Source organism: Eumetopias jubatus, unplaced genomic scaffold, assembly GCF_037043125.1.
Source record: "Eumetopias jubatus isolate StellerSeaLion01/CBP00866 unplaced genomic scaffold, mEumJub1_p1.0 scaffold_3, whole genome shotgun sequence".
NCBI classification, from domain to species: Eukaryota; Metazoa; Chordata; class Mammalia; order Carnivora; family Otariidae; genus Eumetopias; species Eumetopias jubatus.
In genome coordinates this window covers 186,780,157-186,924,335 of record NW_028274809.1, presented here as the reverse complement: position 1 = coordinate 186,924,335, position 144,179 = coordinate 186,780,157, and the positions used below count along the sequence as shown (strand labels likewise).

At 37.9% G+C, this 144,179-nt stretch overlaps 2 pseudogenes; both read left to right on the top strand.

Annotated features, from left to right (window-relative positions):
- Positions 1–51,789: 51,789 nt before the first annotated feature.
- Positions 51,790–119,750, top strand: LOC114215844 (glycoprotein-N-acetylgalactosamine 3-beta-galactosyltransferase 1-like; annotated as a pseudogene).
- Positions 119,751–131,091: 11,341 nt separating this feature from the next.
- Positions 131,092–131,687, top strand: LOC114215877 (gamma-aminobutyric acid receptor-associated protein-like; annotated as a pseudogene).
- Positions 131,688–144,179: the final 12,492 nt, after the last annotated feature.

Below are 144,179 nucleotides of genomic sequence, written 5' to 3'. Positions count from 1 at the left end.
AAGTTTGCTTGGACTATTTGGGGTCTCAAATCATAACATGGATTCTTCCCTACTTGATGAGACAGTCTCTGTGTCATTTCAACATGTATTTCATAAATGGAAAATGAAATATTGAAAAAAAGATTTATCTTTTCATGTGGAAGGACAGATTTTGAGCACTTTAAACTGGCATTTCCAAAACTAAAATCAGTGATCTCTTTGTTTCACTCCAAGTAGCAAATTTCAGATTTTTGAATTTCTAATATATAAGGTTCATTTTAGATCTAAATACATTACATAGCAAAATATAGTATTTTTAAATTATAAGCAATTTTAGAGATTATAAGTTTAACCCATCATTTTTTTAGCTGAGCATATTGAGATTTAGTAATATATAGAAGTAATTTGGTTATACAGTTATTAATTTTCCAAAGTAAAATAAGTTCTCAGTTTCCTAAAACAGGGTATATTCTGCCTTAATTGTGAAAAGTGGTGATTACTTCAGTATGAAAAAAGGTAAATAATAAAAGCAAAATATCAGAAACACTCATTAGGATAATTCTGGCATGTATTTTGTTGCTAGACAAACTCACTTAGGCAGTCATTGGTTTCATTGATATTTTAGGAATTATGGGAGGAATATTCACCAACACTAATGCCAGTTATGTATGTAAATCCTCTGTACAATGATGGGAGAATAACCCCAAAGTGTTTGACTTAATTAATCTTTTTCTGAGGCCCTTCACTACAGAACAAAAAATCTAAATAATGAGTAGGGACAGAGTATTAAGTATCTTTCTGCACTTAGGGGATGATTAATTATAATGGCTAAACCCCTGAACATTAAGTTGAATACTAATCTGATGACAGAGTTTGGAAATAAGCCAGTACTGAATCTGGGTTTTTTCTGTCCTTTTGACAGAATAATAAAAAGAAAAAGAGGATCATATTAACAGTTTATGCTTATTCCACTTCAAATCTGCTTGTTAGTCAAGTAAAAATGTAAATTTCTCCCACCTTCTTGACCATAAATGTAAATTGCATATATATGTCTTAGTGATTTGGTACTCATCTCTGTTTTGAGATAGTGAAAAAAAGGAAATAACGAAGAGTAAAACCCCTTGAATCTATAATTTACACTTGCATCTTTTCATTGTGCTTGCCTGTTGTCTGTAGACAGAGAAAAAGTGCAGTCCTGTAGAGTTGCAAGCTGCTTTGAGGTGGTTTTGATTTACAGAGCAAATACCTACTAGATTGTTCCATATCACATGGATTCACAGGGCTGGTGCAAATAAACTCAAAGGGCAAATGGATAAAAGGTCAAAAGATAAATGTTATTAAAGACTTTTTCCAATAGACAATAGAAGTAGGAAAACTACTTTCACAGGAAGAGTTAGAAAAACAAGTAGCTCTTTCAAACTTATTTTTGTTGTTCCAAGGGATTAACCATACTCCAATGATAATAGGAGGGAAAAAGTCTTCAAGATGCTTACTTCTAAATCCCCCTTCTCTGGCTTTACTATTTAAAAATAGAGAAGAATATAAGGTCTAGTATCTACCTCCTTGAGCACTAATAAATTTCTCTTTTCTTTGATGTGGATCAATTTGGTCATGACACCATTCTTCAGATTGTTCACCTTGCTCCATTCATTGGGAATAAAGCACCATGCTATTGCTGTGTGCTAGGAATTTTTCCCCATTAACTTACTGCTATTGTCAGTTTGTCTTTTTATATGTGACCTCAAATTTCACACACACACACACACACACACACACACACACATATGTAAACGTATATATACATTTATGTATATTTAAATCTATACATTTATATTTATATATTTAGATTTTGCTAAATTCATATTATTTTGAATAATTGGAATTTTAAAAATTTTAAAAATTCATATGAGTTCTGCTGAAGTCTCTTTTGAGGAAAGATATCTGACCTTATGTTAATACTATCAACTAGATGTAGCTATAAATATGGAACCAAAATAACATTGGGTTTCTGCTTCTGTGTGGTGACTCATCTGTGGCAAGGTTACATTCCCAAGAAACATTGGAAAGTATAGAAACATTTAGTAAATTTTTTCCATGATACAATGATAGCATAAATTGATGTAAAGAAAATAAGTGTATTCATTCATTTGTCTTCTAAGTGACTATAATGACTACTTTGGAATCTACTTCTCTGCTCTCTATACTTTCCTCTGAAAACTCTCTGCCAGAAATCTGCTCCCAGTGGCTCATTATTTTCTCTCCTCTCCCTTGCTGTCTCAATTCAGTAATTCAGTATTGAACAGGTCAACTTATCCCCTGTGCCCTTTCTTATCCATGAACTTTCTGACATTTTACCCATTGTCTGTATTTATTTTACAAAGCCTTGATTTATGTGCAGAAATGCCTTAGATATTTTTTGAGAAGACAGAAAGGCATTAATCTGCTGACATGTCACTTTGTGAATTTATAGATTTTATTTTGTAATATTCTACTAAATGCATTTTATATTAATCAACAATCTTTCTTGTTTTTGTTGTTTCTCTTTTCATATCAGAAGAAAAGCCTAGAAAGCCTAAGTTATCATTAGGCAGCATTGCCAGAATCTTTATTTCTGCCTTGTGAGACTGTAGGCAGAGAATCAGCTGAGCCATGCTATGTCTGGACTTCTGACCTACAGAAGATTTTTTTTCCAGGAAATTGACTCAGGAAAAGTAGAAAATCTTCTTTCTACTTTCAGAAAGGAACAAGGGAAGGTTTTAGGACTGCTGTGAGGAAGGTGAAGAATTCAGAAGATAGCACCCACAGACTAGGAACATGACACCTGACAACACAAACCTAAGACCTTGGTGTGTCTGTCTTCTGCAGATGTTGCTTGGGGCAGGTTCTGACCATCCAAGAGAAACCCTACAATTTGATGTTTTAGACAAATAATGTAGCAGCAAACCCCAGCATTAGGAAAGCGAAGTCAAAGTATAGACTTATCTAAGGTGGCAATCCTGATTACTCACAGCTATCGTGTGGCTTTCAGGATAGTCAGAAGTTTCTTCCTCCAAGTGGAGACTAGAATGCTGGAAGGGACATAGAGCTTGTGTCCATTCTGAGTTTCAGTTTTCCAGTGGAAAACCAGGGTTGGGACAAAGAAAACAGAGTGTGTGGCTAATTCTGCATTACAGTGGAAGGTCCATGATCACAGATTTCCACGGTGGATGTTATGGTGACAACACAATCAATATGACCAGCTGTGTGTTCACAGGCATCAAGGTGGCAGGGATAAGACTCACTCAGGCACTGCATGTTAGAGATAAGTACAAGTTCAAAAATAAAAAAAGTTCCCTCTGGCATGCCAACAGGCCCCTCTCCACTTCTTATGGCAACACACAGACTTCTGATCTTAGAGAGGCAAAGGGAAGAGCAACACTAAAAGCTTGAACATGGATATCACCTTCTGTCCAAAATGAAGTAGCAGGAAATAGATTTACAATCCCATCTTCAACAAACAGAACACCAGATCAATTATAAGAAACGATGCTTTTAAAGGCACTGAGCATCATCAAAAAAAGTCAGTGATTGATGACTGTAATAGCCAGAATTCTAAAGAGGACATTCTGAGATTATCATCCTCTGGTTATCCATTCAGGCAATATCAGCAAGCACTGTCATGAAGGAACTCTGTAGATACCATTATGATTACTAACCAGCTGACTTTAAGATAGAGAGTTCATCCTGGACCATCAAGGGGATCCCAAAGTACTCATAGAAAAAGGAGGCAGAAGAGTCAGCAAGAACAATGCTGCAAAAGAAGAGAAGAAAGGCAGGAGATGAGGCAGTAGGAGGGGTCACAGAGAGTAGAAACCTGTAAGGACTTGACACACCAAACTTGGCTTTGAAGTTGGCTACTGACCAGTAGATACTAGCAGCCTCTAGAAACTGAGAACAACCCATGCACCACAGCCACATAGAAATGAACTCTGCCAACAACCGGAATAGGCTGAGCAACAGATTATGTTCCAGAGCCTCTGGAATGGAATACAGTATTGCCAGAATCTTTATTTCTACCTTGTGAGACTGTAGGCAGAGAATCAGCTGAGCCATGCTATGTCTGGACTTCTGACCTACAGAACTGTAGAAAATAAGTGGGTATTGTTTTAAGTCTCGAAGTTTGTATTAATTTGTTATGGCCGCAATTGAAAATGAAAATAAACACACTGAAGGACAGGAAACAAACCAGTGAGCCCTACAACTGTCCCATTTTACTGCTTTAAAGGAATGACAAGACCATGGTTCTGGTAGAGAAGACCAAGGCAGAGCAGGCACACTCCTTTGTTTGGGCAGACAGAACTGAGAATCAGGGGAGATAAAAGCAGAGAGAATTCACAAGACAGAGGAGAAAGATGTGCAGAAACAGCTGATCTGCAAGAGGCTTCCCTTCAAGCATTCACCAGAGTTCTGATCGGCATCTGTGTGTGAAGAAACTCCCCAAGACCATAGAAAGGATCATTCAAAATGATCAGGAAGAACAGGATTAGGAATTCACACAAGGCTGGGAATAGTGCCTGCTCCTACCAGAGAGAACAGAAAACTCATATTGACAGGGCATCCATAGAGAAGACTCCTGACACATCAGTGGGAAACAATTAGCTCTAAGCCGAACGCCGCTCTGGTCCATAACAAATCTTAAAGGAAAACATGAAAGTATCAAACTATTTCCAACTAAATGGCACCCCAGAACTACACATAATAAGAGGAATTCAAAAATATCTAGTCCTTAAGAGGGTAAAGTTCACAGTCTTGCATCCAAATAGGTGAGATATATATGTAAAGAAGCAAGAAAACATGGCTTGAAAAGAGGAGTATTCAATGAAAACCAACTCAGAACTGACACCTGTTAGCCTCATAATGCAAGGACATTAACAATTATCATATCTGTATCCCACATGCTAAAAAAATGATAAAAATATATAAACATAGAAAATATAAAAGAGACCCAAATTGAATTTCCAATGATGAAAACTGTAGCGCCTAAGATGAACAATACATTGGATGAGATTAACGACAGACTGGATATTGCAGAAGAAGATTAAGAAGTTTAAAAACATAGCAATACATATTATCTAAAATGAATAGCAGAGGGAGGGAAGAATATATGAACAGAATATCAGTTAATTGTGAGATCAACTTCAAGAATCCTAATACACTTGTTATTAGAATCCTCAAAGGAGGAAAGGGGGCCAGAAAAAATATATTTGAAAAAAATTGCTTAATTTTTCCAAATTTGATTCAAATTATAGACTCACAAATCCAAGAAGCTCAATGGACCAAACTTCATAAACATGAGGAATACTATATAAATTTACATTACTGAGTTGGTTAAAACCAAAGATTAAGAGAAAATCTTAAAAGGAAACAGGAAAAACAAAACAAAAAATCCACCAGGAACAAAATAAGGTTGACAGCAGATATTTTATCAGAGAGAAAATGAACGAGGAGACAGTGAACTCATCTCTTTAATTTCTATACTTGAAGAATTCAATAATATAGAATTCCATAATCAGTGAAAAATCTCTTAAAGAGCAAAAGCAAAATAAAGAGTTTCAGACAGAAAAAATCCAGGAGACTTCATTTCCAATAGATCTGCAGTATAAGAAAAGAAAAAGCTAGGTCATCAGGAAGAAGAAAAATCATCCCACATGGAAATCTGGATCTACATAGAGGAATGAAGAGTGTAAGGACATATAGAAAGGTATGAAATACTCCTTATTGTTTAAACCTGAAAGGTGAGTTACTATTTAAGCAAACATACTAACAATGTAGAGTAAGGTTTGTAATATATGTAAATGTAGTAAAATACATTTAAAAATAGCACAAAGCTGGATAAGGGAGGAATGGAAATAGGCTGTTTAAGTTTATTGTCCTATGCATGAAATCATAGAATGTCACTTAATGATAGACAATGATGGGGTAGATGTGTATACTCTAAAACCTAGGGCAACCACTAAAATAAAACTAAAAAAAAAAAGTTATAGCTAGTTAATAAACCAACAAATGACATAATGTGGGATATTTTATTTTATTTTATTTTATTTTATTTTATTTTATTTTTAGAAAGAGAGTGAGTGCAAATGGGGTTGGGAGAGACAGAGGGAGAGAGAGAGAATCTTAAGCCGGCTCCATATGCAGAACGGGCTAGACAAGAAGCTCCATCTCACGACCTTGAGATCATGGCCTGAGCCAAAATCAAGGGTCAGAGCCTCAACCAACTGAGCCACCCAATGTGGGATAATTTAAAAAAATACTCAGTTCATTAAAAAGTAGTCAAAAAAGAAAAAAGGGGAACAAAGAACAATGAAAATTAATATTAAATAAATGGTAAGATGGCAGATTTAAACCTAATTATATCACAGGTAATATTAAATGTAAGTGGTCTAAACACCCCAAAGCTTGTCCACTGTATAAAGAAGCATAAAACTGTATAAAAAAAGCATTCATCCTATAGGTGATAGGATGAATGCAAGTAATTCATCCTATCACCTGCCTACAGGATGAATGCAAGTAATGTGCTTTAAATATAAGGACAAGACTAGGTTAAAAGTAGAAGGATGGGAAAAGATTGGATTAGTCTGTATCCAATCTGGAGACAGAAACCACAAATAAAGAGGATTTTAATTTAAGTAGTTTTATATATACTAAGATACACAATTTATATAATATAAATAATTTTAATATAAAGCAACCATAGGACGGCAAGTGAAAACATGGAGCGAGAACTTTAAAAGGTCCCCAAGGGCCGTGGGAGAGCACTCACGGAAAGGCACACTTAGAAGGAGAAATCACCCTGTGGTGAGGGCGGTGGAGGAATTGCAGCCAATTTAATGGACTTTTGCTGGGTTGCCTGGTCCGGGGCTGCTCCTGAGTTGCCAGGCAAGCAGCAACAAGGCTGGGACCCCAGCGAGCCGGGCGAGGACTTGGAGGGTGTCAATGTGGTATATTGCAGGTCTTAGAGACCAGGAGCTGGAGAGACCTCCCTCCGCAGGAACCAGCTTAGGCTCTGGGATGCCCTGTGCTACTAGGTGTGTAGGCCTGCAGCAATCCTGGCCATGTGTGGATGGGACCAAGGAAAAACATCAGAAAGCAACAGCCCAGGTTGGGGCTCAGCGCTGCACTGTCTTGGTCTCCTGGTGGTGCCCCCACTGCCTGAGTCAACAGCTGAAGGAAATGTGACCAAGGCAGTGTGGTATTGGTGCAAACAGAATACAGTTCAGAAATGGACACATATCCACACAGGCCACATACATATGATTTTCAACAAAAATGCAAGGACAATGGAGTGGAGAAAGGGAACTGTTCACAAACAGCACTGGAACAATTGAATATCCATACGCAGAAAACCTGAACTTCAATCCACACCTCGGACCATATATAAAAATGTACTCAAAATGGATGATAGACATAAATATAAAATCTAAAACTATACAGCTTCCAGAAGAATGCATAGAGGCATATTTTTGCATTCTTCAGTTAGGCAAAGATATTTTTAGATATGACACCAAAAGTACTATCTATAAAATAACAAATCAATAAATTGTTCTTTATCATGCTAAAAAAATATCTGCTTTTTGAAAAATAGTGTTAAGAAAATGAAAACAAAAACCCAAAGACTGGGAAAAAATATTTGCAGATCATATATCTGATAAAGAACTTGGGTCCAGGATACCTAAAAAACTCTCAAACCTCACTGATCAGAAAACACATGGCTTAGCTTAAAAATGACTGGAATACTTCACCAAAATAGATAGACAAGATAATATACAAGCATATAAAGAAGATGCTCAATATTATTTGTCATCAGGGACATGCAAATTAGAACCAAACTGGAGAAACCATTTCACACTTGTTAGAATTAAAAAGTCAGGCCATAAGAAATACTGATGAGGATGTGAGCGATCTGGCTCACTCAAATACAACTCCTGGGGACTGCGAACGGGACAAACACTTTGAAAACCAGTTCTGCCATTTCTTAAAACCTTCATCATACGTTGATCCAGCCAGTTCACTCCAGGTAAGTTTGAATCTCTAGGCGCCTACGGTAACTGAGAGCATGTGGACAGTTTGGAGGTAAAAGAAACAAAGATATCCATACATAGGTGCGTTTAAGTTTCAAAACCTTCCCACCTCTGCTCACCCCCCTCGTGATTTCTGGTAGAGGAGGAAGTCAAGAACAAAGTAAGATATTACAAAGAAACAAAGTATTTTTCAAATCTGAGTTTTCCCTATAAACTTTTAACTTCATTAGTAACTCCTTTTAGTGATGAGCGGCATTTCTTATAACATTCACTGACCTTTAGCTAAATCCTTGCACGCTTTCCTGGAGCGCCACTCAATAAACACTTCTATCCTGACCTCTGCTTGAGGGAATACTATATATGTATTATGCCAACATCTCTACTAAAATGAATCGCAGTGCGCGGAGTTTAAATAGACTTCATTCATATCTTTGAAAACTTGATAATGCAAATATCTAGATTCCAGAAAATGCATGATTCTTCTGGAGTTGTCCTGAGTATGTCTTTGAGAAGAAAGTTGGTAGCGAGCCTTGAAATGGGATGCTTCACATTTCATTCAGTTTACTGTGGTATTTTTTGGAAAAGATAACATGTTGACAAAGCCATAACCAAAAGCTATAACCATTGGAGCAAAAAAAACAAATCCTGCCAACTGGTAAATTGGGTAAGACATTTAGGAAGGCCACAAATTGTGATAAGAAGCTGACTTGAAAATGTCATTTAAATAAGGCATAGCTGGAGTAAATACAAATACCCGTATTTTGATAGGGAAATAAAATACACAAACTGGGAGAAGTACATTTATTATCAAATGTAATATTAAAATGACTTGCAAAAGATCACTGGATATCTCACCAGGTATTTTACAAAATAAAAGAAAACTTAAGTGAACAGCAATTTTCTTGATTGATGTGTTTCCTCAGGCTACTGATTTACTCGATCCCCCACTGAATTTCCAATCCCACCTGCTATGTAGCCGCTGCAGGCTTCCTATCAATGTACTGGGCTTTGTTACAACTCTCTGAGGAAGAGACTCATGCCAACAGAATGCCTATTAAATAGTAGTGTTTAATGCATACTTGAGGAAGGAAATAATAACATTAGGCACTTTTTTTACTGAGCACTTACAATGTCCCAGAACGTTCAGAAGTGTACGGATGACCCTTGAACAGTATGGGTTTGAACTGCAGGGGTCCACTTATAGGCAGATTGTCATTGATAAATACAGTACAGTGCTGTAAATGTACTTTCTCTTCCTTTTGATTTTCTGAATAACTTCTTTTCTCTAGCCTACTTTATTGTAAGAATACAGTATATAATAGATATACAAACTATGTGTTAATCGACTATGTTATCAGTAAGGCTTCTGGTCAATAGTGGGCTATCAGTTGTTAAATTTGGGGGCAGTTAAAAGTTATACACAGATTTTTGACTGTGAGGGTGGCCAGCGAGCCAACCCTCATGTTGTTCAAGGGTCAAGGGTATGCAGCCTTCTGTTGGGTTCCCTAGAAGCAGAGAATTCATGACACACCTTGAAGGAAAGTCTCGGGAAAGACACATGATGACTGGGAGAAGCAAGCTAGGGAAGGGAAAACAGACCCTCAAAATTGTGGTGTCAGGTGGGGTCCAGTATGTAGTCAGACCCAGCAGAGGCTCCTCAGAGCTGTCTTGCCTTAATACAAGGGACTTGGGGAGGTGGCGCCTGGGTGGCTCAGCTGGTTAAGTGTCGCCTTCAGCTCAGGTAATGATCCTGGAGTCCTGAGATGGAGCCCCACATCGGGCTCCTTGCTCAGCGGGGAGCCTGTGTCTCCCTCTGTCACACTCTCTCTCTCTCTCAAATAAATAAAATGTTTAAAAAAAAAAACAAGGGACTTGGGTTTTGTAGAGCTTGGAGGGAGCTTGTAGGTGTCCCCTTAGAAGGAGGCTTCCACGACCCAAAGGGCAAGCTGCAGAGAGGGAATAAATGAAGGGAAATGCAGAAGCCCCAGCTGCATGGAGAGAAAATGCAGACCAGCCAAGCCAGCCAAGGATCCAGGGCACCTGGACATGAGCCAGCAGCACTTGCTGCAAGTGTGCCAATTCATTTAGTCCTGGAGGCAACCCTGCCAAGTAGGTAGGATTTTTGTGTCTATTTTTCATAGGAACTGATGCACACGGTGCTTACTTCACTTGCCAACATTACCTAGCAAGGAAGTAGCTGTGCCCACACGTGAGGAAAGAAAGGGAGAGAGGGAGGAATGAAGAGGCCAGGAGGCAAGACAGAGAGCGACAGTGAGTAAATCTGCAAACGCGTCCATGACCTCCTCCTGCTTTTCAGATGCTCCTACAGTATCTGCCTTGGGAAATTTACATAAGTCATTTCCAATAAAATTTGAAGTTCTTTACTTGGTTCTGTTTATGGAGGAACTTGGGTAAGGACACATGGTACTTAGGACACTACTCCAGATATCCATTTTAAAAATCTAATTTTTCATTTCAAAATCGTGATGGAAACATCATTTCTCACTAAACAACTAGGGAAACCCTCACTCCCTTTTCCAAGGTATTCGCCTGGATGTTTAACTTTTTTTCTTATGTTTCACCATACTGGAATTGTATATTTACAAGTACCAGCCCTAGTTCCTATAAGATGAGCTAGGTAACTGATGTGTAAACAAGACAAAGGCAAGTCATGTTCTCTCTCAGTGACTCAGTTTCAGTTTTTTGTAATACAAATATATTAAAAATATCACATATTTGAGATTCAAAATATAGTACATCTCAAAAGACATTTAAAATGAAAAAATACTACAGTAATGCTAAAATATGCTTATTACAAATACTTTTTCAAAATGACAGTTTTTGGTAAGGATCCATGGGAAGTCCATATGCACAATGGCAAACCTTGGTTTTCATTCATAGCATAGTTCTGTCCATTAATTTGTCTCTATGCTTTCTATAGACTCAGATGAACACTGGATATTCTCTACCTGGTGCCATAAATGAGCTACCTTACATGTTTCTAGCAATATCAACTTACTTTGTCCCCTTTGATCTATTTATATGATTTTACCAACACCTCCATTTACATTATGTGCTACTAATTAGGTGACTTATGGCAATATGATTGATTAAATCTAAAATCTTGTTTCTCTAATCAGCATACTTTATTCTCATCTTTTCTCTTTACCTATTTCCTTGTCCTTTTAGACGAACTCACCTAAAATTCCATGTTTGTTTGAGCCTACATCTAAAACTGAGCTTCCTCTTAAGTTGTGCTGCATTGCTAGGTTTTTAAATCACATGTTTTCTATGTTAAAATTAACTCCGGACATCTCAAGTCATCATTGCCTGTATATCTGGCTGAATGTCCAAAAATAACACTAGAATTTTCTAGGTCCTTCATCTTCTATGCCACATTGCATTGTTAACCTTTTTGGCCAAAGTGTTCATCAGATGAAACCTGAATCATATTATACAATTCCATATATCATATTGTATTTGCAAAAGGTTAATATGATTTCAATAACATAGTGAAAATGTAGTGGCATTGAGATGCTAATGTGAATTCCATCTAGGGGACATTCCCTCTCCATGAACTTTTTTATATCCTTTATTTGCAGCTCTTCTATCTCAGAGGTCCCCAAGGAAGTTTGCTGTGTCTCCCAATTTCTGCCAGGTGCACCTTATGTGGGCTTCACAAACAATCCAGAAAAGCTCTGACAAAGGCAGACAGAGAGGAGGCAAAGGAGAGGGGGAGTGATTTTCTACATCAAAGATAATACAACACACTCACCAACATTTTATAACAAGGTATGTAACACACATTATCCATGCATTCTGAAAACATCCTGTCATTCTAGGTCTATGGTGAGTCTTGCCAGGCATTTTGAAATTGTACTTGGAAATACAATTCCTAGTTCTCCCAATATGATCTAGGTGAGTGATGCATAAACAACCGTCTCTCTTATCACCAAGGCGAGGAAGACAAATGGAATTCAAGTAGCATATTCCGAGCAATTATATAGAGACTACTCCTGGTGGTACTGCTCTTCATCCTACACATACCTCACTGCTTATATGAAACAATCGCTGTCTGATGAATGATTTTAACAAAGCAGCAAAGAAACAACACTACAATGGCATAAAGAAGCAAGATTTGACCTACCAGTGTAACAGCTTACAATAATGACAGTTGAAGAGGAAAGGCAGATATAAAAAACTGTGAATATCAAACATAGTTTGAGACAAAGGAGTGTCATAATTTAGTTAGCATGACTGAGTTTTTAATGAAATCAACGATAGCCATAATCACTTAGAAGGCAGCATCTGATAGAAAAGAAAAAGCACTTAAATGCCTTGAAGCCTTTTTTTTTTTTTACTTCTATTGTGGCAAGTGCTGTGCTGCCCATAATATAGGGAATTAATATATACTGATAGCATAAAATTTTTTTAAAGATTTTGTTTATTTATTTTATTTATTTATTTGAAAGAGAGAGAGCACAAGCGGGGTGAAGGGCAGAGGGAGAGGGACAAGCCAACTCCCCCCTGAATGCTGAGCACGGAGCCTAATGTGGGACAGGGGCTCCATCCCAGGACCCTGAGATCATGACCTGAACTGAAGTCAGAGGCTTAACCGATTGAGTCACCCAGGTGCCTGGGATAGCATCAAATTTTAAAACCAACAAATCTTTGATGTCAATTTAAGACATAGACTAGAGTAATGATCAGTGGAGAAAGGGAAGTCTCTTCCCTGATGTTATAATTCATAGGTCTTTCTTGGCCTCTCTACCTTGAATATTAAGAATAGTATGATCCAGTGCATTTTTTTCTTCATAATGGGTAGTCCATGAAAAGTTAAGAGTAATGAACAGTGAAGATATTCAGTAGCTAGAAATGCTTAAATTATTACATTCTAGGGCCATACCGGTCTAAGAAAAACAACACACACGTGCGATGCTTAAATATAAATTCTCCTACATAGAGCACTAAAGTCTAGGCATCTATCTACAAAATACAAACAAATTAAATGACCAGGTCAAACTCGCTGGACATTTATCTGAAAGCAGATATTTCTCTTTTACTAAAGAACACACAGAGAAAACAAAATTATTTCCTTAAGTAAATAATTGTTGGACTTTTGGTAGACTGATCTATTTAGCCATTTAAATAAATCCCCTTGATATTTTCATTCTTAAAATTTTTTTGATAAAAAATTAGCTAGGTCCCAATATCCTTAATTAATTAGCAATACTCATTTCCATTGTTTATTGATACAATATTCACTCCACACCTGAGTAAATATTCTTCCTTCAGAGAGTCACTGGTTAAATTATCCTGTGTCATTTATCACTAAAGGCGCAGTCGTGTTTGTACTCTGAAGTTCCTTCTCTGCTACAAGTAATTGAGGCTTTGAGCTTCCAAAAGGTTAACTAACCCATGAATGACCAAATAGTTTCATCTCAGAGGGTCATTGTTCTTAAAAGTTACAGTCATTAGAAGCCATGACAGCTTAACTACCTACCTTGGACTTGTTTTTAAACCATGAAGAATTAGAAACCAAAATAAAAATTCTCACTTTTATCAGGGGTTAGATTACCATAAGGTCACCATCTTCAAGGTGACGATGTCAGTGCCTGTGCACAATTTTGTACTCAGTTTTGAACAGGCCCTAAATTGTTTAGAAAAAAATGTATCCCCAATTGTTTTTTGGGGGGAAAACCCACAAATGCAACTACAAAAAATGCCCCACTAAAATGTCTTGGAGACTTTATGTTGTTGTTGTTTTACGGTTAAAGATGATATTTGAGGATCTCAAATCATAGAAATAAAATCACATGTAATAAAAATAAAAACATGTCCCAGATATCTGTACATAAAGAAAAGAAAATACTGAAAGCAATCGGTTCCTCTTTTACCTCTCCATCCAGAACAAGACTGGTAAAAGGGTAATAACACAGCGGCTCTGCTTTTCCCAACTCAGGACGGTGGAATGAAGCCTAAGGATGCTGCAGATGGAACAGACGTTTTTATTACTGATTCCCATCTGTGTATGATATACTGAGCTTCCCCGATTGCATTTCCTATAAATGTTTGTCGAATGGATGTTGAATGAATGAATGAGCTGCTAATCAAAAGGGCATAAATAATATGATCGTTAAGCGCCATTTCTTCTCCTTTCTAAAACATGAACTAGTGACCTGTTTTTCTTTTTATAAAGTATGCATGTGTATGTGTTAGCTACATTACATGTTGTTACATGCTCATGCATAATTGTAAGAGAAAAATTCCCCCAGAGCAGTTAAATAGGCAAGGAAGATTTATTCAAGACTATTCCAATAGAAGGAAAAGATTGAACTCAGTTCCACTGAAACAAAAGGTGAGAGAGTTTTAAGCTTGAGGCTGAGCTCCTGGAAAAGTACTGGAGGACATCGGGGGAGGTTGTTTGATGTGATGACGCCAGCTGTCTTTGCTGACTGACATTTATGGAAGTTAGGCTCCTACTCTCCCACAGAGCCTGGGAGATGGGGCACTATCATTCTTGATGATGACATTTCCCGAGTCCTTGAGAAAGACATCCCTAGGCTGTAGGAGATATACATCTCAAAGGGACAGAGAAAGCCTGTGCAGTTGCAAGTTTTCTGAAGTAAATGCTTAAAGAAAAGGGAAGTCAGGGGACTACAGTCAGAAAGAAATCTGTCTAAAGTTCAGTCAGGCTGAGAAAAAAGATAAGGCCCTCTTGGTCAATGCCTACCCATATTTATATATTTTGTTAAACCTGCATATTCATATATTTATGTATGGGAAAGTGATAATGACCTGGTTTATACCAATTAGAATTCAACATGGCCCTATGCCCAAAGAGCTTAAATATATTAGCAGATAAGATAGTATTTTTAAAAATATCAAATTATAGAATACATATTCATGGGTTATAATTATTAAATGCATTCTCTAGACACCTAATTACAACTATAGCATTTCTCTCTACAAGGCTGAAGAAATTTCAAGTGAAAGGAAATTCTATGTTAGTTGCATATTTCCAAGAAAAAGTTTATTTTACATTTACTGATTGATAATTGATTTTCTAGCTTTTGAAAATGTCATTTGGAACAAAGAATTCATTTTTAAAAAGTCGATGAAGTAAAGACTTGTAAGAATAGTCTGAATATCAAAATTTTAAATGACTGCTGATACTTTTATTTGAGTTGAGATGTGTAGTAGCAAATTTCCAGTTGAGGAAACTTTTGTGGTCTGATAACAAGTCCAGGAGATGATGTGCTGGAAACCTACTTTGCCCTGGGTCAGACTCTCATCTCTCTCCCCTGGACTACTGGATGTGCTCTTTTTCTGGTCCCCTTTCTTGAAAGGAAACTTAAAGAATCATTTCATCTGTGCTCCATAAAGAGTCCAGATTTATTTTTCTAAAATGTCAGACGTAAGTCTGTCTCATTCTCCTTACCTTGCCCTGCCATGCCTCCCCAAAGCCCGTCCTACAGTCCAAATTCTAAGTTCACTGCAAAGTGAACTCAAGGAATGCCTATCTTCTGAACCACCCTGTACCCCAGTGCAACCACATAACTCTTTTGCCCAAATCATCTTACCAGAACCCAAAGACCAGGTGTTTTAGACTCCACTGTACTTAAAAGTAGGATATTTGTTTGAAGTGCAGACTCCAAGGTCCCACACACAGATATTCAAATTCAACATGTCTGTGCTGGACTCAGAAATCTGAATATTAACAACACCTCAGAATGTGTCTGAAGAAGCTGTATTCTACTTCCTTCAGATTTGGTTTAAAAGCTGAATTCTATAGATGGAGGTGGGTGAGAGGACAGAAATCATAGTTTTCTGAATTTACTTGTTATTATTTGCTTTTGGTGTTGCAACTATGAAGATATTTTACATAATTAAAACCTTTTAAAAAGGAGAGCGATCCTTAAAATTTTAAAAAGTCATTTCCTGAAAATCCTTTCCTGAAACAGACTCTACCCCCAACATCCTCTGTGTTTCTTCCTCGTTTTACGCTGCCTCTGGACTGAGCACACACATGCATCAAGTGTTGCGCTCATCACACTGGACTATGGTTATAGTTTGTTAAACTGAATAGATTATAAGCCCTATTGAGCCTAGGATCTTAATGTGTTCATTCTTGTAGCATTTAGCACTGGGATTGGCACATTATCAGTCTTTAATAAATGTCAAATTATTTATTTATGATATATAGCATCTTCTCCCAGGGCTTTAGAGCAATGTGGGGTTGTCCTAAATCTTGATTCTTTTAGGATGTCATGGTTTAGACTGGTAATATGGAGGCGGGGGTTTTGTTCAAATTAATATCCCCAGTGCCTGGACCAGTAACTAGCACTTAGTAAGTCAATTCTGTTGACTGGTTAATGAATGAGTGAATGACTAGCATAATTATGCCTAAAACACCCACAGATAATGGTGTATCTGATTCATTCAATAAGTGGATTCTACTGGTAATTCTATTTCTTGGTTTATGTATAGTAAGGCAATAATGTTCTGTTTGAAATATTCCAAAATATATTGAAAGAAATGAAAGATATTTAGAAGAGGAACATGTTGTCAAATAAAAAAGGCAAACACAACACATATGGACACATACTTCCAAGTTTTTCCATTGAAAAAAATCCCTGCAAGGACTGTGGTCTTACTGACAAATGAATGACCACTCAGGGTTTTCATAAAGTTTTGTGAGTTTGTTATAATAAAAAAGAGCAACTCTTCTCTGCCATTGTTTGAGAAGGAAATAGTTTTGATTTGAGGGGCACAACCTGCATTTAGCTAGTAGAAATGAAGCCTTTTAGATGCATATACTGGTGTGACTAAATTGGGCTTAATTTCTCAAACAGACTTCCTTAAAGATCTTAGAAATGATTGACTGGAGTGATTCCTTTAAGAGAGATCTATGTAGGCAAGACCCAATTTAGAAATGGTTTTTTCCTGAATGTGCTAAGTATTTTCATTAACAAACCAGAAATGTTATTGTGATCTTCGTCTAGATATTTATGTTTAGATGTTTGACTTTAATACCTTCTTGCTGCCTCATTCTGAGTATTCTGCCTAAGCAGTTCCCCCAATGCTAACCCACAAATTATCCATGACAGATTGTCACTATTCTTCAGCAAAACAAAACAAAACAAAACAAAACAGAAAAAATGCCATTATGTCTATATCCATATTTCTGTATCCCTATGTCAGGACACAATAAAAAGTTGACAATTCTACATGGTGTTTCAATTAGACAGAGAAAAAAATTGTTCTGTGAAAATCTAATGTCTATGCCTGTTTGTTCTGGTTCATTCCACCAACACCGAGGAGACTATGAGAATGGTGTTATCACCCCACCTCCTTCCACCTTAAACTTGTCATTCTCCTAACACTATTGCCAGTCCTTAGCCTCTACTGTGCTTCATTGTCTTGGAGTCTTGCTGGGTGATGACTGACCTGCTTTATCTGATAAAATCAAATGTGGTTCCTCTGATTATTTTTTCTTCCTCATGATCAGGGCCAGAAGAATATTTCATAACACCAGTAGTGAGCTTTTCTCCTTGAAATATTTTGAAAGATGTGTTTTGGGGAGCATGTAAGTAATAATGATTAAAAAGGTAATCGATTACCTTAAAAAATTAAAATACATCAGGGTTGCCTTGCCCTCCCATTCCTTATTTGAGTAGAACTAGAATATGTGAAATGGGGAAATTCATAAAAACTTATACCAGTCATCAAGATGTGAGACATCAGAAAAAGTAAAGAATAGCAGAGACTACAAAATATCTACATTCCTGTTACTAACGACTCCAAATGAACCAAGCACGTGGCTTGTTTGCTCAAATACAACAGTGGCTACAAGTTAAAATGAAATGCACATCCTGCTCCTGGTAGATAGAGTCTTTGTCCTCACAAGGATGATATTAAAAGCAGAGAAGCTCACAGATGAGACAAATAGTATCAAAGAAGTACCTAGTTGTCTAAATAGATCGTCCTGGAGAGTAACAAGAACTAGCTAGGAAGAGGTTTGCATAGAAGTAAAACTGAGACCAAGGGAAGGAAAAAGGGCTTACATGTACACTGAGGATGCATGTTTGGAAACTTCTCAGATTTGAGAAGCTGAGCTCTGCTCAGTTGAAGCCACTAACACTGGTTGAGTGACCGTGGAGGAGGTAAATGTTCTGTAGGCTTTCTTAACAGCATCTTCCCTGGCTGCCATGACTTCTGTATGGAAAGACCCTCTGGGGAGCAGGGAGTGGAGTCAACACCACTTACAAACTAATTCATGTGTTTTCCTGCTTCTTGAAGGAAAGCAGTGGACTTACTCATCTATATCCATGCAGAGGCAATATCTAGAAAAGAAACTGGCATATGGTAGGTCTTTAAAATTTTACTGAATTGAATTAATTGACCAATAGAGTACACATTAATGATTTAAGCAAGACATTTAACACATTTTAAGCAAGAAACATGAATCAGATACTAGAAATTTTACATCTAATGACAAGCTGTAGGGGCATGATGGTTTGATGGCAGTTTTGTGGACTAATTTTCCTGAAATTACATCATGTAGAAAGCAGCAGAATCCAAGAAGGGATAGATCTAGAGCCTGGTCAGTGCTTATGCGAATAAGGAATAACAAAAAAAATCTGGTTCATTCAGTAATGCATCATTTCATATCACAGTGGCTTTCATGGACGAGGCAGTGTATACCAGTGGACAAAATGAATAAGATGATTCTCAGGGATGTTTTTAAAAGAACTTTGCAGGTGATATTTATGTTTAAACCATTTTAAAGAGAAAGAATTATAGTGGAAAAAAAGTTTGGTCTATATAGGGGATGGTAAAAGTAAAACATGATCTTAATCTTTCCTCTGCTACCAATTCTGTGTATAAGTTGGTCCACTATAACTTGCCAGGCTGCTAGTTTCCTGGTTTATTAACCAAGGAGTTGAAAGTTCGGATGAGTACACATGTGGGTGTTTGGATACTAGATAAGGTGATCACTATGACCTCTTTCTTCTCAAATGTTTCAAAATTTTATGAGTAAGAAGTAACCAAAATGAGAGCAAACAGGAGTTCAGCACAACTTCAAAAAGGAGCCCATTGCCTAATGACACATTTCCTTGAAATGAGAATGAACCACAGAAGTCCCAGCTCTAGGGAACTGTGTGCTATGACCAGCACTACTATCATAAGTCACTATGAGACTGATGACTTCATATTTTGACTAGACATTTCCAGGGAATATGGGTGGATTTAGATGGCTGGAGCAATGGGCAAAAAAGATCACATCTCTTGATGATTTCCTGGGTCATTGATATCCTTTGGCCACTATCAGGGCCATGGAATAGAGACATGACAAATTTAATAAGGAAAACCCCGTGGAAAGCACAGCCTCGTAATAGTCAGCTGGTGATAATGAACAACCCCCAAATCTCAGAGTTTTATGAAGAGCGGCCTTCCTCTCTGTCTCACCCTATTGTGTAGCTGTGATTTGACTGTGATGCTTCAAGCTGTGATTCTGTTCCCTGTGTCTTCTCTTTCATCGACCCAGATTAAAAGAGGAGCCTCATCCTGCGCATTAACGTGAATGGCAGAGGACAAGAGCAAAACCAACAAACTACATTAAAATCCTTGCATAGATGTGATATCGTCATGTTCCACAACTGGGCAACACAAGTTGTGGGACTGTGGCTGACAAAGGACAGGGAGCACATTCTAACTGCAGGGGGAGCCCCTGGGGGTAGCTGGACACAGAAGGATGTGCTGTGACTAAGGAGGGAGGAGAGTGCAAAGTGCTGACGAGCAATCTGGGAGCTGATACCGGGGCTCTCACTGTGAACCCAAAGGGTATTCCTAAACATCATGTCTCATACACAGTCTTCCTACTTCTTTACTGTGGGGTGCCTACTTCTTGCAACTCTTGACAGCATAGGGATGCTGGAGATGGGGTCCAGTAAGAAAGAGAAGTGAGAAGAAGAAGAGAGAATTAGTGAAAACAGTAATCACAATTATTTAGTGTATTTTAGAGGCAGGATGGAATTTGGGATAATGTATTTCAATCTTTTCATCTGTAAGATGAGCAAATCAAAACAAAACAGGGATGAAGTGCATAGACATGGCTAGGTTTTACAAACAATGGTAGTTTCACTTTTCGGGGCCAGGTCTTTGGACTCCAGTGTTCTTTTGAGCAAAAAACAACCCACCGACCCACCCCCATGCCCAGAATATGACCAGATTCTTGCTTTCTACATTTCTAAATAGTAGTGATTTTCACTAAAGGATGACACACACTTCTATCTCTGAGATGTGGTCATGTCTGTTATGGGAAGTATACAACTTGGAAAACGAATCCACCACCTGCCCAAATCCCACTATTTCACGTGAACAACTGAAAATGAGTTGAGCTCTGTGGAGCCCCTCAAGGGCTTCAGATAAATTTCACTGAATTGTAATTCAATATTTTTACTTCAATCCACACAACTATGTATATTCGTGAGATTGGGCATTCTCATCATCCCAAAGAACTGTGATGTATCTCCTCTGAATTACATTTAAATTGAATTTGAAAAGACTTTCCAGCACGTAAAAAGAAAGACCAAGGAAAAATGCCTCATTTCTCTCCATCTCAGAAACGGAAGGGAGCAGGGTGCTGAGAGTTTTATCATCAGAAGTTCCTATTCTGTAGATCTGAATTTGGGAAATGTGAAAAAAAAATCAAGCCATTTTAAAATATATTAGGAGAAGGAGGAGGAGAGAACAGTCAATGTGTTCAATTCATTGTCAGTGATTAGCTGACTATATTCTGATTTAAGAAGCACATGCACAAAAAAATCATTCCCTATTCTCTCTCCAACTGTGCTGCGAAATGAATACAATGATCACAAAATGATGAATTTTTAAATATATCTTTTGCTCCTTAAAGAAAAAGTAGCTGGCCTGTCAAAATAGGTGCTGCCTTCCCAATTTTCAGATTACAGGTGTTTCCCCGTGATATAATTAACTTAAATGGCTGTCTTCCTGCCAGGATGACAAAGGTGGGACACTTTACGTAACTACTATCCATCTTGTAAGGAGTGTATAGAGCTCTCACTCCTGACTGGCTTCACACACTGATTAATAGACACTTTCTATTTTAGGCTTTAATTAAAAGCAATAAAAGCAGTCAACTGTAGGCCGTGATTGTGTTGGTGGAAAAAAAAAAAAGTGTCATTAGGAAGATGGAAGATCAAGCCCTGAACGAATTTAGCATGAAGCCTTGTAAGTGGGTCCATATGCCTGTGCTCAAACTTCTCTGAGAGTCCCCATCCCTCAGAGATCACACTTATCCCAAAAAACAGCAATTAAGAGTGGAACTGCCAGTGTTAGGTCCAGGGTGCTTGAATTTAAAAGAAATCCACACCATATTTTTCCCATTTTTATATAAATATCGAAGTCAGTGGAAACAAACAAACAAACAAAAAAAGATAGCTTTCGAATGAGCAAACTCTAGCCTCTAGGTTTTGTTATAAAATACACATTGCTTGGGCGCCTGGGTGGCTCGGTTAAGCGACTGCCTTTGGCTCAGGTCATGATCCTGGATTCCCGGGATCGAGTCCCACATCGGGCTCCCTGCTCAGCGGGGAGTCTGCTTCCCCCTCTGACCCTCCCCCTCTCATGTGCTCTCTCTCTCATTCTCTCTCTCTCAACTAAATAAATAAAATCGTAAAAAAAAATACACATTGCTGAATTAATTCCATTGCGTCTGAAGAGTGATTTAATGTAAATCATGGCACAGATGTCATGGGCTGTTGTGACTCTCATCGAGAAAAGTCAAGTAAATGGTTATTGATCCCCCCAGTATTACACTAATTATTCACTTACCACTCTATGACAAATATTTACCTGTACTTGAAGCCATACAGAAAGTAGGCAAGTAGAGAGGAAGTAGTATTAGCAACACACAGGACGGTGGAGTTGTATGATTTTTGCTTTCTACTCGCATTCCCGCAGCCTCTCCGAGCCCTTGAGTGACAGGCAAAGCGGCAATTGCAGAGGGGCTCCCCAACACCTGATGCTCACGGTCGGATCCTTACAGGGCTGCAAGAGCGTCCCTTCTTCCCGGAGGTTCTAAGAGCCGTTCTCTATGGCGCAGTGAATCAAGAGCAAACAAGGACTTAAGAAAGCGCCTGAGCTCAGTTCATCCTTCAAAGGAAGGCTTCCTTCTCAGTCCCAACGAGGAGAGCCCTGTGGTGTTTGCGCATGATTAAGGTCGTGACTTTTCAGGGCTCCGTGTTTGGGCACAGAAGGCAGACTGATACCAGCTCAGCCATTTAAGAAGGCACGTGATAAAGGTTTAAAAAATGAAATCTAGTGTGACAGGAAAAACATTCACATATGAGTTTCATATCGTCTCCCCTTCATTCCCCATTAAAGATAATTCTATTTTTGCCAGTTTTATTCAGGGCGCTATGTGTGCATTGGCCAAACAAGGGTGGGGGGGTGGGGGTGGAAGCGTGGAAATTAAAGAAGCCAAGCACAAATTGATTGATTTTGTTGGAAAAGGCATAGAATTACTCCTAGAAAATAAAACATATAAGAAGGGGAACTGGTGATAAACATAACAGCCAGCAATTCTGTGCTTTAGAGAAGCAATGTAGGGCTGGGGATTTTGAAAGAGAGCACAGCCTTACTGGAGGCAGCAAGTAAAACAGAACGGAGCATGGGAGAGGCCTTTTAAATTTTTTTTTTATTAAAATTTCTTTATGTGCCTGTGATCTTTTGGAGGATAACAGTAAATATTTAAAGTATATTTAAAAATGTCTTTAGGTATAGGACAGGAATTTTATTTTAATACAATAGTTTACAAATTCATACAATAGTTTACAAATTCATACAAGGGGCGCCTGGGTGGCTCAGATGGTTAAGCGTCTGCCTTCGGCTCAGGTCATGGTCCCGGGGTCCTGGGATCGAGTCCCGCATCGGGCTCCCTGCTCGGCGGGAGCCTGCTTCTCCCTCTGCTTCTCCCTCTCTCTCTCTCTCCTCCTCTGTCTCTCATGAATAAATAAATAAAATCTTTAAAAAAAAAAACAAATTCATACAAAATGGACACTAATACATACATATTTTGTTAATGTAACAGTAAGTGTAAAGTCCCTCTCTTTTCTAATACACGCATCTAGAAACCTAGCCAGCTCTTCTTAAAACTACCACAGGCCAATTTATTCCAGTCACTGGAAACATGAAACAAGTTTAAATTATATTTTAATGTGATTCTTAAGATACTGAAACATTGATATTAGATTTTGAGGGGTAGATTTACTTCCTTCTTTCCTTCTTTACTATCATTAATAGTGTAAATCGGAAGTAAGAATGTGCTGACATTTTTCTCCTGGAATGAATGTTATTCTATTTTGTAGCTTCTATAACCTTCTTATCAATTACAAAACACTATGGTTCGATAACCCTGAAACCTAGGAAGGGCTATTTTTTCCCTCGTCATATTCAGTTAGATTAAAATAAAAGAGTGCAAATCTTTTTGATTATTTCTTCATCAGTCGAGAAGTCCATTAAATTTCCAATATTAACAATCAGTTTTTGTAATTAAAATGCATCTCTTGGTTCTTTTCATTTGGTCAATAGACAGCTTCTATTTGCATATAAAATCATTGGGATGTGAATTGTAAACAATTCATGATGAGAATCCTAGACCTAAAAATGTCTCTCTACTTGTAAAATTGTCCAAATTCTAATTAGCAAGCAGATTCAAACTTACACATACATTGTTTCTCCCAAGCTCAAATCAATACATAGACTTTTCTAAAGTCTTTTCTACATTACATTATTTTACTTATATAAATTTTGAGTTTGTTTGATTGAATCCAAAGACTAGGGTTGATTCTGGGCTTTTCTTCCTAAAAACAGAATATCCCTGTACAATCAGTGTAAATTATCTTGTTTTTTTCTCATCTGTGAATTGGAGATAAAACCTGTACACGCCTTATATATATTTTGTGAAGTTTTTATGAAATTGTGCATGGAATGTGCTCAGTACTCTGTACAGGGACCAGCCCAGAGCAAGCTCCAGTAAAATGAAGCTGTTGTTTCCATGATGAAATTAATGTTTGAATTCTTTCCCAGAGCCTCGTAGAAAGAGATGGTGCATTTCAACATTGACACTTCCAGCGAAGTGGGCCACCATCAACATGAACAAGTACAGAATTCTCACTCTATGGATACTAAAGCCCCCACTAAGCCTAGAATTAGAATGTCTTGACTTTCTTATGGATGTACATCTGCTGCTCCACAGAAAAACCTTCACTGCAAACACCTGCATACATTTTGGGACCTACACAAGAAATACCACTCTCTCCCTCAAATGGCTGTACAAGTGGAATTTTGGGGGGAAAAATGAGGATTTGTTTAAAATCTCTCTCTCTCTCTTTTTAGAGAGTAGTTGAAGACATTTTATGTTCTCACTATAATTATATCTCTTGGAGACTTAACATCAAATGTAGTGGTTATTTCAATCAGGAAAATATTAATTTCTATAAACCTATGTCTAAGTATCATTATGGATCATGTTCTCAACTGGACCCAGTTTTGATGAGATGGACACATTTTCTCTTTTCTGGAGTCATTGCCTGTACTTCCTTCCCCCCTTAAGTGAGCCAAGAAGGCTGGAGGGTGCTGATATTGGGGGGGGTGCCTAGGAGAGGGAACACCCTTCCCTGAGGACAGAAGGTTCTGCCAGTTTTTTCTCCTAGAGGATTGTCCTTTATCATGGAGAATACTCTGGGCATATTTCCCACTGGTTGCTTCCTACCTTTATTATTATTTATTTATTTGTTTGTTTGTTTGTTTGTTTATTTTTAGGAGCTACAACTGGATCTTTAATAGGCTGGGCTTACTCTACAGCATTTCAGGACCAGGGTCCTTAGGGGATAGAACTCAGCATCCTTTTTTGTGCCAGTGAAACCCTGTTTAAAATGGTTGCTCAGCCACATGTGGTTTTTTACATTTATTGGTTTTTAAAAAAATTTTTTAAACATTTTTATTTAAATTCAATTAATTGATATAATGTATTATTGGTTTCACAGGCCAGTGATTCATTAGTCTTATATAAAACCCAGTGCTCATTATATCACGTGCCCTCCTTAATGTCCATCACCCAGTTACCCCCTCCCTCCACCCTCTTCCCTCCCCTCCAGTAACCCTCAGTTTGTTTCCTATGATTAAGAATCTCTTATGGTTTCTCTCTCTCTCTGGTTTCATCTTGTTTTATTTTTTCCTCTCTTCCCCTATGATCTTCTGTTTTGTTTCTTAAATTCCACATGAGTGATTATCATATGATAACTGCCTTATCTGATTGACTTATTTCGCTTAGCATAATACCCTCTAGTTCTATGCATGTTGTTGCAAATTGCAAGGTTTCATTTTTTGATGGCTGAGTAATATTCCATTGTATATATTTATACCACATCTTCTTTATCCATTCATCTGTTGATGGACATCTGGGTTCTTTCTATACTTCGGCTATTGTGGACATTGCTGCTATAAACATTGGGGTGCAAGTGCCCCTTCAAGTCACTTACATTTGTATCTTTGGGGTAAATACCCAGTAGTGCGATTGCTGGGTTGTAGGGTAGCTCTATTTTCAGCTTTTTGAGGAAACTCCATACTGTCTTCCTGAGTGGCTGCACCAGCTTGCATTCCCACCAACAGTGCAGGGGGGTTCCCCTTTCTCCACATCCTCACCAACATCTATCAATTCCTGATTTGTTAATTTTGGCCATTTGGACCAGTGTGAGGTGGTATCACATTGAGAACACTGACAGGATCTTTCTTGGCTCCTAGCCACAAGAATCTGGTAGGATTCCAGGATGTAAAACCCACATAAGGTGTCCCTCAAAGAATTTCTCACTCATGTCAGACCATAGTTAGCCTCCAGAAATGTGTCAGAAGTGCCATTTAAATGTTCCTATCAGTTAATCACTCCAGGGGCAGCTTTGATTCTAGCTGGAACCCCGGATTCGCCATTTCTTCAGAGTCCAGTGTGGTGGTTCACCCTCAGAACTCACCTCTTTGATGGACCAAGAAAAGTCAATTTTCAGTTTGTTCAGTTTCTTTCCCTTGTTTTAAGATCAGCCCAAGCTCCATGTCAGAGCTGAAACTGGAAGTCTCAGTAAGTTTATTTCTAAAGTATATTTTTTCATCTTTCTTTTAGGTATTTCCATTTGAATTTTAGAGAGTGACATAATTCCATTTGGATGACTTTCATTGGGTTCATTGCAAATTTAGGTGTCTGAATTTTATAAACCTATACTTGTCAACATTTTCAGGATTGAGGTGATTGGATTCAAATTTAAATATAAGTAAGAGTAGATAATAAAATGTTTTTCATTATTTTGAAAAATAAAAATAAAATTATAAATTATTTTTTAAATATAGAATATATTATTTATACATTGTTGGCTTCTTCAGGACTGATAATATAAAATCATAAGTAATTTAGTCTAGTATTATTAGAAAAAAAATTCTATTTTGTAATCCCTCAGAAAATGTCAACCAAATAATAATTTACCAAGCTTTCTAATAACAACAAAAAAAAACATATTTATTGTTTATTTCCTGAGTGAGAAAATGTCTCCAAACCTATTTATACATAATATAAATACAAATACACAACATAACAGAGATGAATCATAATATAAATTAGAAATTGGATCATTTAAAAAATTTTTGATTGTTTTAAAAGCAGTAATACACATGGAGATATATACGTATTCTCTTTCGCCCACCCTCCATCATTCTCTCTCTGAAGATCTAAAAGAATCAAGATACTTTTAATAAAATCATTATTAGGGCACCTGGGTGGCTCAGTTGGTTGAGCGACTGCCTTCGGCTCAGGTCATGATCCTGAAGTCCCAGGATTGAGTCCCGCATCAGGCTCCCTGCTCAGCAGGGAGTCTGCTTCTCCGTCTGATCTTCCCCCCTCTCCTGGTCTCTCTCTCTCTCATTTTCTCTCTCAAATAAATAAATAAAATCTTAAAAAAAAATCATTATTAACTGGTAGCCATTTTTTAGTTTAATTAATGCAAAAAAATCAGAGAAAAAAGAAAACAAAATGGAAGCTAAAGAAACAATGATGCATGCGGATCATTTTTAAAAAAGTCATTATCAAGAAACATTTTTTTTTTACTTCAAAATGTCTAATAATGCCAGGGGTAGGAAAAGTGAAGGATAATTGCCATTGACTGCCAACAAAGATACAAGAGTTTCATTGTAGCAGCCCCTCCTTCTCTTTAAAGGGGCTTGACATGTTTCATAAATGTTGGAGAAGAAATCTCCATGTGGCTTGTGTCTGCTTATGGAGAATGTTTGAAGGAGGATGCGATGAGGGGTTTAGTATTATATTACCATCACCACCATCAACATCATCAACATCATCATCATCATCACCATCATTATTCTCTCCCTGGGCTTGGAGTCATTTTCCCACATCTGAGAACTGCCACACTGAGTATTTGGGGGTGCAGAGCCTGCTCCCCACTAGGAAAGGCGCTTGGAGATGACCTCAGGTCAGCCACGCAGGCCCTTCTGCCCAGGGCATCAAACCAGAACCTAGTGACACCCTGGGGCAGTCATAACAGACGTGGGGATACAGTCAGTGGGAATGATGTCATGAAACCCATGTGGAGATTAGGTCCGGTGCCCTGTGGCAGTGACAGTGGTGGTTAAGCTATGACACCCAGAGTTGAGCGGAAAAAGTAAGTTTTCTCACTGAACTGATTCTGGGGCTTGCCTTTGGCTGTGCCTCTGCCTGCAAAGCTTCCCTAGGCTTCTACTTGTTTTTGAACCTACTTCTCCAGCTATTCTTGTGATACAAGTGCTGTCTAAACGTCATTTTCTTAAATCAGCCTGAACTATGTTTTATTGTTCACAACTAAGAGGTCTGGCTAAAATTGAGGCCATGACTGATAATGTGATTGTTTTAAAATGAACAGAAAATCTAAGTTTGGATTTAGTGACCACATCTTTTGTGGTAAGAAACAATTGAGTTTTCTTTAACAATATGTGTTAATGGAATTTTGGTGCACCAAGGAAAGCACATATTTTCATTAGAGGTAAGAAAAAGAGAAAGACGTATGCTTGGAGGAATTGCAGTAAAAGAGTTTATGATTGCTCCTGGGACTCTGGGGGAAGAAAAAGAGGGAGGGAAGGAGGGAGGGAAGAAAGGAGGGAGGGAGGGAGGGAGAGAGAGGGAGGGAGGGAGGGAAAGAGAGAGAGAACACCTGTGGGAAGTTCCTAGAAAAGAAATAATTAAGGGGTTTTCAGAGCAAGCATACCTAATTCTGGAATTTAACATAGCATTACAGTGCAATCACACCTCTATTCAATCTCCCTCTAGCTGTCATACATAATGATTTATAGAGCAAAGATATTGGGAAGACATTCAGTGCAAATTGATGCTATGGAGAAAAGGTAGATTCTTTATTAACATCGATCAATAATTCACAACCAGAAGGAGCTCAGAGACAAGAGTGACCAGGAAATATGTGCGATTTCTCAAAATTTTCAGGATTCTTTTGCAGGATTTGGAGCCAGGGCTTCCACAATATTTGGAATGCAGTGTTTAGTGACTTTCCTTCTCATATTAAACAAAAATGGAAGCCCCTGTTTTGCAGTAATTCTGAAGAACTCCAAGCAGCTGAATAGGTGTCACCTTTATAGTACTTATAGCAAAGAAAGTCTTTTATGACGTGTGTTTTCTAGGCCATTTCAACTTTGTGGTAAGAATAAGATGATCATAAAGACTCCAAAAGAGAGATTTTCTCATTCCATATCCTTCAGATTTACAGGAATCCTTGTCCTGAAAAATCTTCCCAAACAGCTCCAGAAACGGTATGGAATGAGAGGGGAAGAGAAAGTATAGTCCAGGGACATTGTCTACCATGGACTCCAATAGGCAATTTGGTTACTCTCAAAGGCCCAGTGAGATTGTGTCCTCCTCTCTTCTTCTTGAAACAGGCATCGGGATTAAGGGCCAGAAAGTGACCAAATACCACAGCGAAGAAATGGGCATCTATTCCACAAAGTGCAGTGGTTAAAGGTCTGGTTTGGCTGAATGTGGTTCTCCCATCTCTTAGGAAGGCTTTTCTTTCCCACACAACTGGTGTATAAGGAGGGCCTGGGTGCAAGTGGTCAAAGAGTAGGGGAGGAAGGATCTAATTTGCCTTGACAAATCAGGAAATGCACCTTGCAGGAGTCATTTAGCCTGAGTCTCAGAGATTGTTAATGGACCAAGACATGATGGAGGGATACCATGCTTTCTTTTATTCCACAATATCCATTGAGTCCTTTGTACATGTTAGGTGCTGTGATATAGAGTTGAGGAATGAAGAATGTGCTTTCCCTCTAGATCTATCAATCTAGTGGAAAAAATAAACTTTATACACATAATGACACAACTACTTTTGTAAATGCAAAATACCCTAAGCCTTATGGTAGAAAAGGTTAGGTTGCTATAAGATAATAAGGAATAAGGAATAAGGAAATTAATTTATATTGGGGCCATGAGGGAAGATTCTATTGAAGAAGGCATCTTATATATATAAGATAAGATCTGGTTAAGCAAAGGGTGGTTGGAAGAAAGCTCCACAGAGAGCAAAGAGCAAATGCGGAGCCCTTGGAGATGAAATGGGTGGTCATCCAAGAAACTGAAGAAGGCTTAGGTGAAGACACAGCAAGAAGGTGGTCATCTGCTAGCCATAGAGAAGCCACAGGGGGACCCAACAATACTGGCATCTTGTTTTTCCAGCCTTTAATACTATGAGAAAACAAATCCTGTTTCTTAAGTCATCCAACCTGGGGGGTTTTGTTAAGGCAGCTCTAGCAAACTAATACAGGTACCAGAGTGCTTTATCAGCAGGTAAAACAAGATCTGCCCTAAATATTGATTTTAAAAATTAAAGTTGGTGATATACACAATTCGATTTAATTTACATAAGAATTTGTGATGGTCACTGGGAAATGTTCTAGAAATAAGGAGCCCTGGAGGTGGAGACCAAGTAGATTGAGGAAAATTTCCTTAACTGGGGCAGGGGGGAGAAAATTGCAAGAGGTTATTTCAGCATTGACCCTTCATTTGAAGTCTCAAGGGACCATCAAATGGAGATGTCCAGTAAGGATTTATAATATCCAGTAAGAATTTGTCAATGGAGCTTGTAATTTGAGAAGAGAGTCTGCTATAAATATAGAGCTGTGGTTATTCGTGTATATTTAGAAGAATATTTCAAGAGAAAATTTGTATACCATTTTCTCATCCTATCAGAGAAAAATGTTTTCGAGAAATTGTGTCATTATCACTTTTCGAGTTTGGATAAAAACATTCTTTTTGGAATAGTTTGGTTGATAATCAAAATCAACAAATATGTTACATGCTACGATGAATAAACACACACACACACACACACACACACACACACACACACACACACACACACCACTAAATGAAGCTTTGCTCTAGGAGTAACAAAAACAAAGCAAAACAACCACAATGATAAAATACAGTAAAGTCACAGAAAGGATCAAAGAGAGAAGTATTGCCAGGAAACGCCTAAGGAGCAGGGGTCATGGAGGACTAAAATGAACAGAGAAAACCTTAAGGAATAGGTTGAATTTCACCTGAATTTGAGCACAGTTAATATTTGGCTATATATATGAAACTCAGTCCAGTGCTGTCTGAAACGTTAAGGGCAATCCCATTCAAAGGTGAAATAGTGTGGTCAAATTTCTTCTGGCAACATTCGCTGCAGGGTCAGTATTTTAAATTGATGTTGATGCATCTGTTCCTGACACTGGAAACAAACATAATGCTATTACGGTTCTTTCCCCCTTTAATATCTAGGAAGTATTAAAGACTTACCTATTGCACGTACTTTTTTAATTTATGTAAATAAGCTCACCGAAGGTAATAAAGCCATGTGTCATGTCCATTTGAGGCCCATAAGATAAAGAGAGAGTTGGGGATACAGAAGACTTCTGAAAAGGTCTACGTATATTATAGGTATAGGTGTCATAGATGTGTAGATATACACACCCATGTAATTTGAAGCCCCCCCAGATTATAAATAATAAATAAATAAATAAATAAATAAATAAATAAGTAAGTAAATAAATAAATAAATAAAATTCGAGCCCAGGTGAAGCTTCTGGGCAAGCTCAGGTGACCTATAACCTGTAGCAGAGCCAATAAACAGACTCCAGCCTAGGTCAGCTACACCACAGCCAACTTGCAGATCCATGAGATAAATGTTCATTGTCTTTAAATCATTCAGATTTGTGATGCCTGTTTCATAGCATTATTGTGGCGATAGCTAATTAATATTTGAATCAATGACTAAAGAAAAGTTTGGCAAATCTGGAACGAGAACAGAATTCACAAAGATGTTTAAATAATTAGACCATGCAGTCACTAAAACAAGAAAAAGAAAAGAAAATTAGAATACCATGGCTAAATAAAGGATTGATTAAAGTAATAAAATTAGACAGAGAAAAACCTCAAATCAATGTGTTGAGCTGTTGCATGGATTAAGAAACTATAATTCTTTAAAACAAACAAACAAATAAAGAAATGCTTCATCTATGTGGTAAGGAGGACACCACCACCAGAGTTGCCTGGTTTCCTACATTTATACTGATATTAATACCTATATCCCTACGACTGCTCATTAATTGACCATTTAAGTTTTTCCTAAAACTAGCAAAATGGCTATTACCTATGTTAGGTAGAGCATAGAATTAAATTGAGTAGTCCATCTTAACTAGGCTAAATCCTATAAAGAAGCAGGAAAATGACAAAATCATAAGAGAGGAGGACTCTTAATTGAAGAACATAGACTCGTTTCTCTTGCACAAATAGCAATACTCTTCTCAGACCCTGACTCTGCTTTTCTTGCTGAACCACCCTGTATCTTGACAGACCTCACTGTGTAGGTTCATCATTCTTGGTCATTCTGCCAAAATTTTACTGCAACACAAGCTATAGATCTTGATCTATTTGACTAGATTACAAGTTTTGTCTCAAAACTATGTTACCTTTCAGTCAAGAAATTTATTATTAGCTCTAATCTCAAGGATTTAATATCCCTCTCATATTTCTATATCTAGTCTGTTTGGAGATAATTCATTAATTTATTCATCCCCACAGTGACATTAATTGAGGGCCTACCAGCATGCACTGAACAAGTAAATGAGTGATTAAAAAATAAATAAGTAAATAACTCCGTGGACCCTGCTCTCAAAGAAAGTATAAAACAGTGAATAAATAAGAAATATCCAAGGTTAAATTTTAATGGTCCCAAACAACAAGATAAAATTGCAAAGTAGGAGGCAGGAAAGATCATTGTATGATTCAGGGGTGAGGCACCTTGTCACAGAGGAAGCAAATTTTTATATGACCCTTGAAAAAAGACCTTGATGTGATTTAACTGAACAAAGAGCATAAAAACCTTTAATACTGATACAGTACGAGATCCAAAATTGTGGAGATGGAGGTATGTGACATGAGGAAGTAGTTGTGACAAAGCAAAGTCAGCTAGAGTAAAGGTTCATTCTGGATAAAAGTCACCAATAAAGCAAAAACACACCTTAAAATCAAAGCCAAGATGGAGTTTTAGGTTTGGAGCGCTGGTTGGTATCTAGAGAATATACCAAAAACGTCAGTTTCCAGAATCTTCATAAGTTCAGGAGTTCATAAGGACCTGAAGCCCTAAAAGCTGACCCTGGCTTGAGTTTAAGTTGAAGAAGATGCCTCGCTCAAACATGCAAGATTGATATTTTGAAAATACTATAGTAAACACAACAGAGCAGTATAGTCAGATGGTGGGGGAGCTAAGTGAGTTTCAAAAAGTTAAGAGGTAGATGTCCAAACACTCAGTGAAGGGGAGCTATTAAGATCGTGGAAGATGCAGTACAGAGAAATTTATCAATTCAAAGATGACTATTTACTGAGATCCTACCAAGTGCCATCTGGCCTCTGTGCTCAGAACAGGGGACTGAACACAGGCAGGCAAGCCCAACTGTGGATTGGTGAGAAGTTAGAGTTATATTAGAGTTACAGTCGTTCTTTCACACAGAATCCTCATTGTCTTCTTTTTTTTAATAATTTTTATTGTTATGTTAATCACCATACATTACATCATTAGTTTTTGATGTAGTGTTCCATGATTCATTGTTTGTGCATAACACCCAGTGCTCCACGCAGAATGTGCCTTCTTTTAATACCCATCACCAGGCTAACCCATCCCCCTACCCCCCTCCCCTCTAGAAACCTCAGTTTGTTTTTCAGAGTCCGTTGTCTCTAATGGTTCGTCTCCCCGTCCGACTTACTCCTCTTCATTCTTCCCCTCCTGCTATTTTCTTCTTCTTTTTATTTTCTTAACCTATATTGCATTATTTGTTTCAGAAGTACAGATCCGTGATTCATCAGTCTTGTACAATTCACAGTGCTCACCATAGCACATACCCTCCCCAATGTCTATCACCCAGCCACCCAATCCCTCCCACCCCCGACCACTCCAGCAACTTTCAGTTTGTTTCCTGAGATTAAGAATTCCTCATATCAGTGAGGTCATATGATACATGTCTTTCTCTGATTGACTTATTTCACTCAGCATAATACCTTCCAGTTCCATCCACGTCGTTGCAAATGGCAAGATCTCATTTCTTTTGATGGCTGCATAATATTCCATTTTGTATATATACCATTTCTTCTTTATCCATTCATCTGTCGATGAACATCTTGGCTCTTTCGACAGTTTGGCTATTGTGGACATTGCTGCTATAAACACTGGGGTGCACGTACCCCTTCGGATTCCTACATTTCTATCTTTGGGGTAAATACCCAGTAGTGCAATTGCTGGATCGTATGGTAGCTCTATTTTCAACTGTTTGAGGAACCTCCATACTGTTTTCCAGAGTGGTTGCACCAACTTGCATTCCCACCGACAGTGTAGGAGGGTTCCCCTTTCTCCACATCCCCGCCAACATCTGTCGTTTCCTGACTTGTTAATTTTAGCCATTCTGACTGGTGTGAGGTGGTATCTCATTGAGGTTTTGATTTGGATTTCCCTGATGCCGAGTGATGTTGAGCACTTTTTCATGTGCCTGTTGGCCATCTGGATGTCTTCTTTGGAAAAATGTCTGTTCATGTCTTCTGCCCATTTCTTGATTGGATTATTCGTTCTTTGGGTGTTGAGTTTGATAAGTTCTTTATAGATTTTGGATACTAGCCCTTTATCTGATATGTCATTTGCAAATATCTGCTCCCATTCTGTCGGTTGTCTTTTGGTTTTGTGGACTGTTTCTTTTGCTGTGCAAAAGCTTTTTATCTTGATGAAATCCCAATAGTTCATTTTTGCCCTTGCTTCCCCTGCCTTTGGTGATGTTTCGAGGAAGAAGTTGCTGCGGCTGAGGTCGAAGAGGTTGCTGCCTGTGTTCTCCTTTAGGATTTTGATGGACTCCTGTCTCACGTTTAGGTCTTTCAACAATTTGGAGTCTATTTTTGTGTGTGGTGTAAGGAAATGGTCCAGTTTCATTCTTCTGCATGTGCCTGTCCAATTTTCCCAACACCATTTGTTGAAGAGACTGTCTTTTGTCCATTGGACATTCTTTCCTGCTTTGTCAAAGATTAGTTGACCATAGAGTTGAGGGTCCATCTCTGGGCTCTCTATTCTGTTCCATTGATCTATGTGTCTGTTTTTGTGCCAGTACCATACTGTCTTGATGATGACAGCTTTGTAATAGAGCTGGAAGTCCGGAATTGTGATGCCGCCAGCTTTACTTTGCTTTTTCAATATTCCTCTGGCTATTCGGGGTCTCTTCTGGTTCCATACAAATTTTAGGATTATTTGTTCCATTTCTTTGAAAAGGTGGATGGTATTTTGATGGGGATTGCATTGAATGTGTAGATTGCTCTAGGTAGCACTGACATCTTCACAATGTTTGTTCTTCCAATCCATGAGCATGGAACGTTTTTCCATTTCTTTGTGTCTTCCTCAATTTCTTTCATGAGTATTTTATAGTTTTCTGAGTATAGATCCTTTGCCTCTTTGGTTAGATTTATTCCTAGGTATCTTATGGTTTTGGGTGCAATTGTAAATGGGATGGACTCCTTGATTTGTCCCTCTTCTGTCTTGTGGTTGGTGTATAGGAATGCCACTGATTTCTGTGCATTGATTTTATAGCCTGCTACTTGACTGAATTCCTATATGAGTTCTGGCAGTTTTGGGGTGGAGTCTTTTGGGTTTTCCACATACAGTATCATATCATCTGCAAAGAGTGAGAGTTTGACTTCCTCTTTGCTGATTTGGATGCCTTTGATTTCTTTTTGTTGTCTGATTGCTGTGGGTAGGACTTCTAATACTATGTTGAATAGCAGTGGTGAGAGTGGACATCCCTGTTGCGTCCCTGACCTTAGGGGAAAAGCTCTCAGCTTTTCCCCATTGAGAATGATATTCGCTGTAGGTTTTTCATAGATGGCTTTTATGATGTTGAGGTATGTACCCTCTATCCCTATATTCTGAAGAGTTTTGATCAAGAAAGGATGCTGTACTTTGTCAAATACTTTTTCTGCATCTGTTGAGAGGATCATATGATTCTTGTTCTTTCTTTTGTTAATGTATTGTATCACGTTGATTGATTTGCGGATGTTGAACCAGCCTTGCAGCCCAGGGATAAATCCCACTTGATCATGGTGAATAATCCTTTTAATGTACTGTTGGATCCTATTGGCTAGTATTTTGGTGAGAATTTTTGCATCCATGTTCATCAAGGATATTGGTCTGTCATTCTCCTTTTTGATGGGGTCTTTGTCTGGTTTTGGGATCAAGGTAATGGTGGCCTCATAAAATGAGTTTGGAAGTTTTCCTTCCATTTCTGTTTTTTGGAACAGTTTCAGGAGAATAGGTATTAATTCTTCTTCAAATGTCTGATAGAATTCCCCTGGGAAGCCATCTGGCCCTGGGCTTTTGTTTGCTGGGAGATTTTTGATGACTGCTTCAATTTCCTTACTGGTTATAGGTCTGTTCAGGTTTTCTAATTCTTCCTGGTTCAGTTTTGGTAGTTGATACATCTCTAGGAATGCACCCATTTCTTCCAGGTTATCTAATTTGCTGGCATAGAGTTGCTCATAATATGTTCTTATACTTGTTTGTATTTCTTTGGTGTTGGTTGTGATCGCTCCTCTTTCATTCATGATTTTGTTGATTTGGGTCATTTCTCTTTTCTTTTTGATAAGTCTGGCCAGGGATTTATCAATCTTTTTAATTCTTTCGAAGAACCAGCTCCTAGTTTCATTTATCTGTTCTACTGTTCTTTTGGTTTCTATTTCATTGATTTCTGCTCTGATCTTTATTATTTCTCTTCTCCTGCTGGGTTTAGGCTTTATTTGCTGTTCTTTCTCCAGCTCCTTTAGGTGTAGGGTTAGATTGTGTATTTGAGACCTTTCTTGTTTCTTGAGAAAGCCTTGTATTGCTATATACTTTCCTCTCAGGACTGCCTTTGCTGTATCCCAAAGATTTTGAACAGTTGTGTTTTCATTTTCATTGGTTTCCATGAATTTTTTTTAATTCTTTAATTTCCGGGTTGACCCATTCATTCTTTAGTAGGATGCTCTTTAGCCTCCATGTATTTGAGTTCTTTCCGACTTTCCTCTTGTGATTGAGTTCTAGTTTCAAAGCATTGTGGTCTGAAAATATACAGGGAATAATCCCAGTCTTTTGGTACCAGTTGAGACCTGATTTGTGACCTAGGATGCGATCAATTCTGGAGAATGTTCCATGGGCACTAGAGAAGAATGTGTATTCTGTTGCTTTGGGATGGAATGTTCTGAATATGTCTATAAAGTGCATTTGGTCCAGTGTGTCATTTAAAGTCTTTCTTTCCTTGTTGATCTTTTGCTTAGATGATCTTTGTATTTCAGTCAGGGGGGTGTTAAAGTCCCCCACTCTTATTGTATTGTTGTCAATGTGTCTCTTTGCTTTTGTTATTAATTGCCTTATATAATTGGCTGCTCCCGTGTTCGGGGCATAGATATTTACAATTGTTAGATCTTCTTGTTGGATAGACCCTTTAAGTAGGATATAGTGTCTTTCCTGATCTCTTATTACAGTCTTTGTTTTAAAATCTAATTTGTCTGATATAAGGATTGCCACCCCAGCTTTCTTTTGGTGTCCATTAGCATGGTAAATGGTTTTCCACCCCATCACTTTCAATCTGGGGGTGTGTTTGGGTCTAAAATGAGTCTCTTGCAGACAGCATATTGATGGGTCTTGTTTTTTAATCCAATCTGATACCCTGTGTCTTTTGATTGGGGCATTGAGCCCATTTACATTCAGGGTAACTATTGAAAGGTATGTATTTAGTGCCATTGTATTGCCTGTAAGGTGACTGTTACTGTATATTGTTTGTGTTCCTTTCTGATCTATGCTGCTTTTAGGCTCTCTTTTTGCTTAGAGGACCTCTTTCAATATTTCTTGTAGGGCTGGTTTCGTGTTTGCAAATTCCTTTAGTTTTTGTTTGTCCTGGAAGCTTTTTCTCTCTCCTTCTATTTTCAATGATAGCCTAGCTGGATATAGTATTCTTGGCTGCATATTTTTCTCATTTAGTGCTCTGAAGATATCATGCCAGTCCTTTCTGGCCTGCCAGGTCCCTGCGAATAGGTCTGTTGCCAATCTAATGTTTCTACCATTGTAGGTTACATATCTCTTCTCCCGAGCTGCTTTGAAGATTTTCTCTTTGTCTCTGAGACTCGTAAGTTTTACTATGAGATGTCGGGGTGTTGACCTATTTTTATTGATTTTGAGAGGGGTTCTCTGTGCCTGTGGGATTTTGATGCCTGTTTCCTTCCCCACATTAGGCAGTTCTCTGCTATTATTTGCTCCAATATACCTTCTGCCCCTCTCTCTCTTTCTTCTTCTTCTGGGATCCCAATTATTCTAATGTTGTTTCGTCTTATCGTATCGCTTATCTCTCGAATTCTACCTTCGTGATCCTGTAGTTGTTTATCTCTCTTTTTCTCAGCCTCTTTATTTTCCATCATTTGGTCTTCTATATCGCTGATTCTCTCTTCTGCCTCATTTATCCTAACAGTTAGTGCCCCCATTTTTGATTGCACCTCATTAATAGTCTTTTTGATTTCGACTTGGTTAGATTTTAGTTCTTTTATTTCTCCAGAAAGGTTTCTCTAGTAACTTCCACACTTTTTTCAAGCCCAGCTAGTATCTTTAAAGTCATGATTCTGAACTCTATGTCCGACATCGTACTAATGTCAGTATTGAGTAGGTCCCTGGCAGACGGTACTACCTCTTGTTCTTTTTGCTGAGGTGATTTTTTTCGTCTTGTCATTTTATCCAGAGGAGAACAGATGAATGAGAGAACGTAATGCTAACAGGTTAACAATGTATCCAGCAAATATACTCTATACAAATCAGAAAAGACCTGAAACCAGGGGACAAGAAAGGGAAGGAAAGAAGAGAGGAGAGAGAAAAAAAAAAAGGAAAAAGAAAAAGATAAAAACAAACAAAAACAGAACAAAACAAAAAAAACAGAATATGATCAAATATGATCAGGCTAGTGCATAGATCAGTGCCATACACTAGCTTTTGGGCATATTTTGGTCTGTTAGAAGAAAGTGCCTGCTAAATTTTAAAGGAAGAAAGACTTATATATGTACAAAATAAGGGTTGATACAATGAAGGGATGGCAGATGACTGTAAAGATGAAAATTATAAAAGATTTTATAAAAGGAATTGATAAGATAAGAAGTTGTTTTTTAAAAAGAAAGAAGAAGATTTAAAAAGAAAAATAAAAAAGAAGGGAGAGAATGTGATCAGGCAGGAGAAAAAACAAAGCCATACACTAGTGATTTAGGGTATATTTCGATCTGTTAGAAGAAATTGTATCTCAAAATTTTAAAGAGAGAGCAACTTATATATATATGCCAAAAATAAGGGTAACTACTATGAAGGGATAAAAATATGACTCTAAAAATGAAAAATAAAAAGTTTTTTTTTAAAAAAGGGATTGATAAGATGTTTTTTGAAAAAGGGAAAAAGAAAAATTCAAGAAAAACAGTTAAAAAAATTAACTTTGAAAAACTAATGAATCATGGTAAAAAAGCCATGAATTCTGTGTGCAGTATTCCGCTAGCGCTGGAGTTCTCCTGTTCTCCTTGATCAGTAAACTTGGTCTTGGCTTGCTGGCTGTTCGTGCTGATCTTCTGGGGGAGGGGCCTGTTGCCGTGGTTCCCAAATGTCTTTGCCGGAGGCGGACTTGCTCCGCCCTTGTCGGTCCAGGCTAAGCAAGCTGCTCGGGTTTGCTCACAGGAGCTTTTGTTCCCTGCAAGCTCTCGGTACAGCCTTGGAGGACCAGGGTGAAAATGGTGGCCTCCCAATCTCCACCCGGAGGAGCTGAGAACTCGGGGCCCCGCTCCTCAGTGCGCCCCCAGAGATAAGCAGTCACTCCCGTCTCCCCGGTCTCCGGCCTCACTCCATGCTCACCCGGCCTGTGACCGAGCGTTTCTGTCTCTGGCACCCGACCCCGTGTGGAGTCTCCAAACCCAGCAGATCCCTGCGGTGCGCTCCTGCGCCGCTCCTCCCGGGGGAGGAAGGGGAGTGTCCCCGGATCTGCCGCTTGTTGGGTCCCTGCTGGAGGAGCAGTGGCCCGACTGGGCCGCAGATCACAGTTTATGGCCACCCCTGAGCTGAGAGCCCACGCCTTGGCTCTGTCTCTGCAGCCGGCTTCCCCGCTCTGATACCTGGGAGCTCTGCCGCACTCAGGCACCCCCGGTCTTTCTGTGACCCCGAGGGTCCTGAGACCACAGTGTCCTGCGAGGGTTCCACCCCCGGCTTAGCCACTGGAGCGACGTCCCTCAGTGGAGCCGGCTTCTAGAAGTTCCGATTTTGTGCTCCGCGGCTCTAGCACTTGCCAGAAGCGGCCGCTGGAGGCCCCCTCCCCCGCTGTCTATCCTCCTGAACATCGCCTCGGATTCACTTCTCCGCACGTCCTTCCTTCCAGAAAGTGGTCGCTTTTCTGTTCAGAGTGTTGTTACTATTCTTATCTTCGATCTCCTGTTGAGTTCGTAGGTGTTCAGAATGGTTTGATCCCTATTCAGCTGAATTCCTGAGACCAGACGAAATCCAGGTCTCCTACTCCTCCGCCATCTTGCTCTGCCCCCCAGAATCCTCATTGTCTTCTAAGCACAGGGACAATGGTGGATCCTAGGAATACAAAGGCAATCAGGATATGGTGATCATTTTATTTCTTGCCTTGCCCTTTAGGGTCCTGCAGACCAGTTGTAGAATCCCCATTGAGGAAGATGCATGAGTCCATATCAATCACATATGCATGTTAGGCAGAACAGTCGGAAAATGTACTGAATTAAGAAAGTCAAGAGAAAACATGACTTAAGTCAAATTAGCAAGATAAGTAGATTACAGAAGAAAGAGCAATGACGTTGGCAAAGGAAGGAAAGCTAGGAATGCCATTGATGGGTGAAGCAGGGCAGTTCATGAACCATATCTAAGAATCACCAACATCCACGAGATATTCTGTGTAAGTTCAACTTTATGGTCTCACTGCAGAGGTAACTCGGTAAAGCTATCATGCAGGGACCAGACCTCCAGATACAAAGCCAGGGTTCCAAGATCTCTAGACCAAAAATGGAGGCCTGAGACTAATGGAATACAGAGCCAGGTGCCAAAGAGAACAGATAGAGTCTTGGCCAACAAAAACCCTGGGCCTGGCCAAAAGATGGAAATAGATTTAGCACTGAGGAAAATGGGGACCAAAAACTTGAAATACTCAGGTTACTTTTAATCCATCCAGACTAGGGAAAAGATTGATCTTCTACACTAAGGGCTGTAAGGGACTATGTGATTTGGGAAATTAATGTGAGCATTAATGACCAGGATGGATGGTTACTGGGGTAGAGATTGGCCACATGCTGCTTGCAAGAAGCATTAGAGAAGCATGTACTGGATACACAGAGATGAGGTAGGCAGGTCCTGAGTCCATCGAAGCGGGAGGTCGAGACTGTACCTCAGCCTGAGATGCTGGCAATGGGAAGGAATGGACAGGTCTGGCAACATTATAAATAAAGATTCCCAAGGAATTAACTAGGGAAAGTGTATAGCAAGGAAGGGGAGAGAAAAGACAGAAATAAGACTCCCTTTGGTAACAGTCTCAACAAAAGCTATCACTTACTAGGTGCCGGGCATGGTGCTAATTTGTTTAATTTGAAATCTGAGACAAAAATTAATGCAATACCTGGACCAATATTTTACCTCATCTCAGAGCTATGGTGGCTTCCTTCTCATTCTCCCTTCTGCCCTTCCTCTCCCCCTCGTTCCCTTGCTAGTTTACTCGGGAGAAATTCCTCAGTAAGTCACTTGCTCATGAGTTGTCAACACAGGGCCTGCTTCTGGGGAACTTGACGTAAGAGAGTGCTGGAACCAAACTTGAACTCAGGGTCATTTCACTCCAAACCTTTGTTCCTAACTCACACACTTTTTTTTTTCCCTCAAAATCTATGTTTCTTTCTTTTCTTTTCTTTTCTTTTTTTTAATCTCAGACATGGTAAGCTTGGGGCATTTGCCTGGTACTCAAATGGAATATGTAGTAGGCATATGGAAAGCAGGATGCAGTTTCCCAAGAGGAAGTAAGCAATTTTTTTTTTTTTTAAGATTTTATTTATTTGAGAGACAGGGAATGAGAGAAAGAGCACATGAGAGGGGGGAGGGTCAGAGGGAGAAGCAGACTCCCTGCCAAGCAGGGAGCCCGATGCGGGACTCGATCCAGGGACCCCAGGATCGTGACCTGAGCTGAAGGCAGTCGCTTAACCGACTGAGCCACCCAGGCGCCCGGAAGTAAGCAATTTCTGATTAATTACTCTTTGAACTTCTATGTAGAGCCATCGAATCACTAAGAAAATGCATTGTCAATGAATATGCATGGAATGATAGCAAATTCAACAAATTTAGAGAGTCAAGAAGCTTGAGTTGAAAGAACACAGTTGAGAGATTAGGAAATCAGGTTAAACAAGAATAGGTACCACCCCAGCGGAGTCACAGCAACCTTACTGTTTGTGCATGTTTTATCTTTAGATGCGAAAGGAAGGAAGAAAAGAAGGAAGGAAGGAAGGAAGGAGGAAGGAAGGAAGGAAGGAGGAAGGAAGGAAGGAACCTTACTTCAAGGTAAAATACTCAGTTTTAGTACATTACGTGTTTGAAGTTATAGTTATTTTCAAAACTTTAGAGTCTATATTTTATTATGTCTATCTTTACCTCAAATATTCCTAAATATCTTGTGAAATTTTATGTAATGCACGTTTGTTACCTTTACATATTCTTCTGGCTAAGTGGTTGACCCTTGTGTCCTATAGTGAGAAAACTCTGCCGCCCGGTGACAGCAGAATGGACGGAAACCCCCGTAGCTGGGGAGTCTGCCCAGCCGTAGAGAAGACTGTCTCCCACAGAGTCTTCATAAGCAACTCATTTATACAGTAATTGGCCAGGTTGTCTTATAGAGCCGATTACCATTTGTCAGGCATTAAAAACACTCCTTAAATTGTACTACTGGACTCACGCAGGGATACAGTTAAACATTTAATCATTTAATTAATCTAAAAGACAAGCACACGAACAAAAACCATGCCACAAACTTCGCATCACAATTAAGGTCATGTTTATGTCCCAGGAAGAATAATAACAAGATCAAACCTGGTGGACAGACACTTAAACCATGAATAACAGGGATCCTGGGTTCTCTGTGCTTCCAGGAAATAAACTACACTCCGATATCTACTTTGCTACTTTGTGAGATGGTTCATTCACTGTTTACAGGACCCCTGGGAGCACTCTGAAGGCCAAATAAAGCCATTAATTTTTTTCTGGAGTTTAGTCATAATATTAAAGATAAGTGACAGAGACGGGATAAAGGCATGGAGATAAAACATCTGAGTTGAAGGCTCCAATATGATATCTTACTGAGGAATTCTCAGCGTGAAGAGCATGTAAGTCTGGACACTGGGCTGTGCCTCAGCCAAGAGCAGGGAGTGCATGGCTGAGTCTTTGCTGAGGGGGGTGAGCAGGGTTGCCTCCCTTTGGGGGTTCCCACGTCCTCCCAGGGCTTCTTGGTGCTGAGCACACAAGCAAGTTGCCTTCACTAGCATCGAGAAGAAGAAAGTCAGGGATGCAAAGAATTCTGAAGAGTGACTGGGCTTATTATCAGGTCTAGGAACTGAACGCTGCCAAAATGGGTCTCTGTTTGGTTGTTTTTGTTGTTTTCTTTTGTTTTTTTTTTTTAATATTTTATTTATTTGACTGCGAGACACAGGGAGAGAGGGAACACAAGCAGGGGGAGTGGGAGAAGCGAAGCAGGCTTCCCGCGGAGCAGGGAGCCCGATGTGGGACTCAATCCCAGGACCCTGGGATCATGACCTGAGCCGAAGGCAGATGCTTAACGACTGAGCCACCCAGGTGCCCCTGGGTCTCTCTTTTAAACTCTCTGCCCTTGCCTGCTGGTAAGGAAGGGAGGGGACAGAGAAGAGTCAGCCATAACACAGTCACCTTGTCCTTTGGTCTGTCCGTGCACAATCTGCATTCAAAGCAAGGGGATCTGTGATTTCTTCCTACTTGATTCTCGCCTACATTTTCTCCCTTCCATCAAATAGCATTAAAGATCACTACCCTCCACATCTAGTACCCAAGTGCAAATTACGTATACTTTCAGTGGTGACTTTAATTCTTTAATTCTCCCCAGAATGCCAAAGGATAATTATATATTTTTTTTCTTCCTTTCCAGGGCTGCATCACACTTTGAACTAGCCTCAGAGTGTCCCAAGCAAACTTAAGATCAGCTATATCTATCTCAAGACAATTGATGCTACAGCTGTGCAGATTTGAGGCCGAGAAGCTGATAGCACCAGAGGCCATTAACTTTCTTTTCCAAAATCACCTTTCTCATTAGATTTGAAAAATGTGTTTGAGAACAGCAGCTCATGGCAGTCGACTAGATAAAACTTCAGAAAGATAGTACACACAAGGAAAGGTGAGACAAATTGCAATGATAAGGTATGTCAGCAGAGGGCTGATGTTGCAAGAACACAGTGTCTTTCTATCTGTAGCCATTCATTAAGCAAGGTTATGTCAGTGCTGTCGGCAGAGAGAAATGAAGACTCCAATATACCTAGGAGCAACTGAACATAATTATTGGTAACTCTGGACTTCTGTATCCCTCCCTCAGACTACTTGTTGGCACTGGTATATTCATTTGCAAAAATACAGATGCCAGAAAAATACTTTGAAAATCATCATTTCTCTTACTTTAATAATTCACAATTGGAAAGTAACTACTCACTGCACATTATAATATTGACTCTGCCTCAGAAAAAAAATATCTGATGGTTAACCCTGAGTAATCATGAAAGCCTAAATGTGTCCTATTAGCTTAGGAAACAAGAGTTATGTTTTTGTGGGGGTTAGGGTGGAAGACACTTAAAATGTAGGAAAAAAAAATCCCTGTTTCCAATGTTAAGCTATGATCAATATACATCAGAATGTATCTTTCTTTTGCAATGATGTCAGTATTCGATTCTTTATTTTTACCAGTGAAACAGTGGCAGGTCCCTGTTGATAAGGGAAATATCTGCATAACCCACAAAAAGTATTGGGAATAAGGCCAATTCTTATCTAAGAGAATTTTTCAATTTTTGCATCTTATACCTGAAGAATGTTTAGAACCTCATCCATGAACTTTCTCTTGGAAAGAGAATTACTTTCAGACCTAACATGAGTAATAGGAATCTAATAAAAATAATTTCACTTTGCGAAGATTAAAATCTCAAATGCGATTATGGCCAAATCAGGAAAAGAACTTCCACAGCCCTCTCCCAATACTCCTAGTTGTATACTCACAAGTCCTGACGTCACTTCAGCCTCTGTAGGTGAATCTCTCTGCTCCTGTCTCAGCTATGTGACCCATTTGTGCGGTGGGCCCTGTGCTCTCACACCTACTCGAGAATGTTGTTTCTGCAAGCGAATTTTCTCACGTATCTATTGGATCATCACATGAGCTAACACAGATGGCTCAGTATCCTTCACAATCACAACATGCAAGTAAACAAAACAGAAGACCTTGAGCCCATGTCCCTGTGAAGCTAATGTCCATTTCTCTGCTTTCTTTGAAAGATGTCAGAACCTGCTAGGAAATGGAAGCTGAGGCAAAGCTTAAGATCTAGTCTTTCATGGAGGGTGCAATCTCGGGAAGGATGCCTAGGGAAAATAAATGAAGCAAAGAAGAGAAAACAGATATAAGATTTTATATTATCAAGCAGCTTAATGAGACATAGCTGATTGCTCAGTTGCATAGTGTATCTCCAACAGGCCAAAAAGAAACACCATATCTGGGAGCAATCCATTAGTAGAAGAAAGGGGGAGGAATTTATCTGTGGGTTCCCTTATATCTCTTTCTCTCTGGGCAAGACTGTGTTACTGGATCATTAATTCCACATGGTGTATTGTGTCATCTGGACCTTTGGGAAGCTACTGGGGAATAAGATATCATGTCCTGAAGTGTGGGACTTCACCTGAATCCCCAACTAATGGCAAGGGTCCAGGTCATTCCCTTAAGTGCCTCTCTCGGGTAGGGTCGGGGTGACAGCATCGCTTTGGCTCCCTCTGCATTAGAAGTGAAGAGAAACTTTCCTACACATGACACCCACCCAGGTAGAAGCCTCTGGTGAGTGAGCCAGGATATGCGACCACTAGTGGTGGCAGCTATAGGTTATCTAAGACCAAGATGCCAAGAGCCCAGGAAACAGGTAAGGCAAAGTAGATGGGAAGGTATGCATAAATTGTGCCTGATTAAAAAGAAAATTGTCTGTACTCATTCAACGGTCTGCACTCAAGCAGTGATTTTTAAAATGTAAATCCCAACGGACAACTGTTGCTCTTCATCTTTCTGATCCTCTCAGCAGGATTCCTCCTTCATCCTCAAATCACTTTCTTGCCTTCTTGAAGACATTACTCTCATTTTTCTGCTATCTGTATTCCCGCCCCCCCCCTTCAGTCTCTCTGGTGGCTATGCCTTCTTTTCTGAGATTTGTAAATGTTTAAGTACCAAGACTCAATCAACCCTGGGCTCCTTCTCTTTTTCTCACTACTCATTCTTTGTGTGACATTATCTAAACTGCAGTAAATTCCATTTCTATGCCGATGATGCCCACATTAATTTCTCTGGTTTCAATCCACCCTTTAACTCATTTCCCATATATTGAACTACTTACTCATCATTTCCTCTTTTTTTTAAAAGATTTTATTTATTTATTTGACAGAGAGAGAGAGAGCAAGCACAAGCAGGGGGAGTGGCAGACAGAGGGAGAGGGAGAAGCAGTCTCCCTGCTGAGCAAGGAGCCTGATGTGTGGCTCAATCCCAGGACCCCGGGATCATGACCTGAGCCGAAGGCAGCCACTTAACCGACTGAGCCACCCAGGTGCCCCTCATCATTTCCTCTTGACCCCATTCAGACCTTAACTCAAATAAATAAATGCATAAATTCATGGAAAAGGCATCTTAAATAGCTAATAGGAAAGATTCTCAACTTTCATAGTAACTAAGAAGGTATAAATTAAATCACTGATTACATACAGTATCACAACCTCTATAGTAATTAAAAAAAAAAAAAACAAGCTAGCAAGCAAACTGGCATGGCATATAAGATGGTGATGATGTGAAGAAAAGGAAGTCCAGTATGGCCCTTTATTCTTAACACTTGGGAGAGCAATCAGGCGACAGTCACCTGCTAAGCTGGAAAATGCATATACCCTCTATTACATCAGACTTTCTTCATCTCTCTAAAGAAATGTTCCAGCAAGAAGCTTATTTTAAGTGACTACGTACACTTTGTGTCTAAAACTTGCATGTCTTTTCTTTTAATTAGCTTGATAAAAGTATAATTGATATACAAAAAACACTTATTTAATATATACGATTTGATGGGTTTGGATATATGCAAACACATGTGAAAACATCCCTACAGTCAAGGTAATAAACATAACCGTCCCCTCCGGAAGTTCCCTCCTGCTCCCTCCCCTTTTCTGTCGTAAAAACACTCAACGTGAGATCTACCCTCTTATTTAACCAAGTGCACAGTACTGTTAAACAGAGTCACTCTGTTGTTCAGCAGAACTCTAGAACTTACTCAACTTGTATGTGTCCCTAAAGTGACAAGTAGGTTCAATACAGAATCAGCTGCTATAGTAAAATACGGAAAAAATCTAAATTTATATTTATCATGGAATGGTTAAATGTTGATATAGTCATGCAGTGAAATACAGAACAACTCGAGTAACTCTAAGAATTTAATGATAAGTGGAAAAAACAAGTTGAAGAATATGCACGTTAATGCTCTATGGATGGTCTTATAAATCTATAGCCTATTAATAATAAATTAGCCTGGAAAAGAATGCACCATACTTAACATAATGTGACTTTTGTAATGAAAGCGAGAAATAGGTCCAGGTAGGCAACAAACAGAACTCCAACCGTATCTGTAACATTTATTTCATTAAGGAAGCTTTGAAGGAAAAAAAAAAAAAAAAAAAAAAACTTGCTTTAAAAAGCATTTTAAAATAGGGGCACCTGGGTGGCTCAGTTGGTTAAGCGTCTGACTTCAGATGAGGTCACGATCCCCGGGTCCTAGGTTCTAGCCCCCATTCGGACTCTCTGCTCAGCGGGGAGCTTGCTTCTCCTTCTCCCTCTGCCACCTCCCTCTGACTCATTCTCTCTCTCTCTCTTTCTGTCTCAAATAAATAAAATCTTTAAAAAACTAAATTCACTTTAAAAATTTGTGTAAGTAGAGGGCGCCTGGGTGGCTCAGTTGGTTAAGCTACTGCCTTCGGCTCAGGTCATAATCCTGGAGTCCCGGGATCGAGTCCCACGTCGGGCTCCCTCCTCAGCAGGGAGCCTGCTTCTCCCTCTGACCCTCCTCCCTCTCATGTACTCACTCTCTCTCTCTCTCATTCTCGCTCTCTCAAATAAATAAATCTTTAAAAAAAAAATTTGTGTAAGTAGAAAGAAACCACTATTTACCAATGGCTAACTATGTGCCAGTTTTCTGATTCAGGTTTGAATCCTGTGCCATTCACTAGGTGTATTCTTTGAACAAGTTAGGTAGCTTTCCTAAGATTTGGTCTGTTTCTCTGTAAAATAAGGATAGTGGTAGTACCGGCCTCTTAGCATCGTTGTGATAATCTAATTGCATGATTCATTTATGAAGTGTTTTGCGGAGTACCTGGCATTAACCGTTGTTCCATGAATGTGAGTTATTCTCCCCGGGCTAAGAACCCAGGCAGTCTATCTCCATGGTCTCAGCATGCTGGTTTAAGGAGAAAACCACACTGAAAAAATTATAATTAGGATGCACCTTTTGTTTTTTTTTTTCATCTTGAAAATATACCCACTGCTGATGAGGTCATCAGCAGGAGGATCAGAAGTCTATTCTTGATTAATTAGCACAAGGTTTTAAGCATGAGTCAAGCTTGGTGAGTTGTTTGCCATCAACTGACACATAATATGTTCAGAAATCTAAACGAGTTAAAATAGAACATTTAACCAGTGTTCTTGCAATATCTGAAGGAAACATTAAAATATTATTTCAAAACTATTCGCTAATGCAGTTATATCATTGCATCGTCTAAATTACACTGAAGATGAATTATCAAACTGAAAATAAAAACTTCAGTCAGCTGTCAACATCAGCTTGAGGATTATGTATTTATTTACCAGCTGAGGGACTTGTAAGCTAAAGGCTCTATAAATATGGAATATAAAATTTGCTGAATTTGAGTCTGTTTCCCAAATTTATACTTCTTTTTTTTCTGCACATTTGAATATACAGCAGAATTGAAGGTTAAGGAAGAGATAGGGAAGATTTTTGCAAGAATCATTTAAACTAGAAAGACTGTTCTCTGCCTGGCCTAGTTACCAGATTTCTGCTGAGGTGGCATTCCTAGGAGCGCTTGCCCTTGCGAACACATGCTTTTGTATTTATTCCCCAGGTTTTTCTCATTTCGACTTTTACATGGTTTCCTTCTATAATTCCTTAGGGGCCACCTGGCCTCCTTTTCAGACTAAATGCTTGGGCTGCCACTGAAGGTGAACTAGTAGCCACCTATGCTCAGAGATGCCTTCCTTCAGCCTTTATAAAATGGCTGCAAGGCCCACGGAGCAATAAAACATAGCCCCTCACGGATGCAGGCTTCTTGCTCTCTCTACTACCACTGTCTGATTGAGTGAAAATGCTCTAACCTTTTCCCCATCTTTCTTTTTGATGAAACCCAAGAGGTGTAGCTTCAAAATTTCAGACTACAAAACTTCATACTACTTCAAAAGCGTAGCAACAAAATTTCAGACACAACTCGTTTTAGTTTTAGAGTGAAATCCATTTAGATTGGTTTTCTTATCTCTATTTGGACCCCTAAATCAAAAAGAAATAAACACAAACAGAAGCTTGCTGAACATCTGGCATTTATACCTAATACTGAGTACTGTGTAATAACCTATGAAGATTTTTTCACAACACCTCCCTAGATGTAGTGCTTTAACTTTTCAATTTGGCACCAACTGATTTAATTTGGAGCATTTTAATTGTGGGTTATCATTTTAAGGCATAAAAACAGAGTGATGCATACAGCAAAGAGACTGCTTTCGTCTCCTAATACATGTAAAGAAAATAGCATGTGTAACAGAATGTTTCATGCCCACTTCAAGAAAACAAAAAAAACAAAACAAACAAACAACAAAAAAACACAACTGCAGAAGGCAACTCCGCTATTGCAGAAAGTTATTTTGTGATTCTTCCATGAAGAGTCATTGAAATGGAGAAAGGCAGGCACTATAGTCAGAAATCATAGTTGATCAAGAGAAAAGTGGATTGTTCCATTCTACAGTGATCTGATATCCTGTATGGTATTGGATTGGATAGGAATTGGGATAAAATTATGTAAGGACATATATGGGCCGATTTTGATTAAATTCTGTTTTGAAGTAAAGCTTATGAAAAAGGATACTCCCTTTCAATCACTCATCTTGTTAAATTTTCCAAGTTTGCAATTTCCTATTTTAGCACTACTTTTTGGTTGGAAATGGCTTACTGAAAATACAAGAGTTAATTTAAAATGTTTATTATATGTTTGGGGTATTCTGATAAACTAAATTCACCACAGTGGACGGAAACTATACATTTTTACATTTAAAAAAGGTATTTTAGTGTGTAGTAACACAACAGTGTGGAAGGAAACATAGCTGAGGGTTTTGTTGTTCTTATATAAACCTAGCATTCACACTCTCTATATGTAAAATTTATACCATTACCTAATTACTACAGTCAATCACGATTACTCCATCAATATTTATTGTACATCTTCTATAGACTACATTCTGGGCACTGGGGATATAGTAGTGAAAAAAAAACAAGCAAAAGTCCTGCCCTCACACAGAGCTCCTTTATAAAGAAGCACAGACAATAAACGTGTGTGTGTGTGTGTGTGTGTGTGTGTGTGTGTGTGGTGTGTACACAAAGGTTTCATATGTTAATAATAATACTAAAGAATAAATAAATCAGGGAAGGAAGGGGCATGGACTGTCAGAGTTGTGAGTTACAGTCTTAGATAGGTTGCCCAAGAATGGCGTCATTGGGAAGATGACTTCTGAATAAAAATCTACAGAATATGAGGGCACTCGCCATTTTGACACACCTGGTTTCCAAGAGAAGTAAACCTGGTGATTCTCACGTTGGAAGCTCACCAAAGAGGCCAGTGTATGGTGGCCAATGTGGATAATAGAGGAAAGAGGAATGGGAAAGGGTAAGAGGCACCCAATCATGCAGGCTTTGCAGGCACAAGATTTTTCATTTTACTCCCAGTGAACTGGGGAAGGCATTAAGACATTTGAGCAGGGGAATGGCATTTTAATTGAATCCCTCTGGCTGATTTTTTGAGACAAGATTGCAGGGGCAATAACAGAAGCCAGGAGACTGGATTGGAGGCTGCTGAAGCATTGTAGCGTTTTGGTGATAAATGATGGTGAGATAAGACGGCGAACACGCTGGAATTCTACGTATTTAGCTGCCAGAATTTACTGACGAGTTGGAATAAAAGCCTGGGGATAATAAAATGGAGAAGTCAGAGCTGACATCAACACCTTTAAGAATGTGGGTGCATATAACTAAGAAGAGGAGAATATGGGAGGAGCAGACCAGTGGAAACTCAGGGACTCCCTAGCGGACAAGGATGTGCCAATCTGGAGTTCAGGGGAAAGATCTGGGTAGGCTATATCAGTTGGGGAATCATCAGCATGTAGATGGCATGTCTATCACTGACATGAATGACATAAGCAAAGGAGTGGAGATATATGGGAAAGAGGAGACTCTCCAGGACCAAGCCCTGGGCAATGCCACATTTAAAGGACAGGAGATAAGGAGGAACAAGCACAACAAAAGAGACAAAATAGGAAGAAAAACGGCAGTCATGCCGGGTGAGTATGGCATCCTGAAAGCCACATGAAGGAACTGTTTCGAGGAGACACATGTCAAATGTCTCTGAGTGAGGATTAAGAATGATCTTTGGTGAACCTGAAATAGGCAGTTTCAGCACAGAGGGCAACACTTTGTTCAGAGAGCATCCCTGGAAGGACCGGAAGGCAGGGAAGGAACATGGACAGCATTTTCTGGGAGTTCTGTTATAAATACAAGGAGAGTAGCAAGGAGGTACCTGGAGGAAACGGGTGAGAGCACAGATGGAATTGAAGGTGGGCGAAGTAACAGCATGAGTGTTTGCCGATGAGAAAGATACCTTTGAGAGGCCATAAGAAGGTGCTGAACCAGGAGAGTGAGGGAAGCCTGGCCTGAGCAGTTCTGGGGGCGGTTCGGGGAGCAAGTGGCTTCCCAACATAAGTGGAGGGTGATGGCCTAAGGGCATGTTCCATTACTCATCACAGTCACTTAGGACAAGGGCTCATCTGACCACCTTAAATTCCTCCACACCCCAACCACCTAGGCACCCCCTCTTACCTTATGCTGTTTTATTTCCCCACGTGTAATATTTACTAAGTTAAACTTCAGTTAAAAACACATCACTCAGGGGCACCTTGGTGGCTCAGTCAGTTAAGCCTCTGACCTTTGATTTCACCTCAGGTCAAGATCTCAGGGTCCCGGGATTGAGCCCCCAATTGGGCTCCGCACTCAGTGGGGAGTCTGCTTGAGGACTCTTTCTCTCCTTCTCCCTCTGGCCCTCCCCCTGCTCCCTCTCTCTCTCTCTCAAACAAATAAATAAATCTTAAAAAAAAAAAAACAAACAAACAGGCCACTCAATAAATAATGGCTCAAGCATAAGTGTATTTCACTTCTACACATTGGTCCAAAATGGATGTTCCTCCTGGTCCCTGGATGGCTGTTCTTTTCATGGGGACACAGAATTAGAGGCTCATTTCATTTGCAGTTCACCTTAGGTATTGTCATGGCTACACGCAGCATGGATGAGGTGAGGAGAGGAGAGAACCACTGTGTGAGGCTCGAGAAGAAGTGGCCACACGAAACTTCTGCTTACCTGGCATTGGGGAGAAATAATCACTAAAAGGGACCACATCTCAGGTACATTTGAAAGAAAAGAACACATTTTGGTGGAAGCTTGCTTACCATGACCTGACATATTATGAACATATACGATTATTTTCACTCTGCAATGACCAGTAAGCTTCATGAAGGAGTTTCGTTCACTATTACATTCCTAATGCCTTGACAAAGGTCAGGCATATAACTAGCCACTTAATAAGTATTTCCTAAATGAATCATTTTGAAGCACATACGCTTATGTGGCCTAAAAAATAGTTTCCCTTGAGCCAGAAAAGGAAGCTATCTCAGCATTCAGGATAAAGTATCCATCTGTCAATTTTAGTAGCTTTTGGTTAATAAGCTTCAACTTCATAATATATTTTCCATTATTTCCCATAACACATGACAAAAATAGAGTTTAAAAATATATGTTTTGACTGTTATGATGGATGAATGCAATGTAAAAAAAATTCATTTGATGTGGTTCAATGTGCTTGAAGTATTATTTTGCCTTTTGATATTTTTTACAATGTAAATATTACTAAATTTATATATACCCTTTTGATATCTAATTGTGAGTAAAATTAAGTCAATACTTTCTATCCAGGAGAAAGGAAGCACATTTTTATTATGGTCTTTTAAATTTTTCAACTTCGGTTAATTGATTTGACTGTTCCCTAGTAGTGTTAGCACCGGAAGAATTTCCCAAGAATTATAATTTTAAAATTCACAGTTACACTTAGGACCTTCAAAAGTCATCAAAGTTAGTTAACAATTTGGATGCTTTCAATTGAGTAAGTAGAAGAAGTTATCTAAATTACAATATTGCAATTTATGTAGATTTGTTTTCAAACATGTCTATATACGTAATAATTGGTGTCTTATTAAATTATAGGACCTCTAGATATACCATCATAGGCTTATTCAGACTTTCTGAAGTTTGGACCCTAAATGATTCAGAACTGATTATAACAATCTGCTCTGGGATGCTAATGTTGAGTGACACCCAGAAGCCCCAGCTGGTACGCAAAAGCAGTGGTAATATACTCGAAGACATGGGATTTGGGAAGCACATACCAGCTGTGCTCTAGAGCCACTCAGCCTGCCTCTCCACTTTAGAGTGTAATTCATAGTGTTGACATTTGATTTAGAATGGTGTGGAAGTCCTGAATGCTTCTCTGGTAAGTGATCGGGCAAATGATACTCTGCTGTGCAGGTTTTGAGGTTCATTACTTTCTACCAGGTCTTTTGGTTAAAGATCTAGTCCTCAACATTATCTCTAATGCCAAAAAGTGGTTATAGTGAAATTCTAAAATTTCCTCAGGCAAAGAGACTGATCTTGAGCTTGAATTTTTGTCAGTGAGTCTACTGGATTTCCAGGTTAGCCTAGCGCTGACAGAACCTCTCTCTCTCTCTGTGAGTCTAAGTAAGCAGTCAATCTTTGTGAGTGTTCTCAGTGAGATGAGGCAGGAAAGTGTGGCCAAGACAGTTTTCTCTCAGAATAACCTCACATGCCCTGGGAAACCATTTTGCATAACCTGCTCTGAAAACTGCTCTGGCGCATCTGAACTGTAAACTGCCACAATTAGCAAAAGCAGAAACCCTAACTATTGCCAAACCTGCTAGTTTTCTGGATAGCTAACAAGACATTCCAAGCTACTTGTCCCACCTTCACTTTACAGTCTTTGTTACAACTTATTTGGTTTATACATATATTAAGTTGGGCCCAATCAGGAAATAGGAAAACATGAAAAAATAATACAATTGTTTGGGTGGTAGATCTATGTCCATTGATGTTATTTAACATCCTTAATATTATTGAATCTTAATTAGGTGCTTATAAAGCAACAGAAAATATGTAGAGTACACAACCCATATTTTCTATTTTCTCCATTTTTCTATTTATTTATTTATTTTAATTCATTTATTTAAAAAAATTAGAGAGATTGAGAGAGAGAGTCAGGTGAAAGTCAGAGGGGAGAGGGAGGGAGAGAGAGACTCTCAAGCAGACTCCGCGTGGAGCCTGACATGGGGCTCGATCCCAGGACCCCGAGATCATGACCTGAGTAGAAATTCAGAGTCAGATGCTTAATCAAATGAGCCACACAAGTGCCCCCATATTTTCTATTTTAATTCTCACAAAAAAATACCTATAGGGTCTTATACAATAATACCTGGAAGGTGCTATCACAAAGAATTCATGATGGAAGGAAGTGAAGTTCAGCACGGTTAGACAACTTAGCAGGAATTGTTTCACAGCTAACATATGATGGGATACAAACTCAGGGCCCCTGGCTCCAGACTTCACGCCTCTGCATTGGATTTCTTCCATTTAAAGTGTCTTATTTTCTACTCATTGATCACACCAGTCTCTTGAATTGAAATGCAATTCCTGTCCCATTTTCATCTATTGGATTCCTCTTTATGTTTCAAAGTCCAGTTAAAATATATAGACTGATAACTTTTGTGGCAGAGACTGACTACATTTTTATCAGTCCGTGAAAATGTTTTTCCTAATTTTTCACCAACATATGGAATATTTATGTTCCCCCTTTCTCAGTTCCTCAGTTCACCATTAAACCACATTCCTAAGCTTCCTCGACTCTCGTTAGGACTGTCGGCTCGGTCCTCCCCAATGTAAAGTAGGTGGAAGTGGCTGCTGCAGCTATATTAGCACAACCTCAGAAATGTTGTGTGCTAGGCCTTTTCCACTCTCTTCTTCATTTCCTGGCTGGAGCATAGATTCCAAGGAAGGGCATCAAGACCCTAGAAAACGATAGCGTCCTCAATTCCCCATGTCCTGACTGCAAATAGATTTTTCATGAGTTTGTAGTACATATTTATTGTCTTAAGCCCTTCAGATTTACTTGTTACAGTAGCTGGTTTTATAGACCCTGCCTAATGCACCATTTAACCTGTGTTAATCATTTTCAGTTTACAATGTACTTTCACAGACAATACCATCTTTTAATATTATAACAGGCACATGACTTGAGTATTTGTTTCTGTAATGGGCTGAATTGTGTCCTTCAAATACATATATTGATGCCCTAATCCCCAGTAAATCAGAATGTGACCACATAGGCTCTTCAGAGAGGTAATGAAGTTGAAGTGAGGTCCCTGGGGGGAAGGGGGAGCTCTAATCCAATATGACTGGTGTCCTTAGATGAAGAGGAAATTTGGACATAGACACACACAAAGGAAAGACCTTATGAAGGCACAGGGAGGAGAAGATGGCCATCTCCAAGGCAGGGAGAGAAGTCTCAGAAAAAAAACAACCCTACTGATACCTTGATCTTGACATTTTAGTCAACAGATCTGCCAGAAAATAAATTTCTGTGTTGAAGCCACCTAGTCAGTGGTACTGTGTTATGGCAGCCCTAGCGGACTAACACAGCTGCTCTCCAAATAAATAAATAAATCTTAGGGGAAAAAAACAAGAACTCTGTCAGTGAGAAAATGACAATAAGTACCAGAATCAGGAACCAAACAGAGTTCTTGAGAAGAACAGGTAAACCCTTTCTATTCTTCCCAACTTTTACCTAGGACATTCTAGCTTGATAAATTCATCTGAATTCCTGTAATGTTTATTATCTCTGCCATTAATTTGGAATGTTTATGTTACACTATTTATTTTCGTCTTATTTCCTCACTATATTTTAAGCTCATGATACAGAAAGACTGGATCTCTAAATTGTTATATTCCTTATAGAATCTGGAGCAGTGCCTTAAAAAGGGTTCAGTAAATATTATACTGAAAATATATAGCATTTGGGGTTAAAAACTTATATTGAGGGAATCAAAACCAGTGTTATAAGTTATTCTTGTCACAGTAAAAGTACTTGGCTAACATGGTTGGGCAACCTATAAAGATGCTTTTAGTTTGCTAACAAAAAAACATCAAATATATATCTCTTTGAATTTTTTAATATGTGATTTCTTTATATATATATAAATATATATTTATTTATATATAAAATTTATTTATAAATTTATAAATTTTATTTAAAATTTATATATAAAGAATATATATATATATATTTGTCTCAACAATCATTTTCCTGCAAAAGGACTTTAAGGTGCATGAATAGATGAAATCTATACTATGCTTTACAAAAATATATCTTTTTTAATAACCCAGGAATTGACGTGATTCTAGATATCAGCCTAGCCACATATGTAAACAAACTTTACACTTACCCTTTTGCTTCTTTGTGTAGTTACAAAAAGCTCTGTTCAAATATTTATTTGACTGCTTACCTTGATTCATTTGTGCATCCTATTTGCCTGATAATATCCCACTATAAAGGTCTTAGGCTTAGTTCCTTAAATTATGATTGTCATGGTAACAACCAGAGCCCTGTACCAGTACCACGGGTACTTTCCTTTAAAAAACAGCAAAATGAGAATATAAATTACATTGTACCCAAATAAATTAATAAAAAATAATAGATTTGTAAAGCTTAACATTCCCGCTTGACATTTTTGAAACATTGTTAGCTTGCAAGACATAAACAAAATATTAAATAAAAATATATGCATGCTGAAATAAATTAGATTTCAAAAGCATCATTTTTAATAAAGGCTTTTAACTGCCTCAGTCTGGAAATAGTCTGCAATCTGGTTGATAAATATGCAGCAAATGACAAATTAATATGTGTTGGCCCTCATCAACATTGGAGACAAATGTTATTATAATGTTTTGGACTGTGCTCAGTTTTGTCTGTCTGGGGAAAGGCTGTACAAGTTGCAGAGAATCTGCAATTCAGAGGGATAAAGCTGCCCTCTATGTGAAACAAGTGTGTGCTGCACCACACAATAAAACATGAAAGGTTGCAAGATTTAGAGGGAAACAAATTGTATGAATCTGCCAAATCCGTGAAAACTCTTAAATGTATATGGAAAAGGATGATGTGACTGAGGTTCCACAAGGACTTCTAGAACCTCTGTGGAACCAGCATCCATCTCCCTAATAGATTTTATATTTCCAGAAGTTAAGTACTCAACTTAATTCCTATTGCTTCAAATTGACTATTTATAAGATTTTAAAAATGTAATAAAACATTAACAAAATCAGAAAATACAGAATAATTTTAGATAGAATTATTTTAAACACTCCAGTTACATAAATACACAATAATAAGCTAAACTTTTTCCTCATACACAGAATATTTCCATAAAACAAATGTGTTAATGAGTTTCCTAAGATCCTCCCCAAGGTGAAAGAAAACAGTTCAGTTGTGACAGATTGTATATCTTTGAGTCTACAAATGTAGACAAGTCTCAGTTGCTAATAAGTTACTTATGGATTTTATTGTTTATATTTTAATTATTTGGCCTGTATTTAAATCATCAACAACTGATCACTAGGACTCTATATGAAAGATACCATATTAGTTAATGACTGTGAAGTTATAAATAATTGTATTTTAGTCCCAGATCTGCCTGTTAATTATTTTCTTGGGCAAAAGTAGAGCAATTAATAGCTTTAACTAATAGACCTCTTCCAAAGAGTAAATAAAATATAAATGTGAAACATTTATCTCATTAACAAGCATGTGGTAAGTGATTAATAGATATTGTATCTTCTTATTATTAAGATTGCTGTGATGTGATTTTCTTCCTCTGAGTCTGGAGAACATCACAATGACAGTCCTCTTTTCCACTACCATGGTCTTGCTTGCCCTCCACCACAGCATGTCAAAGCAACAGCACTCAGCATATTGTGCCACAACTATTAAATTGTGTTTGACCCTACCATATTCAATTCCAATTTCCACCTAGTATGGGATCACTACTACATTTGGCTCCAGGTCTACCTTCTCCTTTTCTGCTTAAAAATTGCTTTGGGAGTTTGGGAATTGAGTTTGTTCAGTCTTAGAGAAAGCCTAAAGCTAGTAATATTCTAAAAGTGCATTGCTGTGTGTAAATGCCATTACAACAAATATTAAAACACTCTCTATATAACAAAGATTTCCAAATTCTTGCCAATGGCACTTTTGGTATGAGCTGTAGTCAATACAACTAACTTCTGGTACATAGAAATATTTGGGGGAATTTTGGGAAGTATTTAGTCATTACATAAGGGTATGACTTGCAGTTCCTTTCAAAATTGAGCAGCCAACCATTTTTCTTGAGCATTTACTTTGTGTTTCTGTATAAAACATACATCACATAAAATGTATCTTATCGAGCAAGAGAGAGAATTCTAGTGCCCATGATGATTTCAACTGGTATAGCTAAGCCACAGATTAAAGTTAAGACAGTTCAACTTTTCTATACTCTGAGAAGATTCATTAGTGCTGACATATGTCCCAGAGCACAGAGCAGAAAAACCTAAAATGAATGATGGAAACTATTTGATGTGATATAGAAGGAAGAAAGAAAGAATAAAGAAAAAGAAGAAAGAAAAGGAAGAAAGAAAGGAAAGGAAGAAAGGAAGGAAGGAAGGAAGGAAGGAAGGAAGGAAGGAAGGAAGGAAGGAAGGAAGGAAGGAAGGAAGGAAGAAAGAAAGGAAGGAAGGAAGGAAGGAAAGAAAGAAAGAAAGAAAGAAAGAAAGAAAGAAAGAAAGAAAGAAAGAAAGAAGAAGAAAGAAGAAAGAAAGAAAGAAAGAAAGAAAGAAAGAAAGAAAGAAAAGAAAGAAAGAAAGAAAGAAAGAAAGAAAGAAAGAAAGAAAGAAAGAAAGAAAGAAAGAAAGAAAGAAAGAAAGAAAAAGAAAGAAAGAAAGAAAGAAAGAAAGAAAGAAAGAAAGAAAAAAGAAAGAAGCAGTAATTCAAGTGTAGGAGTTTTCTGCCTGATTCTGTTTGGTGGTCCTTGGCAAATCTTTCATTTATCTACCACTCCAGAACTTTAGGTATAAATTCAGAGCTATATTATTCTCCAAGTTTTCTCTTGCCTCTCTAATGCTAAGGTTCTAATATTCATTGATAAAACAAGGTTTATGTTTAGCTTGCACCACAGCTATGGTGGCCTCAGATCAAAGAGGTTGGGTTCCACTTCAATATCCATCAATATCATCTGGGCTCTCAAGCAAACCAAATGAGCTTTCCCTCTCAATTAAAGAAGAGAGTTCATAATGCCTGCCATTATCCTTATATTGTACAGTTGGGAGTGACACATTAGAAGCTTGACTTACAACAGATAAATATTAATGTTTTTGTAAATAATATTGAAACTGCACTGTCTGTATGCTTAGAGGAGCTAAAAAATGTCAGTTTAATAACATTTTATTTGTATTTCCTGACTAATTTAGGCATCAGGGAGAATCTTGAGTATTTATATAAAGTGAAAGAATGAGTGAAACTAAGACTTTCAACCAATGAACACTTGCTTATTTTGTTAAGGGTGAAGGTTGGGGAGTAAGTGGGGAAATGATACAACATTTACCAAAAGCCTTCTTCGTTATGCCATGCATCATGTTGGACCTACCTAGTATTTTCCACATTGTATAAATGGAATCAGAGGCATGAGGGGATTTGGTCACATGTCTAAATTAGACAACAGGTGTGCTGTGCTATAGGAATTAGATTCCATGCAAATAAGTCACTGAAGTTTGTGCTCTTTCTCCTATGGATTACTAGGCTAAAAGTCATCACCTCGGAATGCTCCAAACTTATCTAATAACTAACCTTCTTGATGCTGAAAATTCTTTGGAACTCCTCTTCAAATTCTTTTTAAAGTAAATCACCACCTACATATATTTGCATGTGCCTGCACACATATATGCACATATACACACTCAACTCATTCTCATTATGGTGGTACTATCTCAGATGAAGTCTTTACTCCACAATAATAAATGGATTTTTTTATTGTCCTTTGGATGACTTTATGTTAACAACATGCCATTCCTGTGGAATCTGTCTGAATAATATTTTATTCTACCTAAGGGTTTAAACCTTAGGTAGAAATTGAAAAAGTAACCACAGGAAGAAATAACAAGGTTTCTCATACGGCAAACCTAGATCAGTGTATCTTGATCCTTCATACTTGAAAACACATGCCTTCAGATGGATGTGAATTTGATCACATTAATACATTACATCTTTGAATTTCAAATTCTTCATTGTATGTTAAACAACACTAAGGTATCTTCAATAAGGTAATGAATGTTGCTATTTTACAAGATCAGTCTTAATTAGTCTTATACATATGTGCAAATCTTACGCTGACCATGTCCCCTATTTGCAAAATGAAATAGCCTTATAAATTGTAGGAGAATCTTCAGCTCTACAATATTTTGTCTTACCATCAATTAATGCAGTATAGCGTCTGATGCTATAAGACCTTCCTTAATTTCCTTTACTAAAATTTTATTGATTTTTGTGATATTGTCCTTGAAACTTTCTTGTTAGGATTATTCCCAGTTTCTTTATATTTTTCTTGCTGTTGCAAATCAGTGCTTTGTTTATTTCATTTCCTATTTGATTGTAGTTGGAAGGAATAGGTGGTTTATATGGTACTCTTGAACAAAATAATATTTTTATTTCAATTTTTCTTCTAAGAATATTGGATTTAGGGAATTTAAAATTAGTGTCTATGCCTTATAATTCTTATACAATACTTATATATTTTCTTCTTTTCTTTTGCTTTATATATTAAAATAGTTCTGATAAAATGAAGACTAGCAGTGGTAGTAGTGAACATTCTTGGTTTGTTTTTTTTTAATTGGAAGGCTATCTAAAATAAACTATTTACTGTTTGTTTCTGGTAGTTAATTGTTATGAAATTATATCAGTTATATCGCATTCTCAGAGGACTTTCATGAAGAGGTAATCCATTTAATCTTTATTTTCAATATAATCAACAAATATTTATGAAGCATTTACTCTGTGTCAAGCTTGGTTAAAGAGCTTTCCTTGAATGTAATGATTATAGTGATAAATTGTCTAATGTTTCATTTTTTGTCATTAATGTAATGAGATGTATTAAATTGTGCTACATTTTTAAAAACAGAAGAGGAAAATATTTAATTTTTATATGTATATTTCTTGATATGATTGAATGACAATTTGTTCTTATTGTATCTTGTAAGTTTTGTATTATTAGTTCTTCTTCCATTCATTGGACTGGATAACTCCACATATTTTCCTATGTCTTGGGAAAATGTGAAATATAAAAATTTTATTAATGTGTTTGGCTTGCCTATTCAGTTCCTTATCAATGATTTTTTGATGAGCAGAATTTTCAGATTTGATGAAATACAACTGATTTTTACTCTCTTTCATAGTTTCATGTGTGTCCTTTGCTTACTCTACTTTATGAAAACATTCTATTTTTTTTTCCACTTAGACACGTCATAGTTTCAGCTTTTGACTTTACCTCAATGATCTATCTCAAAATAAATTGGGTATGGGAGCAGTGTAGAATATGCTTCCTTTCTTCAGATAATTATCCAACTGTTTCATCAATATTTGTTGAAAAAAAATATTTCTTCATCATTGCACTTCACTGTCATACTTGCCAAAAATCATTTGACCAGCACCAAAACAAAACAAAGCTAGGTAAATAAATGAACTGATGGACGTATTAATTTAAACTGAAGGGAGGAGTTCTTTCACAACCTAAACATGTTTCAAATCATCATGTTGCCCACCTTAAATGTCTATATCTTGCAATTATATTTGTCAGTTATATTTTAATAAAGCTGGAAAAAATGGAAAAACCAAAAACTTTGACCAAAAATGTATGGGTATATTTCTTAACTCTCCATTCTGGTCCATTGATTGATTTGTCTGACTTTTTAGCAAAACTATAATTTTTGGTGAGCAAATTTAGACTTTCATTTATGTTGAACATCTTGATAAATTTAGGGGTAACTGACATCTTAACATCTTTCCATCTTTCCACCACTAAATTAGGTTTCATTTATTTTCTCTTGGGAATATTTGGTAGTTTTTAGAATACAGATCTTACAATTCATTTGTTAAATTTACCCCACAGTGTTTGATGATTTAATTTCACTATAGTTCATTATCAGCATGGTAATATAATCAAATTTTGTATATGGAATTTTTATCCTCTTATATTGCCGAAGAAAGTTTTTAGTTCTGGTAGGTACTTTTTTTTTTTTCCCTGTCCTGTAGATTTCTTGAGATTTTTCTATGTACATATTTATGTCACATGTTAATTAGCAAAATTACGCTTCTTCCTTTCAAATCTTTGTCTTCCTTTTTTTTTTTTAGTGCCTTATTATAATGAATGTAAAGAGCAGTAGATTGTTTAATAGAAGGGGCAGGAGAACATGTTCTGGCCATGCCGTCATCCTAGGGAGATATGATGCTAACTTTAGGTTTTGGTGTTTTATTTATTTTTTTAATGTCCTTTAACAGTTTTGAAGAAGTTTCCCACCACTTCTACTGTTCCTAGTTTTCTGAGAATTTTTATCATGAACAGATTTTTATCATGTCCATACTTTCTCTGTATTTATTCAAATGAGCATATATTATATATTGACCATCCTAAATGGCTTTTCATATATGATTCAGCCTTTTAAAATGTAAACCCATCACCGATGATTTCAAGCTATTACAAGTGAATATTGACTTATTAGTCACCATCCTACTTGGGCAAAGACTCACCCCAATGTGGTTTACAGGAGACCCTAGGGGTACAGTTTTGGAGATGAGAAATGGTGGCTCCTAATGTGGACATGTAAGTCTTTGGGACAGTAGGACCAGTAATTCCAGAAATAGCTCTTGTCCTATCAACCACACACAGCCCCAGGATCTCTAAGTCCTAAGGAATGTCTTACTTGCCCAATAAGTTTCTAAGGTTGCAAGGTCACACCTGAAAGAAACTTTGTAAATGATTATATGTATTTACATTTGATTTGTATAAGTGAATAGGTAGATAGATAAAAATTTTCAGAAACACATATTCTTACCTTTCCCCCAAATAATCTAATTTTACATACACAGATATACGAATGTATTTTCAGAAATATATCTTAACAGAGTTGCTTTTAGTTTTGGACTAAATATTTAACCCTTTCTGAGGAAATCGTGTGTGTGTATCATATAATATCAATTTCCTCCACCATTACAGCCAACTTAAATTAACTCTTTTCCAACAATGATAAATTGTAATCTTTCCACAAAACATTGTATATACGTTCATATATATGCAAAAACATTTCCATCAGTGTGTGTGCGCGCGCGTGCACGCAAGGGGGTTTGTGTATATTTTGTCCATACTGCTCTGTGCACCTTGGTGCAGCTTCCAGAGGCCAGCCCTTCATCTTTGCTGGAGAGTTTCTCTGAGCTGATGCTTGAAGAAGGGTCAGGGAAACAAACCTGCAAGCTTTAACAAAAGACCAGTGGGAACTGCCACATGCATTCTTCACCCCCTTTACCCTTACAGTGGGATACTTCTGGGTTGTGGGTGTAGTCTGTCATCCAAGACTTCCCCAGTGGGATAAAGCTCCTGTTACCCTCAACTGCAAAGTGCTTGATAATAATTTTTTTAACTGCCCACCCCCCACACCCCACACACAACTCTCTCACTTTTCCACTCCCCTACTGCTTGTTTCTTGGAATTACCTTCACAATAAATTCCTTGCACTGAAATCTCTGTCTCAGGTTCTGCTATAGGGGTAATTAATCTCAGAAAGTTGGTGCCAGAAAAAGCCCCAGGAAGGGGACCCTCAGAATGAGATTTAAGATTTAGAATGCTTACCCACCAGGGATGGCAACAAGGCCCCCTTCGCTGGTGTTGAGAGGAGGTTGTGCTCAACAAGCACAACCACTGACAACTTAGTGGTGGCGCATTAGGAGGGGATTGACTGGGTTGTGTGGTATTTTGGCATTGAAAACCATGGAGACAATGCCCGTTTCCAAGGGCTGTGGAGTAATTTGGCTGTGGTTAAGTGCGATCAGTGCACGGAGGGAACTACATTACAGACTCAGTCTACTGAGCTATCACCTCAGAGCATGGGGTGAAAGCCAGGCATTTCCCTGGCAACATTTAAACAGATCTTTCTGTCCTGTAGCCAGAGGGTGGATGGTGCTGAAGACACAGCTCTGGGCTCCAAGGTGAATGTAAAGTAACAGAGTTGAAAGAGAAGGCTGATTCCCTGGGGCCAGCATCCTCCTAGCCTGGACACTGAGTGCAGGCGTCTGAGTGCATGTACTTGAGGACCCTAAACCCCCAGATTCCCATCAACTCTCTGTTTGAGAGGTGCTCTACCACCACTTGCAAGAGAAGAGGAACTTCTCTGGGATGGAGGTCTTGTTAAAGGCCCAGTGGGAGTGAAATGCTTTGGGGGAGACAGTGTTTTCCATTTCCAGAATCTGCCCCACCTTCCCTGTTGCCTCGGGACCAATAACTAGAGTGAACTCTCAGCGAGCCCACGAGGGAAACATTATCACAGTTTCAGGAGGAAAGGGATTTTTCAGCAAAAGGATGTCAGATCTAGTTGATACGTGTAGTCAAGGCCTGGGAAAACTTGCCCGGGATGGATTTTTAGGGTCCAGATGGATAAGAAGCGAAGGGAAAGCTCATAAGGGAAAGTGCACCTATCTGTGGGCTCTCTCTTACACCTTCTCTTTAAGGAACTGACCCTAATATGCAGCAGGGACTACTCCTTGAAGCTGGAGAAAGAGAGCGCAGGTGACCGAACTGTCTGGAAAAGGTGTTGAAGGAGGGATGTGAGGGGTTTCGGAGGTGGCATCTCAGTCCTTTGGGGCTGCAGTAACAGAAATACCATGGACGGGGTAGTTTGTAAACAGAAAGTTATTTCTTATAGTTCTGAGGGTGGAAAGTTTGAGATCAGCATGCTAGCAAGCTCAAATTCTGGTGAGAACGCTCTTGCAGGCTACAGATAGCCGACACAGTATACCTACACATAGCTGAGAGCAGAGAGATGAAGCCAGCCCTCTCACAACTTATAAAATCACTAATCCCATCAGGAGGGCTCCACCCTCATGATCTCATGGAAACCTAAACTAGTCCCAAAGGCCCCACCTCCTAATATCATCGCACTGGGGGTTAGAGTTTCAATGTACGAATCTGGAGGTAACACAGACATTCAGTTTAGAGCAGGTAGACATTTTGGAAGAGATTTATGAGGTAAAATATAGAACTATGAGATGAGCATATTCCCTGGAAGGGCCCTTAGAACAGTTCCTTTGCTAAAGCAATAAAAAAGAATATGTAGAGAGGAGGGTCCTGGCACCATAGAGAAGTGTTGTGGTGTCTCTCCTTTGTGGGTAGAGGGACATCGCTGTGGAACTGGCCTCCCCAGGGATGGAGGTGATGCCAACGCAGGGGCTGCACTTAATCATCAAAGACAAGGTGGGCATAACTGAACCATCAAATGAGCAGCAAAGCCAGAATGGTGACAGGGACCCCAGGCCCAACATGACCTGGGTGATGGTTCAGGGATCTCCGGGAACGTAGAGGCAAGGAACAAGGACAAATAGAATGTTACTTGATCTATATACCCAAAAATAACAAAGAACAGCTAGGCTGAAGGCTCCTATCACTCACTGCGATGGGGAAAAAAAAAAAAAATCTGACTTTTCCTTCAGGGTCAGGCCGAGACAATTCTCAGACTCAGAGCCTAGCAATGGAAGGAGGAGGTGCCATGGAGATCCTCCATTTCCTCCTACAGCTGTTACCAGAGTAAGTACACTGCTGAGAGGGGGTTATAGGCACTATTGGACACAGGTCGGAGGTGACCCTGACAATTCTGTCGTGTCATGGCCCTGGATAGAGTGGGGCTATGGAAGCTGGTAATCATGGAGTTGTACCCACATCCACAACAGCTTGTCCACTGAGTCTCCAGAACCCACCCTGGGAGATGTAATCCTGAGCCCTCACTGCTGATTAAAATGGATACACTTGGCATCTGGGAAAGTCCTCGTTCACATGGGTTTTTCATTTCTCAGTCAAATGAGAGTCATAACGAATGGAAAAGCCAAACCAAGCCCCTAAAACTAGACATTCAATTGCTGGCCAAGATAGTAAATCTGAATCAATACCAAATCCTCATGGCAGCAGCAGAGATTTGCAGCCCTTCAAAGAGTTACAGGGCTCAGGTGATCCCCATCACATCCCCGTTTAAGTCACTGGTCTGGCCCCTGGTGACACCAGATGGATGGCATCAGATGCCAGCAAATAACTGCACTTTCCACAGAGCAGTAGTCAGAATAGCAACTCCCTGCGGGATGTCCTGTCTTCACTTGCCTGGATCCATGCACCCAGTTCGGATGTATCTACTGATCAGGTGACTCTTGTTTCTGATTTCCACAAGGAGGGAGAACCACAAGCAGTTTCCATTCACTTGGAACAGATAGCTTGATACGCACATGTTCTTAGCCTCCTAAGGAGTAACCACCAGGGACCTAGGCCAGGTGAACTGCTGGATGCAGATGGGGGTTCTAGAGTGGACGTTAGGGGAGACAGATGACGGAGATCAACTACTGTAATAGAGACTGTCGCTTATGTCACTAAACTTCCTGTTACAAGTTTTTGTCTGTTTGTAAATGTGGCAGACCAACACTTTAAGGGACAGATGACAGGGTGGATGGCACATAATGTGGGGAATACAATGGCTGAGGGATGGGGGGTAACCCTAAAGTACATGTTTTATTCTGTTTTACACTGATTTCTGAACCCCCTGCGAGAATTAAAGGCTCCTGTAACCTGCTTTGATCGAAAGTTTGTTTCAAGCAAATCCATTTTTGGCTTCCTTTCCTTACCTATCTCACTTCCCAACTTCACTACTAGTGTTTCCTGGGATCACCTCTAAAATCAACCACTTCCTTTTTCATCCTTGTCTCAAGGTCTGCTTCTGATGGGACTAAAACATCAAGGGCCAGTGAAGCCGAGTAAGAAACTGAAGGTGCAGATTGGTGTCCTGTGAATCTTCAAACCTTATGTTGAGAAAAAGCATCAACAGTGTGTTACGGTAACCACCTTCGACCCTGGTGAAACAATTATTACCCTCTATTACAGTTGCCTGTTTTCCAGCTTGAATTCCTAGTTCTATCAAACCGTTAGGATAATAATTAACATTTAACATGTCTTCTGTAATGTTGGCTAATTGAATATTGAATAAATGATCAAAAATCTCTGAAAGTACATTGAAAATCTGTAAACCTCCAGCAGAATATGCAGGGGAATTGAAGGAGCATGTAGGAGGAGGTAGAAGGACGGCCTCTTCAACCTTCTACAAATAATCAGTAGAGTTACTGATACATCTATAGAACTCCTATGTTTTGTGAATTTTTACGTATATTGTTGCCACATATCCACTTTTCATTTATCATGTGCTTGGCTAGTTAGGCTCCTGAATTATTTAAATGTATTTAATCTCCTTTAAATATTTTTAAAGGCAGTGTTTAATGATAAAGAATAAAAACTTTATGAACTGATTACACTTGTAAGATAATTCTAGAAAAGGTTCTAATCACTTTATACACTTCATGGCAAGTTGCCATCGCAGGCCAGTGTTCTGTAACCTCATTGTGGTCTTTGTGTGGGTCAGCTTCACCCTCCTGGGGTCACTAGAAGACTAAGTGAGATCATAGTTTCTCCCAGTACACTGGCCACTGTGTTCCAACCCCACCGCCAAGTTCAAATTTTCTTCCTCACCTTCCCTTTATTGACACTAAGTGTTTGTAGTAAGCTCAGAAGATCTTAGTGTGAATACTAAATCATAGCTCCCTGTTTCTAAGAGAGGATTTATTTAAATAACAACAACAACAACAACAACAAAAAAAAAACAATAGCAGAGCCTTGGTTTACATCGGAATTGATCTGGTGAGGAGACACCTAAGTTTTGGCTACAGTATCCACAGAGAAAGTCTGCCAAGCTAATGTGTAAAAAATGAACTCACTCTCCTATTTACATCGTGAAACAGTATCTCTCTCTCTCTCCCTTTTTTCAAGAGGAACAGTCTTCACACTCAGCCCAGACAATCTTAAAGCCATTACCCTTCACATCTCATATGTGAGCCCTGTGCTTTGGCACAAGGCCATCGAGAGCGCAAAAGGAATACATTCCGTGATGAGTGTCTTGATGGGGATGTTTCCATCCTGGGTAGCCACCGAGAACCGAGCACTGTAGAAAACATCTTTTGCTGCAGTTATTTCAATTGAATAAGCACAATTTTAACATAAGGCCATTAAAAAACTACTTTGGTTCTGGGAAACTGAGTATTAGAAATATGATGAGCATATTGGAGTAAGTTCAAAACTGAACATCAGGAGTAATTAAGGGAATGGAGAGATTGATTTATGAGAAAAGATTAAAAAGAGCTCAATCTGTTTAGCTTGGCTAACAGACAACTAAGTAGGGGATATGGTAATTGTTTACAAGTACTTAGAGGATGTAAATATCAAGGCTGGAGCAGAGATGTTCAGGCTGAGATCAGAAAGCCTGAATCACTCCAAGTTAATAAAGAGAAAATTTAGTTGACTACCATCCAAAATTTGGTGATAGTTAAGTCCTTTCAGCAGGAATCATCGCTGGGGGAAAATGCAAAAACGAGGGAAAATGCAAAAACGAACTCTTTGGAATATTTAAATGTGACATAGCCTTTGTGAGTCTATGGGTGGTGCACATTCATCATCAGCGATATTTGGGAAGTACAGAAGTTTCATCATTGTGTGTATGGAGACAGCTTTCTACGCTGTTCAAATGAACAACAGTGTTTAGAGAGGTGCTTCATAAAGATCAAATTCTAACAAAACAGATGAACACAATACAGGTAGAGAGACAATATGATCATTTAAAAAATGCAAAGTAATTTCTACTTTTGTTTTTAAAAACTTTAACCCAAATAAATAATGATTTAAAAATTCATGTCTGAATTAAAATAGAGTGGGTATTATCATGTTTATTCCTATAAACATGTGATTCATATACGATTATTAGTATGTAATAATGTACCAACACATTTTTAAAATGAGGAGAAATAAGAATTTCACAGCAATTCATTATATATGTTAAAAGCTTACTGTATAAAGTAAGAGCATTACACTATTGAAATAACTCACAAAAATATATGTTGTATGATGTGATTTGAATATAAAAATAATTCTAATCATCATTCTAAATCAAACTAATTTAATAAACAGTAAACTTATAATATCGCTAGGGATCCAATGTATACATCCTAGCGATCATATTTATATCTGTCTGTCCATCTGTTTATCTTTTGTCTATCTCTGGTACAAAAAAATGTTTTACTTATTTCTGTATATTTCTTTATAAAACAAGCATAGTCTGTCTTTCTTTCTCATGGTTCCCACTCTGTTAGGTTTTGTAGGAAATAAATGAATTGGAGTCTGTGTTCTCCATCCCCCACAAGTTTGGTTCTTATTTAAGAAGAAGTAGGGGACGCCTGGGTGGCTCAGTCAGTTGAGCATCCGACTCTTGATTTCGGCTCAGGTCATGATCTCAGGGTCTGAGATTGAGCCCCACATCAGGCTCCATGTTCAGTGGGGAGTCTGCTTTAGGATTTCTCTCCCTCTCCCTTTGCCCCTCTCCCTGCTCACACTCTCTCTCTCTCTCAAATAAATAAATAAATCTTAAAAAAAAAAAAGAAAAAGTAGAATAAACATGTACAAGTTAAGGGGGCAGCTGACATAAAACACAAACTCTGCCTTTTGGTTTAGATTGGCTTTAAGTGGATGAATTAAAAAAGTATCTGAATGGTATCTGTAAGTATGTCACTCATTTGCATCATGTTCTTCAATAATTTACCCTTGACTTTCTATAGAAGCTTTAATTTGAACTAAATAAAACTAAGATTTCTTGTGCCTCTGGATCCATATATATATATGCTGCTTATCTATTAGTTGATCAGGGAAATTGAGGCATTAAGATACACACACATATACAACACACACACACACACACACACACACACAGTATAGTTTGAAATCTGAACACCTTTGAGATTTTCTCCCTAACTGAAAATGTATTAGTCCATATGATTTGTAAGAGAATTTGAAGTAGATGAAGTGCTTTGTGTAATGCACGAAAGCATTCCTTCAGGAAAACTGTGCATAGATAAAAAGAATCATTGCAATTTTATATAAAATAAATTATAATTTAGGCTCTGAGTTGTTACATTATCATAGAAAATATATTACTGATCTTTCAAGTGCTCATGATGGTTATAGGAAACATGAGTGTACTTATGTAATTATAAAATTATATGTATTGTTTTCCTGTAGATGAGTGTATAAATTAAATACGTAGGATACAAAAAGAGTATATATAATGCCAAAATGAAAACTTATGAGTGCATTTGGCATATGCCAGTATTATATTTAAATAGGAAAGCACAAGAACTAGCAGGATTTGTAAATGTAAATGAAGACCTGTAGAAATTCATTTTTCTCATAAACTATAGACATTTCACTAATTTGGATATATTAAATTGGGTATTTAACATATTCATAATATTACCAGGCCATCTGATCTCACTTCTTGCATTTCCCTGGGCACGTTTTCCAACTATATTACATAAAAATCATCTCTTTACAATTAAGGGTGTATTTTTGAAGTATCACCATCACTCTCTTCAAGCTAATACTGCCATAATGTCCAATCAAAACTTGATTTATGTTAGATTATGTACATAGCATCGTGCTTTCTCAATGATTCTGGAATCCTTCTGGATTAATTTATCTCCATGGGTGGAAAACACAGAATGTCATTTTTACTCCAAGGGATGAAGGCTGTAACTAAATCTGAACAAAATTGTTGAGCTGACATTAGATTTTGTCCAATTTTTCTATCAATTGCTCCAAAGAATCTAAAAAATAAATAAATAAATAATGAAAATATTCTTAGAACAGTTAATTCCTGAGTATTGAACAAGATCTATTATTTTTTTTAAATTTTATTTTATTATGTTATATTAATCACCATACATTACATCATTAGTTTTTCATGTAGTGTTCCATGATTCATTATTTTTATATCCAAGGCAAATATCCTAGGCTGGTACACTGATGTAGACCATGCTGGATCATGGTGAGAGAGTCAGGATTATCTAAAAATCACTCTGGTTTGCCTGTACCATGAACCAACAAGAACTGGGGTTTCCTCCTTCTCCTGACGTGAGAACCAGCACCTAAAGCCACCTCGCTATAAGATAGTGGTTGCGATTCTCTGCTGAGGGGCTGCTCCTGTGTGCTCCTTGTTACCCAGGTTTTGGAAGCCTGCGTTCTGAGGAAATACATGTGAACAGCTGCTATCTATGCAAACCCAGACTGCCAAGGGGCCAAGTGGTCCTCTCCAATTTTGACTGGCAGGTTGCTTCCATGCTCTACTTGTAATGACAGAGAGCAACAGGGGGTCACATATATCCAGCAGTGTGTCATGGCCTGGGCCTGCCTCTCTATGGATAAAATGAGAGATAGGGTGGGGGGATTTATGCCTTCTCTTCTCTTGCTGACCTTTGTCTTGTAAGTTTTTCTAATGAAGCTGTTCTCTTAACCCATACCCTGTGACATTGTAGAAATTGTTCCAAGTACTTTTGTGATAACCACTAGAAGTCTACCTTGTAATGACAAAAATGAAGCTCTCATAATATTTATATATATATATAGTGTGTGTGTGTGTGTGTGTGTGTGTGTGTGTGATTGGGAAACCATAGCTGTTCCAAAAGACACTCACTTGGAAACCGAACCTGTATGCAGAGGAATGATGAATGTATTGATAGATATCCAGATATTTATGATTTGACCACTAAAACACACCCTTTAAGGTTAGAACATCATCTATCATTTCTCAAAGAGGGAAATATTTCCTAGAATGTACTCTGCAGGTGCAGTTTACTCCAACTTTCTGTGAAGCCAGACTGGATCATGCAGCCAAATCTACCAACACAAGAGTATGGGAAATATATATTTGATTTATTATCCTCTATAGCGGAAGGGAGCAAGAGATAAGGGATGTAGACAGTCATTACTGCTCACCTCTTATACAGCACTGACATTTTAACTTGGTTTCTGGAGGGAATAGAGATAAACTCAGATGTTCATTCTGCCATGTTTAACCTGGGTCATGAATCTCTATACACTTCCTGTGATATCCCATCCCTGTCTTATATAGTTCGGTATGAAAATACTAAATGTCATTCAGCAAAAGTTGAAGCTGTGTATCATCACATGACACAGCATCTCTCTGCCACGCAATATTGTAAAAAGATTAGGTAAGGAGATGGCCTAATTTCTCCACAGTCATGCATATTCTAGAATACCACCAATCTCTTCTCCATGCTGGACCAATGTTAGAGATGTCTTAGTTGTTCATGGCCCAGAGCCACATGATCCCTTCAGCACCCATAAGTGAGTGTCTCTCTGGCATCTATTCTTTGTTGAGTGATAGAATTAGTGGGAATCCTGGGAGCCCATGTTTAGGACCCATCCTCACCTGGTACCTCAGGAGCTCATCCTGTCTGAGCCCTTGCAATTTATAAAGGGTGTTGTCACTGAGTTGAGAATGGATTACTGATACACAAGGACCCTCTGACCCCTGCTATATTCCAATGCCCACGTTAGTCTCTCCCTGTGAGCTCTGGCTTCACTTTGAACACTTAAAATTTTAGAAATAAAGATAGAAAATACCACTGGCTCTCTCTATTTGTTGTAATTCCAGGATATCAGGTGTTCACAGAGTCACTAACTTGATTGTTTCATTTTACCTTAAAATGGCTTCTGGGTGTGACCCATGGGCAATCACTAACCTTGATCTCTCATTCTACAGCTTTATGGAGATATAATTGACAAGTGTATATATTTAAGAAATGCAACGTGATGTTTTGATATATACATGTATTTTGAAATGTTTGCCACCATCAAGTTAAGACATCCCTCACCTTACATAACCAGTTTTTTTTTTAGTTAGAACAATTAAGACTTACTAAGTAAATTTCAAGTATCTAATACAGTATTACTAAATAAAGTTACCATGCTATAAATAGAATCTCTAGAAACTATTTATCCTTCATAACTGAAAGTGTCTACCCTTTGACCAACATCTACCCATTTTCCCCAGTGGTAACCACCATTCCACTCTCTGCTAACACTGGCAACTCAGAGCCATATGCCAAGCAGATTCAGCATATGTGTTTGGAATATTATTGGAATTGCCTAATTACTTGGTTATGAAGGAATTCAAACTACAGTTGTGAAGCCAAACTCTTAGGACACAGAAAAAATCATATAACATAACAATGTTCAATGACACAGAAAACATGAGAACAAACCAAGGTAAAGTAAAGAGTAAGTAAAAATACACGAATAAATGTACGCATTTCACCCTATTTTACAAGATCTAGCCAATGCAAAGGCATGGAGAGAGACACTTATGAGAAGGACATTGGCATTAGGACTAGATTCTTCGGGTCATCTCTATGGCATCATGGGAATGTGATATTGGATGTGTTATTTCAACCTTCTGTGCCTCCTATCCCACAGGGCCCTTCTGAGATTTTAGCACAAGAGATTTGTAAACCAAAGTTTTATACATCTGTAATGTATTAAAACACACTTCTGACTTACTTCAACCTGCCAAGTTGACATTGTATCTTCCTATCATTCTTTCCCTCAAGAATTAAAGGAAAATCATTTACCTTCTTTCACCAAGGTCCCTGAGAGAAAGATTATAACAGAAAAAATAAAGAAAGAAAAATTTAAAAATAGAAGTTGCACATCTGTAGAAAAAAGAGCCAAAATCCAAGAAAGATAAAGCACTTTGGATTATTGCTTCTGTTGTTGGAGGGTGAGCAGAAGGTCAAAGATTTTAAAATCCTGGGCAAGGCCCCCTCAGGGACTGACAGGGCCAGCCAGAGTCTCACATCTGGTTAGGCTCAGTGGCTCTCGTGGTTGTAGTGTATTGACAAGTTTTCAAAACTATCAAATAGAAACGAATTCCTTGCAGTTAAGTCTGGATAATAGCATGTGGATTATCCCTTTGCTGATTACTTTGTTGACATAAACAGTGTCATAGTTTACACGGGCCTAGCAGAAGCAAGCAAGGGGGAAGAAAGAACTTTTAAGTTTATTAATTACTTCTTTTTTCAGAGAAGGTGTGAAGAATTAAGTACTCCCAGCCAGACCCCTTCTAATTCAGACAGATCACTGCATTAGTTGAAAGGCAAACGAGGAGAATTCAAGAGCATAGAAGTGCCCCATGGAAGGAAGTCACCAATAGGAAACTACAAAGAGGACATTCAGATTTATAAAATAGGGTATATGAGTCGAGTTTTAGTAATTACTTTGATATTAACTGGATATTCCCTTATACAAAGTAAATACGCCGCCAGATCTAGTGATTAAAACATAAGAGCGTTCATCATATGGGATTCCGATGCCACACGGGTGGTCTTAGCAAGTCTGTGAGGAAAATATATTTTCAGAGGAAAAAGACTACCAAAGAACGTAGTTTTGACTTGTCATGAGAAAATTAATATCAGCAGCAGCAAACAATTATCCAGTGTCAAATGCAAATAACTACGGGGCATAACCTGAATAAGCCCCTGTCGACATTCGCGCACGGATTTCAGTCTGTTCTGGGGGAGATGCAGTGGTGGTGGTTTCACTGCTCAGCAGTCATTTATGCTCCTTTCTGTGTACAGGCCTCCAGATTTCCTTTTAGAGGCAAAACATTCATATTTTGCATCATGCAGTTCTTTGGGAGTTGGCCCCATCCACAGCTCAGGGTGGCCCTTATTGAAGGGAGTCAATCAGAAAGACCCATCTGATAAACCAGGAGAGCTGGTGTGTGCAGTGCCGTGCAGTTAGCAGAACACTACAGGACATTCATCTGTGACTCTGAACGTTAACCTGACTCTGTCTTCCAAGGCAGCCCCTGCAGGAGACGCTCACTCTTACCTTGACATTATGATGTGAGGACCTGAGATCCGGGACATTCACGCCCATGTCGGTACTTTGAGAAGAACCTGAAGATAAACTTGAACCAGAAAAAGGCAAACAAAACAAAAGAAAATGAAAAAACCAGAGAATTGCAAAGAAATGGAACTTAAAACCAAATGATAAAAGGGGAAGTTCTCAAACCAAACACACTTAAAACGAATGCTCTCCATGAGCTATTCAAAAAAAGAGAAAGTAAATTCTTTTTTTTTTCATTTTTCGGTTTCATTAGTTTTTATTTTTCTCACCAGCATTATACATATTTTATGTTGTCACTTAGGAATATACATATACTAAAAATGTTCAGTTGACCGGGTTTGTGGAAATTGGGTTCTACTGTCAGCTCTCTCATTAACTTGCTGTGATGCTAGAAATGTTTTAACCTTCCCTGGCATAGGTTTCTGTTCTCCCTAATTCTTTCTTTCCTCTTTTCTGCTTTTCTTCCTTTCTTCCATAACCATTTCTGATGCTATTACGAAAGGCTTGGGACTGGGACTTCCATTATGAAACAAAAAACACTTTCTGATCTTGAGGGACTTAAGGAAGAAGAGAAGCAGCACCCTGACAGCTCAGTGAGGCCATGGGGTCGGGGCTCCAGAGCCTGCAGTCTTGCCAACTGCTGCGGGGGCATGGAGAGCCCCTGCCTGACCATCTGTAGAAGTCAGAGAATCTCTGGTGGATGAGAATTGCAACTGTCCCACTTCCCTTCTTCTTACTATAACAAATAGGACTTTCTTGATGAAAGTCAAGTGAGATGTTCAGTGCCCATCTCATTTACTCAGGTGGGATGGACTGCCTCTCCCCCTCCCAAGGGGAACACATAATCCAGGCCCAGGCAATCTTCAGTTGTGTCATGTCATCCAAAAATTTGCTCAAGAATGTGCACTTAGCCATCAGAACCTAACCTGGCACATTTGCCAAGAACAGAAGGAAAGAGTCACGTGATTTTGTTTTAGTTGAGAATAAGTAAATAAAAAATCATTATGTATAAAGAAAGTAGATGATGGGCGCCAGGGTGGCTCAGTTGGTTAAGCGACTGCCTTCCGCTCAGGTCATGATCCTGCAGTCCCGGGATCGAGTCCCGCATCAGGCTCCCTGCTCGGCAGGGAGTCTGCTTCTCCCTCTGACCTTCCCCCCCCTCTCATGTGCTCTCTTTCTCTCAAATAAATAAATAAAATCTTTTAAAGAGAGTAGATATGTAGAGTTGCTGGAAAAATCAGAAAAACCATGTAAAAAAGACTCCAGCAGAAAGGAAAGGAGGACCAGGAGAGCAGAGGGAAAGACAGACTCCCAACCACACCACATGGACAATTCAATAAAACCGCACCTTACATTGTCTAAAACAAACCAGTTTCATGATCCAATATGATGCTTAAGTAGGGGTTTGTGTCAAAAGGTCACAAATAACTTTAAAAATAAAGATAGGTTCAAAAATAAAATGTTTGAAATAAATCATAACTATGAATGAGATCCCTCTTCGTTCTGACGATATGATAAAATACGTAAGCTGAAGTTGTTGTGCATTTAACACAAGATACTGGCTGAGAATGACAAGCAGGCTTAAGGGAGGGAAATCCAGGAAAGCAAAAGTATCTCAGACTGAAAAATAGAGTGGTTAGAGTGCAGATTGCTGTTGTGGTTGTCCCAGATGTGTGCGTGTGTGTGTGTGTGTGTGTGTGTGTGTGCGCGCGTGTGCATGTGCGTGCATGTGTGTGTGTTTAGTTAGTGATATGGGTAAGTTTCAGCAATCTAAGGGTGTGGACATTAGTAGCAATGAATGGACAGAAGTTAAGACACTGAAAGTACATGGGATGGTGAGTTGGAGTAAGTTCAAATAATTCCCGGCCCTTAAATGTTACATGTTTCTAGAAATAATAGCCCAGAAAAAAACTATCTCACAAGTAAGGAAACAAACAAACAAACAAACAAAAACAAGGACTAGTTGGTGTTGATTGAAGCCCAGACAGGGAAAAATAAATCTTACATGGTAATATAAATTTGGGTTCCTATCATCTTTTGGTTATAGAGTTCAAAGTTATAATACCTGCATGATTCAAGAACTCTCAAATAAAGAGTGATAGTTAGAAATTAGCAAAGTCATTCTCAAGGAAGGCATCTTTAATTTGGGACACACATATTACAAAGCCATGAGGTAGAGGAACTCCCATAAATAGCAATCCACCATGAGAAAAATTCAATGATACAACCAACATAAGGATGGGAATCTAAGTTCCTCAGATAATAGACAATCTGAAAAAAACTTAAAATAGTTATGTTTAAAAAAATATAATTAAGGATGTAAAAAAAAGAATCAAATGCATAAGAAACAAGGATGCTAGAAAAAAGAATAGACATATACAGAAAAGAAATATAATTTATGGAAATGAAAAAAATAGAGATAAATTAGGAGATTCAAAATGTCACATTAAGAACATGTCATGGAGCACCTGGGGCACTCTGTCAGTTGAGTGTCTGACTCTTGATCTTGGCTCAGGTCATGATCTCAGGGTCGTGAGATGGAGCCCTGTGTCAAGCTCCATGCTTGAAGGGAGTGTGCTTGGGGTTCTCTCTTCCTCCCCCTTTGCCCCTCCCCACCCCTACCCCTTAACCCCCACCCCGCTCTCTAAAAAAAAAAAAAAAAAAAAAATCACATAAAGAGTCAAAAGTTGCAGAGACAATTCTAAAAAAAGAATAAAACAGAGTAAATTGAAAAGATACTCAGCATCACATATTATTAGGTAATGGCAGACTAAAACAAGGAGATACAAATACTATTTCAATGGCCAAAATCCAGAACACTGACAACAACATCAAATGCTGACAAGGACATGGAGCAACAAGAACTCCCATTCACTGTCGGTTGGAATACAAAATGGCACAGGCACTTTGGAAGATAGTTTGGTGGTTTCTTTCAAAACTAAATATATTCTACTGTATCATTCAGCAATTTTACTTAAATTGAGTGGGGAACTTATCCATAAAAGAACCTTCCAAATGGATGCTCATGGCAACTTTATCCATTATTGCCAAACTTGGAAGCAACCAAAATTTCCTTCGACAGGTGAATAAATAAATGAAATTTTATTCAGCACTAAAAAAATGATTTATCAAGCCATGAAAAGATATATAGTATTATGCAGGTTGCTAAGTGTGTATTATCATTTTGGGTGATACTGATGTGTCAATATAGCATCACTAATTGTAACAAGTGTTACAACTTGGTGGGGATGTAGATAGGGAAGGAGGTTGTGGGAGGGGTAGCAGGGGGTATATGAGAACTATCTATACTTTCGACTCAGTTTTTCTGTTCACCTAAAATTGCTCTAAAAATAAAGTTTAGTTTTTAAAAAATGAAGGACAAAGAGAAGGGAGGGGAAGGAGATGAAGAAGAGAAAAAGAGTTATTCTCAGTTATCAGGGCAAAATGAAAATATCATGTAGATAACATTGTGTAGTATTAGCACAAGAAAAAACACATAGACAATGCATAAGACTAGGGAGCCCAGAAACAGACAAACATATATAATTGTCTATATTTTAACTACTGAGATTCTTGTCTTATATTAGATGTGAATTCCACCTATTTTAAATAAAATATTTGAATAATAAATCTATAATATTTAGAGGAAAAGATCAGAGTAACTGTATGACTTCAAGTTTGAAGGATTTCTTTTTTTTTCCTTTTTTTTAGAAATGGGGGAGGGGCAGAGAGAGAATCTTAAGCAGTTTCCACACCCAATGCAGAGTCCAACACAGGGCTCAATCTCACAACCCTGAGATCATGACCTGGGCTGAAATAAGAGTCAGATGCTTAACTGACTGAGCCACCCAGGCGCCCCAAGTTTGAAGGATTTCTTAAACAAGGCTCAGACGTGCACAAACAACACAAAAAAGAAAAACTGCCTACATTGATTTCAATCTACAGACCAAGAAAACTGGGCACCAAATAGACTTATGAAAATATTTTTAATCTCACTGAGAGGCCATTATGATCGATAAATAACAAAGCATATTTTTTCACAATAATTAGATTAATTTTTTATGTAATCATATGATACCAAATTTTGGTAGGATGCAGGAGTATTAATTAGTCCAATCGCATTAGAAAATGGTTTGGCAGTATTAAATAGAGCAGAAAATCCCACGTCTAGGTATCTACCCTGGGGAACTGTATATCAGCCAAGGGAGAGTTTCACATTAGTGTTCAGTGCAGCACCCTTTATGATAGCAAAAAAAGTAGAAATTTCTAATTTCTAAAATGAATTTTAAATAGATTTTGGGTAAATGAATTGTGTTTCATTTATGCAGTGGAATATTCCAGAGGAGTTAAATTAGAAAGTCAGTGTGCATCAACAGGCATAAGACCTAAAAACAATCTAATGTTAAGTGAAAAAAAATTAAATTGTAAACTAACACATAAATTAATTCGTATTTTATACTGATAGCAGTCAAAACTATAACATATACAGTTTATGAATGATAAATACCAATTCAGGTGTCCACCTGGGGAGATGGGTGGGGGCAGGAGATAATGGGACTTTAGAGATGTCTGTAATGTTTCATTTCTCTAAAAAACAGAAAAAAACTTGAAACAAACACAGCACAATGTTAACATCTGTTTAATCTTGGGGGTTGGAGTATAGGGGTCTGTTCTGTGATTTTCTGTATCCTTCCATATGTTCAAAGTGGTTTGTAATTAAAATAAAACACAGATGAGTAGGAATTAGTCTGGTAGGAAAAAAATGGAAAATGCATTTCAGGCAGAAGGAAGCAAAGGAATTAGTAAATTTTAAGGAACAAGATGGCTTCAGAGAACCACATATACTGTGACGTGGCTTTGGTCTAAAATGCCTGGGAAGAAGTAGGAGAGAAGAGGAGTGAATAAAGTGGACCAGAGTTTGATTATAAAAGAGCTTTGTGCATTATTCTATCAAATGGAACTTCATCCTATAGGCCAGTATGGTGTACAGAACAATGTTTCCCCAAAGCTGTCCATACCCTAGTCCCAGAACCTGTGAATACAGGACATTCTGTGGCAAAACGCTTTTTCCCATGTGATTGAGTTAAGGATCCTGAAACAGAATTTTCTTGGATTTCCTGATGAGGCCAATGTACTCACAAGGGTCCTTATAAGAGGGAACAGGAGACTCAGGTCAGGGAAGGAGGTGTGATGATGAAAATAGACATAGGAGCCATGCCTGGCCACAGAGTGAGCTGCCCCTAGAAGCTGGAGAAGGCAGGGAAATGCATTGCCAACCCAGCTTATACTTCTTACCCCCAGTGTGCTAAGATAATATATTTTTACTGTTTTAGGCGACTAAGTTTGTGATCATTTTTTTACAGCAGCAATAGAAAACTAGTATAGCAGTGATGATGAAATCTTACGGAAGGTCCTGGATGTTGCGATGGGGGGGTAGCCGGGGGGCGGGCAGGGGTTGAGGGGAGGGTCAAACACATCTGCAGGGTTGCTGTTTATATCTGTAACAAAGTAATAATATTTATTGCACTAACTTGAAGAGAAATTAGAGAATGCTCTTCTCAAGATTCACCCTTGTTGCAGAAGGACAATTACTGCATGATTCCACTTCTAAGAGGAATCTAAAATAGTCAAACACATAGAAGCACAGAGTAGGGTACTGGCTACCAGAGGCTTGGGGGAAGGGTGTAAGGGGAGATTTTGTTCAAGGGGCATAAAATTTCATTCATCAAAATGATTAAGTTCTAGAGGTCTGCTGTACAGTACTGTGACTATAAATAACAATTCTGTAAAATGTTCTTACCTCAAAAATCAACCAATTGATCAGAGGAGAAAATAAGCAAAGAAGAAGAAGGAGGAGGAGGGGAAGCAACAAAACAAAACAAAACAGAAATGAAAATCAAACCCCTCAGTTGGCTGTAGAAAAATATGTAAAGTGTGCACCAGACAATAATGCGGCAGTTACCTAGAGTTGCTAACAGAACATCACAGAAAAGGCCATGGCTCTGGGAAACAGTTATAAGGAAAAATAACAAAAATAAAACTATATATGTTCTATGGTATATTAACATATTAAATGTATTAAAAGAATTCATGTTTACATTTGTCTACAGAGTTAAAATTTATACAAATTTAAGTTATAAACTTGAATATACATTATTTCTCTCTTATTCTAAGCAAATATCAAGACCACACACTACGTTGTCCCATACCTCTGGCATAACTTTCTCACTTATGATTTAATTATTTTGTTGAAAGTTGTATCAGTTTCCACAGTAAAGCCACCAAAATGAAAAAATGTTTTAAAAATAGAGTATCAACAGCCAAAAAAGCATCAAGTAAAATGCATACAAATTTTCCTTCCCTGTTGCAGTTTCTACATCTTTCTTATGGAGCAAATTTCAAAAATTCAGGAAAAATCCTACCTCTTCCTAAAATATCCCTTTCAATTTTATATCCAATTTGAAATGAAATGTTTTGGCAAGTGAGAGGGATATACAAATACACAACTCTTAATATGCCAAACTCCCCACCTTCCAGCAAACAAAATAAATATATCACTAAATCAAACTTTTAGCAATCAAAAATAGTAAAACAGAAAGAAGCTAAATCACTAGATTTGAAATCAAAATATGGGTTATAATCAGCTATGAATTAGCTGATTCCATGTTGAATAAGACATCTAATACCTAATATAAGTTGGGTTTAAATCCTTGGTGTTTATAAAGATTAAATAAGACATTTTGACATGAAATCACTAAATGGTAAATTGGTTTACAATTTTAACAATTGCAGGTGAGGGCGCCTGGGTGGCTCAGTCAGTTAAGCATCTGCCTTTGGCTCAGGTCATGATCCCAGGCTCCTGGGATCGAGTCCCACGTCGGGCTCCCTGCTCAGCGGGGAGGCTGCTTCTCCCTCTCCTTCTCTCCCTGTTTGTGCTCTCTCTCCCTATCTCTCTCATTCTGACAAATAAATAAATAAAATCTTTAAAAAAAAAAAATTGCAGGTGACCCTCAAACCATGCAGGAGTTAGGGGCCCAAATCGCCACACAGCTGAAAATCTGTTTATAACTTTTGACTCACCCAAACTTAACTAATAGCCTACTGTTGACCAGAAGCCCTACTAATAGTTGATTAACACATATTTTATATATCATATGTGTTATTTACTGTATTCTTACAACAAAGTAAGAAAATCGTGTTAGAAAAACTACATTTACAGTACTATATTTATATTTATTGAAAAGAAAAAATCCACATGTAAGTGGACCTATACAGTTGAAAGCCATGTTGATCAGGCTCAACTCTATAACCTATGGATTTATTTATTTTTTTCTTTAAAATTTTTTATTGTTATGTTAATCACCATACATTACATCATGAGTTTTTGATGTAGTGTCCCGTGATTCATTGTTTGATCATAACACCCACTGCTCCATGCAGAACGTGCCCTCTTTAATACCCATCACCAGGCTAACCCATCCCCCAACCCCCTCCCCTCTAGAACCCTCAGTTTGTTTTTCGGAGTCCATCATATCTCATGGTTCGTCTCCCTTTCTGATACCCTTCCCTTCATTATTCCCCTCCTGCTGTCTTCTTTTTTTTTTCTTAACATATATTGCATTATTTGTCTCAGAGGTACAGATCTGTGATTCAACAGTCTTGCACAATTCACAGCGCTCATCATAGCACATACCCTCCCCAATGTCTATCACCCAGCCACCCCATCACTCCCACCCCACCCCTACTCCAGCAACCCTCAGTTTGTTTCCAGAGATTAAATATTCCTCATATCAGTGAGGTTATATGATACATGTCTTTCTCTGATTGAATTATTTCACTCAGCATAACACCCTCCAGTTCCATCCAGGTCATTCCAAATGGCAAGATCTCATTCCTTTTGATGGCTGCATAATATTCCATTGTGTATATATACCACTTCTTCTTTATCCATTCATCTGTCGATGGAGATCTTAGCTCTTTCCACAGTTTGGCTATTGTGGACATTGCTGCTATAAACATCGGGGTGAACGTAACCCTTCAGATCCCTACATTTTTATCTTTGGGGTAAATACCCAGTAGTGCAATTGCTGGATCATAGGGTAGCTCTATTTTCAACTTTTTGAGGAAAATCCATACTGTTTTCCAGACTGATTGCACCAGCTTGCATTCGCACCAACAGTGGAGGAGGGTTGCCCTTTCTCCGCATCCTCGCCAACATCTGTCATTTCCTGACTTGTTAATTTTAGCCATTCTGACTGGTGTGAGGTGGTATCTCACTGAGGTTTTGATTTGGATTTCCCCGATGCCGAGTGATGTTGAGCACTTTTTCATGTGTCTGTTGGCCATTTGGATGTCTTCTTTGGAAAAATGTCTGTTCATGTCTTCTGCCCATTTCTTCATTGGATTATTTGTTCTTTGGGTGTTGAGTTTGATAAGTTCTTTAGAGATTTTGGATACTAGCCCTTTATCTGATATGTCATTTGCAAATATCTGCTCCCATTCTGTCGGTTGTCTTTTGGTTTTGTGGACTGTTTCTTTTGCAGTGCAAAAGCTTTTTATCTTGATCAAATCCCAATAGTTCATTTTTGCCCTTGCTTCCCTTGCCTTTGGCAATGTTTCTAGGAAGAGGTCAATGTTTCTGCGGCTGAGGTCAAAGAGGTTGCTGCCTGTGTTTTCCTTTAGGATTTTGATGGACACCTGTCTCACGTTTAGGTCTTTCAAACATTTTGAGTCTATTTTTGAGTGTGGTGTAAGGAATTGGTCCAGTTTCATTCTTCTGCATGTGCCTGTCCAATTTTCCCAACACCATTTGTTGAAGAGACTGCCTTTTCTCCATTGGACATTCTTTCCTACTTTGTCAAAGATTAGTTGACCATAGAGTTGAGGGTCCATCTCTGGGCTCTCTAATCTGTTCCATTGATCTTTGTGTCTGTTTTTGTGCCAGTACCATACTGTCTTGATGATGACAGCTTTGTAATAGAGCTGGAAGTCCGGAATTGTGATGCCGCCAGCTTTGCTTTTCTTTTTCAACATTCCTCTGGCTATTTGGGGTCTTTTCTGGTTCCATAAACATTTTAGGATTATTTGTTCCATTTCTTTGAAAAAGGTGGATGGTATTTTGATGGGGATTGCATTGAATGTGTAGATTGCTCTAGGTAGCATTGACATCTTCACAATGTTTGTTCTTCCAATCCATGAGCATGGAATGTTTTTCCATTTCTTTGTGTCTTCCTCAATTTCTTTCATGAGTATTTTAGAGTTTTCTGAGTATAGATCCTTTGCCTCTTTGGTTAGATTTATTCCTAAGTATCTTATGGTTTTGGGTGCAATTGTAAATGGGATCAACTCCTTAATTTGTCCCTCTTCTGTCTTATTATTGGTGTATAGGAATGGCACTGATTTCTGTGCATTGATTTTATATCCTGCCTCTTTACTGAATTCCTGTATGAGTTCTAGCAGTTTTGGGGTGGAGTCTTTTGGGTTTTCCACATACAGTATCATATCATCTGCAAACAGTGAGAGTTTGACTTCTTCTTTGCCAATTTGGATGCCTTTGATTTCTTTTTGTTGTCTGATTGCTGTGGGTAGGACTTCTAATACTATGTTGAATAGCAGTGGTGATAGTGGACATCCCTGCTGCATTCTTGACCTTAGGGGGAAAGCTCTCAGTTTTTCCCCTTTGAGAATGATATTAGCTGTAGGTTTTTCATAGATGGCTTTTATGATATTGAGGTATGTACCCTCTATCCCTATACTCTGAAGAGTTTTCATCAAGAAAGGATGCTGTATGTTGTCAAATGCTTTTTCTGCACCTATTGAGAGGATCATATAATTCTTGTTCTTTCTTTTGTTAATATATTGTATCACCTTGATTGATTTGCAGACGTTGAACCAACCTTGTAGCTCAGGGATAAATCCCACTTGGTCATGGTGAATAATCCTTTTAATGTACTGTTGGATCCTATTGACTAGTATTTTGGTGAGAATTTTTGTACCCGTGTTCATCAAGGATATTGGTCTGTAATTCTCCTTTTTGATGGGGTCTTTGTCTGGTTTGGGGATCAAGGTAATGGTGGCCTCATAAAACGAGTTTGGAAGTTTTCCTTCCATTTCTATTTTTTGGAACAGTTTCAGAAGATTAGGTATTAATTCTTCTTTAAATGTCTGATAGATTTCCCCTGGGAAGCCATCCGGCCCTGGGCTTTCGTTTGTTGGAAGATTTTTGATGACTGCTTCAATTTCCTTAGTGGTTACAGGTCTGTTCAGGTTTTCTATTTCTTCCTGGTTCAGTTTTGGTAGTTGATACATCTCTAGGAATGCATCCATTTCTTCCAGGTTATCTAACTTGCTGGCATATAGTTGCTCATAACATGTTCTTATAATTGTATTTCTTTGGTGTTGGTTTTGCTTAGAGGACCTCTTTCAATATTTCTTGTAGGGCTGGTTTCGTGTTTGCAAATTCCTTTAGTTTTTGTTTGTCCTGGAAGCTTTTTATCTCTCCTTCTATTTTCAGTGACAGCCCAGCTGGATATAGTAATCTTGGCTGCATATTTTTCTCGTTTAGTGCTCTGAAGATATCATGGCAGTCCTTTCTGGCCTGCCAGGTTTCTGTGGATAGGCCTGTTGCCAATCTAATGTTTCTACCATTATATGTTACCTATCTCTTCTCCTGAGCTGCTTTCAGGATATTCTCTTTGTCTCTGAGACTCATAAGTTTTACTATTAGATGTCGGGGTATTGACATATTTTTATTGATTTTGAGAGGGGTTCTCTCTGTGCCTGTGGGATTTTGATGCCTGTTTCCTTCCCCACATTAGGGAAGTTCTCTGTTATAATTTGTTCCAATATACCTTCTGCCCCTCTCTCTCTTTCTTCTTCTGCTGGGATCCCAGTTATTCTAATGTTGTTTCATCTTATGGTATTGCTTATCTCTCAAATTGTGCCCTCATGATCCAGTAGCTGTTCATCTCTCTTTTTCTCAGCTTCTTTATTTTCCATCCTTTGGTCTTCTATATTGCTGATTCTCTCTTCTGCCTCATTTATCCTAGCAGTTAGTGCCCACATTTTTGATTGCACCTATTAATAGCCTTTTTGATTTCAACTTGGTTAGATTTTAGTTCTTTTATTTCTCCAGAAAGGGTTTCTCTAATAACTTCCATGCTTTTTTCAAGCCCAGCTAGTATCTTTAAAATCATGATTCTGAACTCTAGGTCCGACATCATACTAATGTCTGTATTGAGTAGGCGCCTGGCAGACAGTACTACCTCTTGTTCTTTTTGTTGAGGTGATTTTTTCCATCTTGTCATTTTGTCCAGAGGAGAATAGATGAATGAGAGAACAAAATGCTAACAGTGTAACAACGTCCCCCCAAAATATACTCTAAACATATCAGAAAAGACCTGAAACCAGGGGAAAAGAAAGGGAAAGAAAGAGAAAAAAAAAGAAAAAAGAAAAAGATAAAAACAAACAAAAACAGAACAAAACAAAAAAAAACAGAATATGATCAAATATGATCAAGCTGGTTCATAGATCAGTGCCACACAGTAGATTTTGGGTGTATTTTGGTCTGTTAGAAGAAAGTGCCTCCCAAATTTTTAAAGAAAGACTTATATATGTACAAAATTAGGGTTGATACGACGAAGGGATGGAATATGACTGTAAAGATGAAAATTATAAAAACTTTTATAAAAGGAATTTATAAGATAAGAAGTTGTTTGAAAAAAGAAAGAAGAGGATTTAAAAAAAAAGAAAGAAAGAAAGAAAGAAAGAAAGATAAAGGGGGAGAGAATGTGATCACCAGGAGACTAGAACAAAGCCATACACTAGAGATTTAGGGTATATTTTGATCTGTTAGAAGAAACTGTTTCTCAAAATGTTAAAGAGAGAACAACTTATATATATATATATATACATATATATATATATATATATATATATATGCCAAAAATAAGGGTAACTACTATGAAGGGATAGAATATGACTCTAAAAATAAAAAATAAATTTTTTTTAAAAAAGTGATTGAAAAGACGTTGGTTCAAAAAGGGAAAAAGAAAAATTAAGAAAAAAAGACAGTTAAAAAAAATTAACTTTGAAAGACTAAAGAATCATGGTAAAAAAGCCATGAATTCTATGTGCAGTATTCCCCTAGTGCTGGAGTTCTCCCGTTTTCCTTGATCCATAAACTTGGTCTTGGCTTGCTGGCTGCTCTTGCTGATCTTCTGGGGGAGGGGCCTGTTGCCATGGTTCCCAAATGTCTTTGCCGGAGGCGGAATTGCCCCACCCTTGTCAGTCCGGGCTAAGCAAGCTGCTCGGGTTTGCTCTTGGGAAATTTTTTTCCCTGCAAGCTCTCGGTACAGCTTTGGAGGACCAGGGTGAAAATGGTGTCCTCCCAATCTCTGCCCGGAGGAGCTGAGAACTCGGGGCCCCACTCCTCAGTGCGCCCCCAGAGAAAAGCAGTCACTCCCGTGTCCCCGGTCTCCGGCCGCACTCCGCGCTCACCCGGCCTGTGACCGAGCATTTCTATCTCTGGCACCGGACCCCGTGTGGAGTCTCCAAACCCAGCAGATCCCTGTGGTGCGCTCCTGCGCCGCTCCTCCCGGGGGAGGAAGGGGAGTCTCCCCGGCTCTGCCGCTTGTTGGGTCCCTGTTGGAGGAGCAGTGGCCCGACTGTCACCAATCAGAGTTTATGGCCACCCCGAGCTGAGAGCCCGCACCTCGGCTCCGTCTCTGCAGCCGGCTTCCCCGCTCCGATACCTGGGAGCTCTGCCGCACTCAGTCACCACCAGTCTTTCTGTGACCCCGAGGGTCCTGAGACCTCACTGTCCCGTGAGGGTTCCACCCCCCGCTTAGCCACTGGAGCGACGTCACTCAGCGGAGCTGACTTCTAGAAGTTCCAATTTTGTGCTCCGCGGCTCCATCATTTGCCAGAAGCGGCTGACGGAGGCCCCCTCCCCCACCATCTATCCTCCCAAATATCCCCTCGGATTCACTTCTCCGCACGTCCTACCTTCCAGAAAGTGGTCGCTTTTCTGTTCAGAGAGTTGTTGCTCTTCTTTTCTTCGATCTCCTGTTGAGTTCGTAGGTGTTCAGAATGGTTTGATCCCTATTCAGCTGAATTCCTGCGACCAGACAAAATCCAGGTCTCCTATTCCTCCGCCATCTTGCTCCGCCCCCAACCTATGGCTTTAGATAAACTAAAACATGAGGACTAAAAGAAAATTGAGAACTGATTTGCAAAGAATCTTTAAACAATTACAGAGATACCTATCGTACTTCCAAAACATCTTTGACACTTGAACAATCATTCTTGATGTTAAGCTAGACAAGATGTCTTGCAAGAAAATTATTGCCAGGATCCCTAAGAATACCTTCACCTGAGACAGTGTGGTGGAAGGTAAAGGGCACCATTTTTTCCACTGCTTAGAAAAATCTGCCTGCTTTCTGGTGTTGAGTGCTTAGCTTCATTAGCATTTGTACAAACTGATTCCCTTAGGCTTAATTTCTCTGACTAAGGTTCAATCCCTCAAAAGTTTCAAATGTTCTGCATGTATCAGTTACAACTTTTCACCATAAAGTGTCTTTCTGAAAAATTAGGTTCAGAGAAATTTAATGAAGAGTGAATTTGTAAGTTCTGTGTAAGATTCCTTCCCAGTTACTCAAAAGCCCCAAAGTAGGGTGTACTCAAAACTGGACATTCATACAAATTTTAAGGAATAGTTTTGTAATCTTCATCTCATTCTATTATTGAATATAGAACAGCAACAATAACAAAACATTAAAAAAATATTGCATTATGTTTGTCTGGCACTTGGGAAAAAAGAAATAGTTTATGTTTTTATTCAGTTTTCAGGGACATCTTCAAAAATCCCAATTTTTTAAAAAATACAATTGTATTGTGGAATAATTATAGATATATGAAAAAAGTTGGAAGCTATCACCTAGAATTCTTGAATATGGTTCACCCAGTTTCCCCTATAGTTAACACTTTGAATAACCACGGTGCACTTGTCAAAACTAAGAAAGTAATATTGGTACAATACTACTAAGTAAACTCCCGACTGTTTAGAGTTCACTGGTTTTTCCACTAATGTTTCTGTTTGTGTGTTTCAGGATCCAGTTGAGGATACCACATGGCAGTTAGCATAATATTTTAAAACTATAGAAAATCTTAAACTTATGCTTTCAACACTTTCCAAAATGCACACAGCCAAGTGCAGTTCTGATCCGTGCTGCTTGGTTTTTCATTCTTTCTCCAAAACACAAGCATTCCAGACTCAAATACATTGCTGTATCAGCCCGTTGTATCACTGAATTAAAGCTATTTGTAAACTTTAAACGTAACAGATGTTTCTTGCATCTGCATAAACTGCCAGCCTTTGAAAAAATTGTGCAGTGTGCATTTGGCGTTTTAAGACTGCCTCCCTTCAAATATTTACTCTCAGCTACAAGTGCTTGAAATAAACACTGTCCCCTAAGCTGGATGATACAATGCCCTCCCTCCACTGTCCCAAGTTTGCCCTGGCCCTCTTTACCTGATCCCATATTTTTTATACCTTCCTTATTCCCACATTTTCCCTGTTTACCATATTAACACTTACCTGAGGTGTTTTCCTCTTCTTGAGGACTTTTTTTTTTTTTTTTTTTTTTTTTTTAGAGAGGGAGACAGAGCAGGTGGGGAGGGGCAGAGGGAGAGAGAGAATCTTAAGCAGACTTCATGCCCAGTGTGGAGACCGACCCAGGGCTCTACCTCACAACCCTAAGATCATGACCTGATCTGAAATCAAGTCAGACTGAGCCATCCAGGTGCCCCTTAAGGACCCTTTACTAACTGCTTTTTAAACAAGCTAATACTATGTAAAGAAGTAATAAGATAAAGCATCAGGGTCCTCCTAATGCAGAAGTTCCACTTCATACTCCTAGGATCACATCCGCTGTCACGTCTCAAAGATACAGATGTTGCTTCTTGAAACCAAGATCTTGCTAGATAGTTCCCTGCAAAACCCTCCTTACGCAGTGAGGCAGAAAGAACCACTCCCACGTGCCCAGCACAGAAGGCTGCAGTATGCAGATGTCTCTATCAATGACAACAGGAGCAGAAATATTAAAAATAGTTGACAGTTGTATGGTATGCTGGGTACTTAGGGTGTGACTGTTAGGGTACTCATTTAACAAATGGGAAAACAGAGGCTGAAGGTATTTAAGGGACACGCTCTCTTCAAGCCCATTGAGACAACTTTCCACTGTGACGTTACTGTGCTATTACCAGGCAGGAGTGACCCTTGTTGGCTAAACTGTCTATCAGACCCAGAGCTTGGAGTAACCCTTGCAGAAGACAAGCCCAGTTTGGACTGTCTCCCCAGTGGGGATCCTCATCTGGCACTGAATGCTGTGGTCTTCCTAAAAGACAGCAATGGCCCTTGTGCTCTGTCCTCTCTTGCAGCAGATGGAGCTCTCTTTGGGAATCTGAAGCCATTGTCCCTCTTCCTCAATGGTCTGATATGAGCCATTACTTCTGCTTTTTATTCTATCAGCTCAATTTTCTTCTCAATGCATGCGTTTTCTTTTCATCGTTTTTTTTTTTAAACTGACTCCACATCTGTTTTATTTTTTTTCTTCCACCTGTTATCAGCCCCACTCGGAATGATTCCATTCTCCTGGGCCGAGCTAGTGGATTTCTACCTTTTGGTGCATCAGCACTGCAAAGAACCACATTTACAACTAGCGTGCACAGCATGTCTTCTCCCCAGTACAAAGACAGATACTTGTAAACTGGAACTATTTTTCCTAGATTAACTTCGCATGGTTATCCCAAGAAGAACAGAAATGTGTCTTTTAACAGCATCTCTTTGAAAAGAATTTCTTTACCTAGAGGAGTAATCTGTAAGGTGGTTACATAAGTCTGATAACATATCTGTGGGAAAAGAGAGTAAGGATCCACCTGAAGGCAGGACTTTCACTAGAGCACAACTCAAACTCATTGTAAAATCACAGATTTCCTAACTCCCAAATGCTGAATATATTTTCTATAAAAGTAATTTAAAATTTTCAAGGTCAGTCCTCTAGTATGAGTTACATGTATTATAAAAATAGAACATTTTTAGTATTTTTAAAGTAACATACATTTAAAATGCAATTTGATAAACAAAAATTAATACAAAATGGAATGCAAATTTTCAGCAGAAGGAGGTTAAATATATGCATCTATATATGTGAATGGTGTCTAAGCACTACATATGCACATACATATAAAAGGCATATATACACACACACATATATACACATATATTTATATTATTTATATATGAATGTATGTTCTATATGTATCATGTGTATTTATTTTATAGTCACCTACTTATTAAGGCCATTCATATGTCTTATATGACAGTGCTTTGTAAATATAGACGTAATCAAATTATTTGGTGCCTTTTCCAAAAATTATAGAGACTGCTAGTCTATTTTATTTTAAGAACTGGACACAGAGAGACATTCAATACCCTTCTCCAGCCCCAATTTTCTCTCAGTTGGAGACAATCTATTTAAAATAATTCTCTTAGATCAACATGAGAGAGACATTTCCATTGCTCCCAAAAGCTTCCTTCCTCTTTTTATTTGGTACTTTTTTTGTTTGTTTGTTTACTTTGTGTTTTTGGTTGGGGGAGCAGTCTTTGTTTTTTTGTGGCTTTTCTTTTCCTTTTTTTCCACTAGATCTGCTCCGCTGCTTGTCCCTCGGGTGTTCCCTCAAGAACTTTTCTAAAGGCAAAAGCAAATAAGAGGAAAAATGTCAGCTTCCATGGTTGGCAGGACAACAAGGCTCAGCGGGTAGGAAGCAGGTTCGTGGCAAGCAGCAGGCTTCGCAAGCAGGCCCTGGGCACAGCAGCCCTGGTCCGTGCCTGCAGGTGCACCAAGCTCCGAAAGAGCTCTCCCTTCCCAACACTTTCTGTTTATCAAATCCTGCCTCATATGGGCAGTCCCACCGTATATTTCTCAAAGGTTAGAACCCACCTGTGTCCGAGAAATCAATAGAGAGAAGAAAGCACATGTCTAAGTACGTTACTTTGTGCGGCCAAAGTACTTACGGTATCATGGGTATCGTGGTTTAACTAGTGCTCCCCATGATTTGCTTTAACACTCAGGAAATTTGCCTCAAAAACCTATCAGAACAAGTTTGACTAGGTGAGTATCGTAATACTATCCAATTATGAAAATCATGAAATACCTTCCCAGTTATTTAAAACACTGACAGAAAATCACTGCAAACTAATCCGAAGGTCTGTTGTACATTAAGAAGAAGTGCTATACTTTCTCCTACTTGCACCTTTTCTTTAAATCTTCAAGAGCACCAGTTATTAAAAGTAGCATTGGGGATTTATAGAATTAATGTAATTCTTCATACAACAAGGAGGGGGTCTGGAGAATGCTTTGATTTTTCTAGAATTTCTTGTGGAAGTTTTAAAAACCCTGAGCAAATAAGAGCAACTAGCTTTTAGGACGGGCTGAACTCAGAATATAAAGTTTTATTTTCTACCACCTTTGTTGCCCTAAAATACGTTTTGTCATTTTGCCCTTCCCTGACCCTTAGGAGCATCCTGGGAAAATCCAGTAGCTTTCTGGTCATTTTAATTCCAATCTGGTCTCAATTAAAATTGTAATCTGTCATCCATCAAAGACCTCTGTCCTATCCCTTCTGAGACCACTCTGGAGCTGGGCAAGTGATGAGGAAAGGGAAGGGCCGCCATCTTTCCTTTCTTTTTCCTTTCTTACCCCCATTTCCACCTGCTTCTCCTTCAAGGCTAGAGTAGTAGGGGAGGGATTTCAAAGGAAGAGGGAAAGATCTACTTTGGACCTTGAGGGCATCCCCACTCACCACGCTGCCCTTTGTTTCTGCAGGTCACTGTGTGCCTTTCTCAGTGCTCTTTCCCTACTGACATCATTGCTTGCTGGGAGCCCCTTTGCTTCCTACCTTCCCCCAGCCCTGCCCAGGGTTAGACATTTGGGATCACCTTGCCTTAGGAGGTAGCTACTCTGGGTCAGGTTTTGTCAAGATATCGATAGTAAAGTTACCTCCTGTAGAGGCCACTTGTCCCAAATAAAAATAGAGAATTCCTTGTCCCATGAAGTGTTTGTTTCTTCTGTTGCAACCTTTCTTAATGCCTTAACTTTGTGGCTTATCCAGCCAGCTTTCTGTTTTTGGCTTCTTCAGGCTTAAAACAGACACCTGCCTCCATCAGCATATATACCAGAGCCGCTGGGGCATATCCCGATTTTTCCTAATATGTGACTACTTCTGGTTATAATTTGGGATGTGACTGATAACAAGCATTTAGTCAGGGAGTGAAATACCAGTCTTCTCTAGTGTAAACAATCCCCCAATTTTTGTGTGTTCTTTGACACTGCCACGCTTGCCTGGGGTGGGGAGAACTGTGTACCATTTTCCCCCCATGGGAATGGGCTGGGAAATAACATAACACTTTCATTTTTTTGTAAAGTTTTTGTTACTTTTTTAGCAAAAATGCCTTGCACTAAGGATATCTATAGCTACTTTTCTGTGCACTGTAAGAACACTGAACCAATTTCATCACGTCTTTACAAATCCTGTCTTTAGAAGTGAAGATAAGTTCATTGACTGTCGTTAACTTCCAGGCTTTAGTGATTTTGAGACAACAGACAAAGTCCCAAGGTATATCCTGATAGAGATTATTTCACCAATTACTCATTTTCACTCTTTATACATATATATTGAAATTTGAGTAGGGGGCGCCTGGGTGGCTCAGTTGGTTGAGCGACTGCCTTCGGCTCGGGTCATGATCCTGGGGTCCCGGGATCGAGTCCCGCATCGGGCTCCCTGCTCAGCGGGGAGTCTGCTTCTCCCTGACCCTCTTCCCTCTCGTGCTCTCTCTCATTCTCTCTCTCTCTCTCTCAAATAAATAAATAAAATCTTTAAAAAAAAAAAAAGAAATTTGAGTAGGTTAGCCAGGCAAATCAATCTTGCATCATGGCACAAGAAAAAGACAGACATAATTTTTCAGCAACTTCTGGAAAATGCCTGATTATTTCTTACATGTTGACTCAATGGTAGACACAGGTAGACTCTAAGACTATTATGTTCCCCAACAGGCCGGTCTTTTATGTTCCCCTCTCACCCAGCCTGGGTCACAAAACTCTTCTGCACTCCTGTATTTGATAATTCTAGAGTACCTCCTTGATGTACATCTTTTTTTTTATGAAAACTGAGGCTTCTGAACTACTGCACAAATTCCTATTATTTCAAGGCTAACCCCTTGCACAGGAAACCCAGGGGTTGGCACATCCCAGACCCTCATCTGAGAATCGAAAATATCCCCAAACTCATTGAGCAAAGGGGTTATAAGTGTGTTAATTTATTCTGAAAATCCATATCATTATTAATAATGGCAGTGATCTCCCATTCCTTAAAGAATCATACTTAATAGTAACGGAATGTAGTTAATACCTGGGGCGACTGTATAATGTAGGAATCAGGAGATAAACTCATGAGTCAGACCACACCTGAAATCATATCTTGGCTCCACCTCTGCAAGCTTCATGACCTTAACATGCTACATAACTTCTCAATGCAGTAATTTCCTCAGCTGAAGTGTCAGTATAATAATAATAATAACTACAGCATAGGTTTGTAGTGAAGATTATGCTAATATATTGAAAACATTGGGTATGTACATCAATGACTGGCACATAGCATTAGAGTCATTGTTTTTTTTTATTATTACCACTCTTATATATCACATTTAAATTTTTACTTGATCCTCTTAAGAAGGTAGTGAAATATGTCAGATATTTTTATTTTTCCTTCTATAAAAATGGAAAATTAAATTTTTTAAGACTTTTTTTTAGAGCAGTTTAAAGTCGACAGCAAAATTGAGGGGCAAATTACAGAGATTTCCCATATCTGGCAAATGGGAAATCTGTGTCTGCTCCACAATTGCATAACCTCCCCCATTCTCAACATCCCTCACCAGAATGGTACCTTGAAAACCATTGATGAGCCAATATTGACACCTAATAATTACTCAAAGTCCATAGTTTACATTAGGGTTCACTCCTGGTGTTGTACATTCTACAGGTTTTGGCAATGTGTAATGACATGTATCCATCATTATGGTATCATATAGAGTATTTTCATTGCCTTAAAAATCCTCTGTACTCTACCTATTAATTCCCTCAACCCAACCCCTGGCAACCACTGATCTTTTTACTGTCTCCATAATTTTGCCTTTTCCAGAATGTCATATAGTTAGAATCATACCGTATGTAGCCTTTTCATATTGGCTTCTTTCCCTTAGAAGTAGTCATTTAAAGTTCCCTACATGCCTTTTCATGGCATGACAGCTCATTTCTTTTTAATGCTGATTAATATTCCTTTGTCTGGTTGGACCGCGGTTTGTTCATTCATCTACCGATGGACGTCTTGATTGCTTCCAAGTTTTGGCAATTATATGTAAAACTACTACCAATGTTCATTCCAGGTTTTTCTGTAGATACAAGTTTTCAACTCCTTTAGATAAGTACCAAGGAGTATGATTGCTGGATTGCATAATAAGGATATATTAAGAAACCACTGAACTATTTTCCCAAGTGGCTGCACGATTTTGTAGTCCCACCAGCAAAAAAGGTGAGTTCCAGAGCCCAACATGGTGATGCACATTAAGGCAGTTCTGTGGCAGATCTCAGAAATGCTTTCTCCCAGAGACAGGAATTAAATGTCTAAGAGACAGGAGTATAATACAAACCTCACAATATTTACGCTTAGGTTAGGTGTATATTTACAATTAGGTGAATGTCATTTATATTTCTTATAAATTCTCATTTTTATAAAAATTAATTAACAACATAGGAAAAATTGACATCCAAATGAAATGCCAAATAACAATTTTAAGAATAGAAATCATGTAAAATGTTCTGAAGGAATTAAAAAATGATAAATTTTGTTTCAAGGACATGGGATTATATGTATTTTTATATACACATTTCTATTTTATGTGTGTATGTTTTATATGTGTTTCTCTCTACCTTATTTCGAACAAAGGTTGAAGTTAGCATAATAGCTGGATCTACGTTTTTCTGATGAACAATTACAAAGGATTCTGTCAATGTCATATCAAAATCAAGGATTATTTTTAAATTCTGGGATATACCCCATCCTGAAGATTATTATTAACTAATCACAATTGGCAGAGGTAGAAAACAGAGTATGAATTCATAGAAACTGTGCAAACAATCTAAAGTTGTCATATGGGCTATAAGAATCCTGGTGTGAAGGACCTAAAGCTTGGTTCTGTATGAATATACAGTAAGAAATCAAGTGACCTCATTGATCTGGAAGGACTCCTCATTGATAGTATTTTGTCATCACTTCAAAAGAAACTTTAGCTTTGTGTAGCTGCCTCTGGAAGTTTCCCGTGACCTATACAAATGCCCTGTTGGAGCCCTCCCGAGGCAATACCAAAGCCTTAATTATGATATTAAAGTTTACATCATTTTATTTTTCACTATGGAAAAATATTGTTAATAATTGGGATCTTGAAACTATAGCTAAAAAGTCATTATGAGGGATATTTTTTTCCTTCCTCACTAACGGGTAATGTGTCCACAGCAAGGTTTGGCTTTGGGCCATGGTTACACCAACAGTGAGCAGAGAGTGCTCTTTGGGAGCCAATGTGTAACATTTGGTGCATTTGAACAGAAGGCCTGGCTATAGCTCTCTACTCAACTAAATTTCCAGACACTCTCAGAGGTACATTGTTGGAAAGGCCATGGGCTAGGGCAGCAACTTGTAAAAAACCTCTCAGGCTAAATTAATTATACTTCTGGAAATGGTGGAAGAAAAGAAAACAAATCAAGAAAGTGTAGGATCTGGGGAAGTAATTTACTTTTGAATTATTGCTGGGGAATTCTTAGGTGATACTAGGGTACCAAAGAAGGAAATATTATCACTGATAACTAACTCCTAGTGAGGACCTACTGAAGTGTAGCTATAACCTGATACCAAACTTAGGTCTGCAAAGAATACAGAAGATCTATATGGCAAGATCCCAGGGACATAAATCCAGGGAATTTATAACCACTGAATAAATTAATTACCCTAGATAATTAGACTTTGGGCACATAAAGTATGAACTGCGTCTTCTTCATATTGTTCTAGTAGGCTTTCTGTAACTGGGGCAGTAATCCAGGCTAAAGTCATACATTTTGTAGTCACTGCTATTTCTGAATTTTAGGAGGAAACCATAGGTGAGAAAGAGGTCAGTCTCAAGAACCGTGCAAGGTCTAGGGTTTTATCCTAGCTGCAAGTCAGTAAGTTTGCCCGTTTCATAGGTACTGGCAGAAGACACAGGGCATCTTGATAAGAGACAAGCAGAAGCAGCCAGTTTCACATTCATTTCTGTCAGCTTGCTATGCCATTTAGATCCCACAGGATGACACAAGCGGTCCATGATGGACACTTGCGCATGCAGTAGGTTGCACTGCAGAAGAGGAACACTTAGCTTGAGAAATCTATTGTTTCTATAGGAAGAGAAGTCAGTTTTTTGTTTTGAGGGAGATTTCACCTCAGCCCTCAGAGTCGTTCATTGAAAACATTGAAAACACAACCCAAAGAATTGCCCAAGAGTGGTCAAAGCTTTACACTCTTGATATGCCTATTAAAAATGTAGGGTGATCCATGGCAGATGGATGGTCTACCCAACAGGGAAAAGTTAGAGGAGAAATGGTATGTGACTAGGAGTAAACCTTAGGAAACACCAACATTTAAAATATTTGGAACAGATGAGAAAGGAGTAATAGGGGAGCAGGAGAAAATCAGAATAGTATAAAGAGAGATAAGGATGAAAACAATATTCAGGAGGGAGCAGTGACATATTGGTCAGATATGACAGCAATCTGCCTAACAAATACACAACACCGAACTGTTTGGAAATTGTTTGGAGAAGTATTTCCCAATTTTTTTTTAAATTTTGTCTCAATATCCTTTTATATTGTTAAAAACTTTTGAGGAACTGAGAGCTTTGTTTATGTGGTTTTTATCCACTGATAGTTAAAAGTTGAGTGTGAGAAAAATTTTAAGTATCTATTAATGAAATCTTTTAAAATAACAGTTGGTTTTATGAAAAACTTACTATATTTTCTAAAACTAAAAATTAATGAAGACATTACTTTTCACTTTTGCAAATCTATTAAATGTCCCTCTTAAGATGTCTTGACTTTTATACCTGCCTCTATATTCTTTGTGTTGCCATAAACTATTTGGATTAAAGTATATGAACATAATCCAGCCTCACAGAGATATGTGGTTGGAAACAGTGGGGATGACATAAATAGCCTTTTTCAGATAAGTGGGGATATTCTTCTTTAACACTATACCAAAATTTGCAAAGTGGTCGTTTTTAGAGGATGAAGTGTGGAAACAGAAAAAAAACATTTTTTTTTCAGTGTTACATTCAAATTCATTGGTCTATTTTCCACTTTGAATGAATCTTTTAACCACAAATGATTATGTAACATCATGCACAGATCATTTGGAAAGAATTGTTTTATTGAGTAATGCTGATCTTTCAAATGTTGACATTTCATTATAGAGGATTAAAATCACATTAATTAATTTCACCAGAAATCATCAGAAAATTATTTAAGAATTAGATATACCAGTCTCACAGTGGTGGATACAAGTTTTCCAAATTTCTAATTTTCTTTTGAAATCTTGAATTTCATCATTGGCAGCAAGTATTATCAGATTTTTTTTTTTAAAGCAGCAGGTTTGATTTCTTTTTTCACTATCAAGAAAATGTCCACCAAATACTCAGTTCTGAATAACATAGTTGTTCTGTCAGTCTTTCTTTCAAGTAAAAATGGTGTTTTATGGGGGGGGGGGGAAGCAGTTAGTTTAGCTTGCAACTCAGACAAGTAAGTATAGGAGCCCTGATATAGTCATTGACAAATCTGTTATGCAGCAATAGTGCTTCATGAGAGTTTCCATTTCATCACACGGTATTACTAGGGAGTTCGAATTTAATTAAAGGAATGACTTTTGTGTTTCATCTCGGACATTCTTAAATACTTGGTTTCTTTTTGTTTTGTTTTGTCTTCCTTACAAGTTCATGGCTGTGACTACAATGACTACTAGTATTTTGGTGCTATTCCCATGATTCATGCTAGGGAACCAGCAGTTTTACCCAAATTGCTTTTGTGGGCATCAGTGCAAACACCATTAGAAAGACAACTAACATCTTAGCATTATTATGAAAATAGTTTGACTATTACAATGAATGTATCTAGGGAATCCCAGGGGTCTGAAAACTTTATTTTGAGAACTACTATTTTAGAAAAGTGAAAGCCCCTTCCTTCAATTACTAATTTAGTTTTGTTGCTGTTGTTGTTTGTTTTTATATTTATTTTAATTTCTCTGTTCTCATTCTCTCTTCATATGTGCGTGTGAACATGTTGGAGCTACTCAGGGTCTAATTAAAATTAAAGAAATACCTAATTTTATTGCAGAATATTTTTAGCTATTCTTTGTCTTCCTTAATAGTATTTTTTTACTTTATATTAATAGAGTAGATTTTTTTAAATTTTTATTAAGATTATAGAGCAGTTTTAGGTTTTAGTTTTAGTTTTAGTTTAGCAAAACCCAGACGAAGTTACAGAAATTTCCCCTACACATACACAGCGCCTCATTCTCAACATCCCCCACCAGAGTGATACATTTGTTACAATCAACCTACATTAATACACTAGTCACCCAAAGTCCATAGTTTATATGACAGGCTTATTTTTAGGCTCACAGAAGCTCTGACTCCCTTTTTCATCTGTCTCTCTAGTCTTGGGGGTGGTGGTTTGTCCTGAATTCTTCCTTATTTTATGGATTCAAGAAGAGTTGGTTTTCCAGTCTGTTCAGCTTTTTAATTGTTGTTAGGATGGAGTAGTTACTTCCAATATCCTTTTTTTTTACGATTTTATTTATTTATTTGAGAGAAGGAATGAGAGAGAGAGAGAGCACATGAGAGGGGGGAGGGTCAGAGGGAGAATCAGACTCCGCGCCGAGCAGGGAGCCTGATGCGGGACCCGATCCCGGGACTCCAGGATCATGACCTGAGCCGAAGGCAGTCGCTTAACCAACTGAGCCACCCAGGCGCCCTATTTCCAATCTCCTTACATGCAGAAGCAGAAACCACAAGTCTTAATGGAACAAGTTGGAGTATATTATCTCCTCTGTTTTGGAGACTAATCTTCTGAAAACTCCTCAGTTTCTGGTTAGACTAAGAGTGTTTCTGAGTCTGTATTGGTAACTATCTTCTCCATGTTTGCTATTTAAGCAAAATAATCATAGATACTTCACCTGAGCACATAATTTAATCTTACATATGCCAGTATTTTAGAGGAAGGCAGAAGGATCAATCAGCAAGACCACAGTAAATCTCATAACTTTTGACCATGAGGACTTGACAACTAATTGACACTTATTTTTTGTATAAATCCATCTGATTGGCAAACCATGCATTATATATATTAGTTGAATTTAAACATGGGACATATGTTAACACAACAAATAAAAGTTGCATCAAATTAGAATATAAAAAGATGAGGTAGTGGGGTGCCTGGGTGGCTCAGTCAGTTGAGCATCCAAGTCTTGCTTTCAGCTCGAGGTCATGATCTCATAGATAGAGAGATCAAGCCCAGTGTTGAGCCCCATACCCAGTGTAGAGTCTGCTTGAAATCCTCTGACTCTGCCCTCCCCCAACCTCATGTGCTTTCTCACTCTCTCTCTCAAATAATTAAATAAATAAGTTTTTTTTTTTTTAAAAGATGAGGTAGGGCAAAAAGCCCTATTTCTGGGTTTCCCTGGAATCTGGCATAAACTGAATATTTACAGAAAGCAGAGACCATTTCATCACATCTTAAACAATTAAAAATATAAAGGATATTAGAAATTTTTCATATCTATTGGATTAGATTAATATATTTTAGAATGACTTAGTCATAATAAATATTACTTATATTTATATTAAGAAGCTTCTTCATTACCAAATACAATTGAAAGTATAATAGTTAATGGTCTTTCTGCAAATGTAGCAGGATAGTATTTTGAAACATTACTCAATTGACTGTTTTTCTCTTTCCTAGTTCTCTTTTACCCTGTTGTCCCTCCCCCATTAAAATAATCCTGAGTTATTGCCTACCAACAACAGAATATAAACAAATAGTCGAATAATTGATTTTGACTTCTAAAACAGCTTTTAAAATCCAAAGCTGAGGCATACCTTGAATGTACTTTTGATTTATATAAATGTGGAATCGGAGGAAACAAAAATTATTTGGATATTTCAAAAAATCATTTAAACATGTACAACAGGGGCGCCTGGGTGGCTCAGTCGGTTAAGCAACTGCCTTCGGCTCAGGTCATGATCCTGGAGTCCCGGGATCGAGTCCCACATCAGGCTCCCTGCTTGGCGCAGAGTCTGCTTCTCCCTCTGACCCTCCCCCCCTCATGTGCTCTCTCTCTCTCTCATTCTCGCTCTCTCAAATAAATAAAAAATCTTAAAAAAATAAATAAATAAACATGTACAACAGACAGAAATGTAAATAATGTATATTAGAGTAGGAAAGACAATATGCAGATACAATAGTCCTTTTCCCAAGCAGATAGATAAAGATCTCAATAGATTAGCAGGGAGAAGAAAGCTAGAGAAGTGACTAGTCTTTAGAGCCTGACAGTACCCAAGAAGAAGCCCAACACTGCTATCCCTTGGCTTAGTCCAGTGGGAATGGCTGGACCCATATATGTTTAAGGGAAATCTGAGAGTAGAGGCAAGTCTTCCATATGCTTTCACCTGATGTGGAAACCTCCACATTATGGAGGAGGAGCTCCACATTATGGTGCCAAACCAGGAAAATAGATAAGGCTATGGACATAAAGGTAGCTTCAGAAAATTCTGATAATCTTGACCTGCGTAGAGAAGGAATCAAGTCCCTAAAGGGGGGCGGTGGCAGATGCTATTTTCCAATTATGACTGCAACAAGTACTCTCATTCCACATGCTGTTTTTACTATGTGATTCTGACAGGCCTACCATCAAGAAGTAGGGTCTGTGCTTCTTCTTGAAGCTGGTGGGCTTACAAACAGTAGAAGTGACATGATGGGATTCCAATGCTAAGTAATAAGAGGCAAACAACTTCTGCCTGTTTCTCTTCAATGTTTTTATTCTTGGAACCCAGCCATCCATGCTGCGAGGAAGACCAAGCAGCCAAGATAAGCTACATGTAGGTGTCAGGCCAACAGGCCCAGCTGAGGTTGCAACCAGCAGCCAGCATCGACTTTCAGACATGTGAGTAAAAGAAAAGTCTTTAGATGATTCAAGTCTCCAGACTTCATGTATTCCAGATGAAGCCCCAAAATAGCTCAGAATAGAAGCAAGCTGTCCCTGCTGGGCCTTTTCTGAATTCCTTGTTCTCAGAATCCAAAAATATAATAAAATAGTTGTTTTATGCCACTAAATTTGGGGTACTTTGTCATGAATAATCAATAACTGGAACAATGGGGTGGGGAAACAGAGTAGAGCTGAGAGGGGTAATGGAGGGGAAGAACCTGGTCTTGGGAGAAGTAAGCAAAATATCTAAGTTCCTGGACTTATGCTTAGAAGCCACAACAGGGTCCTTAGTATCAGGACCAGATTTCATGGTAGGTGCCCCAACAGCTGGCTAATTGAATTACATCTTAATAAGTATTGTCATGGACAGAAGATGATACTGAGACAGACACCTTTTCCTAATGCCATGACAATACCATTATTTGTAGTTACTTAGAGAAGCTAAGGAAGAATGGAAGAAAATATGAAATGGAAAGAATCATAAATTGACCAAGTTTCATCTTGAAATATCTACATTTAAATCATGTAGTTGAGTTGGGATGATTTAGGTCTTCTTTGCCATTCTTGGATTATTTTAAATTTAGTCAAAGAAAATAAAGTCCCATTTTACCTTTTTTTAAATTTTAACTTTATAAAATGTCCCAAGTGCCAGCTAAATAGTTTCTGGAGATGCTTACAGAAATAGGCATTGCTCTGAACAGATGATATATATTATCACATGCCCCTTCACAAAGTTTCAAATTTTAATCGGGAAATAGTGTCTAGATTGGCAAATTCAGACCAAAGCTTCATGTCTTCAATGGAGCAAATATGAATAGAAACTAACAGCTCCTTCTGCTTCTACTACTTTATTTTATTTTATTTTATTACTTATTAATGTTAATTATAGTAAAATACAAATAAGATACACTTTATCATCTTAATTTATTTTAAGTGTACAACTCATTAGTTTCTGCTTCCACTTTTAATTACTCATTCTGTACTTTAGACCTCTCTAGAGATCTCATATAAACTCTCAGAGAGGGGTCTTAAGAAAAGAATATTAGTTTTACTCATAAATAACAAGCTAAGTTTCTGCTAGTGATAATTAACCCATAATTATCTAAGCAAACTCCTCTACTGAGTATTCTTGGGGACTTGTAGTAAAGTTTATGACATAAATAGCCTTGATTGGGTTGCATCTGTGGCCCTAATCCAAAATAGAGTTAATGGGCCTGAATGGGAGTTAAATCCAAGAAGCTCAATATATCTGACAAAATCGGATAATAAAATACCACTAGGGACACTCTCTGGACTAAAATTTATAATTGTCAGTATGATGTAATCAAAAATACTGATTTTTTTTATTATGTTATGTTAATCACCATACATTACATCATTAGTTTTTGATGTAGTGTTCCATGATTCATTGTTTGCATATAACACCCAGTGCTCCATGCAGAACGTGCCCTCTTTAATACTGATTTTATAACAAATCTCATTTGCGGCCAAATTCTACTTATTTGACATTTAAGAAAAAAATGAAATATCAGTTAATTATTTTACTTGCAATTTTAGGTAAAGCTCTGGGGATTCCTTCCCCACTCCTGTGTGATTCCAGAGGATGTTGCATCCATGTGCTCTCGTTCCTGTCTTTAACACTGAGCTCCCTAACTTTGACTCTTTCTGACTCCAAAGTTCATCTCCCTTTTGTCCTGAGATTTGGGGCTTTAGTTCTATGGCACCTGTGTTTCTTGAACCAGAATGGTGCTACCAGTGAAAGAAAACTGTGAGATTTAGGGGGTTGTAGTGCACAAAACCATTAGCTGTGTGGAATTCTAGAGAACCTAGACATTTGGAGAAATTATGCACATTGTGAGCATATGCATAATATTTATTGCCTTGTAGACAATAACATGGAAATTGAGTTCTGTGGCTTCTAAATAAATAAAGACATCAGACATACAAATAGTTAGTACACACCTCCCTTATATTGTGATGAATGAATTACTAACGGTTGCTTGAGTTCAGTTCTCAGAGAGAAAAGAAAGAGGAAGAGATAACAAGTCATATTTCAGTTTTCTACCCAACCGTGAAAAGAGAAGCTGGGCAATTTAAGGGCATTGATCACACTTTAGGTTCATTCTTACTAAGTCCAGAGAAGAAATATGTATGGATAATTCTTAATATTTCATTTCAATAATTTTTAGCCATGGATCCCTTTGATAATCCAGTGAAGCTCAAGGATCTCTAACTACCCCCCCCCAGGTTTTTATTTAAATTCTAGCTAGTTAACATATAGTGCAATATTAGTTTCAGGTGTAGAGTTTAGTGATTCATCACTTACATACAACACCCAGTGCTCATCACAAGTGGGTTCCCTAATACTCATCACCCATTTAGCGCAGTCCCCTGTCCATCTCTCCTTCATAACCATCAGTCTATTCTCTATACTTAAGAGTCTGTTTCTTTGTTTGCCTCTCTTTTTCCCTAATGTTCATTTGTTTTGTTTCTTAAATTCCACATATGAGTGAAATCATACAGTATTTGTCTTTCTCTGACTGACCTATTTCACTCAGCATAATACTCTCTAGCTCCATCCACATCATTGCAAGAGGCAAGATTTCATTCATCTTGATGACTGTGTAATATTCCATTTTATATATATATATATATATACATATATATATATATATATATACATACATATATATATCTTACTAAGCAAAGGAAACAAAAACAAAAATAAGTTATTGGGACTTCAAAATAAAAATCTTCTGTACAGTGAAAGAAACAATCAACAAAACTAAAAGGCAATCTATGGAATGGGACAAGATATTTGCAAATGAAATATCTGTTAAAGGGTTAGAATCCTTGATGAAATCCCAATACTTCATATTTGCCTTTATTTCCCTTGCCTTTGGAGACATGTCTAGCAAGAAAATCGCTTCAGCCGAGGTCAAAGAGCTTGCTGCCTGTGTTCTCCTCTAAGATTTTGATGGATTCCTATCTCACATTTAGAGCTTTCATCCATTTTGAGTCTATTTTTGTGTATGGTGTAAGGAAATGGTCCAGTTTCATTCTTCTGCATGTGGCTGTCCAATTTTCCCAACACCGTTTTTGAAGAGATTATCTTTTTTTCCATTGGATATTCTTTCCTGCTTTGTTGAAGATGAGTTGACCATAGATTTGAAGGTCCATTTGTGGGTTCTGTATTCTGTTCCATTGATCTATGTGTCTGTTTTTGTGCCAGTACTATACTATCTTGATGATTATAGCTTTGTAATAGAGCTTGAAGTCTGGAATTGTGATGCCACCAGCTTTGGTTTTCTTTTTCAACATTCTTTTGGCTATTTGGGGTCTTTTCTGGTTCCATGCAAATTTTAAGATTTGTTCCACCTCTATGAAAAAAGTTGATATTGGTGTTTTGACAGGGATTGCATTGAATGTATAGATTGGTCTAGGTAGCATAGACACTTTAACAATATTTATTCTTCCAGTCAACAAAACCAAAAGACAACCGACAGAATGGGAGAAGATAATTGCAAATGTCTTATCAAATAAAGGGCTAGTATCCAAAATCTATAATAATGAACTTATCAAACTCAACACCCAAAGAACAAATAATCCAATCAAGAAATGGGCAGAAGACATGAGCAGACATTTCTGCAAAGAAGACATCCAAATGGCCAACAGACACATGAAAAAGTGCTCAACATCATTCAGCATCAAGGAACTACAAATCAAAACCTCAATGAATATCACACCAGTCAGAATGGCTAAAATTAACAAGTCAGGAAACGACAGATGTTGGCGGGGATGTGGAGAAAGGGGAACCCTCCTACGCTGTTGGTGGGAATGCAAGCTGGTGCAGCCACTCTAGAAAACAGTATGGAGTTTCCTCAAAAAGTTGAAAATAGAGCTACCCTATGATCCAACAATCGCACTACTGGGTATTTACCCCAAAGATACAAATGTAGTGATTTGAAGGGGCACCTGCACCCCAATGTTTATAGCAGCAATGTCCACAGTAGCCAAACTGTGGAAAGAGCCCAGATGTCCACTGGTAGATGAATGGATAAAATATATATATATACACACACATACATAGACCACATCTATATATAGGAACACTACTCAGCCATCAAAAAATGAAATCTTGCCATTTGCAATGACGCAAATGGAACTAAAGGGTATTATGCTAAGTGAAATAATTCAATCAGGGAAAGACAATTATCATATGATCTCATCCACATGTGGGAATTTAAGAAACAAAACAGGATCATAGGGAAGAGAGGAAAAAATAAAACAAGACAAAATCAGAGAGGGAGACAAACCATAAGAGACTCTTATTCATAGGAAACAAACTGAGGTTTGCTGGAGGGGAGGGGGTGGGGGGATGGGGTAACTGGGTGATGGATATTAAAGAGGGCATGTGATGTAATGAGCACTGGGTATTATGTAAGACTGATGAATCATTGACCTCCACCTCTGAAACTAATAATATATTATATGTTAATTAATTGAATTTAAATTTAAAAAGTATAATAAAAAAGAAATCATATTTGTTTTCTCCTGCTTAAAAAAAGTGTTAGAATCCAAAATATATAAAGAACTTAATAAAACTGAACACCCAAAAAACAAATAATCCAGTTAAAAAATGGGCAGCAGACATGAATAGACATTTTTCCAAAGAAGACATACAGATGGCGAACAGACACGTGAAAAGATGCTCACATCACTCATCATCAGGGGAATACAAATCAAAGCCACAATGAGATGTCACCTCATACCAGTCAGAATGGCTAAAAATAATAACACAGGAAACAGGTGTTGGCCAGGATGTGGAGAAAGAGGAACCTCTTACACTGTTGGTGGGAATGCAAACTGGTAGAGCCACTCTGGAAAACAGTATGGAATTTCCCCCAAACGTTAAAAATAGAACCACCCTACGATCCAGCAATTGCACTACTGTGTATTTACCCAAAGGATACAAAAATACTGATTCAAAAGGAAACATGAACCCCAATGTTTATAGCAGCATTATCAACAATAGCCAAATTATGAAAAGAGCCCAAGGATCTCTAACATTTTTAAGTGCATAACATAGTAAGCATAGGCTTACAAAGAAAAGCAACTTACTGAATAAAGCTAACATATTAACAATTAATAGCTTCCATAATTTCAAAGTAGTGGTGAGTATACACAGTATTTTTTGATATCATCAATAACTTGAATATAACATGAAAATTTCTGATTTCTATTGTTGACAAAGTCACCTAGAATTGCTTGGACTACTGTGTTTTATTGCCTATATTTAACATCAAATGAAATGCTAAATTTCAGTTAAAGAACAGCAAAAATAAAGCTGCGCTTTTTCTCATCCAAGTTTATAAATCCCCAAAAGTCTATCCAAAAATCTCTTAGTGTTTAGTGGAGCCCAGATTAAGAACCCCTGAAATAATAATAGGCTAGAGGTTTACTCTATTTTAGAATGAATTGCTTCATGCTTCTCACTAATGTCAAGAAGAGCTGTTTATCAGAAAATTTTAGCTACAGTCCAAAAACAAAACAAAACAACAACAAAAGGAAAAAAAGATCCCACCTGTATCCACCAGCAGTAACTATAGGCTCTAGACTCAGGAGATGGAAAGCTACATGCATTATTAGTCTTCAGAAAGGATTTTGGAAAATTTGCCACTTTCAGCTTAGAATACTTCCATATTTGATTAGAGTTAAAAACAACTGAAGAAAAGTCATAGACATATTAGGTGAGCCAGGTACCATCTGTGCTTAATCATATGTTCTTTTTCTATTGGTCCTTCAAGTGAAATTTCTCCTTGGGTTAATATTCTGTGTAAATTTAGCGATGTCAATTACGTAGGAAAGGTCAAGTTACTTAAAGACTCAGCTCCTCAGGTTTCTCTTAGGTAAAATAAATGGGTTAAGCTAAATGATCCTAGGGTGGACTATAGTGGAAAGATAATTAATTTTGAAGTTAAGCATTAGTTAAAATACCCACTGGAATTCTATTAAATAAAATATGATTTAAGAAAGTTATGACCTAGTTCATTACAGAGTTGTTAAAAGAATCAGGTAAGATAACACAATTTTTCTAAAAGGCACACAGTAAGTCTTAAATATGGGACTTTGTACTCAGACTCTGATAAGCTTGAACTAGAAATGCCTGCTCCATGCATATGGAATCCCAATTGTTACTTTTAAATAAATGCTCGTTATTGAAAATACTATGAACACTGGGCTACAACATGCTTATGGGTTTTTTTTTGTTTTTGTTTTTTTAGAGAAGAAAAACTTCTCTAACAGCATTTCTTGAATTTGCTTACATCAGAAATGCTGGAGTATGGAAGAGAAAGGTTGTGGAAGAGAGATGAATAGCAGATTCAGGAAGGCAGTGGATCATGAAAGACATCGTATGCCATGTGAAGACACACGGCTGACAAATACTTTAAAATGTGAGGCAGAGAACTAAAACTGAAGCACTAACACTAACACGGTCAGATTGTTAGTTTGAGTGAGTGCTTTCCCATATTTTTGTAAGCCAGGAGCACATAGAAATGATAAGGTGTGTTCAGTGTGCTGGTGTAAACACACCAGGCTCCTTGTGGTGGGTGCCAACGCACAAGCCAGGGTGGGCTACTCCCATAGCCCCTGAGCGCCACCCAGTGGTAACCTTCACCTCAGCACACCTGCAGGCCCCTGATGGCCCCTTCCAGAGCACAGCCGTTGGACCTTTGGCTTCACATATACAGAATAGTTTGATGATGACTTGTGAAACAGATAGGATGGAGCACATCATGCTCGGTTTTTTTTTTTAAATAGGTTTTCATCACTTAAAGCTATTATTTGAAAACATTCACAATGGGATCCTAAGTGAGAGAACTTCTCGAAATTCCCATTTACTTCACAGTCATAAGGCAAAAGAGACATTCTAGGCTAACTGCTAAAATTTAGTGCACTTTGCGATGAAAGGACACGTTTATGGGCTTTAAGGTCTAGGCTAATTTACACTTGCTATTATCTTTCTATCTATATGTGGTAGACAAAATGATGCCACCCAAATGTCCACATACTAATCCCCAGAACCTGTGAATATGTTATCATACATGGCAAAGGGGAATTTGCAGATGTCATTAAATTAGAGATGGATCCTGAGGCTCCTGAGTGGAGGAGATGGTCCTGGATTATCCAAGAGGGCCCAATGCAATCATAAGGGTCCTGTCATACGTCCTTCTGTGACAGAGCAAGTAGAGGTGAGACAGACAGAGAGACAGAGATTTAAGATGCTATGGTACCGTCTTTGAAGATGGAGGAGGGGCCAAGAGACCAGGTGTACAGGTAGCCTATAGACACTGGAAAGGCAAGAAAATGAATTCTCCCCTAGAGCCCCCAGAAGGAACACAGGTCTGCTAACACCTTGATTTTAGGATTTCCACCTACAGATTATAAGAGACTAAATATATGTTGTTTAATCCACTAAATTTGTCATATTTTTTTACAGTCACAATAGTAAATTAATACACCATGTGTCTGTGAAATACAGTTTTTATGCTTTTTCCTCTCGGCTTAAGACATAATGCACAGTATTGAACCAAACAGAAATACACATTGAATTGTCACTTGTGGAAGTACAGTTCCAACACAGAGCTCCAATCTCTCACTTCTAAGAAGAGTCAAGAGAAGATAGTTGAGGATTTGTACTTTTTCCAGAATTTAATTAATCATTTCCATTAAAATGTTATGAATTATCAGGAGTATCTTAAAAATCATTAATTACATAGTTCATGTTTAAAATTGTTTTATGCAATGTTGATACTTTGCCTTTATTTTTGACACTTTCCTTTTAATAAAATGTACCATTTATCACATTTGCAGTGGAATATCAATGATTTCTTAATAGTTGATGTCTGATCTTTTCTGGTTAACATTATACCTAGATTTTAAAATGTCACAAGGATAACAGACATTTAAAGAGAGATAGTTTGGCAATGTGTATGATAGTGTGTGGGGGGGTGGGAGGGTGTACTGTGTACATAAAAAGATATCACACGGTCCACATCAACTCCCTTAGCTTTATCATTCTCTAATTCTGCGATCTTGAAAACCAGCTACCTCCTCTGTACCTCAGTTCCTCAAACTACTACCTCATAAGATTAGTGTAGATAATCAGTAGAGAAAACGTATGTAAAATTACAGTAATGCTACTTGGCATATAGTAATCACTCTGAAACATTAGCTATTAGTGGTATTATTATCATCATCACTAGTATGCCCACTAATTAAATACATGCAAGAAACCTCAAAGGTCTTCTACGATCCAGTGATGGTAGAAACACCACTGTGACCATTAGTGGTCAGTTACCCTACTGTATCTTACTGATGGCCTCCATGACTTCTTCAACTGTCTATTTATAATCCCATTGATTATACCATTGCCACTCACTGCCCATTATTGCAAATTACTCTTCTTCTGATTCAATGATAGGATTCAACAATGTAGGATCATTAAAAATATATTTTCAGAATAGTGAGTTATTTAGATACTTTTAACATTTACATTCCCACTGGATAAATTAGGATCAGGTTTAATCTTCTTAGTTGGATAGCCAGAATTAGAAACCAACAAATGGAGAAAACCCTTTATATCTGGTTGCATGCATTGATCTATATATTCAATTTAATAAGAAATTCACTTATCTGAACTAAGCATTAATCATGTCATAACTATGTTGAAGAGATATTTTCCCTCTTAGAAAGGAAAATCTCAATATCCTGATAACTGCGATTTCCAATTTGTATTGTTAAATCTCCAGTAACCAGGGCACTAGATACCAATTGCTAGAATATGAATCAATATATCTGGAGTACTCATTAAGAGGCCACTTACAACTTCTATCAGAATTGGCAATTGAAAACTTCTTGAACTATTGGCCTAAATTTCCTCATTACTGACACAGAACCAATAAGATATCACCTAGTAATTACAATGTGTGCTGCAAATATATAATTAGTTAAATGATTTAGTAGCCAAAGGTAATGCACTCAAGAACTTGCTGTCTTTGAAGCATTTGAACACAGCCATAGACCACTATAATCTCTCATTTTTCCAGATTTAGAGCTTTTAATTAAAAATATCTTCTCATTTGAATATTAATTATTTTGACATCTAATGACACTTTTCAATTTACTTTTTTTTAAATTATATCTTGTCTCAGTAAATAGTTAAAAGGGCTCATTAATTTTAAAAAACATCATATTTTGGGTATTAACTCCCCAGACATTTTTTTATAAGATTAATGTGTTAATGAGTGTATGTTAAAGGGCTTAATTTTAATACATTCTAGTTAATTTCCTACACAGGACAGGTCAGAATACAATATATTCATTCCAACTGAGGCAGAAGGAGAGACAACATATATCATGATGAAACTAATACCTGTTCCTCAATAATCATAGCCCAAACTTCGGTTTTATTAACAACCAGATATTAGCATCATTTTCACATAGGCTCAGAATAGTTGGTTGGCTTCATTCCTTCACTAACTTTGTAAACATTTACAGAAGATCTCAAAAGTCTGGAACTAATTCAGTTATTGGTAATATAAATAACTATTACATTTGTTATATTTTATAGAGAGAAAATGGAAAAGTGATTTTAATATGGATACACTTCCTTTTAGTGGCTTATTATTGCATTAGCACAGAATCAGTCCTAAGAAGGGCATTAAGAAATGACCCAATTATTTTTCTATCTTTAGCGTGCCTTATAAAGTTTACTCTAAATCTTTGCATTTGTGTTGAGGGGAAAAAAATAAAGACAAGGCTTTTTATACCGTGCCCTTCAGACTCAGGGTTGCTATATGTACATCTGGGGAAGAACTTTACAGAGCTAAGGAAAGAACTGGCTGAGACAGAAGAAGTGGAAAGTGAAGAGCCACACCTTGGCACCATGTGGGTGCAATGCAGAGCAGACTCGTTCTGGACTGGGTGTGAATAAAGCCGCATGTCTTAAGATGCACGTCTTTTCTGATCATTCTTTTTTTTAAGATTTTATTTATTTATTTGAGGGAGAGAGAGAAGGAGCAGAGGGAGAGGGAGAAGCAGACTCTATGCTGAGCAGGGAGCCCAATGTGGGACTCAGTCCCTGGCTTCCAGGATTGTGATCTGAGCCGAAGTACACTTAACTGACTGAGCTACACAGGCGCCCCTGATCATTCCTGACACCAGAGCATTAGACTGCAATCGTCAATGGCTCTTTAGTAATACTGGATAGGGCTTTTAAACCAGGACTATTTTTTTCTTTTTTAAAGCAAAATCTTATCTTGAAAATGACTAAAACATACTCTTGAATCACATGTAGTTTATTAAATGAATAACTGAATAAGAAATATTTATACATCAAAACACAGGTAACAGATAAAGTGATTCTGATTAATCTTTGGTCCTTCTCATGTAAAAATTGATGCAACTCTTAGGGCATCACCAGGTGGTCTTCAATTCTCTTCTCACCACATCCCGCTTTGGTTTATTTTTTGATACTCTATTGCATGGACACTGTTCTTGTCTTAAACTGTTAGCTGTGAAAAAATTGAAATCAATACAAACTGCAGAGAATTCTTGACTTTTACCATCTGCTAATGTTCAAGGATCAAATAAGTTTAGGATATATATCAGTGATTCATATAGTGCTAGCTAAGCCGTTACTCCTAGCTACTGTGACAATTTGTGCACAACAATAATGTGGGGGCACATATTCTCCTTCAACAAGCTTTCTGTGGAATAATGGCATGGCTACCAGTTTCTTTAACTAAGTGTGCCGTTGGAATAGCTTACTGAGTTTTGTCTCATTTGAAATTTGATTTGTGCTGGGGCAGTAAGAGAGGTTTTGTAGTTCATTTGAGTTTTGGGTCTGAAGAAAACTATTGCCGGCTTGGTAACTTCCTGATCAAGCCCCCCACGGCATCTTTGACTCTACGATACTTTCTGGATTCTCACAGCAAAGATCTCCCCTAGACTCCAAAGAGTCTACAGTTTTCTCCTTACCTCTGTTATTCTCACTCCTCTCTAGAATTTAATACTAAGCATTTACCATTATACCTTAAGTGATAGGTGATGAACGTGTATACCAGTTACTTAAAAAAGAAATTTATTAATTAAATTCATTATTTCAAGAAGATAATGCAAGAAATTTTATTACTATGTAAAAATATATACCATTCCTTTTTTATTTCTAAAGGAAATGGTTTTTAGATACATAGATACAGATAAATAGGTAGGTAGGTAGTTTGATAGATGATAGATAGATAGATAGATAGATAGATAGACAGATAATCCCATTTTATCTTCCCCTTAAACCTACTTATGTTGATCTGTGAAGGAAATTAAAAAAAAAAATCTATCAGGTATACATGAATAAGACTGAGCCTGTTTCAGTAAAAAAAAAGACATTTTTTTTTCTCATATTGCTGCTTGATGAGAAACTGAACAACAGATTCTACTAAGGCTAATTGACATAAACTCTATTATCGCATTAATTCAATTTCCGTTAAGCGCCATGGTGCTAAGCCTTGTCTTATGGCAATCATTCATTATCATAGGAAGACTTGCTCTGTTATACTAGATATAGGATTTGCTCAAAGTAAAATTGTAGATACTATTTGGGAGATAATAAATAATATCCCTCAGGATTAGCAGACAACATTTTTTTGAGACACTAATCCTTAGTATAAATTTCAGGCTAATAGCAAATTTTTCAATAAAAACCTTCAAGTATTTTATGGTTAAATAATAATAATTAAAAGAGATTAATTTGTTTCTGCTTTTGTAAAATTCATTCAAGAGCATTGTGCAGAATCCTATTTTCCCCTAAAGAACTTCATTTTTGCATTATTATTCCTTTTGAGAGTTCACTAAGTCTAGATAAATGCTGTATATTTTATAAACTTCCTTTTTTATCTCAAAAATGTCTATTTTTCTGAACAGACTGAGAAAAACACTTCCTCTTCTAATGTATCGTGCTAAAGTCTACAGGACAGCAGTGACTAGGTCAAAAGGAGCTTAAAGCAGCAGGATACTTCAATTAATAAGACAAGATAAATATTTGAGGAGCTTTAAAGCTTCATTTCTCATAAAGATTTAGATAACCATCATATGTTATATAATGATTTCATTTTCATAATCATCATCTGAAATTCCCTTCAAATTAAATATATATATTACATGTAGATATATTTCATTTGACATATCCTCCCAGTGAAACAATTACTTTGGTACATTTAATGGCCTTCCTCCTAACTGATAGAGCTGTACAATGTTCTCCATTCTGCTATTAAAATATTCTAATTAAATCAGTCACCCTGGTCCCATCTGTTATATACTGATCTCATGTGGAGAAGCTGCTGGAATCTCTCCAGGGCAGTGAATATACTTAGTTCCTTTCATGGCTCATTGGATGTCACACGCAGGAGGACCTTGTTCTTGGTTTGAAATTATAACTAAGGCTCCGGGTATACAATAAACCATAGTGAGTGTTATGGAGATTAAATCAGCTCTTTTTTTCAGAACGCTTGCAGAGTAAAAACAATTGTGGTCCATGTCACTGTTCAGCAACCTACTCTTCATCATGGTCTATGAGATAGGTCTGAGGAGAATTCCTGAATATTCCCACCAGGTGCAAGCATGATGGGCTCCAGATCCTAAGTCTGTAGGAACATGGGTGAACTGGTGAATCTACCATCCGAGACTGGAAGCTACCAGGACACCAGAAGTCAGCGCCAAAGCGAGATTCCTAAGTGCAGAAGACCTCTGTTCTTTCAAAGATCATGACACCCTCTATAAGCATTTCCCAACAAATTTACTGTTTTTTATATTTTAATCTCTTGGAAATTCGCTATGGTTTGATAGCGGGGTAATCCACAGAACTTCGTGTATATAATCTTCCTGTTAAAAGATGATAGTAACAGTGGTCCTGATATGTTAATTAGGAGGATTTGGCTGATAAAATGCAGGTTTTCATAAGTGATAGAGGAGAAAACTATTTTTCTCTGCATTTACTGCAGCTATATTTTGGTTCTAACTTCTTGATTCATGGAATGTGGATGTCCTTTACAAAGAAAAACATCTTATTTTTTATTGCCATGTTTTAATAATTAGGTGGGTTAGTCCAGCTGATACTTCTGTTCACTGAAATGTATGACCACACTATTAATTGTGATGATGCTTCATTACTAAGTTCACAATTCTGCTTATATCTCAGATCCTTTTTGGTGTTAAGAAGAGCATGAAGTATAAACAAATAAACTTGTACATTATTTATTCAAACAGGTAAACATATAACTCTATCTATTACAAATGAACATACACTTTTTTCTCTCGTATCCTATTTTTACTATTTAAATATTAAATAGTTTCAAAGTGTGTTTTTATCAAATCTATTCATGCATATAAAGAATCAACTGTCCCTATATCGGGCAACCCTTTGGCTCTTGTATCTGATTAAGTATTCACTTGTTTTTATACAAATTACATGTCTCTTGGTATCTGTTGCCCTTCTGCTATGGCTCTTTCTCCCCTTGCCTTCACTTGCACACATAGCTTCATCTACCTTTTTTCTTGATAAGCTCATATCCCACCTTGGTTCTGATCAGTGTTCCGTGTTAGAGTTTGTGTTATTCTGCATCCTACCCAAAGCTCATCTCCCATTTACTTGGCCCATTCACTTCCCACATCCCTAACACTACCATTTCACTTCTCTCTCTTCAAACCTCTAACATCTTCCTTCTAGTCATCACTCACAGCTGACCTTTCCTCCTATTTTCCTGAGAAAACCAATGTACGTAGGAGAGAAGGCCTTGAGAAGCTCTCAGATAAGACACATTGATCCCACATCCTCAACACTCTTCCCTGTCTCCTGTAAGGACAGGTGAACTCCCTGCACTCATCTGTTTGCCTCTCCTCCTGCCCAATAGACCTTGGCCACACTAGGCACTGCTATAGCACTTCTCCATTTTCTGCATTTTCTGCACTTCTACTGGATCATTATGATTATCAAACACTTTTCTTACATTTTTAAAAAGAGGAAACCCTCTCAATATATTTAAAGTCAGTTCCCACATTTCTCTACTTCTCTTCCTCCTACCCCGACTCCCCATTAAGGCAAATCTCTGCAAAATGTTGTCTGGACAGATTTGATCTCTTCAACTGAACTCTTCACATTTTCTCTTGAATCCTCCTCGATCATGATTTCATTCTCATCATGCTTGCAAAGCCATTAATAAGAAGACTAATTCCCAGTTGCCATGTGACTCGAACATCAATATTTGGTGTAATCTAGCTCTGAAACAGTTTTTTCCTTTGGATTCCAGGAAACACCTGGTCTTCTAGCCTTTTTTTTCTCAGTCTGCTCTTCTGATCTCACCTCTTGTGCTCTGACCTCCAAATGTTGGTAAGCCCCAGAACTGTCTTCTATTCACACTCAAACCCCTCATGACATCATCTAATCTCATAGCTTCAGATTTCCATCTCTAGCCTAAACCCTTCCTCTGAATTCCAGAGTGTCACATTCAACTGCTTAGTCAACATTTCTACTCAGATGTCTAGGGGATGTTTCCAGCTTACCATGTATAAAAACACACCCCCGAGAAAGAAAGAAAGAAAAAGAAAGAAAGAAAGAAAGAAAGAAAGAAAGAAAGAAAGAAAGAAAGAAAGAAAGAAAGAAAGAAAGAAAGAAAGAAAGAAAGAAAGAAAGGAAGAAAAAGGAGGGAAGGAGGGAGGGAGGAAGGAAGAACTAAGGAAAAATCTGCTTCTACCACTAGTAAAGATCTTGTTTGGCTTTGTCATAGACTGTTGCCTTTCACTCAATCCAGCAGCAAATCCTATTAGTTCTGCCTCCAAATTATATTCAGATGTAAGATCCCACCACGCTTTCCATCTTTAGTACTACCACCCTAGGCAAAGCCCTGATCTTCCCTCATTTATATTATCACAGATGCTTTCAACTGATAGACCTGCTTTGCTTTTACCTTCTTCTCTGTCTGTTCTCAACACAGAAACCAGATTGATCAAATTAAAATGATATATTATGCCTTATCTTTATTCAAAATAGCATTTCCTAATAATTTCAGTTTATTTTAAATATCTCTTCACTGTAGCATTGGAACAGTTTTTTTTTTAAGATTTTTATTTATTTTTTGACAGAGAGAGAGACAACGAGAGAGGGAACACAAGCAGGGGGAGTGGGAGAGGGAGAAGCAGGCTTCCCTGATGAGCAAGGAGCCCGATGTGGGGCTCGATCCCAGGACCCTGGGATCATGACCTGAGCCGAAGGCAGATGCTAAACGACTAAGCCACCCAGGCGCCCAGAAGAGTTTCAAAAGGGAGCATAAGGAGATGTGCATGTTCATCCTCTGTTCCAAATGCACCTCTATATTGAAGAACCATGTGATCAGAATAGGTATCCAAATGTCTCATTAACAAGTCCCTACCTGGGATGGCTGTGCTTTGGGCTGGCAGGGCCTGGACAGGGTATGTGGTGGGGAACATGGGGTGGGAACTCTGGGTGGGAAGCACTGATGAAGGTTGTCCTTTTCCAGCTGGAATTACTCTTGAGGAGAAGACCTGAGACAAAAGGCACCAGACAAAGGATAAGCACAGTGTATTTTCAAGGTACATCCACTTTCCTGTGTTGTCATCTTTATGTTGTATGGCATCTGTGTTAAAGTCCTTCTGTCCTTCTAGCTGACTTTGGTCCTTATTATCTGAATGCCTGGCCTGAAGCTCACCATGACTAATATTAGGCTGCATGTCATGCTGCTCTCTCTGCAAAATATTAAATAGCTGAGAACATAAAAATTCAATTGCCAACAGCAGAGGAAGGATAAAACACTCAGCCAAGGCTTACAGGCCATTTCCCGAAATTGAGTTTCCCAAAATCTGCAAGGAAATTTGAGGTACCATGAAGATGCACCATGCTTAAACTTTATCTCATGTAATTCCAGTTGGAAAGCCTAAAGAAGCAAAGCTACTTGGGCTCAGCATTATAATAAAAAGTGGTTTATGACTTCAGAAGGAAAGGAAGTCTTCCTTGCTATGGGATTAAACACCAAAGAAGGCAGAAAACAATGCTACTGGAAAACAATTAAAGTTTTTCAGTGTGTTCATGACCATCATCTAGAAGAAGAAAGCCATGACCACACCTACATCTTACTAGAGAATCTAAGCTGGCTTCTGGCAATGTACAAACCCATATCCTTCAGGAAAATATTTAAGCCTTACCTAAAGCATGGCCGCACGCGTAGAGGAGCAGGATATATGCAGAGCAAAGAAGCTTTGGGGACTTGTTGATGCACCCAAGATGGACAAGTGCACCCAAGATGGACAAGTGCACCCAAGATGGACAAGTGCACAAGCAGTTCTTCTCCTGAAAACAGCGCTGGGGAGATGCGTGGAAATCACAAACATAGAGGCAGGAGAGCCCAGAGATCCCACAGGAAAAGAAATTTTCCATCCCTTTGGGCAGCAACACACCTTAAACAAAGGTTATCTAAACAAAAGCTTTTGGTACTAGCATTATAACTAGTATCCTCCCATAGAAGGTCCTAGTTAATGTTATGAACCTGTGGTTTCTTTCTACTATGCTGACCCTATACCACATTTATCGTCTTCAGCCATATGGTTATGTATAGAGATATCAACCTGCCTTACCTGAGACCAGCCTAAAGGACACAAGTGAAGCATATAAGAATGAAGATCCAAAGGTGAAAATTAAGAAAACCTTAGTGGAAAAACATGAGTGAACAGAGTTTAAATAGCTAACATCACACTGAAGAAAGGCTTCTGCATTTCTATTATAGAAAACTGGAATCCCAGTGAGGAGGTCTAAGTGAACAAATAAGACATATTAGAAATCTTGCATATGTATGACTGTCAATTGAAGCTTTAAATGAGCTGTCCAGTCTGTTAAAATGTGTTTTGATACAGAAACATACACATATATAAATGTGAAATATATAAAAAATATATATAATGTGTATATATAAATGTTTTAAAGATGATGGTGGCCAGGAAGAGGAATAGAGATTGTGTAGAGATTTTGTTCGCTGTTCTTGACCACTCATTATTGTCACTAAGAAACCCAAATAGTTAAATTTGCTAAAACTATATCACACCATTTTGTAATATATACACAGCGCTAAATAAACCTCCCTTTAAAAAATTTTAGAAGAGGGCGCCTGGGTGGCTCAGTTGGTTAAGCAACTGCCTTCGGCTCAGGTCATGATCCCGTAGTCCTGGGATCGGGTCCCACATCGGGCTCCCTGCTGAGCAGGGAGTCTGCTTCTCCCTCTGACCCTCCCCCCTCTCCTGCTCTCTCTCTCTCTCTCTCTCATTCTCTCTCTCTCAAATAAATAAGTAAAATCTTTAAAAATAATTTAGAAGAAATTTTTCCAGTGTTGTTTGTAAACTCAAGCCATGAATTTGTACTTGCCATGATTACTCATAATTGGCAGTGTTCCTTTCAGAAAAAGAATAAAAATGGCACTTGTTTTAAATGTGCATTAATGAAAACACAATTTGATATTAAAAAGAAAAAGCCCCATCAGTGCTTTCCAAGCATCTACCAGAACATAGTCTTGTTTTTCTAATACTAAATTACAAGATCTCCCTGATGAAAATCAGTTAGAAAATCATTTAATATAATAATAGTAATAGTTACTGTTGTTGTTATTTGCGTCAAATTTCTAAATGCTGTGTTAGGGTTGTGCAAAACACGAATAAGGCGTGGCTTATTTTTTGGGTACACTCAAGTTGCTTATTATTTGGTTAATACTTTTTTCTCCAAGAACAAATATGAACAAATCCAAGAACATCAAGCTGGCAAAGTGTGTAGTTCCAGAAGTAAAAGGAGATGTGAGAAAAAGGAATAGTAATGATTGTCTGGAGAATGGAGAAAAGACTTTCCATGGAGATGAAGTTTGACTCAGACTTAAAGGAATGGGTACGACCTGGAGGGCAGAAGCCGGGGCCAGAATTGGGAAGAAGTTTTCCATGCCAAGCTGACATCATAACTTCATAACATCTTACACAGGAACACAGTAGATATTTGGGAATGCATCCCTCCATAAAGAAATGTTGAAGTGAGAATGCATTTTTGAGCGGGCTATGAGATGTATGACTGCACCAAATGTTATGTGTTGCTGGACATTGAGCAGAGGTTCCTTCCCCAGGTAAGCTTTCAAATAAGACCCCAGTCTGTTCAACACCTTATTTGCAATCTTGTGAAAGAGTCTGGGGCGGAGGATCCAGCTAAGCTGCATCAGGATCCCTGGATCCCTGTGAGATACTAAAGATGGGCCACAAATTTTGTGGTCATTTGTTCCACAGCAATAGATAACTAATAAAGGATGATATGGATGTGAGCTGAGAGGCAAGAGATGAGATAGTACAGGGTTCAGCAGAGGACAATATTGCACAAGCAATATTTAGCTTATATGTAGACGTATTAGGGAACAGTAAAAGGATACTGAGGAAAATCATACATTTAGAAACTTGTGGAATTATTTAGACCCGAAATTTTAAGTGCCTAACTGTATTGGAGTCCATAGGAATTAAGAGATTGCTAGTCCTGCTGCTAGTCATTTATTGAGAATTGTTTTCAGTGCTTGACAACTTCTAAGCACCCTATGTGCATGGACTCAGTCAAAATTCATGACTACTCTATAAGTTCCTGTACTGTACTATTTCACAAGGGATGGATCATAACTGGGCAAAATTAATGGGTGGAAATCCAGGCAATGTGATCCCAAAGCCCATGCTCTTAGAGCTAGGTGCTCTTAGGATGACTTAGGATTCAAAGAATATAGACAGAGATGGTCCACCTTGAGAGTAGTGAGACTGGTGGGCTCCACGGCTGACTAGTAACCAAAATGCTCATTACTAATAGAGACAAACTATTTTGCAGTGTATCTGAATCTGACCCTAAAAACAGGGATATTATAGTGACTTTAATTGTAAAGGAAAAGTTCAGTTACTACTTCATTGTATAAGAACAATAACAAAATTATTTTTAATATTTTAAAATTTCTTTTTCAGATTGAAATGTAACTATGGAGATATGCAGGAGATGCTCTGAATAGAAAATATATGGCTTATGAGCAAAAAACAAAATACCATGGGTTTCATAAATGTATGTTTTGTGCCAGAATAGATTCCCCACTGGTTTTATGGCTGGAGATGGCAAAAGCTATGAGGGACAGGAAATAAATTAAGAGCATCACGGCTGCATGATTGCAACATAACTTTTATCCTAATGACAAGTGTACCATAGCAATAATAAAAGTTTCAGAAATGATGGGGCACTTATGCCTTCAATGAACCATATAAGTAGATATTTATATTATATCTTTGGCAGAGGGTACAATACTACATTTCATCATGAACAAACCACTGAGATCTCTGGTAGACACTGAAAATTTCTGGTTTATGGGACTTCATTATTCATTTCAGAACCTTTTGCTCATACTATGATTTGTAGAAGAAGCATATATACAGGACTGGATCATCCAGAAGCAAATCAGCCCTGTGTTGTGGACTTGTTTGCATTTGGTAAACTGAGATACAACCCTATGTCTAAGGACTAAAATGCAAACCATATCACAGTCATTGGATGTGGGAAAGTGAGGGAGTTACAGGGGTCAGGGATGGATGAGTTTTCTAGCTCGGGGGAGTGGTAGAGGTGTCTATAAATAGGAGGGGGGGAAGAAGATGAATTTGGCTGCATGGAACTGAGGTCATAAAGATTATATTCACATTTACCGGTAAAAAATGAACAAATACACCATCAAGAAAGAAGGTAAAATACACACTTGATGATTCTAAATGTTAGTTCTAGCTAGAAGGGAAAAAAATCCCCCTGAAAATCCACTCATCATGTGGTTTTGAGGTGTACTTTCATGTCACCTGTATATTCCAAAAATCCAAAGAAAACCACTTCATTTATAGTGAGCTTAGGTTGTTAGTACCCTCAGGCATTTTCAGGAGTAAAGGCACTCCTTTTTGAAAAGCAAACAAACGAACGAACTTCAATCTAGGCCTCCAAGAATCTTCACAGATGCAGTGGGAAGATCTGGGCTCACAGCGGAAGATTAGCAAACACCCCCACACCCCAGTCAGCGAGTGTGGTGTCATGGGTGAGAGCTGGTACCCACCGCGGAGCGAAGGGCGCACCCACGCAGACTTCTGGTCGGGGAGTTACCAGTCGCAGAATACAAAATAAGCGTATTTGATATGTTTTTGAGAAAGACAGTCATGAAAATTGGAGCAACACTTAAGACATAAACCAACAGGTTTTGAAAATAATGAAAAGAATACCTCTAAATGAGAACTATAATTGAAAAATTGAAACCCAAGATCAGACATAAGAGAGTGAGAGAGATCCCTGAAGCCATCAGAATACAGAAAAGGATACAGGACTGTGAGAGAAATGCTAAAAATAACATAGAAAATAGGAACATTCTAGTACATACTTCATTAACTTTCCACAAGGAAAGAAGGGAAACAAATTTAAAAGAGGCACTATTCAAAGAAATAGCATCTGAGAGTTTTACCGAGAGGGAGACCACAAACTTCAGATCCAGGAAGCATGGAACTGCAAGTAAAAGGAAATCCACACTTAGACATTTCACGTTGAAATGAAAGAAGCTCAAGGAAAAAGAAAATAAATTAAAAACACTCATGGAGAGAGAAGACAGATCACCTACAAAGAACAATAAGGCTGACAGCTGACTCATTGACAGCATGCACAAATGCAGAGAAACAGTAAAATAATAGTTTTAATGTTCTATGAGAAAATAGTCATCAACTTAAACTTCGAAATTCCAATCAGGAACGAAATCTAAAAAGTTTTGATATCTGAAACCCAAAAGTGTCTATCACCAACACACTTTTATTAAAGGAAACTTGTGACAGACACATTTCAGAAACAGGGGAAATGGTTTCAGAATGTAGATTTGACACAAAAGACACTGGTGAGTTTTTTGTTTTATTTAACTACATGAGTCAATATAAGTGAATATTAGTTCTATATAAGAATAACATGAGATGTCTACTTTGAGTAGTTGGAATATAGCAAACAGAATGTGGGTTGGAGAGGGAGACTCAAGTCTAGGCAGTAAATTTCTCAATGAAAGGAGGGGAATAAACAAGTCTGTAGGCATCAGGAATGAGGGGGCTGCCAGGGATCCTAGGTGTCAGAGCGAGAGGAGCTGATCAAAGCATGTCTTTGGCCTTACATTCTGAGAGACAGAGGAGACAGTCCCTCAGGGCTGACTCTGCCTCCATGAAATGTAAATTCCTGGCAAACCAGTATAAATACCCAAGTCAAAGTGCCTTTACAATTGGAAGTCCATATGTTCTTTTATGTGCTACAGAAATGCAGGGAGGTTAACAGGTAAAGGAAACTCTCTACACAGTCTCGAAGAATAAAAGTTCTTTACATCCTGGGACTGTCTCGGCTTCCTCCTCTCATTAACATATCATTCTTACCCCTTGGTTCGCCCCGGTCTCATTAAAGGTAAAAGAAGCTAGCTGTAAGCCTCATGCCACAGTGCAAGGTTTTATGTTTGAATGTATTTATTTAAAGAAGTCAGAGGGGAGGAGATTATTATTACTCAGCTTAATTTCACTTTGAAAGGAAAGCTCAAGCGTCAGATGCTAATGTGTTCAGTTTCCTAAACAAGTCCCCTTTGAACAGTAAAAGCATTTCTTTCTCAAAGCCTTCTGTTTCCCCCCCTCTCTCCATCAAAGGAATAGAAAAAAAAAATGTTGACTTCCTTTTGATTTTCATTTCATACTATATCGGTACGTTAGGAAAGCTTTTTAGAGATAATCTTTATTTTCCCCAATATGTTCAAATATGAAATAGTCATGTAATTAATTTATCTTCTGGAAAGATGGGTTTGCAATGAGTATTTATAACAGGGCAGAGACCAAGAATAATAACTAGAGTGGGTCATCTTCATTTACGCCCACTTGAATTTTCTCCAAATTTTTGCATTCAACCTTGTTCCTGGTGGTCTTTAGCCACAGAGACTGTAGAACAGCCATCTGTACTTGTTTATTTCCTTAATCTTTCTGATCTTCACCTTGGGACACACCACTAGTACTTACTCTGTGGCCCTAACCTTGTTGGTCTGTCAGTTGTGACCTAGTGCTAAGAGCCCTTGTATTCCTGCATATTGTCATCATTCTCTGTTAGATAAGCCTTCCGATTCTTAAGGAGCACCCTGCCCTGATTTTGTTGCCCCTTACCCTATCTTCACTGGAAGACGTAATCCTATTCCTTTCCCTTATCTATAGCACCTTCTAACTCTTGTATCTTACGTTATATTTATGCTTTCTGCCTCTTAACTACGTGCATTCCCCAAGAAATGGTCCTTGGTCCATCTGCTTCTCTTCCCCATCTCTTCTTCCCTTGATGTGCTTTGTCTTGTCTTAAACTAGCTTCTCTATAATTGTGTAATGCCCAAGGTGGGCGGCAGGGCTCTCTGAAAAAGGTAAAATTTGACACACCAATTAGGTCTAAACTTGAAACAGTTAGCCTGGATGTCTCTTTAAACCTCCAAAACAAGAGTTACGTTATAATCTATCAAGCTTGAACATATAGTTATGAGAATAAACAAACATATCTGATACTTTAGAATAAAGTGATACAGCAAGTACTAGACATTATTAATGCATATGCTTTATATTTACCCATGGAAAGTTTGACAAATAACATAGGCACATAGCCCCGTATTAAACCACCCATCCATGAATGTTCTCTCTTGCTCCTTCATAACTCTTGACATTAACCAAATCACTTTGGATAATGAGACTGAGTATAAAGCCCGGGATAGTAGGAAGAACACATTAACCCCCCAAATCCCTGGGCCTCATAATTCTCTCCTTCCCTGACTCCACCAAAATTAATGAACATCAGAGCAGGTTCAAGAGGACCGTTTTTAGTTTGGCTTTTTCCTAGTTGGTGTGTTGAGTCCTGTTGTCAGAGGGTGTGTAAAACCAACCATTTGTTTTAGCTTTTTCTTTCTTTTTTTTTAAGATATTATTTATTTATTTGACACAGAGAGACACAGCGAGAGAGGGAACACAAGTAGGGAGAGTGGGAGAGGGAGAGGCAGGCTTCCCGCCGAGCAGGGAGCCCGATGCGGGGCTCGATCCCAGGACCCTGGGATCATGACCTGAGCCAAAGGCAGACGCTTAACAACTGAGCCACCCAGGTGCCCCTGTTTTAGCTTTTTCTTGATACTTTTATAGCACACTGGCAATTAAAATCAATGTCAATATTTTTTATTGTTAAAAGTCAAGAAAAACATATATTTTGACAATTAAAATGTAAGTTGGTTATTTCTTGTTATGTAAAATCTGGATAATTAAACAAACTTCTAGAATCAATATTCTTTTAAGCAGAAAACCAACTTTCCCTAAAATGCTTTAAAATATCCTTCAGCTTTATAACATACTAATAAATAAATTCAATAGTTTTGTTTTCTGAAATTATTAAGAATTGTCGACATTCTTCTGATGTTACTCTTGTCACTTTTATGACTGGTGCTATTCTCTTTTTTTTTCTTCTCAACTACCACTGTAATTATCACTGCATAATTTATAAATATTGCTTCGAGAAATTGTACTGTTGTGCAGCTGTTGCGTGCATGTGTGTGTGTGTGTGTGTGTGTGTGTGTGTCGTTGACAGTCTGAAGCATTTCTTACATAGTTCGAGATAAGGCTTTCCATTTTTTGTCCTTAATCTTGATGGCACTATTTTTGTGTTAATTCCAGGGCCATCCAGTGAAAAGCCACGTGAGTAAAGCAGGACGTTCACGGTGATAGAATAAACATAGAGTGACCCAGAGGTTCCGGAGGGCAGGCATATATGAAGGAAAAGTCAAGGAAATGGTATGCTAAATTGAATTAATTATGAATATTTTAGAAACTTCATTGAATCTTTTAGTAAATACAAATCTTTTACTGAGATCTCAGTTGCCTTCTCTCTTCAATAGACCACAGCTAATTGTGTATTGCATATTTGGTTCTTTTATCTTCCCTTCAATTTCTACATTGGCTTTTATCTGATATTTAAACCCATATCTTGTACAAATAAGATTATTTAAGAGTATAACAGATTCATTTATATATACACAAAATTTAATAACTTTTAAAACCTCTGAAGGTGTAGGTTGGTCTGCTTGTTTTGTTGTTGTTTTAATAAAATAAGGTAACATTTGGAAAATGGTTTCTCTGAATGAGTTATTGGAGATACAAAAATTGAAATGCACTTAAAAAGACCACATTATCTGCTGAATTAGTCAAAATTAAAATTAATTTATGTCTATTTAAAGAAAATGCTACATGTGTATATATAGTCATAGAATCCTTCTGCTAAAATTGCATACATAATGGGGCCAAATAGATGTTCACCACAGCCCGAATCTTATATAAACTCATAAGAGTTTATTCCTAGGAAGGAATTTAATAATAGGTTATTAAATGTCAAAATGATTATTTAGTATTATTTATAATAGCAGAATCCTTATATAAAAATAAGGGATTGATTTAATAGTTTATGGTGCAAAAGTTAGTATAAGAGCACACTTCCGTTAAAATAATTAAAATATAACAGAAATGTGTTTGAATATTTATGATAGAACATTAAATTTTATTTATTTTTTGTTTTCATTTTTTGGGTGGGGGAGAGGCAAAGGGATCCGGGGCTTGATCTCATCTCCCGGAGATCATGACCTGAGATGAAATCAAGAGTCAGACGCTTAGGGCGCCTGGGTGGCTCAGTTGGTTAAGCGACTGCCTTCGGCTCAGGTCATGATCCTGGAGTCCCGGGATCGAGTCCCACATCGGGCTCCCTGCTCAGCAGGGAGTCTGCTTCTCCCTCTGACCCTCTTCCCTCTCGTGCTCTCTATCTCTCATTCTCTCTCTCAAATAAATAAATAAAATCTTAAAAAAAAAAAAAGAGTCAGACGCTTAACGGACTGAGCCACACAGGTGCCCCTCAAATTTTAAAATTCTGGGGAATATTGATAACGGAGGAGGCCATGCACTAGTAGGACTGGGGAAATAGAGGAAATCTCTGTCCCTTCTGCTCAATTTTGCTGTGAAACTAAAACTGCTCTGAAAAAAACCTATTGAACTATTAAAATAGAATCAGAATATAAAATTATATGTAGACTTGGGTGGGAAAAATGCAAAAAAAAAAAGAAAAAACCATACACGTTGACAGGTTTTTATTTGTGGTCATAAAAAAATAATAAAATAATTTTGTTAGGTTTGTTATTTTTTTCAGAAAAACTATAAGATCTCATAATCACAAATAATGTTTTCAAGCATGTGAGAATGATTAAAATGTAGTGTCCAAGGATCTATTGATATCATTGAGAACTTTATTTTTTTGGAGAATTTTAATAGATATTGAGTTCAAAGAAGCCAAAATCCACTTGGTTCCGTGACCTCTGCTTCCAAAGCAGTTGCGCTGCTGACAGCCCCTCCCGCGCACACATGCAAACACACATGCCTACGGCCAGACAGGAGACATTCCTTCTTATAAATGGAGAAGGGATAAAAATAAATAAAAATACAAATTATTTATTTCCATGTTTAAAGACAGCATCAGGGCGCCTGGGTGGCTCAGTTGGTTAAGCCACTGCCTTCGGCTCAGGTCATGATCCTGGAGTCCCGGGATCGAGTCCCGCATCGGGCTCCCTGCTCAGCAGGGAGTCTGCTTCTCCCTCGGACCCTCCCCCCTCTCATGCTATCTCTCATTCTCTCTCTCAAATAAATAAAATCTTAAAAAAAAAAAAAAATAAAGACAGCATCACAGTGAGCAATCCAATGGAAATAATTTTCCAAATAAAAATAAAATGCCAAAGATTTTGTTTTTAATGTTCTTTGTTTTTTGGGTTTTTTTTTCCTACCCTTGATCCTCTTTATTTATTTCACTCACCTCCCCCCCACCCCCCCTCTGGCGACCTCCAGTTTGTTTTCTGTATTAGAAGTCTGTTTTTTTGTTTGCCTCTTTCTTTTCCCCTTTGTTTGTTGGCTTCGTTTCATAAATTCCACATAGGTGTGAAGTCATAGGGTGTTTGTCTTTCTCTGACCGACTTATTTCACTTAGCATTAGACCCTCTAGGTCCATCTGTGTTGTTGCAAATGGCAAGATTCCATTCTTTTTATGGCTGAGTAATATTTCATTATATAAATATATAATGGGATATATATATATATGGAATAATTTGGAATATGGAAAATATAAATTCCATAATATTATATTATTCCATTATATATATTCCATTATATATATATAAATATATATATTCCATATACACATATGAAATTCCAATATGTATAAATATATATATCTCAGATCTTCTTTAGCCATTCATCTATGGATGGATGCTTGGGTTGCTTCCATATATTGCCTATTGAAAATAATGTTGCAATAAACATAGAGGTGCCTGCAGCTTTCCAAATTAGTGTTTTTCATAGCCTTTGAGTAAATACCCAGTAATGGAATTATTGGATCCTATGGTAATTCTAATTTTAATTTTTTGAGAAACCTCCATACTGTTTTCCACAATGACTGCACCAACTTGCATTCCTACTAATAGTGCCAGAGGGTTCCTTTTTCTCCACATCCTTTGCCAAAACTTCTTATTTCTTGTGTTTTTAATTTTAGCTATTCCGATAGGTATCAAGTGATATTTCTTGTGGTTTTAATTTGCATTTTCCTGATGATGAGTGATGTTGAGCATCTTTTCATGTGTCTGTTGGCCATATGTATGTCTCCTTCGGAAAAATGTCTGTGCATGTTTTCTGCCCATTTTCAATTGGACAATTTTTGGGGTGTTGAGTTGTATAAGTTCTTTATATATTTTGGATATTAACTTCTTATGGGATATATCATTTGCAAATATCTTCTCCTATTTGGTAGGTTGCCTTATGGTTTTGTTGATGGATTCCTTTACTGGGAAAAAGCTTTTATTTTGATGTAGTCCCAATAGTTTATTTTTGCTTTTGTTTCCCTTGCTGGAGGAGACATATCTAGAAAAATATTTCCATGGATGATGTCAAAGAAATCACTGCCTATCTTTTCTTCTAGGAATTTTATGGTCCAAGTCTCACATTTAGGTCCTTAATCCATTTTGAGTTTATTTTTGGTCCAGTTTCATTCTTCTGCATGTGGCTGTCCCTTTTCCCAACACCATTTGTTGACAAGACTGTCTCTTTCCCCATTGCATATTCTGTCTCCTTGTTATTCGCTTTTAGTTAAAAACATATTTTTATAAGGGAGATAGAAACAAGAAGACATTTCTAGAAAGAAAAGAAGGGAGGAAAGGAGAAAGGCTGGAAGGAAGGAAGGAGAAAGAAAGGAAGGAAGAAGAAATCTCAAAACACTTTTCTCTGAAGTACTAAAATGAAACAAAATCAAATCAAAGCAATAAAACTTCCAAACCGATACAAGTTACATATAAGCAACACTAATAAATGTGAATGAATGAATGAGTGAATGGAATAGCATGCTTTTTCTTCTGATTCACTTTTATTCCCTATTTCATTGATGGCTACACTACAAACAACAGAAAAGTGAACATCATATTTTCTACTCTTTGTGAGACTCTCCTGTAGCATTCACACATAAGAGCTAAACATTTCAAATCCAGTTGGATTTTTTTTTTCCAGTATGGTATAAATGATGATACTTTTTCAGCTAGTTTCCCTTTTGTACATTTTCAGGATACTTTAAAAGTAAGCAATTTACTGTTAAGTGTCTCACGAATGAAAAAAATGAGTTATTATTATTATTTTACTATGTCTTCTTGTGTCTACACAGAGCTTTGACATCAATAACTCTGTCTTTTGGGACTGTACTCAAAAGGGTCTCTCTCAATCATACCTCGCTACACATTTTTTTTTTTAACATAGAAGAATTTTCCTTTGGCGCATTGTGAGGAGTAATCTGCAGTGAACTTAGAAACATATTGTCTTGGGGCCCTCCACTCCCACCCCACCCCACTCCCACCCCACCCCCCAGGTTCCCTCAGCTCAGCCTGGTCCAGCCCAGTTCCTGGGAGGATGAAGTTCACGTACAAAGAGGAGCATCTGTACAAGAAATGCTGCTCTGAAGGTGAGAAGATCTGAAAAAAATACCTGGACTGGAATCTGATGATAGTAGAAAAGGCTCCCAAAGCTCGGATAGGAGACCTGGACAGAAAGAAATATCTGACACCTTCTCATCTCACAGTTGGTCAGTTCCACTTCCTTTTTTTTTTTTTTAAGATTTATTTATTTGAGAGAGAGAGAGAGAGAGGGAGAGCTCATGCAAGCGGGGGGGAGGGGCAGAGACAGAGGGAGAGAGAATCTCAAGCAGACTCCCTGCTGAGCGTAGAGCCCAATGCGGGGTTCGATCTCATGACCGTGAGATCATGACCTGAGCTGAAATCATGCGTTAGTTCCTTAACCAACTGAGCCACCCAGGTGCCCCTACGGTTGGTCAGTTCTACTTCTTGATCTGGGAGCAAATTCATCTCTGAGTTGAGGCTGTCTTGTTTTTCTTTGTCAACAATGTCATTCCACCCACCAGTGCCACAGTGGGTCAACTATACCAGGGACACCATGAAGACTTCTTTCTATTCATCACCTACAGTGATGAGAGTGTCTAGGGTCTGTGAATCTGCTTCCCCTGAGGTGGGGGGTCCCATTCTACAAAGAGAGAGGTGGCCCCCCTTCCTTGACCTACTCCTCCTTCAGGCTTAGCCACCACCTCCTTTCTTCAGGACCCGCACTTCCAAATGTTTGAGGCTTTCCTCCAGCCCCTCTTACCAGGAGGATTAATGGGGGAGGTGGCCTCTCATAACTCTCCTTTCTTCCCTTTCTCTTACCACATTTCTGACTCTGCTTTAGACTTCTTGATTGTCAATCTCTGTCACATCCAGTGATTGTTTTGTTTCCTTTCCCTTTCTAACTGCCCAAAGGACTCAGAACCCAACCATTCCCTTCCTTTCACTACCTTCTTTTTTGGAGGTAGATGAAAGGGACTTAAATTATGGGGGAAAGGTAGGAGGCACATCAATAAAGAAGAAACCATCAAGCTGGAAAAGAAAAAGAAAGAAACATATTGTCTTGGAGGCAAAACATTTGTATGTAAAGCTAAGGATTTTCATGAACAAGGTCATGACTATGATGTTTTGAATTAACTAGTTACTTACATGATGTTACCACCTTTGATTTTGCACCTTTAGTAATGCCCTGCTGTTCCACAGCAGGAAATCGTAGAATTCCAAAAAGGCTGTGAAGATCCTTAGTTGTTCTGTGATCTTCTTTCATGTTATCCATTGAACTCTACAGAGAGGCTTGCTCTCTGCCTTCCCATTTGAGAATGACAACTTACTTTGTCAATCTGCCCAACTTTTCACTCAATTTTGCCACAAGTTGCTGTCTTCCGTGGTTCAGGCACCACAGCCCCCTGCAAATATCTTTGCTCCCTTCTCTTGCCAATTTGTGTTAAATGAATTCCTGTCACTAGTATCCTAAGGTTACCTCTTTGGGAAAATAGATTAGACAGATATTTCCCATTTTACAGACTCAGAAACTAATAGAGTCATACATGTGATCTCATTCCAGAGTCCTTCGTCTTTAGAATTATGCCAGTAAACAGTTACAGATACCCATTTATTAACTTGATTATTCATGAATTCATGTATTTAAGAAATAAAAACTAGGCTCATTTACATGTCTCCTTTAGCTTCAAAAATCAACATATCCAGTGTTTTTAAAGCACCCTAATTCAAGCAACACATACTCAATAGCCTATGTTGCACGCAGTACCTTGTTAATTCAAGTGCTAATTCAAGTGGTAATCCACATCTGCCTCCATCTAGATGGAGTTAATGCTAGAAAGACTATGTGTTTGCAACCAAAAAAGTTTACATTTTAGCATCCAGAGAGTTTTTTTTATTACTTTAGGTACATATTTTCACTGTAAAACACAGAGAAATCTGTAATGTAATATCCAAATAAATTAGCATTAATTTTGAGTTATTACAAATATTTATAAGAAAAGTGATATCTAGCAGTTCCTATCCAATACCCTCAAACATTTTTCTTTATGAATATGTATTTTCAGATCCTTCCATGAAATTTTACATGACTAGTATAACTACTTTGCTCCTTAAGGATTTAGGAAGAAAAATGCTATGACATGGTCACATCTCTATCTCTACAAAAAAGTGATATTCCTTGGAATTAAGGAACAAAGAGAAAAAGAAAAAGAGCGTAGCATTTCTCTTCCATTTCTTCTGTATTCGATATTATGTAGAAATTTGTTCATTTTAACATCAAATTTAGTGTTATTGTTTCATAAATGAAATTTTTCTAATTTTATGAAAATAATTCTTTCTGTGACCAAGAATTACATGCTATTGGAGGACACCTGTATGAATCTGTGCACTTTAGGGTCAGGCAAGTCTTGAAGAATATTTAATCCAACCAATTCACTATTGCCAATCTGACAATTTCTTATATCAGAAACACTACTAAAGAGTACCAATCTTACTGATGAAAATGTACCTTATCCCACAAAGGTTGTTGACACAGAAGAGTGGTTAGAATTTATTGATTTAGTAAAATTATGTTCCTCAAGTAATCATACAAATAAAACTTCAAACTTGCTTTTGCTTGCAGTTTTTATATGAGCTATATATGGAAATCTCAAACTTGATGTGACCAGTTTTACTGTTTATATTGCCTTTAATGAAGTCCACATTTTTAAATAAAAAATCATATATCACTAACTTATGTTATTAAATCATTGTTGAAACGAAGTCATAGGAACAAGCAAAGCATCAAACAAATAAATGTTCAAACAAAAACTTACAAATCCATTATTGAAAAGTGTTCAACTATTAGATTCATAATATATGTTGACTGACAATCATGGAATATAGAATGTAAACACAATGGAATCACAAAATGAGAAAATCTTAGGAATTATAGATATATATTAAAAGCAGAGCTTCTCCCATTGAAATGGGGATGATTTGTCCCCCCCCCTCGGTCCACTTTGGGGCTGACTTCTTTGAGGCAGTTCTGTGACATGATGAGAGGTCAGGGAATAATGAAATAAGAAAATAAATAAGAAGAAGAAAAGGAAATGGAAGTAAAAAAAATAAAAAGCAATATTTTGCCCAAGACCCGAATTTATGAATAAGTAGTACATGAACTTGGGAAATGTGACCTGCAATGCCAAGGCTTCAGCTCACTTTTTATCACTGGGTTTTAAATAATATTGCATTTTAAAATTTAATAATTAATTTTATTTTCTAGCAGGACACTGGGACCTACAATATAAAGCACAGGAACAGCTTTTGAGTGTCTCATCACAAGAACTTGATAGCTATGATCTGTTATAATGATTGAAAGGAAAAAGAAAGCAAAATTACCATACATAGTTTCCTTAATAATATTTGTTTATAACCCAGAAACATGTCTTCCATAGAGTATAAAACTTTAGTGGGGGATTCTAAATACACAATACCAACAGTCATTACCTCCATCATCACCAATAACAACTAAATAAATACCTCCATGATCGAAGTGTAAGGAAAATTCCTCTATACTCAGAAAAAAAGTGTTAAAATGTCTGTGTATTCAGCTGAGAAAAACAGGATAATATCTTTGTATTTATTGCTGTAACATTTTCAGGTTATGGTTTCAGTTTATAATATTTCATATGAAAAAACTAAATAAAAATAAATAGTAAGTCTGTAAAGAATCCCATTTAGAATGAATATTCAGATTATAAATACTGAACACATGAGTGATTATCAGCATAATGCACACAGATAGCCTACTTCAATGTGTCAAAAAATTCCAAAAGTAGCACTTTATTAATAGATGACATAATGATATTTTAATATTTTTGTCATCAGGAAAATGCTTGGCTGCAAATGATCTTCACTGAAAGCATTTGGCTGAGATGTTATTTTTTAAAATATGTGTAAATTTTTCCATCAAACCTTCAGTTAAAAATGCTATCTCAGAAATGCAATCTTCCTGATTTTTTTAATAAAGCATCCTAGAGATATTCATTTACATGAAAATCTATTTCAATAGCTATAAAACAGTCATGCAAGTTACAAGAGGTAGATTTTTGCCCTAAGTTTTGTATGTGCTGTTGAGCTACAAGAATAAAAAGCTCACCAAAAAAATTAGTTTAATGCAAATTAAGACTATAAATGCACAACAAAGGTAATACTACCAGTTGAAAATGGTTTTAAAAGTAAAAAGAGAATCATTCAAATCAGTGCTAAATACAAAGGAAATTCGCATTCAATTTCCAACCTTTAATGAAATAGTTTCATGTTTCATAGATTTTTTTTCTAAAGATGGTTTTTCAAGTCTTCCTCCAAACTTCTTTTAAATAGTCCATAATTTTAAAGGCTATTGACAAAGGATGTAACAAAAATTCAACTGCTATATATCCTGACTACAGTGGGAAATATGATACTCATTCATTCATTCACTCGACAAACGCTTATTAAATGCCGACTCTTGCCAAGTCATGTTTCCTGCAAAAAATTTTTCCCTTATGATCTAGTGGAGAAGCAATTAATAACAAAAGTAAGTGAAATAACGTGTTAAATAAGAAGTATGAAAAGGGGGAAAAATGATGGTTAGTGAGATTACAAATGCCTGAGGGAGGGATATCCATGGAAAGCCCCTCAGAGAGATGGGTTTTGAGTAAAGATGGGTTGAGAAGTTAACAAATTAGCCATGCAGATATTAGAAAGAAGAATATCCTTCTGCTGGGGTGAGGGCCTTCCTGGTATGTTCAAGAAACAGGCCAGAGACCGATGTGGCCAGAGCCAAGAGAATAAAGAAATGAATAGAGTTGTCAGAATAGTAATGAGAAGCCAGCTATGGAGAGTCTTGGAAGGTGTAGTAGGGATTTAGCTTGGCTGTGAATGAGATGGGAGTCTCATTGGAGGGTTTTGAGCAGAGGAATGACATCATTCAACTGAAATATTAACATGCTCTGACTGTCCTGGTAAGAAAGACCCTACAGGGAGCAAGGCCAGAAACAGAACTGATTCAGGGACATAGGCAAATTGTCTTCCATCTGTTTCTTAAACCAGAAAATATTGGCTTCTGTGGCTTGAAGATGTATTCTTAAGAAGTCTACATTATATATTCTTATATTTCACATATAACAGTAATATATATCATTTTTAAATTTTCAGACACCAATATATATAAAATATTATATAAAAGTTATGCATGCACCTCCCACTTAGGTTAAGTAAGCAAGAATAACCACCACAGCTTGTAAAGACTGTCCTGCCTCCCAATAATCCCTTCTTCTTCCTCATCCCAGAGATAATCCCTACCCTAAATGTAATGTTTATGATTCTATGATTCATACTTCACATTTTTTAAGCAGATCTAAGAATGTAAGCGTATTTCCTTTTCATCAGTTAACAGTGTGTCAGGAAAAGAGAGATCCTCCAAGTATTTCAGAGTGAAGGTAAGGCAGCGAATTTGTTTACAAAATGTTGGAAAGATGAAGAGGAAGTAAAAATAGGTAAGAAAACAGCCCAGAGTCGCAAGAGCTTGGATGCTTTAACCCTGGCGCTGCTGCCACCAGGAGGATTCTAACAACAGAGGGTGCCAAGCCAGGAGCCTGTATTCCCGCCTGTGCCCTGGAGGAGCTCAGGAGACGTTAGTCCCTGAGGCTCCCTGAGGCGGAGGTTTCCCTCCTCCAAACAGAGGCCAGAGACACCTGCCACTGTGAGGCCACCAACGCCCGGCTGTAGCCACGGAAGAAAGAAATGAGATAAAGAGAAAATGGAAACTAGCTGGTAATGAAATCTAGGAAATGCAGTGTTCAGACTTTCAGCTCTCTGCCATATACAGAAAAAACATGGCAGGTTGGAATAGAGTAGGGAAAAATTTGACAAACAGCCAGCACACATCAATATAATCTTAATTTTTAAAGAATTTTTTTTTGGCCCCACAGGCAAATCTTTAAAATTACCCAGAATGAATGTCTGTCTTTGGTGTAGAGGTCCAATTTTACTTTTTCTTAATATACTACTAACAATTGATATTTATACCACAGGCTCACTAAAAACCTGTGCCAATTTTATATTATATGCTTGCTCATATATTAAGTTCTTTTTCAGGGCTCTGTTTTCTATTACATAAATAAATATATTTAATTATCTCTGTACCAGTAATGATAGCTTATGGGCCTTAGGTCAGGCAGGAACATTTCTCCACATTACTCTTTTTTAATATATTCTTAGTTATTCTTGGCAACTATCTCTTTCAAATGCAATTTAAGATTGTGGACCTGTCTAATAAATTCTGTAGGAAATTATTGATAAGGCCTTAAATTCATAGAGTAATTTTGAGAACATTATATATTTATGTTACTGATTGGTATCATATCATTATGACTGTGGTACCATATCCTTAATCTCTCTTAAAGTTTGATGTTTCTTCACACACAAGACTTTATCTTTTGTTAGATTATTCCTGATTATTTTTTTGCTGTTGTTACTATAAGTAATATGCTTCTTTTAGTTACTTTAAAAGGGTAATTTGTGACTAGCATATAGGAATACAATTTATTTTAAAAATACATATATCTGTGATGTACTTTTTATCCCCGTCACTTATTCGTTCCATAACTGGAAGCATGTATCTCCCACTCTCCTTCATCCATTTTACCCATCCCCCACCTCCTTCCCTCTGATAACCATCGGTTTGTTCTCAGCATTTGTAGGTCCGATTCTGCTTTTTATTTATTCACTTGTTGTTTTTTTTTAGATTCTACATATGAGTGAAATCATATGGTATTTATCCTTCTCTGTGTGGCTTTTGACTTACTTAATTAACATCCATCATCTCGTATATATAGAACTTAAAAAATGGGAAGAAAAAGAAAATCATTTTTCCTTATGATGAGAACTTTTGGGATTTACTCTTTTAACACTTCTTCTAGATATCACACAGCAGTTAAGCGGTGGTCACCATGCCGTGCATTACATCCCTAGTATTTATTCATTTTATAACTGGAAATTTATACCCTGACCACCTTCCTCCACTTTACCCGCCTCTGGTAACCACAAATCTGATCTCTTTTTCTATGAGTTTTTGTTTGTTTTTTTTGTTTTAGATTCCACATAGAAATGAGACATGTTCCATATCAACAAATGAATCTACTCTGTTCCAGATACTGTTCTGGACTCTTGGAATATATCACTGAACAAAGTGGACAAAGGAACTCCTCTATGTTAACTAGGTAAAGTAAAAAATTGTTTTTTCACTGTTTTCTGCTTTCTGCCATTCTTGTTTCAAAAACAGGAATTGAATTTTATCAAATATATGTAACAGGATCTTAAAATTGAACAACTGAAGCGAATTTCTTCTGACACTCAAAGTCAATGAAGAACAGTATCTTCCTCAGCCAAAATGCGTGAACAGACATGCACACAGGACTTGGAGGAGATGTGGCAAAAACCGCTCTGCAGTGTGTGTACCCTTCCTCATGCAAGTGAATAAATTTGAACGTGCCAGGAAGTTGTTAGTCTGACAAATTTCTTTAAAGAAACACTGAATGCCTGAGAATTTATAATAAGATTATTTTCACTTTTCTTGAGTTGAAATTATTACTTGCTTGTTATGGAAACCCAAGGGCAAAGGATTAAATGTGTGTTGGAGGTTGCTACTTTCCACTGGCGCCTCATAGAGGCAAATACAATTCCTTCAAAGAGGACAGCACTCATAAATTAGTACTTCAGCACTCACACAAGCAAACAATTCACCATGAGTGAGCGGTAGCAACAGTAAAACACAACGAATTAGGATAGCCAAGTAACTCAGATTATAGCAACCCGATAAAATACAAAACAATCATCTACGCAATGTCGACAAATTATTGTTGGTATTTCCCCATACATCCACCCATTCTGAGTCCCAGATAAAGGTAAAGTGGGAAGATTATCAAAAATTTATCAGGGAGGACACAGAAGCACTTTTAAGAATAAAAAAAATAAAATTATTGTAACTTTAAAAGTCAACAGATGGATTAAACAGCAGGTTAGGCACAGCTTGAGAAAAGTAGTGACCTGGAAATTCCACATAACACAGTAAAAGAGATGGTAAAATAAAACAAGATGAAAGAGTGATCAAAAGACACGGGATACGGAATGAAACTGCTGAGATGTCTGGCAAAGGCCATACCTCTCCAGAAGAGACTTGCGTTTGCTTCTGCCAGGCCCCCCTGGGAGCTATCAATTTGGAATCATGTTATCTTAATTTCTCAAATCCAGCATTTCCTGAACCATGACAATAACATAAATAATCCAAATCCAAATCCTAAATCTATGTGTGAGAAAATTAATCACTATAAATTAGCTGTGAAAAGATCTTTCTGAGACCATAGGCTGATACAGATAAAAATTTACCTTTTAATAGAAAACCTATTTTGTTCTCCTGATCCTTTTCAGCAAAGGTATAGTTCTGTGAGGGCCCCAGATTTTTGTGGGGGATTCAATCATGGGAGCCTAAGGCGCTGTTTCCTGCCTCCCACACTAGCATTAACATGCAAGCACTGAGGTCAGCAGAATGGCATACACACTCAGAGCAGGTGGCATCACTGACTGTTTAGAAAGTTATTTTCCTGTCCCCTGTGATATTTTAGGCTCTCTGACCTCCCTTATTTTCTCAGAAGCTCAGAAAAGAATTTACAAGAAGGTTGTAGAGATTTTCAGAGTACAGTTGTTAGGCTATCCCGTAGGCCACAGCGTAGAAATACAATATTTAAATATGTGCTTTGTACTTTTTTTTTTTTTTGAGAGAGAGAGAGAGAGAGCATGAGCATGCAGGGGCAGAGGGAGAAGGAGAGAGAAAATTTTAAACAGGATCCACACTCAAACAGAGTCTGATGTGGGGCTGATCTCATGACCCTGAGATCAATACCTGAGCCAAAATCAAGAGTTGGATGCTTTACTGACTGAGCCACCCAGGCACCCCATGATGATGACCTGTGAAAAACAGGATATAAGCATATTTGGATGATGTGAATGATCATTTTTATCAAATAGTATCTCAAAATTTCATTGTCCAACATTGTAATACATAATGTTATTTTTAATGTTACGGGCTAATGACATAAATAATGTTGACTGACCGTATGAATGATTTATTTACATCAAAGGAAGACTAAGTGACATGTGCAACACAGTAAGTCAAATAAAGAAAGATGGTAGACAAATTGAGACATGACATGGCATGCTGTAGGGTGAGCATACTCAATCCCAACAGAATTGCACCTTAAAAACCAAGAGCATATTTTACATCATGAGTGCCAAGTTAGTAAAGAAAAAAAATCACCATATTAACTTGATACTGTTATATGACCCTTACTGAGTTTATAACTTTACTAAAAACTAAATTGTATATTGGGACAACTGGGTGGCTCAGTCAGTTAAACATCTGCCTTTGGGTCAGGGTCCTAGGATCGAGCCCTGCACCCGGCTGCCTACTTAGCGGGGAGTCTGCTTCTCCCTCTCCTTCTATCTCTCCACCCTGCTCGTGCTCTCTCTCTCTCTTGCTCTCTCTCTCAAATAAATAAATAAAATCTTTAAAAAAAATAACTAAGTTATATTTAATATGTTTCATATGATTTGCAAATGGAAATAGCTTTTACATAATATTGTGCTTTACTATATGTTGGTAATGTTAAAAATAATTTGTGAAAGTATCTTTAACCATTGTCTTTCCACCCACCCAGAGTACCAAATTCTCTGCTATCAGCAGGATATTTGTAAAATGCTGAATGGAAGCAATTTGGAATTCTGAACAATAGCCTTCAAATAGAATCCTTTAAAAATTAGCTCAATATTTAATTGGAGGAAAAGCCGAATACTATACTGTAGGAGGCTGGAAGGTCCTTCCTGGTAGCTGATGCAGCTTTACTTCATAGGCAAATCAGAAAAACTCAAAAATGAGTTATATTTGCAAGTTATATATAAGATAAACATAATTGGACCTTGTTGTTTAGACACATAATAACAAAAATAGATATCATTTTTTACTGTGTCCTATGTCCAGGAATTATGGCTAAACCCTATACATGCTTAATTCCTAAAATTGGCACAAACCCTAGAAGAGGAAACTGAGTCTTAGAGAAATAATACGATACACTCACTATCCCACTTCTGACAGAGTGCTAGCTGCCTCATGTTTAACTCCAGACCATAAGCTCTTCATCTTGATGTTGTAATGCCTCCCAGAGACGTCTATCAAAACAAGGACATGTGTTTCTAAAAGAGAAAAAAAACTGGCTTTGAGTTCTGCACCAGCCAGAGCAAACTGCTGTAATCTTTCTGTTCTGGTCTCCTCATTTGGGAAAGAGAAATGGTATCTGATCTGAAGGATGCTGGAGAGTTAACGGTTCTGGCCATGCCGCTCCGTGTCTGGCATACAAGTCCATCTGCCTCCTGTCCTGGAAACGTCTCAGCGAGCCTCATTTCTTATACCCCTCGTTTTCTTCCAATGTCGGCATGCTTCTGCTTCTCAGCCTTCTCCCGGTTTCCCCGATTTGTGTTTGCTCACCTCTCCTCGTCTTTCCTATTAAATCTCCCCTGTTCTTCCTCACATCTTTAATTTTCTAAACCGCTTTCTTCTCATACTTCTCAACTTCTGTGTCCCCTGCATTTTGGTCTCTGATTATACTGTTGATCCCTTGCCCATCAACTCCTTCAAAGAAATGCTCTCTTTGTTCACAGTACACTCTCACCATCACCTGGGGGGGGGAGGCATCAAACTAGGTCAGCGTACAGTGCCCAGGAAATGTATTGCAATATTGATTTTTCCCTCCTTTCTATTCATTTTCCAATTGATTGCCTTAGACTTATACCATATTCAACAGTAAAGAGACTTGCTTTGGATTTATACTATATTCTACAGTAAAGAGACTGTCAGAGAGTTTGAATGATACAAGAAAGCTTGCTACAGCTGTTAAAAAAAAAAAGTCTGTGATCTAAGTAGATCATAAAGATCGGGCATATGAAAAGACACTTCTGTAATCAAAATCTACTGTATGGGACATAGTAATGCAGCCTTGGGATGCCCTGTTTTATTAATTAATATCTATTGATAGTAATTCTATTATTGTATAGAAGAATATTATTCCTAATGAATTAAAGTTTCTTTAAAGTACTTTTCCAAATCATGCTAATCCTTTGTTCTAATGGTGATACAGTAAAAAAAACAAAATAAAATACACAGAAAGATATTTTAGTGATTTAAGAAGAAAAAATAAAATTTATATGACAAGTAGGAATATTCTTCTCTAATATTCTAATTGTCTGTGTGTCAATTAAACATCAGTGCTCTATAAAGAATGATTTTTTCTTTGATGTCAGAGATTATTTCCTCTGAACCATTAAGACTTACGGAATAATCCAAATTAAGTAAAGCTGATTTCAGAAATAGTTTTATAAATATTTAGGAACCAAAACCTTTCATTCTTAAATCATGGGAAGTGACTCTGCACTAATATTGTCTGACAGTGACCTAATTAGAATCATTTGCATACTGATGAGACTTTGAAGGAGATAAGCAATAGCATGCTTGTAATAGATAATTAATTTGTATTTCAAAATAAGCTATGGCTATTTAACAACAATTCAAATGACACATTGAATTAAAAGAGTTGTTCAAGTTGCTTCTTAACACTAAACTCCTGTTACAGCTTTTCAATTGTGTTAAGCTTCAAACTGATGAGCATGTCCCATGAATCCATTTATATTCATAAGGTGACTCCTCATTAAGTGCTTAATTTTCAAATTCATCTTCAAAATATCTCTTTTTGTCAAGAAATTTGGAGTGATTTGTGTGTTATTAATTAAAATACTTTCTATTGATGTAGGAACGTGCATCTGAATAGCACATTGCACCTTTCAAATAATCTTACATCATCCCCCAAGGACATAATGCCCAGGTTTTAGTTATTGAAATGGTTGAACTGAAAGGTAAAGAGATTTGGGCACAGAAAGCAAATCAAAAGGAGTTGGGATCCTGGGGCACTCTTCATTTTGCCTCCTAATGTGAAATAAGACATACAGAACCTTAAATAAACTGACCACGATAACTAATAAACTCGTCCAACACGTCTAATTTACTGTCCCTTACTGATCATTGAAAGTGTAAAACGTCGAGAATCATTCACCAATCACCGCAACTGGAAATGGAAAAGTGAGTTGCGGTGATTTACAGAATGTCTTCCTCCTCTGACCCATTAATCTCTCTTTCATGTAAGTTTCAAACTATAACTGTGGTTTATTTTCATAAAGTTAAGTCACTCTACAGTATAGCTGTTCTGTTATCAATTACTCTATGCCTGGCAGTCCTGGAAAGAATGTTCTGATGACATAATTGTAGGTGAATTATGAAAATAACAGGCCCTTATCCAAAAGAAAGTCCAAGTTTTCACACATAAAAATTTCTTCATTGACCCCAGAGGGCACATCCAGCATAGACAACCACTAGTGTTATTTATGTGGCCTCTGACAAGAAGATTAAGAATTACCATTGTTGGAATTTCAGGTAACAAGGAAAGAACTAGCAGGTCAGCACAGATGGGGAAGAGGAAAAAGCAAGTGGATAACATATTAGAAACATTGGGTTTGTTCTCAGTCACACAGCCTTGGAAATTCAGAATAATCTCAAAGTTTGGAAATCTTTTCTCCTTCATACCACAAAAATTGTTTCATTTAAGCATGAGATTTGCAGTTGCATATATGTCATTGTTCTAAAAACCAGTAAGAATCACAGACCCTAGAGCTGAAAGAAACTGAAATTTTATATGATGTTGTATATGTTATTTATAAAATACACACACACATATATGATATATCATATATGTGTGTGTGTGTGTGTGTGTGTATAAAACCTGAAAAACATTTAGTGATTTTATTTCATTTTTTCACTTTATATGGGAAAATCACTAAAGCCTAAAAAAGGTTAGGTGGCATTCTTAAAGTCACAAATAATAAGCAGGAGATTGCAAAGTCATATACACTTCTATATAATAAGATGTTAAATACCTGTTGTTTTTTTTCTTTTAATTCACCTAGAAATACTTGATTTAT